The sequence below is a fragment of the Diadema antillarum genome, unplaced genomic scaffold (assembly GCF_040938485.1).
Source record: "Diadema antillarum isolate AM-2024a unplaced genomic scaffold, OU_Dant_1.0 scf00000029, whole genome shotgun sequence".
NCBI lineage: Eukaryota > Metazoa > Echinodermata > Echinoidea > Diadematoida > Diadematidae > Diadema > Diadema antillarum.
In genome coordinates, this window is record NW_027270918.1 from 3523380 (window position 1) to 3654619 (window position 131240).

The 131240-nt window shown below is 38.3% G+C and overlaps 1 protein-coding gene across 2 annotated transcripts; it reads right to left on the reverse strand.

Annotated features, from left to right (window-relative positions):
* Positions 1-16321: 16321 nt before the first annotated feature.
* Positions 16322-109221, reverse strand: LOC139739080 (paired box protein Pax-9-like). 2 transcript variants are annotated; one of them, XM_071649699.1, is made up of 6 exons: positions 109057-109221; positions 107723-107901; positions 68035-68670; positions 25446-25609; positions 18808-19100; positions 16322-18260 (listed from the first exon to the last, which is right to left on the reverse strand). In XM_071649699.1, exons 2-6 carry the CDS (start codon positions 107856-107858, stop codon positions 18170-18172), a joined length of 1320 nt encoding a protein of 439 aa, XP_071505800.1. In that variant the 5' UTR covers positions 107859-107901; positions 109057-109221; the 3' UTR covers positions 16322-18169. The 2 variants fall into 2 exon arrangements, with proteins under 2 accessions (XP_071505800.1, XP_071505808.1); XM_071649707.1 differs by lacking the exons at positions 107723-107901; positions 109057-109221 and adding an exon at positions 76523-77323.
* Positions 109222-131240: the final 22019 nt, after the last annotated feature.

Sequence of the window (131240 nt, forward strand, 5' to 3'; positions counted from 1 at the left end):
GATCTCTCTAGTCAAGAACTGGTATTGACATTTAAATCATCACTGAAACAAACGTTTTTCATTTAGGGGTTACCATTCAATTTTTGAACATCTTTCAGTCGTTGTCTTTGCGTTGAAGAATATGATTTAACTGCTATATAGATCAACTAGGGAAGGGAACAATGTTTTCTTCTTTGCCTCTACGACTGCCGGCAGCCATTCTTACTTCAAAGGTCTGTCCTTTTTGTTAGAGTGTCGTCCGCAGTGATGGGCAGAAAAAATGGCTCCACGTTAGTGTTTCATTCGTGTGTACATCCTTGCGTCGGAGACTCGCATTGACTTGCGAGTACAGGTACCATTAATAACCATATGCGCGGTGGGAGTTTTTAAAGAGTAATGGGGTTAATTAGACGGGTTTTTTTTTCTCTCTTTTTTGTGTCAGTCGATCTTTCCCCAGTGCGTGCAGGTAAACATCAAGTGATGGGCAATTAACGTCAATAGGAATTGACCGATCTTTGTCTCACACAATGCCCTGATGAATGATGGTCTTTACGCACGCTCTGCAATGCAGTGTTCCGCAGTTGCGAGTAAAAGAAAGAAAGAGAGTTCTTCTCAGATAATGTCGAGCACTCGAATCTTTCATTTGCGGCATGACAACGCTTTTTTCCGTTCCTTTACCTGACGCATTATGAAAACATCTAGTATTGAAAGATATTGTGCTATCGTTATAACCAGACAGAGCATCCTTCCTGATTCTGTCATATCATTAAGCACACAAAGTACCATTAATGAAGAGTATCAAATGACAAGCCCTCTACTGGACATACATGTTTCCAGAAAATTAATCAAAAGAAAAGAATGATGCAGAGAAAGAAAATGAAATAATTAAGAGCTGTTCATAGTTTTCTGCACTATTTTCTTGTTTTGCTTTGTTTTGCACTGGTTTGGTTTGGTATTATTCAATACTATAGATAGATGACAATGATTTCGTTATTTTGTATGGGTGCTTCAGAAATATTCGCGCAATCAACTCATATATCGCTTTTCTGCATTGAAAAGTTTATGCCTATGCTACAGATGTCTATTAAAGGGGTAATTTGAATCCAATTTGTTGTCATTATAGAACAGAAAAATCCTGGATTGAACAGAAGGCAGTTAAAAATAAAATGTAATGTTATCTACGTGAGATATGAATATAGCGATCTGTCATACGGCGATAAGCATAATAGCCACATCGGAATTATCTATCTGTCTTTTCTATGCTATGTTTCTACGAAAGTTTGTAAAATATGTGCGAATTATTTTCAGAGTTTGTGAATTGAATTTTTATTGAATTGTCTGAATTATTCTAATTTGGGGAGGAGGTATTTGTGAAAGGGGTGTGAGAGGTCGTTTACGATCAATCAGTGGAAATGTCCGTTGTTCAAAAAAGATGTATTGGAACAATTGTGCTGCCAGATAAAAATCTTAACAAGAAGGCGAAATGAATAAATTTTCTTCTCCAAATGGAACGATTAGTTAATACTATTTACCAAGTAGACAAAAAGTTGGAAAGAATAAGTTGCCCTTTTTGATTAAATGAATACCTGCATTGGTAAACGACAATCCAACCATACATTACAAGCACCATAACAAGTGTATAAAATGATTTCAGAAACGTATTGGTAGTTATATGATTATCCGCGTAGCAATCAACTGTTCACAAGCATCAACGCATGTACCAAATATTGTTTTACTGTGATTGCTTTTGTCCTTGTTGAAACCCATGTCCACATGATTATTTATCTATAAACTGTAGTACAGATAGCTAATTCTATGTACTACCCCGTTCAGACAATAGAGTTCTTGTGTCAGTAGGCTACGCGTTGATGTGCGACGTATACGGGGAAGGGGGGGGGGGATGTACAGCGTAATGCCTGAATGCTGGTAGTGATAAGTCATATAATGTATCTAGGTATGATAATGGGCCCTATATCGAAACAAATATTACAGTGTCGTGTGGTTTTTTCCTTTTACAATTACCTTGTGTTTACGACAATTTTTTTTTCTTGTCTGTAGTTTTTTTGCATCGATACTTCATTAACGTCCAAACGTTGTAGTTATAAGAAAACACTAAAGGTGTCAGAAAGGTTAATTAGTCTCAGTATTCTCGTAGTAACAAACAGGTCTTAGTTCATACTACCTAGCTTAAATCTTGAATCCATTCAATCATCCCCAGTTCTCTCGTGACCAACGTAATTTTGAATGTTGCATCTCCATACAGCCTCAGGACATGATGTGAAAGTTGGTGTCGTGTTCCACTGCACTTCACTCATTAGTTAACTCGATATTTTCTTCGCATTATTACAAGCTGATGGAATTCCAAATAAATTCCAATTTAGTATTTATTTATTTATTTATTTATTTATTTCATTAAGTCTTCTTTAAAAGCAGGATAGTCCCATTCAGTGCCACAAATGCCTGCTTTACAAGGAAGCCCTGTGTTGATATACATTACATTACATGTGCACACAATAAAAAACAAGAACAAAACGAACATAGATATGATACAGCTAAAGAACAATCGGTTCGTGAGAACATAAAACACATAAGAAAGAACAGAAAACGAGCGGAGAAAATAGATATCTGAATAATACGAATAGTACGAACAATGTAAATGAGAGATAATCTACAAATCCGAGAGAATATACATATATATATAATTATATATATATATATATATATATATATATATAATTATATATATATATATATATATATATATATATATATATATTCCTTCTTCTTTCTTTTTTTTTTTGGGGGGGGGGGGGTAAATTAGCTCTAGGCCTGTCTGAGTTTTAATATTGTGCGGACTGCATGCACTGTACGTGCGAAACATTGAAGTGGACTAATATTATTAATGATAATAACAACCTGTCCTCTTCACTCATAGGATGGGTTTGAGCCTTTTTAATCATGTTCTCTCTGAAAATATCACATTTTAATGATATCTGATTGTTAGTATAGTGTTAACAGGATTACTCGCATCCTCGCTTTTTAAAATAAAATCGAACCACAGAGTAAATAGCTGTAATTTGTCTAATGAAATCAAAGGCATATGATGAAAATGCCAATACAGTATGTTCACCTTTTGTTCACTTTGAGAGCATGCTTATTGTCCACAGCATGGCTTCCCATGGCTCTGAATTCACATGGACAGGTTGATTATGTGTGCATTCGCAACTTGCAGCCAAACAATAGATGTATTGATTTTACATTGTCTGCAGCGCAAAGGATCCGACCCATGTGACCTTGGTCTTGGGCAAGGCATGGTTATATATTGTTAGTCCATGCACTATAATGATCACTGAATGGGCGCAACACCGTACGTGGTATTATTATTTGTTGGTGAACGTTCGTGATTATTGTCGTGCAGGGCAAAATTGCCAGAAACGCGAGGCATCAAAGCGACTCCTATGCAAATTACATGAACCTAATCGTGCATTCCCCGGATAGATAGCTATTCCCACTAGATGGAGACAACAAAAACTGATGGGTCAGGGACAGTGTGAGGAAGAAGAATAAAAAAAGGCCGTGAAGCAGCTTTGTGTATACCCTTGATGGTCAATCAATATGATTTGAATTTTTTTCAGAAGGTTATTCATTTCTCTTCAATAACTTTGTGGTCATAATAATCGCCCCCCTCCCCATTTGCTATATATTTGCTGTTCGTGCCAATCTTGAAGATTGCATTATATCAGGAAGTAAATTCTTCAGACATTATAGAAGGCTTGTTTTACTGTCACTTCATGGCATAATCAGTGAAGTCTATCACGTGTGATTTACATAGTTAAAAACTAATTGCAATAATTCTCAGGCAACTACATTTAGGTTGTACCTGGTTGTTGTTGTTTTTTTTTTTTCAATCATCATCTAGAACATCAATCATTCCTATTGAATGTCTTTATCTTCTTGAATTTGATCCTTCAGTTCTAGACGTGTGATGATTTACTTGGATTTCGACCATCCAGATGAGACGACCTTTTCTCCCTAGTAAGACTATATCCATGACAGCACTGGTTAACTTTCATCTTGAGAGAGTGATTTTTTTTTAAAGAATCATTGGCTGTCCTTTAATTAACGTCGATGTTTCGTAGTCCTATCAATCAAATTAGGTTCCCTTAGAATAGACTACTATGGTTATAGCTCTGCTCAGTATATATATAAAAAACAAAACAAACACCATTTTGTGCGAAGAACACAAGTGTAATTATGATTATTGGGGGAGGGGGTTCTGCCAAAATTATATCCAATATTATTCTTCTACACATACCAGGATCAAACGCACTTCAGAGGCACAAAATAATTAGTAATTTCCATGAGGTAAGATAATGGATTCCCGTACAAATAGGCTCTACCTTTGAAGCTTCAGTGGTATCATGCGTATAGGCTTCACCACATGAAACGGCTCTCAAAAGATAACTACCATGAGTAAAGGTCCTTAAGTTCCACTCAACACTCGCTTCCAAAAATATCGTTGTAATTGATGATTGGTGATTATAATAACAATGCATATCGATCAGAGTAAACAAATCACTAATATTTGCTTGTTATTTCATCGGAAGCTGTGATTACTTCAATTTTCATATCAGACGACCCGTGTCGTATAATTACTTCTGTCACTTGACGTATAGGTCTAGAGATCTCTGTACACAAGATAGATGACTTTTCATTTACAGACGACCAGATTTTCTATATCGCCAGTGCAGTACGGTAAAAACCGCTACCGCACCAATTTCCATGGATTACTCTTCATTTGAGATTTAATAAATCGAATGAACTGAATATACGGTTGCTTACCATTCATATGTCTGTCGATGAGATGTCAGTTCTGATAACTTCTGCTTGTTTCCACAGCAACCGACATGTCGGTTGTACATGCAGACGATCACAAGAATTAATGGCGATATCTCTATTGAATCTAATTTGGCGGCCTTTCTCGGAAACTGAAGAATAGCCAGCGTGTTCTCAACTTGACAAGGAAGTCATGTTAGACTTGATTTTATTTATCTTGATTTATCACCATCTAACTGTATATGAAATTTGGAGAAACACATGAATGCATGTTATTGGTAAAGAATATTCAGAAGGACGAAATGGAGTTTCACAGCTGACGTTTCGCACCGAGCATGTGGGACAAGACGGGACAGCGTGCGCGGATTTCGTTTCCAAAACTAACTGTGCGTGAGTCACGGATACAGTATACATAAAATCAGTGTCGCTGTGATTTTATGGTGAACTTTGGTTGCGCCTGGCTAAGACTATACGTAGACACGGGGGTCGGTGCATTATTCGTCAAAGCACGCACAGAATTGCTTCTCTTCTAATAATTACACGTACGTTTAGAAAGAGCTTTTTATTCCCAATCAGTATAAAGTAATTTCATATCAAAATGGGACAATCATGTTTTGTTTTGGCGTTTAAAAAATAAATAGCGTATCGACTATTTCTCGCAATGATGATACGCCGTCTTGTAATAAAGTGGACTGAAACTTAATAGGGTGAAAGGAAATACCGAGAATATCTACAACGTTTTGAAAATGAGCTAAAAGAGGTACATGTATATACCAGTGTAATTTTGCTGGAATTACAATGACATGGAAATGTTTTTTGAATCTGTCACTCATCCAAAAATAGTATTACTATGAAGACTGACTCAACGCAAAAGTAATTTTTCTTTTCTTTTAGTTAGGCACAATATGGGCGCATTTTTAAGTTTGTTTTTGTTTTGCTGAAATTCATGCATAGATATAGATTTGCACAGTGAGTTTTCATATTTTCATAGCCTCATAATAATCTGAAAAAGTCTATGCGTAATCTTAACCTTAGGAGACAGAAAAAAAGAAAAAAAAAATGTGCAAGGACCTTCATTACGAGCAATATCTCAATACATGCCATGATCATAATCAGAAAGAGCGTTCTACATTAGTGAGTGAGTGCTGCTTACGGGCTATGATGGCGCTATTCAGGTGGCAGACGCCGACGATATTTTGTACGCTACACTATGCTTCTAAGAGTCAAATGCGTGTGCACAGTAGAGGAGAAAAATATACATACAATTTTGTCAAAATGTGATCGGTTGAACGAAAGAGTGATTTCTCCCCCATCAGTTGTCCATGCAAAACAATAAATAACTATCATGCAGAATGGCATTGCTGTAAAATTCTTTTTTTTTTTTAAAAAAAGCTTAAACGATCACGTCACCGGAAAAAGAGTGTCATGTTATCGACATATCAACTTAAAAGATGCTCGGAAAGAAATAAAATGTAATAGTGTGCTAAAATTACTTTCTTATTTACAGGAGGACCCAGAAAGACTTTATTTCTTGGGAGCATTGTGAATCATTTCGCTACGTCTTTTCCAAGTTTAAGTATAGAGAGAAATAAAGTCATTCCTCGTTGTTGAATCACTTTTCGAAAGGTTTGTATTTGGTGTTGCTGTTGCTACAGTTCAGGAGTCAGTTTCATCGTTTGCTTGAATTTTATTGATTCTTTGAAGGGAAAAAGTGCTTCACTGGGATCAGTGCCCGTTCTTCAATGAGACTTTCCTCTTGAGCTTATAGTCAATAACGCAGAACTCCTGAAAGTTGAAAAGCGCCATCACAAGACGAGAACAGTAACGCTTCTTTTCTTCTTTTTTTTTTTGTTGAATTCTCTTTCTTAGTGAAGGGAAGGGAAGTGAGTATAACAACGTTTGTATTGAAAACCTAAAAGCACGCGTATTAACACAGAGAGGCAGACAGACACACACACATGTACTTATCAAACAGTTCAGTTCATTCATCTATGCAACTTTCTCATGATATAAAAATCGAAAGGAAATACATAACGTAAATCAAGCTGTAATACATAAACAAAGCAGAAATTATAAGAGCAAAGGCACACATGTAAACATTATCATATTACGTATGTACATAGGTATGTCACTGGTTCATTATTTGTTTAATAAGCAAACAAATAAAACAACAAATACTTTATTTATCATGACATTCTTTAATATGAGTGCATTCTTCTCTGATTAAATGTTATCATCAAAGCTTATGATTTATATACATGTATTTTTACTATATGAAATTGTAAAACCTTATATGCTGACTCGTTAATTTCTATCAATTATTAATTTCTAATGATGAATGAATGGTTAGATAGAATAACAGGAGCTATCACAAAAGGCAAAGTTACTTGACGAGATGACAGCACAACGAGCCAAAGGAAAAATTCATGTATAAAAGATCAATTAACAGATCAACAGAAAAAAAAAATTATGATGCTGAAACATATTACTATATGGTAACTCAATAATTTCCTGCATTGTGTAGTCCATAAGATGGTAGAGTCATATTACTCAAGGAATCGATGGCGGAAACAAATTTGATTACACATCCAAGAGCTCTTATCTTGTAGACTGATGACTACGAAGCAAAGAATACAAAATAACGCCCTCTTGTATTTTAAAAGAGCCTAAGTTGTCGGCAACATTACTTCAACACTTATTTCCAAAGAAGTCGCCAATTACAGCTACCCCTCTACTTTTGCTCATGTGTAAACGTGTCTGGGCTTAATGATATTTGCCTATACTTACTCATTGCCAATGTTAACCTGGTGGGTATTGTTGAAAGACGGTATAGAGATCTGGGAATAAAACAGATAACGGGTTAATTCACATCTGTCATTCGGTGTCAGAGTGTGTACCAGCAGATTGTGTGTTCGTATATAATTTTTTTTTATAGCATGGTAGCATAACCCGAAACACTATAGATGCAACATTTTTATCAGTTTCATAGGTACAGGGCCAATTTGCTTTGAAGCTTGACTCGAAGTGGGGCAAGATTGCAGTGAATAATATCAAACTGTTAAAGATCACATGAAACAGTTATTGTTGTATTGATTGTTGAATTTATGAATTGATGCATGTCATATTTCATTTGGAAAATATATGAATATGATTATTCCTTGCCAATTGAATTTCGAAACAAAGCGATCTGTTGATATCACACAAATACTATCCTCATTTGTTTTTCGGTTGCTTATGATGTAATAATGTGTAACGTAAGCTACTTTTATAATTTTGGTACACTGACATAAATTGAGATCAAGCCGTCAATATACTGAGCTACCATACTCATAGATATGCCTAGCCCCATCCGCCAATTCATTCATTTTTATGATTATTCAATATGATATTTCCATCAACAAAAAGTAACGAATAATACAAAACTGATCTTTTAGTCTTAGGAAGAGACAAAACTACCATTATAACTTTATAAGATATATTAGCACAAATTTTACTATCACAGTGAGTGCAATTTTCTAGACATGTTGTTGTATTACTGCAGCTCGCGAGAACGAAACATATTAGATCTAACTTCTGCATCACTAGCGGAATGCGGAATGGATGTCATTTCATTTCAATTCTCTCTCGCTCTTCGTCAAAAGGGTTTGGGGAGTCCAGTCGGAGCTCAGTCATCGAGATCGTCAAAATTCATGCTATCTATCCCGACCAATTTGTCACATCCAAACTTGTTTACGTTTTACAAGACTTGTTATGATGTTCCTGTTCTCCGGCTTTAATCTTTCAGCCCAGCCTCATTCCAGGCGCCAGGATCATATTTTATCCTCATCTCCAAGATTCCTGCCTCCTCTGCTCATGTGTGGCTTTGCGAACATGCATATTATCATTTTTTCTGCTTTAGCTGACAATTGACTTGTCTATTCATCAGGTTTTGCCATGCAAGTGACACGCTGACACGAATCAATGTCCGTCTACCTCCATTTGTACATGTTTGAGGACTAACAAGGATGGACTTTTGGCAGATTTGAGGGTTCCATCTCAGTCTTGACATCCGGGACCTTTGGCTGACCTTTGTACCTAGAGCAGTTTGTCAAGTTTTATACGCGTCTTTTTCAGTTAAATGAATATCTTTGTATCTTCGAATGATAACAAAAACAGCAACAACAATAGCTAAAGTTCAGTAGAAAGCAGCCACATAACTGATGGATAAACTATACACAAGGATATCAAACATGATATATAGTAACCTATTATGTCTTTGTGTCTGAACCGTGAATTTCTCTTGAATTTTGCGGTTATGATTACCTCAGAGCAGCTGCTCTAAGCTTACTATGTACACTCGGATTACATGGCAGAAGAACATAGACGTAAATTACGATTTGAATTTACAACGGATAGTAAATTGATGTTCGTTCATGAACGCTTTTCTTTTACAAATATGAGGTAGAAGGAAAACATGTTTTAAGTAATCTCAAGGGCAATCCCTTGAGATTACTTAAAACCGACCAGACCAACATACACATAAAAATATAAAGATATGACTTGAGAATGACGTATGTTAGAGGGGTTGATCAATTTAGTCCTTTAGATTTAAATTTGAATTCAAATGCATATCAAATCGGCCACGAGATGAGAAATATTCTCACATCCTATTAAGTATATATATATCTGTATATTATTATTGCACAAACAGAAAGAGTAACAATTATTGTATGTGATGCTTTAAACAATTCATATTCATAACGATGTGTAACAGCTTATCTACAGAAAACAATGAATCGAGTTAGATAGAATTAAACAAACATGATTGTTCTTGAATACTAGAGCATGAAATGGGGTCTCATATTTTCTATAGTTTTCAAAATGTGTGAAGTTAATGCATTTCAAGTATTTTCAATACTGAGATAAAACCCGAAAATTGAACTCGTCTGAAGGAAGAAAACAACACAGAAAATGCAAGAAACAAGAAAGAAATATAAAAATGGTTAGAATTTTAATACCCCTAATCCAATAATATGTGGAAATTTTTGTGCGTCTTATCAGAAATGAAATAAAACTAATTTTCACTCAAATAATCTTCGAAAATCTAAGCGATTAACGCAAACGTTTGACATCAACGTCATTATATTCTATGGTGCTTTTTAGATTAATTGAGGTTAATAGTCAACGTTTAGGGTAATAACAATGCAGGGTCCTCTGATAGAGCAGTGGAAACACTGAAGAGCTATACCCTGGACAAACAAGACCTTACTATTACTAATATTACTAGAATTATTGTTATTATTATTATTATCATTATTATTATTATTATTATTATCATTATTATTATTATTATTATTGTCATTATTTGTCATCGATATTTTTGTTTCATATATGACAATCTCACCTGTTTCAGTTCACCTTTGATCATTTACATCTACTTTCTAGTCTTATCGTGTGTATCGGATAAACTGTTAAAGTGGCGGTCAAGTGGTAAGTAGACGCAGAATCGAGGTCGTTGACATTACTGCGGTCTCCGTACATCTCTCCCTTCACTGCTCATTCCTCCCTTTGTTGTGGGGAATGATTCTCTCTCTACGGATATGGAAGCGGCAAAATATGGCAACGTCATGTCTGACACGAAAGGCCTCGGGGGCTAATCTGTCTGAAGCGCCACGCACCTGTAGAAAAGTCCCCTAATCTCACCGACATTAGCAAAGGAAACATAATCTCTATTATTGTTCATCCCTGCCACGCAGCCCAGCGGACGGGTTCCGTGTCGTTTCGAGACCCTATCACACGACCGAGAGTCTTGGAGGGGGGGGGGGGGGGGGGGGGGGGGGAAGAGTCTTGGGGAAGGGGTGGGTGGCATAACGGATATCGATAGAAGTTCTTATAATGTTTCTGCGTCAGTCTATGTTTCTTGGCTTCTTTCATCGTGATATTATATGATAAAACAATACTGGTACCCATGTAACTCATGCATAATTAATAGCCCCTCTTAATTGTCCTCACATTGTTACACAACAAAGATCTGTAAATATAGCTTGTGAATATTTAGCATTTTAAGGAATGTTCTTGTCATGACTATCCATAGTAAAAGAGTTACATGCGATGCGTGTGTGCGTGTGTGTGTGTGTATGTGTGAAGGTGTGTATGTGTGTGTGTTAGAAAGAAAGAGAGAGAGGGAGCATTCCCAGTGTAACAGAAATAGAAAAAAAAATGCTGTTAATGGTTACTGGTTCTGTTTCATTATTGCGTAACTTTCATCAGCTTTCTTTCCATATACTTTCTCCCCCCCCCCTCCGCGTCACACACACAATCTGTCTCTCTCTCTCTATTTCTTCTAATGTTTCTATCCGCATATATTTCTTTCTTGTCTAATTTTTTCCTCCATTTTTCGTCTTTCTTATCTGTAGTTCCATACATTAGATGAAATTTTTCTCCCGTCGGCATCCCTGCGGCACTGAATATCAGATCAGTGGCGAGTCCTCCTTTTCGTTATACCGATGGGTTCATCTACTCCCTCTCCCTCCATTTCTCACCCCCCACCCCTCTACCAGACCCGCTCCTCATCCTTGCCACTCTTCTCTTCCCCCCGTCTCTAATACCGACTACCCCCGGCGCTGAACCTTGACGCCATGTGCTTTTCAGGCTTACACTCCACGGAGACCCCTCCTAACTAGGGGTTGCGACCCCGGTTCGCGGAGCTGCGTTGGCGCGGCATGCCAGCTTCCGCATAGAAGATAGGTGTGTCTGTATCCTCCGTTCGTCGACACTGCTCCACATGAACAAGACGAAGAAACGTATGAAGACAATTTGTATGAGCGTCTCGAGGCTGGATGATCTTATACACCGAAGAAAATCGTTGTGTACTTCTTCATCTTCGTCTTCTTCTTATTCTTCTCGTCGTCCTTCTTCATAACTTCTTCTTTTCAACCTGTTTCAACTTTCCAACTTTGCAACCCCCTTCACTCCTCCTTGGCAAATTCTCTCCTCTTTCTTTCTCCGTACATTTTTTTTTTCCATCGGGCGATAAGTAGATTTCATGGCCTTCAGCACTGTGGAGCCGATGACAGATTCACCCTCCCCGAGTCATGCCAAATGCCGCGATTCAGGGTCGAGGTTAATGAACGCCTGGTCGTTGTCCCGACTTGAACCCTGCCGCTGGTTGAGAAAAATTGACCTATTTCCACAGCGACCAAGTATTGAACACAGAAAAACAACAAGAAAACATGACGTTACGTTCTACCCGCATAACCATGAAAAAGCTGATTCAAGGTTTATCCGTTAACTAATTGCGGTTTACACACTTCACAAGTCGTAGATGCAAAAAGGGGAAACTTGAGGTATTCAGGTATTTACCTGTTGATTATTTCAATTTGAAGAGGTTTAATCTATACGTCATGAAAAATAAGCTGACAGGCATAACTGAGTGCAAAAAACATAATCGTTAGAAAATGACCGAATCTTGACCGAATTGATCCAAGGTCTATCAAAGTAATCACGTTGAGGGTAAATACAGATTTCAGTGCATTTTATTCTACTCTCCGTCAGTCTCCGATGTTTGTTACAGAATAAACTTATGTTATGTTTGTGCGTTGAAGTACTGAGCTTACAAAATCTTTAAGTTATGTCTTAGTAGATGTAATGATAAATTTGAGCTCTGAACGACCAATTTAACGCCCCTGTACGATATCTACTCACATTCCATTGATTCAATTCATAGTTATCACTCTCCAGGGGATTTTTCACCTTGGTAAGCAGAAACTCCTAAACTTCACCAGGAACTTGTCAATTATTTCATTAGACACACATTACATATAAACATTTATATATATATATATATATATATATATATATATATATATATATATATAATATATATACACATATATATATTTATTTATTTATTTATATATATACATTTTTATATAGAGCAAGAGATAGTTCCCTTCCCAATATATATATATTGATATATTGATATTTGATACATATATATGTATGTGTGTGTACACACATTATAAAACAGATCTATTTAAATCAACTTAAGATATTTGAGATTGAATATGTTGAAAAACATAAAAAATGATTGTGATATGTTCATGTGACAGTGTCATTGATATCTTTAAAATAGTTCTTGATTTTTTAACAAGTTTAGGATCATCGAAAAGTTTCTATTTTTCTTTTTTAAAATTATTATTACAACTAGAATTTGATCAAAATCAGATGAAAACTAAGGAAGTTATGACATTTTGAAGTGTCGCTAAAAATTTTCAGGGAACAGTTCCCGAACAGTGAATATGAATATGCAAATAGTGAAGTGATGATGTCATTCACTCCCAACTTGTATATACTTTGTATATACAATTGTGAAATTTTAAGTTTTAAATTCAAATACAATTACACCCCAGTCCCAAATCCTGATATCTAACTGATCATTATTCTATAGTTATTCAAAAGAAATAATATAATGTTTTACACTTCGATAACAGAAACACTAAATTGTCGTATTTTTTTTTTTGGACGCGATCAATTGAAAATGTGAGATTATAACATCATCAGCTCATTCATTTGCATATTCATATCAACAAGAACTATTCTGCAGAAATTAGCTAAATGTCATAATTTCATAATTTTCCTTCGTTTTTATCCGAATTTGTTCAAATTTAAATTTTTGTACTCGTGAGATTTTACTATTCCTTATCCATTTAACTTATAACTGAACTGGAATTCCTCTTTAAATAACTTTGAAAATGGCGTTAATCTGCGTTATCATTCAAAGTCTTCAAATATTTGCCTATGTTCCTTTTTTGTTGTTTAAGGGGATCTGTGAGCGTGTGTGTGTGTGTGTGTGCGTGAAAGCAATTTCCTGCACATTAGGTTTCTCAATATCAACCATGACACAGACAAAATACTGGTTAAAGGTGTACTGACGTAAAAAAACACACAGAAATGTTGGGGTTTATAGTGATGATAGAGTAGTGCGCCATCTTTTGGCAATCTTAGTGCTTTCTGTACATTTTACAGTACATCATAATTTCTTATAATATGCAATTTGAGAGACTATCATTGAATAACTACTAAACATCGACTAACTATAAGCTGAGGACCAATGCCTGGTATAATGATAAAAATGATAATATTCAATTCTTAGAAACGCATGATACCTAATAGTCTCTATTCGTATTTATGTCAACAAAAAATGTAATACGAAAATCTAAATGTTTATAAATTACTAATCCAACGATGAGATTTTAGCCTAAATTTGAAATCATCATATTCTTTTAAATATACATTTACCTAATGAGCGGGAGATGTTCCACAATACTGGTGACATTTTTTGTTTTCAAATATGTAGGCCACCATAGTCTCTGATATTCTGTAAACATGAAGCTTCGGGGGGGGGGGGATAAGGGTGTTGAGAGTAAATACTAAAAGCTTTCCCAAAAAAAGAATCTTTGATTGGCAAATTTACTGTACTCAATATCCCTTAATAGATAGAGTTAGAATAAACCATGCAGTAAAAGGTTTCATAGCATGTATTTGTTCAGAGACTCTTTGATAGTGACAACTTGAGCTTTACAAATCTAACATCATAATTCAGCTCGGTCAGAAGAGTGCGACATAAAATTTCTTGAATCTAGCTACCACAATGTAAAATGGTGTAGTTTGGTTATTGTATGACACAATATTTGTGTAGGACCAACTCAAGGTGGTTGTGTGGCACCATAATACACTCTCTGTTCAATTCATAAGTTTGCCTTTGTCTGGAAACTTTACTCGTTAAAGAGAGCGAAAGTGACTAAAGTGCATAAGTATATCCAAACTCTGTTCTTGTTATATAGTTGTTTTAAGTATTCATGTGCCATGAACCGGCAGAAACAAACAGACAAATTTAATCTGATATTTTTTTTCTTCTACAGAAGATGAAGGAGTTGTAACAAGAGCTCAATATTTTCTTTTCTTTATTGACATGTCTGTCTACTGGTAATCAATGTCGATGTACATGTGTGTTAGTTTACCTTACGCTCTATTTGTATATATATATACATCTCCGCTGCATAAGGAGTCATACACACATACACACATACACACACAGTATATGTATATATATATATTATATATATATATATATATTTATTTATTTATTTATTTATTTATTTATATTGAGTAAGCTGTCCACGTGTTGGTGTGAAAGTATCATCAATAAAGTTGACTTTTCTCAAGTGTTCTTGATTCTTTGTCAGCTCTATTGTCTTTTTATACGAAATGGAATAAACAGACAATTAAGCTGACGAAGACCTGAGGTCGAAAGCTTCTACTACCAGCCGGCATCGTGCGACATCTACTGTCCTCATTATTGTCTCGATTATATTATTATTCTTCCAAAGATGACAGAAGAGTTCGGTAAAAATATCAGCGTCAACCCATATATATATATATATATATATATATATATATATATATATATATATATGTATATATATATGTATGTATATAACAGCAATAATAAGGTCACAACAGAGGAATGCAGGGAATGCATTAATAGCCAATCTTGATTTAATGAATAATCCGAATTTTCGAGGATCCTTTCTCTTCTTCAGGGATGACAGTGCGAATATTCACAATGATTATTAAGAGTGAGGTGTTACTACCCTGCTAGCGCGCGCAATATGTCAATATATATATATTATTATTATAATATATTATTATTATAATAATATTATATGTATTTTTTAATTTTTTTTTGTTTGTTTTTGTTTGTTTTTTGTTTTTGTTTTTTTGGTTACACATATGCGCGCGTTAGCAGGGTAGTATATATATATATATTCGCACTGTATCCCTGAAGAAGAGGAAGGATTCTGGTATTCCGGGCCTCCGGGCCGCTTATGTGTACATTTCTATGGTTGTGTGTCTTTGTATTCAGTATATGTATTCTTCTGGCCTTGCTTAATGGCAATAATCATCACGGACATTCAAAGCACATTTTCCAACGAAATAGTGAATTTTATTACCCATTCTGTACAATGCATTCATTCAGCACTCAAACACATTTTATGAATGTTCCAACAACCATCAGTAACAGCATAATGGCGTTTCACTTCAGCACCGCCATAATGCCATCCTTACTCAAGCCAAGCGATATGGAAACGTATAAACATAATATTTCCTGGAGAAAGCTTTGGCCATAAGGTATGTTATGATGTAGACCGGATATGAATACTGTCTATGGAATTCCATGCTCTAACAGGTGACTTTGCATGGACCTGGTCTCGTGTAACTTGTGGTGCTTATTCTTTTAAATTACAAAAAAAAAAAAAAAAAATCTTGGAATTTCCCACGGAACCAATTCACGGAACATGATATTCCTTGGTTGTTTTTGTTGTTTTTTATCCGTTTTACATTTTTTTTGATCGGAGAAAGAGAGATCTCAATAACAGATTGTCAACGTCAGCAATACATGATGTGTGATGTATGTTATCATATCAACTGACAATAATTAAAGGAGAATGTTGTACCCATTCAGACGATTTTAACATTATAATAACAAGTCTTCTGAGCGGAGACAGTTACATACGAAGTGAACACTAACAGCTATAGTTCGGCCTCCTATGTCTTTATCACTGTAACTTCACTCACTGTAACATTGCATTTGGTTTCCCAAAAAGCGATCATTATGTGAGTCAGAACTGCATAATTTTGAATGTCAGAGGTCTTTGGAGAAATGCACCACAAAGCTATTCAATAAGAAACATTCAATATCACTGTTAAAACACTGATTTTTCACACATTATAATTATTGATACATTGCACTTCCGTTGAATGTCGTCGTTTCCGATATGTTGACTCACTACAACTTTTCTTTATCAAATAAAAAAAGAGTGTCTCCATAATTCAAGTGGGAGTCATATCGGTTATCTCAAACTTCATTCAGCTTTTTTGACACATCAAGATATACAAACTATACGTATTTACACCAGACTGAAACATAAATTATTATCGACTCTCACAACTATCGTTTTTCATCATCACGTGACCATGTCGTCACAATGACCCGATTGGAGTAGTTCCTTTCAAGGTTAGTGCTGTCCCTGTGACATTGCAGAGATTTGCTAGAAAAGTTGTCGGCATCACATATGACGTCATCATTTCGTTAGAAACACCTCCTGGCAAATGTAGAGAAGAGGACCAGACTTAACTTACCACATGAATTATTATTGTTTTACATATACAAAAAATCTTGTAAATGGCAAGAAGTCATAATCAACATAAAAAACTGGCTCATGGAGGTATGATGCATGAAGTCTCGCTGTAAGATTTCTGAAATGAGAATCATTTAACAGCAATCTTCCTCCCGAATATCTTTACATCTAACACTTCCCATAACATGACTTGTAATTAAACATGCTTAAAAGACTAAGCTTTAGTTTAAAAGAAAAAAAGTATAATGACCGAAAAATGGCTTAACAATTTTCAGTAATATCGTATCTGTATCTTCTTATGATTGCTTCATCAAGGTTTGAACACTCCTGTCAAAGATTGATTTTCTCAAAACGCAGTTAATTGTTTCAGTCTCTCCTTTAAAATACACGTAGAAAAACAAGAATTCAATGTCATCGCACAGATCATAATCAAAGTATGCTAAAAAGAACACAACTATTACTCATACAATTTAATTTTAAACACAGTTGATTCTGCTGTTTCGAATTAGTGAGGTTTTCGTCAGTGTACACGAGATTTTACATCTAAATGATTACGCTGCCAGGATTATGCATGCCGTCTGCCATTGTGTTCACGCGTGATGACGTCATCTGTACGATGTACACGACACAAATTCTATATTGCTACAATATGAAATGATCCACAATGTGCTTGGAAGGTAATGTTCATTGTCTTCTTCAGCACGCCACCCCGAGTGAAAATCATCTGAAACAAGCCAACACTTAAACTGATATTTTCATTCACTTCCACGTCGCATTTCTCAGCATATTATATACACAGGAATCTACGTATTGAATTTGACAAGAAATATTTCTCTCCTATATCACATGCAGGTTTTGGCTTGTATTTCCCAGTCACAATTCAAATCGCGCACATTCAGTACCTCCTCCGCCGTACGTACGTGCATCAAGCACAAAGCGTCCATGATAGTTGTCACATGATTTATTTATTGACACGTGGTTCTTTCAGTCTGTAAACACACGTCTCGAGCTGTTCACGAATTCCATATCTTCATTTGACGTATGCATGTATTCCGCTGAATCCACGGGTCGGAGGCGACATATCCATGACACTTGTTCCCAGGCGGCGTGACTGATTTTGTTCTTCGATCAGGCAGTTACGCTTGGCAGCCATGTTGAATCACGTGACAGCATTACTGAAGGAGGTCGCCTTTCCTCATGTCTGTGCGACCCTCAAGAGCTCCATGGCCGAGTTGCATTGCAGCTGTTTGTTCATTTCCGCACCTGTAAAGGAAAATGCAGACGAGCAACTGTGACTTTTATGTCAAATAATGATTTGATCACGGGTTCGATGGATTAAACTTCGTCAAATAATGATTTTGATCACGGGGTTGATGGGTTAAATTCGGCGGATGTCTCGAAAATATATTGCTTGATAACGTGAGTAACTGCATCTTGACTCAACGGTTCAAGATTTATTGATTAAACGTACACCATTGTGATTAACTTTATAGTAATTTGTCCCTCCTTGTGTATGCAATCGAGCTAAAATGAATTAAACTAATTAATTTACGCATTGAATACACTCTGTTTAAAAAATGCATCTGTGAAAATTCCATGAAAGCACACCTGTTTTGTTAAATGGTAATAAAAAAAAAAAACATTGGAAGAAAACAGTACATCGTATGGATGTAGTTGTGTAGAATTTCACAAGAAAAGGATGCCTTGGCTGTTATAACTTAGAGAAAAAAAGAAAACAAGAACGTCATAGACAAAGCAAGGTATGCAAAATGAGTAAAGGAGATTTAAACAAGACAAAAGCGAAACCCACTTAACTGTGGCGCCGTTACACGATGATCCAGTGGGCATCATAGCTGTCTTCCCGTAGCCGAACGGCGAGGGACGCAATACGTTCGAGCCGTCCAGCACGCTCACCGCCGCCTCGCCGGCGCAGCTCATTGCACTGTTGGCCGCCGCTGCCGCCGGCCAGAGATGATGGTGGGAGAGACCGCTGGGCATGGCGGTGGTTCCGTATGCCGGCACGTAGCCCGGCGTCGGGTGGGCGGGGTAGGCGGTGAGCGACGGGGTAGTCACGACGAAGTTGCTCATCGAAGCCGATTGCTCCTGCATGCACACGAAGAGAACAGAAAAACTTAGTAATGAGGAGCACTTGACGGGGAATAGGAGTGCAGATCGAGGAACATTAACAACAGCTAGAAGGACAAAGAAAATGAGAGGAACATGAATACTACCGACCAGTTATAAAGGAGATATGGTGTATTCAATACTAGGTGAGAGCGAGGTAAAGAAAGAAAATGTTAAAAATATCAACACACTAATTGATATATTAGTATGATGCCTTTTTAGAAAATAACAATAAGAAAATTCCAATCGTTTGTATTTGTGAATCTGTGAGAAAAAAGACAACATTATGAATAAACAAAATCACCTAAAAAAAGAATAAACCGTCACAAATAAAGACAGGAATAGATACGTAAATGAACAGAATGAAAGGATAACAGAGGTATCAGTACAAACACTGTTACCTGTTCAATGTGCATTCTCAGCTTTATAGGTCTGCAAAAGATTTAACTCAATTCAGTTCAATTCAATTCAATTTTATTCATTTTCCATCCAACAAACAGTGAAGCAAAATACAAAGCATGCATTACACAATCTCGATCAATTCGAAGAAAAAAATACGTAACTCTACGTATAGTGTATATAATGTAATATAATGTATATAATGACAGTGTCTGAGCAAGTGTCACGCACATATTCCCACTCGATGTTTTCTTTTTTTATGATGTCTGTTATATGAAATATAGACATTAAATCCTCAGTTTTGCTTACAGCCTGAAGTGAGATTACATAAACCGTATAATATTACTATTCTTAAAGTGACTGATTGTATTTGCAGGCCTATGTCTATTTGTATCTATTTGTACTTGAAGTGTATATTTTCTGTGTTATACCGTTCACCTGTACCTCGTTGAGAAAGCACTTTGTTATGCTTTACTGATCAGTGATCCAGGTGATCTACCATTGTGTAAACCTTTTTAGCGAAAGCGGACAGAACTCTCCCTTCCTTTGTCCTTTCTTCCATCCTATCTCTATGCAAGTCATCCCTCCTTCCTATTTTCCTATATGTTATGTTTTATGTACGAGGGCTGCATGTAAATCAAGCAATGCTTAAGCTGTAGCCCTTCTGTATTATTCATTGCATCGCTGATATGCTTTGTCGTACATTGTAAAGGCAATGAAGAAACTGTATTGCTGTATATATTGAAAAGGCAATGAAGAAACTTACTTTGTTAACAACTAATGTTTATGTATAATCAAATGTATGACACCAACAACGTATATGATACATGTGTATGTATCTGCATATGCAATGATATAATGCAGGAACCAATAAATCAAATCAAATCAAATCAAATTTGATACTATTTGCAATTGTTTTATATTAATATAGCTGATTCTGGGTGCATACACTGGTCGGGAAGGGAGGCCTCGAACCCCGGTGATTAAGTTTGCCTTTCTTACTCCTGGCAGCCAGCGGTATGCACCTAGAATCACAACATTATAACTATATATCATGTAATATGACTTTCTACTTGTATTTTATGTTGAAATGCAAAATGAATACATAAAGTAGCAATGATGATAATAATAACATTAACAATGATAACAATAATATGGAATAAGTTGCCTCAAGCTATCCGTTTCATTTCGAATGTTGATTGCTTTAAAGTTGCCCTCAAGACTAATTTGTCAATGACTGCTTTCCAGTAGAATTGTACATCATGTAATTTCTTATTTTTCATCATTGTTATTTCATGTACTTTCATGTATACTTTCACAATTCACTTTTACTACTGCGCCTTGATCACATTACTCATGTGGAATTGGCGCCGTATTATCATTATTATTATTATTATTATTATTATTATTATTATTATTATTGTTATTTTTATTATTATTATCATTATCATTATTATTATTGCCTGTCGTGAGCCAGGTGGACGTGTCATTGTATTCATCACAAGCTCTTATGATTTTGGACACACATAAAAAATCTCCCTAGGAGCCACTGAGACCAGCAATAGATGATTATTTCAAAATCAAAGGTTTATACCTCCAACTACTTCCAACCAGTTCAGGAGAGTCTTATCTTACAGCAAATCGCGTCATCTAGTCACGGGGAAAAGAGTCCTCGGACGCATCTGCTTGCCCAGGGCAGCATCTCGAGAAGAAAACTAAGCTAATATGGGGTGGATCCTATAACTTGTCATCCGTTCAAGAAAATGGATGACGATACATCGATTGACCTTTGACACGTGTGTGCAGCTATGATTTAAACAATACATTAGTCATGTTGTGTGTTTGTGTTGTGTTTGTGTTTGTCTGTATCTTACTGACATGCAATAAGATTTATTTCCAAATGTCTAAACTGTCTTCAGAATTGACAGATTGCATATTCTCACACCCTGTTTAGGCCCCCAAAGCTTTAATAGGTACTGAATGAATAAATAAATAAAACATTGTTGTTGTTTTTTTCAATACCCTTCGGTGTCAATAAGCATTCTTGGTGATGACTTAAACTAAATTACCTATAAGATGATTCTTATTTTTGAATTGAAATTTGGAATTTGAGCTATGGCTCAATTTTTATATATCATTTTTTCCCTTAATGTTGGGAAGAATTTCTGTATGATTACATCTAACAATCTCACAAATGAGATTACCCATTATTCGTGATTTTTGTAAGCAATTACGAAATATAAGAATTTGACTATGATTTCTTTGTTGTTGTTGTATTTTGTCTAAAATGTGTTTTTGAATAAGTGCACCGCAATCTCGCAAGATCTCTCCCACAGAACTATGTGAAACTCAGACTACTTTTCGATTTCAGTACGAAAGTCTCCGACCACTTTAAACACGGCAGCCGATATGATTTGTTTCAAGGACAAGGAGGGGATTGGTTTCAAAGTGAAAAGCTTTTATCACAAATTCCATTTATGATTGTATCATTCTCTCCCTATCTTTACCTATTTTTTCTTTGTCAAAGTCGGCATATTGCTATGATTTGAGTGATGAAGGTCAGACAGAATCACATACCCCCTTTTCTCCCCTCAATTCCCCTCTTTCATTTCCTCGTTGAAATTAGGCAATATCTTTATCACCTTGACATGGTATCTTGGTAGGGGTTGGTGGGGTAATGGGAAAAAGGAGGCCTATCTTTGCCCCCATGCTCCCTAGTGTCCTGGGAGTCGGAACCCCCAGAGTCCCCCATGTGGGGAATCCAAGGCTTATCCCTTCTACCTACGCGAGTACCCCACCCTGAGTGTTGAAAAGTGTGTTCCCTTCTGCTCTGCAGTTGTTGTTGTTGTTGTTGTTGTTCATTTTTCAGCTTTATTTTGGGTGCCAGTTTGTTTGCGTTTTGAACAATTTCTCATCACTCTCACTCCTTGATCATGAAAATGATACAAGGCGATAAGTTTTTGGTTTTTTTTATTACTTTATATACATTAATTCTTTCCATAGAAGGCGAATATTTCCATTTTGAATGGATATTCTTAAACTTAACAGAAGATGACTTAACATTAAAATATAATTCTCCAAAATGAATCAAGACTGAGATTGGCTTCTCTTGACTATTCCGTTCTGCACACTTTTAAGGAAAAAAAATCACGCTCTGCATAGACTTCCCTGTATACAAAATGTTCAAGTTGTCGCGCGACGGGTCTCTCGAATTGCCCATAATACCAATATTGACACTTACGCTCAAAGGGCGTTGCCTCGAGGCGGGGGGTTTTCACTCGGAGGTTTAATATAGAGGCGATTCTCTCCTATTTTCCCCCCTACTCTCTTATTCTCCTCCCTATTTCCTCCATTTTTCTATAATGCTTTTGAATCTTGCTCGCTCTTCGAGTTCGTAATTCGTATTGAATTGCTTCGGGATGAGAGTTTCATCCCCGAGCCCGTCAAGAGGTGTAGTTTGCGTTTCATCTTTCCTACGGCACCCATCTGGAGCTCTAAGGGCCTATCCCGGGGGTGTTCTACAAGCAAACTGTTCATTCTTTTTTTTTTAACTCGTCAAGAAGAAATTTCTATATTCCAGCGAAAAGCAAGGTATCCCTTGTCGTTCATCTATTCTTTTAAGTATTTAAATGACGGCGACAACATTAGAAGACAAAAGGAATGGGTTAAAAGCATGGGAGAGTCAATGAAATAGAGAGGGCGGAAATGGAAATGTAGGGAGGCAAAAAATCATTGCATTTTCTTCAAAGAATAGAATTACTTGGATACAGTCAATGAAGCATCAGATTTCCAAAGTGTGAATTACTTATTCAGGTGCAGGCAGATTGGTATGAGTGTGTGTGTGTGTGTGTGTGTGTGTGTGTGTGTGTGTGTGTGTGTGAGCGTGTGTGTGTGTGTGTGTGTGCGCGCGTGTGTGTGTTGTGTGTGTGTGTGTATGTGTGTGTGTGAGGGGGCGGGGGTTACCTCGCTAGATGAACAAAAAAAAGGTCCGTCTGTCGTGAACTAGTTCTCTCTGGGCATATAATAGGATTTGGAGTAGTGGCAGCTATATAAGTCATGCTATTCACTATTTCTATCGATGTGCTGAAGTAGTATATCTGAAGATATAGAGGCAATTAGACACCTTCTTGTCCAACCCATTAGCCTGCACTTGAGTGTACCCCCTGCTGAAATATTTCTTCCCGTTTGGTATTAGAATGCGCAGAAAGTTAGTTAACTGTGCATGATGCTATAGATGTTCGATGTCCAGCGTTAATGAAAACAGTCCATAAGGAAACAAAACAAAAACATTAAGAAGACTTGTGTTTTATGATGATTTCGAGACCATCTTTAAATCTCAGATATAAAAAAAAAATCATAATATCACAATCTTTCATTTCTTGTTTAAGAAAAAAAAACTTCCCAACAACGAACAAACTACGTAGTAGTTATGCATACTAATGGATATTTAGATGGGAGTAACATGGACAGTGATTTTGCATGATCAGAAAATAAAACTATACATTTTGTTTTGTAATATAGGGTTTAGAGTGTTGGGATAATATTACAATAAATCAAAGATGACAAGCACTCACAATATCGTTTTATTTGGATGGCATTGCTTCTTAGAGTGGCCTACGTGTGGGAGGAAGGAGAAGACAAAAAGAAGGAAAAGAAGAAAGAAAGGAAGAAAGAAAAGAAAGAAAGAGAGATGACTTTTGATATACGGCGTCGTTTCCAATATGTAAGTCCCGAGACACCTGAGTTAGCACGCTCTCTCCCCGTTCACCCCCTTGTCACGACCCCATGGGAAACAGCCGTCTGAGGGGGATTGCCTGGGACACTCCCACGCCGTGCGACCCCGATGAGTGAATTGCGACTGCCCGAAGAGGACTCAGTTCAATGCCCCGCCAGGAGTTAAACAAAAATTTTGCAATCTTGAACCCGATGACGTGTTCAATGTCGTGTTCTTCTTTTCCTGGTGTGATGATATAGTTTTCATGCAGTGTCCCACCACAGGAGTCCACCTGTACATGTATTTAGTTTCTTAATTCTCACTGTGTTTCGATGTGCCTTTGTTTACGCGGGTGTGTATAAAGTCAGAAAATAAAGATTACGAATAGCAAAGCTGAATGGGAAGAATGAATTGATATCTACTGAAGAAAAAATAGATGACTACCGACTTTCCATCACACACTCTCCATAACTAATATTACAACGGTGCTGGTTATACAGGCGATGAATCCCAAAACAATGTTTATACACCTATGAAAATAGTAAAGAGATACCCGAGACATACACTGATATGATTCAAATTACATTTTTAATGTTACATTGGTACCTTATTAACTCGTATTAAGCCATTCTTGTTTTAATCATCATTCAACCTTGTATACATTTTTCAATCATTTTCGAATGATCGTTAAGATGATGGCTAAGGGAGCACCATGACACAGTGGATGAGGCACTGGACTCTAAAGAAGGAGGTCACGGGTTCGAATCACGGCAGGTGCGTACATCATTGGATAAGATGTGTCACCCAAAGCGTATCTCTTGAACCACGTGTCAAATTGGTACCGGGCAATACAAGGGTTGATTATGCTGACAAGGTCCTTTGATCTGCAAGACCATCTGCAAGACCATTGCTGACATTGACAATGCTCACCCTCATCAGTGGATTATAATAAAGTATTATTTTTATCAGCATCATCACTAATTTTTGTTGTTATTGTTATTAGAGCTATCAGTTTTATCTTTGTCATTGGTGTTGATACTCTTGGCTTTATTGTTAGTGTTTTCATTGCTTTTATTGTTATTACCATTATCAGCATCATATAATTATATTATTAATCATCAAGACAAAGGCAGGAAAGTTAAAAAAGTTGGATGACAGAGAAATTTGATTGGGAAAAGAAGCAGACAGGAAGTGGAGGTTTAATACCCTACCTTCCCTTCGAGATGGATATCCGTGGAGTTGACGCTACACGTCACGTGATTCTTGATGCCGTTCGCCTGACGTCGGTAGTCCGCCAGCGACATGGAGTGTGCGGTGTGCGCGAGAGCCGTGTTTTCGCCGCCCGCTGCCGCCGTGTACAGCCCCGGGGGGAAAGCTGGCGAGAGGTAAGAGGAAGAGGATCGTTAGAGCTCTGAATTAGCAAAGCGGACACTGACAGCTAATTTCACCTAGAGCCAGAGAGAAAGGGATGATGGGGGGAAAGGGAATGAGGGGGGGGGGGCCTAGAAAGAGGGAATAGAAGAGGAGGGAGGTTACTGCATTTCCCCGGCCCTGGGGCGAGGAACGCGCGTATTAGATACACATACATACAAACACGATTAAATGGCGTTACACACGTGTTAAGAACAACAAGATGCCTTTTAGCAGTCACTTGCAGTCCCAGAAAAGGAGGATGCTCTGTGAGAGAGATGTGACGCGAATCCGAGGGGGTGGTTGTATCTTCCGGAGATAAGAAATGGTTCAGCGCCAAAGAAAACAAACAATGAAATGAAAAGGCTGGCTGAGATTGGAATCTGTGTTGAGCGATACATCTATTATTATGTTGCAGTAATACACAACTTAATCAGTTAATACGCTTACACGTACATCCCTGATTGGGGTACATTCGCGTTGTCCCCCTATAAAGCTGATTGCTGGAAACCGCCACTTTGATGATGAGGTCTATTTTGCGTGTAGCTAAGGAAACTCTTCTAAAATGGTGCGTTATTCATCACTGCCAGGCCAATTATTCGGAGTAAAGATTGTCAGCATGCCCAACACGCCCGTTTCCGGCGACATCGATTGCATCCAGTGAGTCAGTATGAGAGGGGATTCTAATTTCGGCAAAATGGGAGGTCGAAAGTTGACTTGTGCCTTTCAACTCCACAGGTGCCATACTGATGAATTTTCCCGCATTTTTTATCTCCTGCAACAATTATTGTCAAAAAGGGGTAGGATACACGTTCATGTTGCTAGGTAACGTATAGGAATAGAAAGCTTGCTATTAAAAAAAAAAGAACATGGGTTATCCCAGTCCAAAAGGAAAGATGTGATGCGCACGATCTAGCGAGAAATCTATTCTTTTTTCAATGCTGCATCAATGCAAACTATCACAATGATTAAAAGTTCATATCCTTTGCAATAAGAACAGACGTCTATGACTATTGCACAAGAAAGATTGGATATGCATTGTTGCAATTGCAAAAATAATGCCTTTTCATTTTCGTATAGACCCCCCCCCCCCCAAAAAAAAAATGGCGTGTTTATTGAAGGTAGCTCTAATGGAGCCAACGTGATTTCAGTGACTGCCCTATTACATTCAACAGATTTCTTAATGGTAGATCATCACATACTGACAGTTTCTCTCGAAAACATAATAAAGATATAGAAATGGAGAGAGAAAGAGAGAACGAAAGGGTAGAAAAAGAATTATATTACTGTTTTACCCGCATTCCCCATTTTGGAAGATAGTACGTTGGTTCATATGACACGATAATGATCATAACTTCTAATAACCTACAGGATTTTTTTTTTTTTTTTTTTACAGTCACACATATTATTCAAATCTGTCCGACGCGTAAACTTTAATGCTAAGTAAACGGCATTTCCGCTGCAAATGCTGAGCATTTTCGTGCGTGAAAAAAAAAAGCAATCGTCTGTTGTTTGCGTGAATCTCTCACTGCCGTGCCCTATTTGCATTGCTTCCCGCATCGACCCCGAGCGTCTACAGCCTATCTGCGCTGTCCACGTGGAGGAAATAAATTGTCATACACTTGTATATGATTCAAGCTCAATTGGTAGCAGTTTATTTGTAAATTTTCTTCACCCCTCCCGTACACGGCTGTCAGCGTGATCGGAATCGAAAGAGACCACGGAGGTGGGAGAGAGAGAGGGTAGGGGAGGGGTGCGAGAGAGGGGTGAGATAGGGAGAGGAAGGTTGGTAGACACCGATGAAAACTGTTCATTGACAGATCTGGGGGAGCTCCGCTGAAACGGAGTGATTTGGCAAACAGAGTAACTGGCCGTGGTGAAGCGTAGCCCAACAAGAAGTCTGGCGCTATTGCCATCTTCCTCGATCGGGTTGCATTGCATTTAAGAAAAAAAAAACATTAAAAGCTCTTGGATTCTGGGATGTAGTCATTTAGTTGTTTAAATGTGGGACACACTCCAAACGATGCGCAAAAAGAAGAAAACACCGATCACCTTTTGTACTGTAAAATAGTGGATTTTGTCTGAATTGCAAGTTCTATCCCTTACTGCATGAGAAACAAAGGGACATAATCATGTTTCTATAAGGGGTAGTTAGTGTAAATACTGAAAAACGAATCAAGATCAATCAAACGAAAAAAGATCCAACGAGTCTGTGCCATAGATGCATGGCGCCACAGAACAGAGAAAGTTGTAAGTAGTGAGTGACCTTCGAAACACTTGAAGGATGCAGGGATGCTGACGACCGAATAGTAACAATCCTGTGTGTTTTCTGAGTGTGTATACGAATGTGTGAATACCCGTATGTGTCAGTGCATCTCTCTCAGTCTCTCTCTCCCTCTCCATCTCAATATCTGCTTCATCTCTCCCTCTCTCACTTATCATGTGCGATTATAAAAGTCTGATGTACTACATAGCTGAATTTCATGATGCCAATTTTAATTTACATCTAATCGACGTCTTCTTCTTTTTTTTTTATCCAAAAATTCTTAGAAGGACATTTGATTGAGATCTACGTCAATGAATGGAAACATTTTGTTTTGAAGTTTACGAACTGCTTATGACACACTTATGACACATGCAGTGCACCTGTAACTCAGTATTTTCAGTATTTACACTAACTACCCCTTAAAGAAACATGATTATGTCCCTTTGTTCCTCATTTGTAAAACCCGCTTTGGTTTTCAACTTCCTACTTGAGGCAATCTTGTCAGACTAATATACCTATTCGGTTTTAAATCACTGTAACTAGTGTCGGCAATGACGGGGGGTTCCAAAGTAAGACAAGATGATCAACGGGTTATGTGATGAGTCAGGTGCACTGCTATGTCAGTGCATACATTAACTACTGTTGGGCATATTGAACCCCCCCCCCCCCCCAGTTATGGCTGAAATAGACATTAACATGAAAACCAACACCTCAAACCGAACAGGTTTAATAACCTACTGTATACCGATGACATCATAAACATTGTTGGTGAATTTTTGTGTCCTTTTGCAAAGTCTGAATGGATATAAACCAAAGTCTACAATGTAAAGCATGGTAATGGCGACTTCAGACAGGGCTACTGTTAACGTCACAACTGCTACTGTATAAGTCTGGTTGCTATGCAGTTGTTATTGGTTTTGTTACCAGTATTGTGGTCAGCTTTGTTGTTGTTTTTGTTGTTGTTCTCCTTGTTGTCTGTTTAAATGTCATTGCCTTCCTCCTCATTTATGACTCGTCACGATCGTCGCGATGTCAATTCATGGTTCGCTCTTTCTCCGTCACCACCTGGTGAATGGTTCCGACATGTCGGAAAAGGATCGCCCTCCCCTTTTCTCACTCTCCATCTCTCTTCTCCTCCCTCTTTCCTCTCTTTCTTTCTTTCTTTCCCCTTTCTTTCCTTTCTCTCTCTCTTTCCGTCTCCCTCTCATCCTCTCTTTTACCATCTTGTGGGAAGTAAAATTAGTCACGGCTATCTTGTGTGCGACCAGACCCCAGGTTACGCACGTGCCGCGTTAAACTTCGACGCAGGGCGCGAATCGAAAATGGACACAGCCAATGAGAAACTAAAAACACCCTTAATCATCGAGCATGCGCGGCTCCGTTGGGGGCGCTTTCCATGTGACTTTCCTCCCTTTTTCTTTTCTTCACACTACAAGTCACTCTGCGCATCCGCGCAGCTTGCATGAGAGGTTATGCTTCATCGTAAGAATGCTAACACGAAACAACAATTAATCCGCCCTCAAAAAAGTGCGCTAATTTCCTATTTCAATAACTGACTAAAAAACTTGGGACGCATAAGCACTGCATAGGTGGTGGCGGCTGGGCTCTTTCTACTACCGTTGATGTTGCATCCGTTTAACTAAATCATGCGTTGTGATTATTTTGTTGGATGGATGAAGGGTGATCAAACGATATATACACAAATATTTTTGAGGAGGAAAAGGAATTCAGCCAAATGAATGTTGCCTCTAAATTAACATTGGCATCGTCGTGTTGTGTGTGTGTGTGTGTGTGTGTGTGTGTGAGTGTGTGTTAGTGGTGAGAATGGACTCAGACATTCATATTGCAGAGAAGATCAGAAGAAGACAAGCAATAAGCCCTATTATAATATAAATAGCAATATCTATAACAAAATCTGTTGAGTGTCACATTATATGTCCAATCTTGCCCACTACCATTTCGTACAGCCTTTGATTTAGTTTTTTATTTCTAAATTGGCTTTTGGGTAAACAAAACGGAAAGGCAAAATACAATTATGGCAGGTCTGAAAATGACGCATGCATATTTTGCAAGATAGCTCATAAATGATAATGGCTACTTTCGTTCTTGATCTGAAAGTCCTACAATCACTGTATAGCACTTATCTCAGGAGAGTTCAGATACTGTTGATATATTGAGCACTTTTCAGCATGATGGATGGTATACTTTGGCAGGGAAAAATATGGAATTTCAAGAATGGTGTTTTACTCATGCACGTGTAGCCATTCGCAAATGTCTTTACAGAAGTCACTAGAAAGGAGAGCAAAATCAAATATAGTATTGAAAACCAGGTAATGTACAGCAAATGTGACAGCAGAGGAATGTGTATGACTCTCTCTCTACTCGGACTTACGAAAACCATGCCTTGTTTGTTGAAATACCTTAAAAAACCCTAATAAATAACATGTATTCGTTGTGATTGAGATTGACAAAATATGCTGATGACAAAGAAAAAGTGCAAGTATATGTCATTCTTTCATTTTGGTTGCCTTATTCTAATTTGAGAATTTAATGGAATCAAGTCTTACACTGACTCACATAACCTTAACAACTCACTTTTATCACCTTGTTTCTTTCAAAGTTTCTTTTCGCCTTTCGTGCAGGGGGGAAGAATTCTCTTAATTACAAATTGGAACCGTTTTTCTCATTGAGAGTTTGTACCTTTCTTTGAGATCCACACCTTACGAAGGGCATCAGTATATAATAATGAAACTATATGAACCCGCAATTCTCTGTACTCTTTTCAAAACTAAAGACGCAGATTATTATTCATATACACATGAGATAATTTCCTCTACAAATTTCTGGGGAAAAAACATTGATTACAAGTTTGATCGGGGTTTCTTGTCTTTATGGTTCATGGTAGCCATAGAGGGCTGCTTGATTGCGACAAGAACCATATGGACCGCTTCGCTTGCCCTGTTGTGTTGAACCGGGCCGGCAATATGCTACGACTTCCCATGGGTGCTTGACGGGTTCTAAACGGGGCAGGGACATCTTACGGCCTGCTCGTGATCATGCATGCAATATTGCTCGCGCGCTCTCCTGCACCCTGGCTCTGATGCCGTCATTTAAATTTATTACACCTCATCATCAAACGTCGGTAAATATTGATCCATAATTAAAGACCAATTTGAGGCTTCTCCCTGTAAAATTTGACTTATATTCTACACCGGTAATTATACTTGCATTAGGACACGTGTCCACGCGCGCGCTCCGCTCCGCGCTCTGAGCGAACGGACACCAGATCCGCTCGACAGGAAGCGCAGCTCATTTTGTTTACCCACCGCTAACTTTCACGCGTTTCCCGACGTCATTTTTATGCAAAGAACTAACATTTGGAAACACAATCGAGCAGTGGGGAAGAGGGAGAAGAACTGTAACTCTAGTACCCTTCATGAAAGGGGGAACGATATTGATACGAGACTGCACAGTGAGAACGAGGGGCCCCCTCTTCAGCTCTCCCCTACCCACTCCAGCGGAGACCCCGGCCGCCGGCGGGACGGCGAGAAATGGAAACAGCAAAAGCTCCTCTCCACAAAGGTTTCTTGGGCTTCCATCCATTGTTGCAGCACATGTAAATCGCGAAGTTCGCTCCCTAGGGTAATTGTCTACACGTCATATTGTATCAAATAAACAGCGAGCTTGGAGCTCGGGCTTGTCGCATCAAGGGCCGCCGTAACAGTTGTCCCGGGTCCCTCGCGCGAGCATGAAGACCTCATCGGACCACTCTTACCCCTCTCTCTCCCGGTCTCCAACCGACCGAGGGTGCTTCTCCAAGAAGCTGCCTGACTAAAAGCTCATTTTTTACTCTTGTTTTAATTCTCTTTTTTCCCTCCTTGAGATTAGGTCGAAAAAGAGAAAGTGGACCAAAGAAATGCCATGATATTTTATATTGGTGTCTTTCCCTATCATTACCGCATGAGTAGCATCTCATGCGTTCAATGACTCGTCCTCTTGGGAAAGCCCCATCCAACAACCCCTTCAAATGCCTAATGACAATCTAATGGCTATCTTGACAATGTTCCACGCACCATTTGCACTTTCTCCCACGCCACAAATTTCAAGATGTTTTCCAGCTCTGCTATGTCTGAGCGACTGCTTGCAAAATATCTCTCTGACTCTTTAAAAAAAAAACACTTTCTTCGTCCCCACGCGAGTCTTCTTCGCCACCCTAGTGTAGATTTACGGTACCATTGAAGAGAATTCAAACTGTAACGACTTTTCCCCAAGTTCACTTAGAGAGCGGCAAGTTTCTGCGGAGCATATCAAGTAAAGAGTTTGCGTGTACGCCCCAAGAAGCCTCCGAACCCCTACGGAGAGACAACAAGGAGTGGGGGGAGAGGACACTTTTCGATTACCGGGGTGCATTGTGGGATTTAGTGGAGGAGAGAGATGCGGAGAGACAAAGTAAGAGAGACAGAGAGTCGCAAACACAGATGATCTTGTAGTGAGCAGCTAACGTTTCCAGCTCATGTGCAACTGTATCGATTATGCAGAGTGTGAACGTCACTGATCAGCCTCAAAGGGGGAGCTTTCAATCGATGATTTTTATTGCCAGCTAATGTGTAATCAAATTACCATCTAAATTCTCCCCCTTTTCTTCCCTTTCAGGGCGAGGATGAAGTCGAGTAGAACTCAAGAGCATGCGATGGGGTTCGCGCTCTTCTCGAGAAGGGCTGGGACTCATGGACGGAGTAAGAGTGCGTGCGTGCAAGCAATGGATACGCACAGCGTTGCCAGTGTAGCGTAGCGGAACCGTCCCGAGCCAGCCATCCATCAAGACCGCCCTGTCATTCAGCCGTATCATGCATCTCGTCGATCCCATCCCGAGCCGTCCACGTTAGATAGATCACTCCGGTAGGAGGCGGCGGTCGGCGGAACATCGCCCGCTCGATGCAACGCTATCTTGTATCAATTCTCCTGCTCGAGACCAAGACGTGATGTTCGCGCGGTGTGCGATGCACTGATTTATGATTGCAAATAACCATTGGCATCGCTTCGACTCAATTATTGATTTTACGCGCATCCAGTCGGTGTAGAATGACACCCCAAGATCCCATTAACTCACGTTCCTCTTTTATTCGCCTTTTCTCGACCCTGAGAAGAAACTACTTAACTCGCGCGGCAAGAGACATTGGTTAGCATCTCCCCAGCAGTCACATGTAACGATTTCTTGCACACCAGTACGACGCTGATATCCAATGCACTTTTCCGTGGGTAACTTTCACTTCTAAAGTTTATCTCGCCGTGTTCGACAAACGTGAAAGCAAAAAGGGTTGAAAAGAAGAAAAAAAAGTCCGCCACATATTTGTCTTGAGACGCCATATAGGATGCAAAGCCATGCCCATAAATGCTCACAACACTGCGTTCTAAAGATCCAAATGCTCAACATACACTAAGGTATTATGCCGAATTCGTCGAATTGTTTGAATAACCGTCGATGCAATCTCAAAGTATTGATTGACGTGTGATCGATGCCTCATTGTGCAAACATACCATATATGTTGCATTCTATTGACATTTCTACTAATTTCTAAAACAAGTCATTGGATTACACATATATTCGACGACGATTTCACTTAATATATCAGACAGCAGACTGGCAATAAAAGCCAAGAAATTCGTCGATCAATGCAGATAATTGAATAACAATCTAAAGTTTATGTAAAAAAAAATGTGGAATTGGTGAAGTGCACACATACACACGCATTACGTATAAATATATGTTTTTTTTCCTAACATACGATGATTGGAGGTCTTCAACTTTAATAGTTTCAACGGCTTCAATGATCACGCCTAAACTTGATCACTCTATCATTGTATAAATCAAAACAAGTGATTAAGAATAAATACAAAGATATTTTTTTTAAAGAAAAGCATAAGTCTCAACATGTTGTTCCTGTTTTATAAATAGTTTTCAAACACATTGCGGAACTTTACATCAAGTTCATGCCAACGAATCTCACCGATTTGTCATCTAGTTTGTATTACTGGGACGAAGACAAGCACGACAAAGTTTGGAAAATCAATGCATTGAGTGTATTGTATAGTGTAATATGGACAGGCTTTGTTGTGAAGTCCTATCTCTTGTGTTGTACTAAATAAAAAATACCCCATCGCACACGCGCAGTAAAAAAAAAAACAGAGTGTGCTATAAGCAGCAACAACAACAAAGTTTAATTTTACATTCAACAATATGGATTTGTTGTTCTTGTTCTTGTTGAATGCTGTCTCAGGAAATCAGATACGATGTAACGATATTTCAAGGATTCTATCATGTCTTGATAGAGTGAGGGAAAGTTAGATATCTGACTTTTGTGTCTCTTAACTTCACTCTTCCTCTCACCAATAAAGTCTCGAAATATATTGAGATGCGAGAACATTCTCGACAAGGCAATCGTCTAAAGGCCACTCTACGGGCGTAGTTTTTAATTTCGTCCCCATCGCACCGTCACAAATACAGGGTGCTAAATATCGTGTGTGGCAGACTTGAAATTGAAATTGGGCCTGAGCGAGGTTTGGCTAACGAAGGAAGCTACGTGAGGACGTCACTGGAGTTTGCTTTCCTCTCCCGAGCTCCGGGCTTCATTTCAAGGTCCGCTGCATCTCAGTCTGCCCAGATCTCTCGGCAGGAATGTTTCATCTGTGACATGCCCGTGTCTGCTTTACGAGATGGCGCAGAAACCACCAGAAGACCCGGTAGAGAGAGAGAAACTCCCGCACCGAAACTTCGCGAAAATCACGTGTCGATAACTTGATATACCCACTACCTCTTCTTCACCCTCTTTCTCTCTTTTATCATCATGCGCGATGATGGTACAATGCGGAGCTGGGGGAAATAGAGCATCTTGCGCCCTTTTTTCCACTGGACTCATAACTCAAAGACTGGTCCGGTGACATCGTCTGATCTGCGGGGAAGAGGAAACCTGTCACATCTTATGGCGGGAAATTTATCGACGTGAATAGCAATCAAGCAACGGCTGTGACACGAATATTCGGAGCGCGAAAGTGAGCGGAGGAAAAGCAACTCAAGCACTATGATTTGTGGTGGCCGCCAAAAGCCTGAATGACGAATTATTCTACAGAAACGGATTTCATTCACTTACATTTTGTTATCGTCATGTACTTTGTTTTTTGTTTTGTCAGTAAGTCTATTCCTTAAGTATGTGTAGAGGCTGTTTGCAACGCATAATCATGACAGAGTTTTCGTCATTTCTCTACATTCGATCTCGTCTTATAAATACTGTGGATTAAACACTTACTTTTTTTTTCGCAAAAGCTAGATATGTAGGGAGGTTTTGCTACTCTGTTCATTAGCTGCTCTAGTTACTGTAGTTATCCCTTTTTTATTTTGCCGTGAAAATATATCTCTTTCAAAAATACTTGATTATTAAAATAATCTCTCTACTCATTTAATGACGGCATGTTAATTTATCTGTACTTCCCAATTCTAAATGGAATAGAATTCAACTGGTAAGAACACAGGGTCGTGCAATAATGACAAAAACGAAGGCCTTATCCTAAGTTGAAACAGCTTTATAAGGTATGTTATGCTTCAGCCCCTCTTTTTTTCATGCACCTTGAATTTGTCGGCCTAGAAGTATAGAGCTTACCAGTAGTCATACTGTAAGTGTGGAGATCTGCGTGTTCATTACGCTTGAGATTATCATTATGCACCATAACTGAGCGCGCCATCTCTCGAGTACGTCTCAGGAAACTACATAATTTACACTGAAATAGAATTTTTTCGGCGAAACTTAGAAGGATGCCTTGTAAAGCATGTACATGCCGTCCATCAAATAAGATCTAAACGCTTGTGAGAAGATGAGAGTGTAAGAGGTCGAGAAGTAGGAAAGCGTGTGTGTGTGTACGTGTGTGTGTGTGTGTGTGTGTGTGTGTGTGTGTGTGTGTGTGTGTGTGTGTGTGTGTGTGTGTGTGTGTGTGTGTGTGTGTGTGTGTGTGTGCGTGTGGCAAAGAGGGATAGGAAGGGAGAGAGAGAGAGGGTGAGAGATGAAGTGATTTCAAAAAGACATCAGAGTTTCGTGATCTATCTTTCTTTCTGCAAGACGTGCTGTAGAATCGACCCGTGCCGTTTGAAAGCGCTGTGAAATTCAAAGCAACACAGACACTGACAGAGATTATCAAGAGGCGAAACTCAGAGATGCTGGGCCGACAGATTTTTTTTCTACTGCTTTCTATGCAGTTCTCTCTCCCTGTCCAAGCATATTTGGGGGGGGGGGAACAGCTTATTTTTTCAAATTACTGAAACAGGCGGATCGTGCATTGTATAAAGATGAGGTACAAAGAACGAATATCAATGATTAGACATAAAATTTTGATGACAAAGAAATAAGATGTTCCTTATCTGAATTCGTACATTCTATCAGTTGAAAAGAAAGCGCTTGTATTCAACCGATGTCCACAGCATTGTAAGCGATATAATCCCATCGTTTATATGTACCATTTATTATTTCGAAATAGATACGTAAAAAAAAAACACAACCCACAAAAAATTCAACACCAGCTACAGCAATTTTGAAAGTGCTTTCATCCATGAACAGCCGTGACAAATACCTATGTGATGAATATAGGGAAAGATTCAAAGATGCTTGTCCTACTGTGGAGCCCTATCACCTTCTCTTTTGCATCTTCGAGACCCCCTGTGCTACAGCGTTCTGAAATCCCTCCCTGTGAAGTATAAATAGGTACACATCTCTCCCTCTCTAATGCCGTCAATCTATCTATCCTTCTATCTCTCCTTCCATCTCTCTCAGCCGTTCTCTCGCGCTCGAGTTTTCATCCGGTCGTCTCGACGAGCTCCCGTTCCTCTCCGAGCTGACAATCACGCCGTGGATGAATCCAAGTGAATCGAGAGCAATGAATTCCATGCAAAGCTTCCCGGCTCAAAGCACAACTAACAATGCTACCCCTTCCCCTATCTCCACCCCCCCCCCCCCTCCCATTCCCCATCGAAAGAAGGAAAGAAAAAGAGCGTAGATAAACAGAAAGGGCGCCCCCTATGATTCTCTGACCACTCCCCTCTACGGCTCCGCATCAGCCTTCTCCACACTGTTGCCTTCATGTATTATCCTAGTTTGTCACGCCAGTTTTACGCCTCAACTTTCTTGGTCAAGTTAACCTACGAAACAAATCAAATTAAAAGAAAATTTCTATTTGAAGTTAACTTGTGATACAGCATGACATTTCACTCATTTTACTTTTATCGTAGAAAGCATGTTCAAGACAGAAAATGCTTGTAGAATCTGTCTCATTTCTAAAATGAATAAGTATAAACTGTTTTATTCAACCACTTCAAAACACTTTATTTTTGTTATAATTGTTGGGTCATCAAGTTCATAGAGCAACCTCCTCAAAAACACTCCAACACTGTAATGATTAAATCCTCGATTTGGGAAAAACAAAACAAAACAAAACAAACCCTCTGAAAACATAATTTCACCGAGGACCAGTACTTGTGAAATATCACATCACATTTGAGTATTTATTTACATTTTGATGAAAGAAGTATAACTCACCCCAACTCCAGATTGCCCCACATATCATTCATTTGATTACAAATGACAAGTGCACGAGGAAATCAAATACAATGCATTTAGTCAATGCATTTAAACACCTTCATTTGAAGTTTACACACCCACTCCAACTCTTACGAAACAAATTTGAAATCGGATGTCTATTAACATCGACTGCTTACAAACATCGCCTGTTAGGCAGCGTGGAATGTTGCTAGGGAACGAAATTTTCTCTCCAATTAACATCGCTTTGAAAAGAAATCGTTAGCCTTACATATCAGAGAAACATGTAAACACTTATTTATTTTCTTTTTTATCGCGGTTTGTTATGCTTTGCCCTATTTTGCTCATCGACACTACATCATTTAAAAAAAATCCCAATGATAACCTCTCTTCAAAGGAACGTGTTGGCACTATACATAATGATATTATTATCATTTAAGATATTATGTCCTGTTTTAGGTAATATATCGGCAGAGCTTGGCAACGAACGCCCGGTCACTCACTGGTCAAGACATCCACGGAGTCGGGGTAGGAAGGCCGAGTCGAGGAGGGTCGCGGGTCCAGCCAGTCAAAGAAAACACAAAAGCCGCCTTGGACGTTTCGTTCCCCCATGGATTCAACCTCAAACAATTACGTCTTAATCAGGCGTGTCGAAGACTTGTCTCAGTACAGAGGTGTCTAGCCATGTACCATGGCGACTCGACTCGTTTGCCGCTAATTACCACTCCATTTTGCGAGGTCATCAAAAATAATATTCCGCATACATCGATGATACTGACCCCCTCGGATCTGTCTGAGAATTCCATCGCTGGTACACATTGACGTCTAGTCGAAGCTATAATTGGGTTAAACCATAGTAAATGACCCTCGTCTCTTTCTTTTAAAACAATTACCTATGTAATTCATCATTCATTTATTCCTTTAGTAGTCAATCAGTTTTGATTGAAGGTGTAAGTTAACATTGCGGCAATTTCTACTCTTTTTTATTTTATTTTTCACTTTGTGTTGTATCGAGGAATTGTTTCATGAATTTACGTCTTTGTCCTTTCCTATTTTCAAAGCGGCCAATTATATATCTTCGATGATTTGATCCTATACCCTATTGTTCTTTTTTTGAAATCCTCCCAGTAAGCAAAGATTCTCTGACCAATACTAGTTGATCGGTAATTTACCATGTTGAATCAAACATATTAAATGAGATTTACTTGCCAATTGTTATTTCCACTTCCACGATGTTTTTTTTTTTTAAACTTTGGCAAACTGCTGAGCCGGTATGATTTGTACTGAAAACCAAATAAAACATATTTTCACTTCATTTTCGAGTCTGCCTCAGATCGTTAACTTCCTTCCTGAGGTCAAAGCCGAACTAGATATCATAAAGATTTCAAATCAAGATTTCAAATCAATGATAATATCATTCTAAGCTGTGCACAAAACCACATGGCACAGGTTATCAAAAACATATCTAAACCCTCTGCTTACCACATTCATTTCTTGTCCATAACAATGTGTGTGTGAGATTTGTGCACATTGGCACGAAAAGGGTTAAACGAACATAAGACGAAATTCACTTAACGAAAGTACAATACATATGTTGCAGCCGTCTTAAGTATCAGCGGGAAGGTGTCTGTTATTTGATAATATCAATATTTGGGAATATCATGTATCGACACAGGATTATCGCAGTGTCGTTTTTCATTCAAAGAGTAGATATTTCAGCGTTTTCATAATGCCCGTGATTCCACATCATGGTATGTGGTGAGCTTGGATCAATTCGCTAAAAAACTTTTGTTGACTTGCTGGCGCTAATTTCTCAGTACGGGAAACGAGCAGAGGCAGTCCATGGGAGGTGAGGGTGGCCGACGCCATTGACGAGAGTTCACTTCCGCTGGGAATGATGGGATTTTCAATTAGGGTACACAGTTAGCGCCACCAACGAGTCTCCGTCACAGCCGCAGCCCGACCAACCAACTCCGGCCACTACCGATTGCCTCGGGGCACCGTCCATCCCGAGTACTCGACCATGTCTTCAAGCCACCCTTGAAATTAAACTTGACAGTTTCATTGAGCCTTTCAATGAACTGTGCAACATTGGCAAAGGATATCAACCAATTATCCATGGTAGAGGGCCCTAGTTAGTGTTAATAAACTTTAAGATGCTCCGTCGTTTCGAATACACATTACGATTCACGTCAAACCCTCATTGCTCTTGTTTAAAATGATATGCAGAAGAATTACACACAATCAATATGAACAAAATGATATCTGAAGATCTTAATATTCATTTCCTAACCTGGAGAAAAATTTGGTATCTTCTTGTGAAGAAAGGACAATAAATATCTCTAAGTTATGACAAAAGAAAAACAGTGGAAGTTTTAAAGTAAGATTGTAAATCATAGTCGCTCCTTCGCACTTTAAAATGCTGATGGTTTCAGGATCGCATAAAAAATCCAGTCTGCTAACCTAATCATTCTTCAAGCCGATCGGTTGTCCCTTCAAAAACTCTAGGACCTAGTCTCAACTGATGGCGCATATCCTATCAGGTTGAAGGAAGAAAAAAAAAGCGAAGGCGCGATTTCTATGGCGTTTAACAACTTGGTGAAATGTCGTCTGCTACATGCCGTGACTTAAGTCAACAAGAAAGTGGATTACTGGCATAACCTAGATGTTTACACTTGTTTTCTTGTTACTTGCGCAGGGAGGTAGCTAGGGTTAGGGGCGACATGATGTCAATAACCCCTGGACCCGACCAGCTCCCGAGAGATCGCCACCTTCTATTTTCCAACTCAGTGAAATATTGACGCTCGTAAAAAGGGAAAATGCAACGGATCACGTGTCAACAAAAAGTGTCACTCTAATCACTGATCGATGTTAATTGTCTAAAGATTACAGGTCAACGAACCACAATGGAAAAGAGGCTCGTCAATCATGACATAGCGCCCTCATTTGGATGCATCTCATTGTCCGAAATTCTCATGCCAAACTAATTCTGTCGAACATCTACACTGATTCAGCTCCTATCATGGAGGCAAGGAGAGAGTGGTGAGTGTTTGGAGTGTTTGTGCGGAGAGAAAGATGGGGGAGGGGAGGTAGGAAGACCCCGAAACGATTTATGGCTTAAGCAGTAGATCTAACCGAATAAGTTATATCCGAATAGTTGCGATGTCGGTTTATGCGAAGGGACACCGCTCCTCGTCTAGCTGTAACCACCGGTAACGGGAAGATTAACTACCGTGCAAGCCAACGAAAGGTGAACAACCGATCCCCTCTGGTCGAGGCACTGGGGAAGAATCCCACCAGAGGGGTAACAAGTGTACCCCTCGGTTGCACCCTTCTAGTGTTGTAATTCATAGGACAGCAAATTTCTGAGCGCCCATCTGAAAGTAAGGAAAATAAGGGTGCATTTCTGACGTGTTTTTTCCCCTCTCGTGCTCTCTCTCCCTCCTTTTTCTCCGTGTCCTAGTCGTCTCATACCGGAGAAACTGCTCTGCTGGGAGCAGTCAGCCACAGAGCTGCTACACCGATGGTCGTTTCCCCTTTGAGTTTGCAGGGTTATTCGACACCAACACAAACCACTTGACTACCGTGGAGTCAGTGAGGAAAAACATGTAATCGTCGGCAGTAATAACTCAAAATAACATCGATTAACACCAGGTACTTCCTAATCTTGTTTTCTCTCCCAGCATTCAGTCAAGTTTCTCGATCACAGAGTGAATCGGTGGAACGAGTTAACATAGAAGGCACCTTATCACTGCTAAATGACTCAGTTTACATGATTGTGATTCACGTTGCTCAAGATAGTGTCAAGGTCATGCCATTCAGGCTCTTTTTAGCTCACTTTTTGGTCACAGAAGACAGGTCGGCAAGAGTGATTACAATAATGAGGAGAAAGTAGTGAAAACCATGTAAGCCTAAAGGACCGTATTCATTTACAGTGTGAAACCCCCTCAAAATATTTCCTACTATGCGTAAGACAAATCGCTTGTGACCTGATGACGTGGTTGGGAAATTTTATTTGTTTCTGGGCTTATTTATTCATTTATTTTTTTTTTTTTGGGGGGGGGCTTGGTTTCGTTTTGTCTTGTTTTGACTTTTAAAGTTCCATTTGCATATTAGCATCGTATGCCTGGATACTGATAAAACCATTCCTGGAAATAGTAAATCAATGATATAGTTCTGGGATTCGTTTCGTGATGAAGATATCGACTAAACTAGCAGATACGAGCAAAACTTAAATGCTCAGATCTCATCGGTTTTGTCTGCATGGTTTCCATCATGGTATATAACTACATTCACTGCAAGTTGTAACTTTTGTGCTACATAAAGTGCTTCATAAAGCGCTACATAAATCCAACCAAAATGAAAAATATGGATGGATAGAAAGCAAGCACTGTAGTCTCTCGTCAAGTCGGGGTAATATTTCTGAGATCGAATGACTCATCCGCACTCTGAATACAACGTTTGAAACACATGTAGTGAGAAATCAATCTCTACTGGCCCGGTAAGATCAGTTGGGAGAAATGAAGAGTATGTGAGACACACAACAAAAATATAAAGTAGAGATAGATAGAGAGACGGAGAGCAGGGGTGAGAAATGGAGAGAAAGAGTGAGAGAGTAAGGTATATGTGTGGATGTGCGTGTGCGTATGTGTGCGAGATTCCGACATGTTCTCGAATACCGACGCGTGTTTCTCCCTTGTAAGGTGTTTACACCTGCGAACCCTCCTCCAAGCACGTTGTAGCGCGTGCACACAAGGCGACGCGGAACGAGCGGGCAGACGCGCGGACGAGCTGTTCGCAAGAGGAGCCGTGGCCGTGTCGATGCCGCGCTCTGCTGGCGAAGTAATGACATTGTCACGGCTCGCCCAGGTGCAACCAAGCAGCTGTCACTGTTTACAGACAAAGCAATATCCGAAATAATGACCGATGAAGACAGACATCCAGGCTATGCCGTCTCCAAGTTTCTTCTCTTACGGTGAGGCGCATTAGCAAGCAAAACAATGGAAGCATAGCAAGATGAAACGAAGCTGGACCCTACCGACCAGGTAGCCGAGGGATGTGGAATCCCGGCAGCCGGTCAAGAACCTCTTGGTTACAGCGCGGTCACTGCCTGACTTTGACCTTCTCCCAGACGTCTGTCATTGGGAGGAGAGACAGACAAGAAAGCGGGTCACAGGCAGAGACACTCACCGAGCAACTCCTGGTTGCTCATCTCTCAACAACTCGGAAGGCCTGAGCTTTTCCCGAGGATATAAAACTCTATTATACAGCTTCATAACCCAGCGCGCGTCTTAAAAGCCGATCGCTAACTAAAAGCAGAAAACGACCAGAGAATCGGTAGCATCGCCTGCGGCCGCGCGGATTCCTCCACCTTCCACTGCTACTTTTACTTTCGTCGATCGTCATAACTAGGGATTAGCATTTTGCGAAGGAGGTGCGAGGAGGGAATGCAGGGGTGCCAACTGATATAGGATCGAGTTGAGTCACATCAGTAGGTTGAGGTTTGATCTCGAGTAACCTCTGTCTAGGAAAGCAGTTGTCTGTTATGGTATGAGGAAACATCTTCATTGTTAAACTCATCCCTCCATTCATTCTCCTTTGTACGTAGTCCATCGTCGCAAAAAAGTTTCCCAAGACAGACTGCGTTATGGTTAATACGATGGCTGACGTGTGATGGTGTCATACTGAGTTGGCTTTCATTCTAATTGCAAATTAACTTCTGTTTAGGTTCTAGTTTTGTCGGGAAAATGCATTAATTGTTGTTATATACGTCTCCTGTCTAAATATTTCTCATGAATTCTCGGATTAGATCAGGGGACTACGTGTCACATTCACTGCGTCATAGTGGTGACGACTCTTGACTTTGAATCTGAGGTCTCGAGTTCGAATCCCGTCAAGTGCCTATGTCCTTGGGCAAGATGAATTTACTCCTCAGGTCCTTTTCGACCCAGGTGTGCAAATGGGTACCTGGCGATGCTAAGGTAATAATGACAGGACCCTCTGGAAGAGCAGTGGCAACACTGAAGAGGCTACCCTGGATAAAGAAGACCATGTTTTGTGTTGTTCTGCCAGGAGATGGGGGTGTTTCCAATATACTAAGTCAGGTGACGATATAGTATCAAGATCACACGGTGATAGCATGAGTCATGTAGAGAAAATGATGTAGAAAAACACAAGAGATGCATGACACAAGATACAAGAGATCGAAATCTACTTTCACAGTGCTTCGTCGACACAATACCATTGCCGAACTTCGACACATGCATAAACACATTGCAATTTCATAATATCGTCACACTTGACGGTTTTTGTATTCAAAACGAAGAGGAAAAGACGAATTTGTAATCACCTAGGATTTACCAAAGAGATAATAGAAGGACGTCTAGAGCAGAAAACTACGTGTTTCGTTGCATTATTATTATTATTATCATGTTTTCTTTTATTTCTAGGAAACTGCAAATTCATCTCTGCGAAAAGTCGTATAACTGGCTCGACTGTATAGTCATGTTTTGCGAGGCAAGTTGTGTTTGCAACCTGTGGAATTTTTTTCATAGTGTTATCAATATTAAACTGGAAGTAGCTTCCTTTATGTTTAATGTGTGCATCGTTTTCTGTTTATTTAGACACAATAGGAAAGAAAAATCCTTTACAACAATTAACAGGTTTTTTTTTAAATCATGACAATCGTTTGTATCAGTAAATATTTGTATTAATCAAAGGACCTTCACCTTCGTGACTTTTCGCTTTTCGACTTTCGCTGCTTATATGGTATTATCTGGGCGTCATGTGTGAAACAGGAAAAAAAAACTCGATTCTATGAAGTTCTAAGATCCTATCTACTTTATTGAGCCTTCATGTAAGTAACTCTGACAAAGTTGTACTGTGTATGACTCCTTTTAAGACAAAACTCTGTAGTTATGCTTTAAAGTAGCCACATTTTCAGACATGAAAAGCCCAAAACTAAACAAAACTAAATGTTGAGAATCAAGTCACAGCTGTTTACTTAATGCCACAATTATTGATTGCACAAAGACAAACAAAAAGTGTCACATACGTATCTTATAAAACCAAAGAAGGAAAACATGTATGGAACCTTAAGACCATTTTCATGTTATTATTAACAGAAGAAAGTGTAATGACAGGTGATGGAAAATATGTCTTTTGATATGGATGTCCCCAGCATTTAGTGACACATAATATTGGTATCGTCCAGCTACATTTTTAACATCAGTATTGGATAAAGCAAGTAGGCAACCCGTATATCTTTTCGGTTGGAGCTTGGAGGCTACCTATTGATCATGTTGACGTGACAGAGAGTGGCTAATTAGCGACGATTTATCGCGCTTGGGTCAGCGGCGCAAGATGAAGCATATTTTGTGACACGTGTGTAGACATCCCGAAACGAGATAACACGAGGGTAGGTCCTTTTTCGTAAGAGAGAGAGAGAGAGAGAGATAGAGAGGAAAAATATGTATATATACGTCTAACCCGAGTGCCGCCGAATAAGATATACAAGAAAATATATATAGCGTTAATTCATAATGTTTTATCTCTCGTAGGTCTTTGTCTCTGCGTGACCCATCTTTGCGCATTTTTCCTTCATTCTTCTCTTTTCTTTTCTTTTTGCGTTTGTCCTTTCAGCATGAAAAGGCATAAATCAAGAATTAAATCACGTCACATCCGATACAGATGTGAAGAATGAGCCGTAGCTCTGCTTTGGACGTACGTTTGCGATGGTCGGACATATATAACGTATTCAACCTGCAAAAATACACCGGAGCGTTTCATTCGATAAATCGGCTGATGTATATGATATGTATATACCACATCACTAATAACAAGAAAAATAGAGCTTTAGCCCGATTTATCTGGTTGTCTTAGTTACGGGAGGTTGAGTGACCGGGGTGAATGATTCACAACCGTGAAGTTTTATGAGGATATGAAAACTCATCATTTGGAGTAGAGCTGTAATAACGCAGGCCGTGGGATGTGATTTATCTACCGCTTCATGCCACTTGGTTTATGGACGGGTACGCGTCATCTGCGATATGATATGTGACTGCAAACGACGCATTGGCAATGAAGAAGGGTGGAGAAAAAGTGAATATAATTTTAGGGCGATCAGAAATGAAATGTAATAATGTTGTCACACACAGCGGCAATATACATTTTACAGCGACATCGAGGAACATAAAACACAGCAATAATGTCGCATTACTACCAGGTCAACGCTAAATGAATTCGACATTTCGCTTAATTGATTGCATTTTAGTCAGCTGTAATTGTAGCACAAAAAGTTCCACGCATAGGTTCAAAGTAGGAACCGCACAAAATTAGTGTATACGCGATACCTCATTCTGACTACAAAGTAAAACAAATGACTTTAGCTTCCTGCTTTACCGTCAGGTAAACACAGAAAAATGTCCCCACAATGGACACGTATATACATGTATGTACATGTATGTGTGTGTGCATGTGTGTATGTCTATCAAACTATAAAGTTACTGCAACTGATTGAAAATCATGAATTTGAATATAAAGTTACTGCTGTAAACATTGCCAACATCCTCGCAACCCTGCAAAAATGGGTGACACAATTGTCATTATCACTATCCTCACCGTCATAACCATCAATATGGTCTGAACTCGAATTTATTTAAATCGCGGTATCGATGAATCGATGAAAGGCCGATAATTTTCATTTATCATTTTTTCTTTTAGATTGGAAACATGATCCCAAACACTACACAAAGGATTTAACGAAACTCGGGCAGTTTTAAATCTGAAATCATGCTCGTCCGATGTAGCTCATGCAAATAACTAATCATCAATGTTCTTTTGAAAGAAAAGCAGGGTCCTGAGGGTTATCCAAAGATTGAGATACATATACCCTATCCTTTGTCATTAATTGCTTGTTCTATGTCAATGCTGCCTTATACTATAATCATTCCTTATTAACTTCGGCATGTAGGTGAGAAGATGTACAAATCAATTTCAGTCGAAAAGATAACTTGTACTGCAGAGAAAATGTATCCGCACCATTGCCAGTGTAGGCTGTCAAGCACACATTGCGAAGTTCTCCTCTTCATAATTCTGAAACCTCTTATGTGTGCTCAAAAATATTAATACATGACTGGATAGTGTTAACACAGCTTTGTCCAAACATCACCAACATCCTATTTTTCATTACATTTTTATGTACCCTTCCCCATCTGTGAAAAGAGATTTTAGGTTGCCTTATCCTGTCAAATTTCTCCATATATGCATTCCTGTTCTTCTCCTATTTCTTCTACAATGACTATTGCTCTCTTCTTTCCTTCCTTCTCTTGCCGTGTTCTTCACGTATTATGTTTATGTATATATTCGGCTATTTTTTCATCCTTCTTTTGTGCTTTTCTACAAAGTTGTTACGAGATGTAATACGACTTTAAAATGAAAACGAAAAAGTGCAATACGATTAGATACTACAAGTTTTCTCACCTACATCGTTGTTTTATACCAAAGAACGATTTTCTTTTACTTGATTTCATTTTTCCTTGTGTGTTTTTAATGTGGCATGATTGTATGAGCTTATTTGGGGGCCAATTGTTTTGTATCTGTTACATTTTTTTCGATGAAGCACTTAAGTGATTGCTTGATAATCTGATCAAATATGCTTGAGAAAACAAATCCCCTTTAACCACCACTTGCAACATTGTCTTCCACGAGTAATTGGAAGCATTTGCCCTGCCCAGATTTATTCAGAATGTTTAACTAAATTCAATGGCATTATCTTTTCCTCATGGTGTGTTTATCGGTTGATGTCTGCACGTTTGACAGTTCTGGCAAAACAGACGACAAGGGCACCACAAGTTCGGTAAATTTTTTTATCATTTGCTCCTTTGCGATTTGTGACGGAATCATCAGTGAAAAAAGATGGTATGAAAGCAGAAAAGTGTCAGTAGTTGTTACCCCTAATCTAAATTTGGAGGCTAGATCGTATTTAGACGTTTTCCGCACCATCCCAGCAATAATCCCCCGGATCTACACTCCGCTGGCAGCCTGGGCCATAAAATCGCATGACATCATCACTCGGACGAGGATGGGTGGGAAGAGGAAACCTGGCCGATTGCTGACGATTCCTGCACGAGGTATCGTTGTAATCGAATTGTTGTTCTGTCATCTGACACCAATTTGTCCGTTTCTTAATTACAGGAGCTCCCTTGTCTCCCATTCAGTGGAATAGTCATGTTCCCTTGGTCACTGGATTGTCGAGATTGTGATGTTCACGGGAGTATACCCTCCTTTATATATCTCATTCTTTTTTCTCCTAACCACAGATCATTCATCGTAAGAGTAATAAACATTTTCGAGTGCCGATATTTCTCGGTTTTATTGCTTCAATTTCAAACCATGTAAGACGCAGTAGGAAGAGCCAATAGCATTGTTACCATTTTCATGACTGCTTTAGAGAAACAAACAGATGTTCCCACTCGATGCGCCAGGATCATGGGAAGATATGACGTTTGTTTCAAAATCACCAAGGGACAATCAATTATTGAATCCATTAGAAGGAAATAAAGCCTTTACCAGTTCATCATATGGCCGTTTAGTTAAATGGTGGAAAATGAATATAGATGAACACTTCAATTCAAAGCATGCACTTCAAAGCATGAATCCTCCATTTTTCGTAGAACAGACCTAATCTATGAAAAGTGAAAAATTACAATGAGACAAAACTCACACGTGTCAAACATTTCAAAATCAGCTTTAAAAAGAAAAAAAAAACAATTCGTGAAATGGAAGAAACAAAGAAGAAATGAAGTTGATCATCTTGAGTTTCGCTCGGCACGCTTTAGAACCTCGCTGCAGCTTATCAAACCACTGACACGGGCCCATCAAATCGTGTCGGTGCCCAGATTCGACAGTGCCTTCTTGTTACATATTGGAGGTATAATGATATAAACATTGTCAGCCACTTCTTCCATCTTGCCTGAATTTACGACGACGACATGTCGGCGATAACTTTTTAGGCAGGTTTTTCAACAAATAAAGCTTGACCTGACAAGAAACATGGAAATGGATGAAGAAACTTCCATGAAAGCGAAGAATGTTTCTGCATCCTTGAGTGACTTTGAGTTGCGTTGCTTCAAAGCAAAAATCACGACGAAAGAAGCATGGAGACAGAGATGAACGATCAGATAAAAAGGCACAAGGCTATATCTAGAACTTGATGAGTTAACACCACCTAAAAAAACAAAAAGATTATGCAGAACTGAAGGGACCTAAGTCAAATAGCTAATGGTCGTTAATCCATTCAGCATTGCAAAACATTTTACAAATGTGAAATATTACGAATTTGATTTACGTTTTGCACACCTTGAACGAGTTGGAGACGCGTCGTGACTCAGTTAACAAATCATGTCAGGGTATATGTTAGGATGACAATTTATAGAATGACGATGCTATTTCCACTGTATGAATTGTTATCTAACGACTGAATCATTAACAAATTAATTGTCCATTTTAGAATTGTCATGGACAAGAGTATTTATAAAATAGAATAAAATAGAAATAGATATGTTTTAGAAATTAAAACCTGTCAATATCCTTTGTATTGCAAATTACTGTTACTACTTATTTCATCGGTATACAGAATAAGCTGACTGAGATGTGATTTATCACATTATCGCTCTTACATCCAATTTGAAAAATATTCACACAATTGTGTCTTTTTGATTAATAGCTTCCTTCATCGACTTGCAATTTCAATATGACTTTGCATGATCAAAGATTTACTTTTCAAATGTAACTTACAATGTCATATTCAAAGGGCTCATTGAGATAACAAAGATATCAAGACACTTAAACGTCTGAATTGTATGTATTACATAGATGTAATTTACAAAATGTATAAAGATAACCTTATTTCTTCAGAAAGACTTCATGCTATCGTAAACCGTACTTATTACAAAGTCATGGAGTGAAATGCGTCATAACGTAGTACGTGCATGCAGACGATAAATTGGAGGAAACGAGCATTATGTGTTCTGCATGTATGTAGCACGCACATAGCAAAGAAAAATCATTTTGTCACTTGCATGTCAAACAAATCTTGACAAAAAAGAAGAAGAATTGATTTCAGTTTTCAAAACAGACAAATCTCAGCTCTAACCGGGCTGCATAACGACGTGATTGTGCGTTAAAGTGTTGCATAAATAATCGTAGACGCACATGCAGATTTTACATAAATCATGATCGGTGCTAGATTGCCGTTCAACACTCGAAACCACGGATAAGAAATAAGAAAGGCAGCGCAGACTGGGCAGACATAGAGTGTCCTCGTTTGACTGCTGTCTGAAGTAAAGGGCAAGTTCAAGATGGTAGCGAAGGTCGAAAGCTATCGATGGGGGTAATTTTCAGCACATAAAGGTTCCAAGATAAACAGTGCGACGGTACGGAATCTAAACCAATGCCCACGAGGTAAACACCGCCTGAGAATAGAGTGATGACTGTTGCTCAAAACTTCCACACACCACGAAGCACAACCCTGGCTGGAATGCCGTGTTATTTCTAATTCAATTTACAACAACATATCAACGCTTGAGCAGAAATGCCGTTAAAAAATTACTTCTTTTTCATGTCGCAGGACCATCTATCATCGTGCAGCGGGGCCGCGGGGAATGCTACGCCTGGTCGGCCGGGCGGCCAACCCCTCGACCGTTACCCTCACCATCCCATAACTTCGACAGCGAGCGAGAGTCGTTGACCTGCACTGTGGCCCAATTTCTCGATTTTTATTACTGTCCTTTTGTCTTCAGAACAGATCCCCCTGTTTGTTCTTGCGTTTTTTACGAGTTCCGATAGTTCTACTTTCTCCTGTGTCTCCAAAAGCAGCCCATTGATGTTCGCTCACAATATTTGCGAACGGAAAGGACGGAAGGGGTTGTATTGATTGTAGCACGGGCCATGTTCCGGACCATTCCGACGGCGCTTCCTCCTCTCCCTTCAACCAACTCGTTATATTACATCTTTGTTGCCATCGCATCTCCCTCTAATCTCAGTCTTTTTCCCCTTGAAAAAAAAAAAATCTTTCTTGTGCATAGCAAGCTCATTTCCATACCGCGTCAAGTGGACAGAATTATTTGATGTGGTTGAACTTTTCATACGCGTTTTCATTAGCTAGCACATACGCCATTTCTGACGTCATTATCAGGATAATTCTCATTCCAAGATACACATTTTGCCGGGAAGCAGTACTATATAAGTAACGTCGAAATTTGTTGTTAGCTAACAGCTCGCTCCGTATTGACTTGATTAATTCACATCACAATCTATTAAGGGCAAAAGTGTAAATCCATGTAAACTATATGAGGTTGAGTTTCGTAGAAAGTTAGATTTGGTACACGATAACGCTGTACAGTCGAAAAATCATATTATGCACAAAGCTTATCGTGTTTACCAAGTCACGAATTAAACTTTCATACGTGACAACTACCGCTGAAGTAATTGTATCAACGGAAATACAAGCATACATAAAAAAAAAAGAACTCGGACAAAATATGCCAATATGCAATGACAGGTGTATAAAGGAAAAATCAATTGCGTTGTGGTGAAATTAGAAACATATGCTTCAAAACAGCAATAAACTCGACCAGTAAATGCCAGTAACTGGTGTAGATTTAAATAAATGTGATCAGACGGATGCATCGCAAACTTCGTCTCGTCTGCCAGGTGGTCGGAGTTTTTTAAAAAAAATCATTCTAATATCAAAATCAAAATTAATAAAAAGTAAAATTAAAAGTACGAGATATTCTCGATTACTTGTAAGTTTTTAAGTCTGCTTTTATAACCACAGACAGAATCATCTGTTACACTTCAGGCTGACAGCACAGTGCAATGACATTATTTAGCAAAGTCATTGTCTGAGGTCGCAGTATTCGTTATGAAAAATTCCATCATGGCGTTATGATGGAAAAAGAAAGAAGGAAAACAGAAAACAATGCGCTCGTACACCTGAGAAATCTTTCATAGTTTCGTAAGTGCCGCACAGCGCTAGATGGTCCAACCCACCGAGTTATTTAGAGACGTGAGTAATGAAACGATGGCCCCGGTCTGTGCCCGGAAACCAAATTCCCATTTGTCACGGCCTCACAATGTGACCCTGGATAACCTTTTTTAACGTATGCATTCGTTGTGTGTAACCCGGTACTAAGTCGTCCTCTTCTTTTCTCATAATTTGAGTCGCTGTTGCTTGATTCTCTGGGGTCATCTTAGTGTTTCTTTTTTAGGTTGTCATCCTCTAGTACCACTGCAGAGTATTTGAATGATATAAATTGATAAGTGTAAAACAACCTGACAATAATTTTAACCATCAATGTTTCAAAAATTGTAAACATTGAAACTACTCCCTCTGAAGACAAAATGCAATCAACACTGAAATACGATGTATTGTTTCCGCGCTTCCGTAAGATGATCACAGCCGCAATTGTATTGTCCGAAAATAGGGCAGTGATTGCATGTCATTGGGATAAGGTCATATAAGTTTTAACATTATTTCAATCGATTCTGCTGTACCGAATGCAATTCCACTGTCAGAAAATATGCCTGATCAATTCAAAAACTAACATTCTAACCCCTTATACGAAATTACTAATTTCATTTGTTGTCATAACTGCGAAGAACACACGTTACTAAAGGGGTTCCATGACATTTGCTCCTGCGACAATTACTCCCATGATATATCTGCATGCTAAGCCAAACGTAAATTCAACCCATAAACATAACCCTAACCCTAATCCTAATTCTCACATCAAACTAAACCTAAAACCCTATCGCAACCCTAACCCTAACCCTAAGTCCTTAGAGAAAATAAGACTGGAGCAATTGTCGCAGGAGCAAATGTCGTGTCACCACTAGAGGATCTCTATATGACATGCCAGCTATACGCTAAGATAGGTAGATTTGATTTACTTGTTGTTGTTGTTGTTGTTGTTGTTGTTGTTGTTGTTTGTATGGTTGAATTATCTGAACTGTGACATAGAGAAGGCATTTGGCTTCTTAATTAAACAAAAATTACAGGATTTGCGAATTTGATATTAATATTTTTTCACGAACTGAAGCTTCTGATTGCTTTTAAATCAGTTTTAAATATATGTTCTGTCATTGAAAACAAAATGTTATTTGATTCGATCTGAAATTATCTTCCGCCAAAATTGATTATAATGGCATGGTTTAGTGATTTATAACAATGAGAGACTCCCTGAAAGCGTAAGAACAAACACAAAAGCATAAAATACATCAAACATTTAAGCAGTTTGTGCAATGGAAAAAAAAAAGAGAATGAATGTAATCGAACATATAGATAAACGTAATGGTAATTACATATAAAAAACACAAATTCTAAACCAAATTAATCTAAATTGTAAATTTTAGAACAATGATAACATGATTATGGATAAAATGGCAAGTATGCTTGTAATTTTTAGTACAGAACGCATTCATATTCAGCAATGAGGTATTAAAGAATTTAATAGGCAAGTTTCCAAATTGCACAGATCCTCTTTATAAAAAAAAAGGAAACGAAAATGAAGTCAATTGTCATTCATATAGAGCCTACTGAAACCACGTAGCCAATTCATTCCCCACCCCCAACCAAAAAGCAAACAAACACACAATAACCACTATTTCCAGAACATTCTACATATCTGCTATCAATAACGTCATGTCATTTTTAGTAAAGCCATATTAAGAATCAAATTTTTAAAAAATCCATTCAAATTTAACAGAAGCTGGCAATATTGCTTGAAAATCTAGGAGCAATGTGGTCAACTTTGACCAATACATAAGTACCATACCATTTTGATAAGGAAAAAAATAAAAAAATCACATTTAAATGGGGAAAAAAGGCTCTTAACCACCAAGTCCAAGAAATCACAGTTCTATGTTTTGATACTGTATGTTTACACTATAACATAATCATTCTTTGCTAGCATATCATGCGGTATAATAAGATTTTGTGTGTCACTTGTTTTGTTTTTTGTTTTTTGTTTTGTTTTGTTTTTTTTTGGTGTTTTTTGTGTTTTTTTTTTTTGGGGGGGGGGGGGAATATCGTATATACAACTGTTTATTTCGATTGCGTAGTTATCGAAAGCCCGTAAATCGCTACCTATCACAGCTAAACCTAAATTGGCAACACGTGTTAAAAGATCAAGGTTAACATTTCCGTGTAAAATGGCGTTTGTGTGTGTATGTGTGTATGTGTGTGTATGTGTTTTGTCTAATCTACTGCAGATTAAATAGATTTAACAAGTTTCATGTCATCTATTTTCGATAACAAGATGTGCATTGAAATTCAGGTTTGCCAATTTGAATACGACTAAATGATTTTAATACTAATAGGACCTGATGAGTTAAGAAGAGAAAAGGGGTTTTCGGCATCTTGTAAGGCTACAGGCTGCGAGAAACAACAGTGTGAACAAAAGCCGAGCCTAAGGGCATGTAGATCAATTAGAATTAAAGAGAGGATGGCTCAGCTCAAAAAGACATGCCCAATGAACACATTTTCATAATTATGTAGTATGTATAATATACATTGATAAATCATTGAACGGTCCGGTGTGAAATTTTGAAAAACTACCCTACGGTGTGTGTAATTATGCCTTTGTGTTTGTGTGTGTCTTTGACTGCGTGCGTCTGCCTCCCCTTTTTAATATGGCATTGTTTACATTTCTGCTAGCGTTATTGGCAACGAAGATGCTCGCGAAAGTTGAAGTGGATTTGGGAACGAGCCAGCCTTGTTAGTATATGCGCGTGATTACGTCACGGGTTGATTTCTTGAGAGGAAGGAGAAATAGAGGAGATGAGATGACGTCAGGTGACCCCAAGGTTTAAAGGTTCTACTCTTTTTCTGAATCAGAAGTGAAAATTTAAAAAAGAAAGAACGAAAGAAAGCAATGGATGAATTTGCAGGAAGATTAGCTGCCCATATTTTCGTTGTGCAATAGCTGAGAAAAACACCCGGGGAGCCTTGAACATCGAATGGGGATGTTAGATTTTATGCATATACTTTTCTTCCCCCTTTCCAACATTGACAACTCAACTGCCTTATTATGAAAATGAATATGCTCGTTTTCAAGAGTTTCGTCATCGATCATAAGCTGCTTTATCCTTTATCAGATCTTTGTTTAAAAAAAAAACAGTCTAACTCAGGAAGAAAGGACAAATAAAGCTGAGATTAAAAATATATATATATTTTTTTTGTTCTCAAAGCTAATCGAAAATGAGAAAGCATCCAGAATGTTTTCATATTGTTCTTTGGTCTTCGTCTTTTCTTCGGTACTCTTCTGATACCGTAATCCTGTGTTGTATTGACTCATATTGTATGACCAAATGTAGGATGAATTCATACCATATGTTAGAGCAACAACTGTTTTCTCTTTGGCAATAAGATGTTGCCTTGATGTTTCAGTATATCACAATGTATGGATTAAGCGCACTTCAAAGTCATCTTCAGCTGCGTGTTTTTCATAAAGACAGAGAATAGGTGAATGGCCTTGAATTAGAAAAAAAAAGAAGGAAAGTTTGATTCTCAGACATTTTAAAGATCCATCTATCAAAAGCAAATGTCGATATTCTATCTTCATGCCATATATATATCATATATATATATATATATATATATATATATATACTATATGTTTGTATGTATATATATATATATATATATATATATATATATATACTCAAACATTCTCACTTTAGAAAGCTTGAAGAGTAATCAAAAGCATCATTCTCTCTTCTATCAGGATCCAACTGGAAAACTGAAAACAAGATAAGTACTAGTTCGTATAGCTGTGACAATGTATGGATATATTGTTCCAGATTATGTCAAAAAAGTTTTTAAATAATAATATTATGTGACATCTTCTCGTGAATTTATAATCATTACAGACACAGGCATGAAGCGCCAGCTCATAAATAAGGTAGGATCATACATGTAATACATGTACACACACACACACACACACACACACACATATATATATATATATATATATATATATATATATATATATATATATATATATGTATATATACATATATATATGTATATATACATATATATATATATATAATATGAACCACATTAAAATTGGCATTATCTTGTAACTTATTAGATCTTTAAATCACTGCGTCTCGCCGTTTACATTGTGAAGCAATACATAGCGCTGTAGTATCTGTTGTCGTTATGAACATTGTTCCGTGAGCGTTTAGCAATGACAATTGTCCTTTCAGCTTCATTTTACTGTTCGTATTATAATTACTCTATTTAGGTCTTGTGGTTTCCAGTGTTTCTCACTTTTTATATCTATTTGTCTTCTATTTCCTCGTTCCTGCGTTCACCTTTTGTCTTTTCTCTTATGTTTCGTGTTTTTTTTTCCTACGACAAATGAAATTTTCCAAGGCCCTCTGTCCCCATCTCCTTATTTTCATACCATATCTTTTGACTTTCCTTGGTTTGTACTTTCACCCTGAATTCATTTTATTCCTATTTTGCAGTCATGGACGCTGTGTGCAAAGGTCTTAGAATGTCTCGACGACGATTGCTTAATATTTGTCTGCCCTTCTGTCACTCCCAATCTCTCTATCTGTCTATCTATCTATATATCTCCCCTGTCTCCCTGTCCCATTCCAAACCCCTCCTTTCTCTTTCGTTCTCTCTCTCTGCCTTTCTGCTCGAGGTTTGGAGCTGCATCCCGTCGAGGGAATTTCGTGTCAATATGTTTAGCACTCACGAACAGTCCGGAACTGGCGCGACCGTTTTTGAAGCTCAACAATTCTTGCACGGTTTTCCCTGCGAACCCTCTGCCTCCCAGTCGAGACTTATACCGGGAATTATATAACATGGAAGGGTTGGACGTGACATCTTCAAGTAAAGATCCCTGTAGAGGGAAGAGAGAAAAAAAGTCATGAAAATTACTTTGAAATTAGCACCTTTGGGGGTTTGGCGGAGAGGCGCTTGAATTGCGTGCTTCTCCTGGTAGCCGTCTACGCCGAGACTGTCCCGATGCACCCTCCTCAAGCCTCGTTCAGCAACGATATCCAAGCACTTTACATGCAGTCTTCATCGCGCAGCTAATGGAAACGGCTACTCAAGCACCGCGTATAATGTATTTACCCTCCACTCGAAGGCCTTCCCAGCGCACGCACACTGCCGTACGCTCGGCTGCGCTGCGCTGGCTCGCTACATGCTCTACAACACACCTGCACGACTCCGCGGTGACTTCTGCCCACAAAAAGAAAAAAAAAAAGCCCTCTCTCCCGCCTTCCCCTTCTCTCGCTTTTCAAATACACCCAGTTCTTCCCCCTCTCTCATTTTAATGGTTCACGCCATCGTCCGAACTAAGCTTCAAATCAAGCACATATCACCCTTTTCGACACCCTAAATTCTATAAAATTCAATTGCGCTGAACTAAATAAGCAAATAAATCGTTGTTGCGGAGTTTTCGTTGAGGGTATAATGGTCATGTTTACAGGCAGAGGTAAAGTGCTCAAAGACACTCAATAGGTTAAAGACTGGGATCCTTCCCTTATTTTTTGCACTGGAAAATGAGAATCTGTGTAGGCCGAAATACCTTTTAATTGCTAAACCCATTCACCATCATGTGAGCCATATAAAAAAAAGACAGAGAAAGTTAGTATAAAAGCGATAATTTCTCGACAATTTAAGTGATAATTGTAATATCGGTTATTCTATCATTTTCTTTTTCTTTATGTTTTATTGTGTCTATTTCCATCATGCAACAAAAATAAACAGAGACGAAGTATTTGATTACGTGTGAATGGACAGATTCGGACATCACCACACGCCAATAGTGTCCATACTAATTGATTATGTCTGTTCTTTCCTGTATACAGTCATTTTAATACAGCAATGCTGAGTGCATTTCCACATACCAACGTATCACCCGAGTTTTTGCCCCTCTCCTTCGCATTAATCGTAATCAAATAACCAACCAACAAACAAACAAACAGATCACCCCCTTTTTGTTCGGTATAGCAAGATCACTTAATGTAAAGGATTAAGGAGTAGTATTGCTATTACTCTTGCCATTCTATTTTGATCTTTGAATATGTGCTTAAAGGGGCATTCCGGACGATTTTCATAATTTCACATCATGTAGTACATAAATCAACAGCTCCATGTATAGATTCGTGGAATTTATTGCGGTCCTTGAGCAGAGAAACCAATAAATTGAAAATCTTAGACAAATTACACTGAACACCGTTGATGACACCAGAGCCTCATATATTTCAGAAATGTAGCAGTGTAATTCCGTTACAATACCGCTTGCTCAACAAGTTCACCTGTGAAAAATCTATGCATGTCTTCTTCTTTTGTTCTGCTTCCTTGAGCCCCAACTCATACATTCTTATGGTGAGGCTGCTATGTCATTATCCTTGTTCATTGCAAATTTGTTATAGATTTTGAAAACATTCTCATTCCTCATCCCGATCACTATAAATTCTGAAACTCTGTACTCAGTTTAACTAATTTATAGTTGTTCAAATGTAAAAATCTGAAAATCATCCGGAGGTCCCCTTTAAAAGCCCTTTTCCTCCTCTGTAAGCAACGCTGACAGGACTTCTAAATATTTCATATACCTCTGCAAAGCACTGTAAAAACCCAAAACAACCCGGCCGACAACAATGATCAGCAAATTGCAACCTACCTGTTAGTCAATCAAACTCAAGTACTTGCGACTTTCTTTCGCATTTTTTTTTTCAGATAATCTTCAATCAATTACATTTGAGCAACGCTTGTCATTGAAAGAATTGTGCTGTAGATAAAAAACGGACAACAACACGAGAATATCATTGTCTTGTAAACAAGAAAATTGACTTCAGTCATATTTTCTTAAATAGTCAGATTGTCTTCGTTCAAAGCATACAAAAAACATACATTTTCATCCTTCCACTTGTAAATATAACTTACCTAAAAGCCTTGATAATAACCTCTTTGTCTGCTGAGAAATGTATCAGATTAATTTTGACAAAAGCTCTTCAAATATCAGAAAAGATGTGAATAATTATTTGAGAGGCGTCACGGTGTTGAATGTCTCTTTCCATCGGCTATTAGAAATAAGTAGTTATTACGTGACAATTAGAGACATCGAGTGACTATGAAGTGATATCGTACGAAACATCTCGATTTATAATACGTGTACAAAACATTTTCTTTACAAAACAGATTCTTCACGCACATGACGTTATACGACCAGATGCATGACCAATATAATATGTTATAATATTTCGAGGTACACTGTACCATTCTATGATATTCTGTTATGCAAAGATAATTTTCTCTCTCGCTCTTTTTAATCAAGTTTATTCTTATGTGTTAAATTGCTTTAATTCTTATATTTACGCCAGCATAAAAGATATTTTGTGCTCGTTTCTCCAATGAGATACAAGGTTATGAAAGTTAGATTAAAATAGCATTATAAATTATAGTATAGTAAAGAAGTTAACATAAACTAGACAGAGCACACCCACTGACTACTGGAACATGAGTTCTCCTATACGAATCTTTACCCGGACTAAAGAATCTATAAGTATGGAAGAAATTCAAACGATTGAAAATGACACCAAGAGGGAAAGTGCTGATGATTGAGATAAAGAGGAAGTGTTTTTACAAAGGTAGAAGAGCCAGTAAAGGAAAATATAGAATAAGCGTAAATTAATAAAAAATGATGTATTCATTGAAAAAAAAATCGTCAACATTTTTTAATGATTTGCATATAGTATTATAGACACGATTATTACATAACTTCTAGTAAAGGAAGACATCTCTTTTTTTTAGTTTCTTTGAAATAAACAATTTGGCGCACGCCTCAATTTTATTCCGTCACTTTTAGGTTGAAAATTGCATCATGTATGTATATTTTTACAAATAGATCGAGGGTCGTCATTAGTTTGGTCTTTCTTCTCTCGTTGTTTGTTTGTTTGTTTGTTTTTATTTTCTTCAACATAATTTGATACATATTCAATAAATCAAATTTCTTTTCAGCAATTTCACAGAAAACATCAAAAAACGGATTACAAACGGATTCGTGGACATTACTAATGAAAGCTGATTAGGTAAAAGTTATTTGACTGACAGAAATAAACGTGATACTATTGACAAGTATCATTAAACACTCCCATTATGTTTTCAAACATATAGGCTTAGAGCAAGAAAAGCACACGTAAACACTAATCAAAGCAAACCTGAATTAATGTCATTCGGTAATCCGGTTTCATTTGCTAAATTTACTAAATCAGGAGTATTCAATAATCGGTTTATATAAGCCTTGTAGTATTGTGTTGCTCAGGCCAGATGACATTATTTCCGTGTTTCCTTTCATGCTGATTTCATAGACTGTAATTCTGGAGGCAACCAGGAAAGTTGGAACGGTTTCAAGATTGCCTTCTTTGGCAATGCATGCTGTTTTGAATCATCACTATGATGCATTTGGCCACGGCGAAATAACATGTGCTCGTCATTTTGCCCTCCAAAATTTCAAACTTTATTAGACTGCCAAGTCGGACTTAAGTACTGCAAATTTATCTCTTGACTTCACCTTTATTCATAACGTAGAGTGATTACAATTTAGCAAAGATCTACATTTTTCTCGAAATGCCAGACACCCGTCCACCACCTTATATAAGATATTCAATAAGTCAAGATTTCGTGAAATACAAAAATAGATATCGAATGCTCTAGGAATGATGTAGGTGACTTGTACTTGCAAACATCGCGGGTTGGTAAATATCAGCCGAAACACGTCTGAATGCAAAATTCTTTCACCAAAATGAAAGACAGATATCAGCACGTCTATGTTTTAATAATGCAGCAATTCAAATGTATGGAATGACGTCATCATTGCGTCGAGAAATATCTTGCAGTATTTGTATCCGACGGCAATTGACGAATGTCAGTAGAAGGCTGCTTTGTCTTTTTTTTTAATGTAATAACAATGAATATTACAATAATGGTGTAAATTGTGTAGATATGCATTCCGAAATGTATTGTTATAACCTCTATCTTAATTCAAACTGAGTGACGTAATCGGTTTTTGTAAACTATTCTAAGGTATAGTGCACCAGATTGTGATATGACTTACAGCGTCTTTCAAATTCGATCTTATGTCTTTATCAATTGTATTGTAGAGTAGAGTTTATGGTACCTGTGGGGTAAAGTCAGTGTAAGTACTTGGTGCATGGTTGTCGAACAATGCAAGTTACAATCATTTCTAGCACCACCTGTTCAATCTCGTGTCACTGCCTCCTGAATTTGCCTTGTCCTGTCCTTTGTTACAGATATACCCATCTAAACCTCAGCACAATGCATCGAAGAGAAAAGAAGAATAGTGATTTCTTCGGACAATACTGACCGAGATTTTTTTTTCCCTCCTAAAAGTATGGCTTTTCATCAGCCATGGACGATGTTCTTATTTCCTCTCGGAATTAAAGCAAACAATTCAGTTTCCCTATCCTTGTATGCTTTCTGTGTCGTATTACTCTTCAAATGCTCTTATCCTGTACATTCGCTCTGTATTAGCTCTGTTCTTCAGATTTTTAGCCTCTATCCTGCCTCCTCTAGGACAGGTTCGCAAGCACCACGAGTCTCTGCGCTTCGCTATTAGTTTACATGTCGTAATTTGCTTCTGACCTTCCCCGCTGCACGGAGAGGTAACGGGAGGGTTCTTATTACACCCTTCACTCCCCGCTCCGCTGCCGTCCATTGGCGAGCGATCGGGCGCGTGAGCTACCAGCCACAAATTTAGCATTTTCAAAAGAATTTCAAATTGAAATTCTATCAAAAACAAGCAAAGGGTCTTTTTCTTTCTTCGTCCTCTCTCTTTTCTGTCGCTGTCTCCTTTTTCCTCCCTCGCATACCGTCTCTCCGCTTACTTTTTTTTTTCTCTCACGAGGTCTATGTACAGACTATGTTTCAAAGTATACGGCGATAGATTCTTTTCTTCCCTTTCATTCATTTGACACGCCATAGACCACTCGTTCGAAGCGACTGAGACTTTCTAAGTGTCAACTTGTTACGCATGACTTGCAGAACTCTGTGGACGCGGTTAGCGGGCGCGACGCGCTCGTGGAACGCTTCGCCAAGACGAGATAGCCCGGACCCTGTTCCACGCCGAAACACTAGCACCCTTGACCGCTTCCCGAGCCATCTTCAAGCGGACGCGCACCCCCCAACGCGATCCCTTATTTCACGCTTACTAATGACACGAAACACAATAATACCTGCGAGCTTGTGTTTCTCCTTCGGCGCCGAAGACTGATTGCAAATTAGGCATTTGAAGAGAGCAAGAGTCCGAAAAGAAGTTTGCTGAGAGTAACAGTAGATGAGAGACGGGAGAGAGCCGAGAACATAAGGATCGATAGGCATGTTTGCATTCACGAAATAAAAAAAAAGACAAAGCCAAAGAAAGACGGTGAGAAGAGTCGCAAAGGGGAAGAAAACAGAGAGCACTAAACTCACGGGGCATTCCACCACGGAGGAAAAGTTTGTCACAGTTTCGTGTCGTTTGTCCAGCGCTTTTCTGACGAACTTTCAATAACGCTCAGTGGAAACAATGATCTCAACAGTGGCAATCGGAAGATGTGCTCCGTCCCTACGGACACATTATGGCGAGGGCTATTGTCAGGCCATTTCTCATTTCTCGATAGTGACCTCTTTTTCGTAGGAGTTGGATGATTTGGAAAAGTCTCATCGCCTGATGGCCATCGGAAAATGCTGTATTTATGTTTCGTGAGCCTTGGAGGACTGTCCCTTCAAAACATCTCAATTCTGCTCATACTGCTCAATCTAGAATCGGACGTGTGCCAAAGTTCGTCTCGCGATTAGGCTTATCTCGTAGCAATGACGTCATCGTGACGTCAGATCATGAGCAAAAAATCTACTGACCACACCACCGTCAGCAAAGCTTGTTTTTCCATTAGTCCTTGCAAACATGAATTACATTTTCTTCAGCACAATGACTACTTATTCAAGTTTTTAGCCTTGTTTGATAAAGTTTTGATATCCATACTGAAAGTGTAATGGTGCATTGTGACTGTAGTATAATCCATGTGGAAATACTAAGTAGTTGACACTGTACTCAATAAATGTGGATAAAAGAATTGAAGAAACTCTAAAACCTCAGTTTGAACTCTTTGAATTAAAGATCTATATCCATCTCTTCCTCCCCTGATTATCGTGATAAAAATACTTCTTCTGGTCACTTTTTGTTTCCATTTTTAGGTGAATTAATCTCTACTTCGGGAATGTGCTAAATGAGAGAATGCAATTCAATACAGACGCATCGGCGTTTACATATACTTGAGATAAATACGATTTCTGTAACATCATTACCCTGTTATTCTCATTTCAGCTTTTTGACGAAACAGAAACAAATCAAAACGTTATCGGGGACTTTTTTTACGAATTATACATCTCGCTACATCAAAATCTAATGGCTTGATTACGCTAATCCGACGAACATGTCTCCTGTCCTTTGGTTAATCCACACATAATCATTAGTCAACCCTTTTCCTTCAGTCATCTCCTCTTCCATTCGAATCCCTTCCCCTCCCCAGCCCCACCCCTCCCCCTCCTCCTTCTCCCTCACCCTCACCCCCAGTTTATATTGAAAGCTCAATTTCAACCATAAACACATGATCGACCAAAATGTTTAGGAAACCACCCATCAACGAACGGCAAACGATAATAGCTAGTTAATGGTGTGCGCTGCGTATTTTGGCCTGCGGTCCCCTTATAGCTATACCTCCTGCTGATTATGTTGTCCAAATCGCCGTTTATCTTGTCCCTACTTAGGCGGAATCGTATCAAAGAAACCCGACGGGGATCAACAATAAATACTTCGTGGGCCGAAAGGGATGAATTGAGTCGGAGCGAGGAGGGTCGCGACGACATCGGCTATCACATGACACGGACTGCGTCACATCTAATTGGTGACTATTGTCGTTAACTTCTATTTGTCTGTCGGTCTGCTTGAGGGAAATATTGTTTTACGTCTTTCGTCGGCCTTCAGTTCCTTCAACATGCTTCGAGACACCTTGTTTGGGTCTGAACGATGTGAATATGCGCAAAGGGTTGATAACCTGATATCTATTATACTAGAAGGACTCATTTTGTTTTCAGTGTTTGACGGGAACGTATTACCAGTACCAAAGAAATACCAATGTAGTCTCTTCTTCATTGCACAGTGTACCTTCAATGTTAGTTTGTATCTTGTTTATCAAGCACAAGGACATCAACTGAAGTCTTGTCATCCCCCTCACGCTTCAAAGTGCCTACTTGTAGATGCGTCCTGTTTGAAGAGTGGTTGAAATGAATTAGTTTTACGTGTATCACTTAAAGACGTAAATCATTGTTCGTTTCTTTGTTCGGGGTCGTATACTAACGATGCCAGTCTAGGGTGGATCGACTTTTCGAGCGAACGGTTGATGTCTGTCGGCCCCGTGGAAGAAAAACAAATATGAACTACTGTCAAGACATGACTGCATTTTCTAGAAAAGCTTTCCCATTTGTGTCCGTATCAAACTACCCCATCCTGGGCGACATAAGTTGTCAAACTAATGACACTGAGTAGTCTTATTAACACACTGTGAGTTGTGACGGCGAGAAGAAGGCGTGTGTTTGCGTTAAAGAGTCAAGAAGACTTCGGTTTTGAAGCGCATTACGTTACATGTCGCTTGAAGACATTCGTTCGTTTGCGCTGTCGGCAGCTGTATCACTCCGCTTCGGGAAGCCTGTCTAAACCCATCGATTTTGCGTGCTTCGCACCAAGGTACAAGATCGCTACAAGATACCTACTGATGAGCCCACATTCACTCGAAATCTCGAGTAAATTGAGCCAAATTGACAGAAAGGAAGAAAACGAAAGAGCCTCCCCCTTTTCAGTCTTCTCTTTTGAATTCTCCGTTCGTTTATGATATGGTGTGAGTTACGCGGCGCCATGTTTGCTAAGCTTCGAGTGAACGCGCGCGAGCACGGGAGCTATAGGTTTGCCTCGGTCTCTCAAACGCACACGCTCGTCGGATCTAAACTCACACCTTATAATAAAGCGATGCGTCAGTACACAAGTATTATTGGCATTCCTCCATCTTACTCTAGCCGTATCATAGCGCTCTTCTTCCCTCTGTAAATGTAATCCTAGCAATTAGATCCCCCATATTGAGCGTACATGAGTGTGCCGCATGCTCAGGATTACAGTTGGTATGGGAAAAGAAGAAGGGTGAGAGAGGGAGAGGAAAAGAGAGGGAGAAAGCGAGAGACAGATGAATAGAGGGAGAGGAAGAGTGTGAGATAGGCATCCTCTTTCGTTATGCTGTACATGATTACTTCTATGGATTGATTTCCAGAATGCAACTTGCTCTGTTTCAAGAATGTCGGCATAGACGCTCGCTTTGTCTTAAATTGTTTCGTTTCGTTTTGCTTTGTCTTGTTTTGTTGATAAAACCAGCGAGATTTTCCATTCTTTCAAATTTGATTCCAGCTGGGCTTTCTCTTTTTATTCCATAAATGTAAAGCAACAAAAGTTTTCAGTACCCGTGAAAACGAATTGCTTTTGATAGTTGCTTAACTATATAATGTGTATAATGGATATACGATCTTTTTTTTTTTTTTTTTTTTTTTTTTGGGGGGGGGGGGTTCATAGCATTCACGTTTCTGTCCGGGAAAAAGCCAGAAATCAGATTAAAAAAGTAACACAGATGATAGTCTGTACCGTGTAATATCATCAAACTGTGCCTGGACATTCTCTAGATGAAAAGTGGTCATTGTAAATAGAATTATATGATCATTTCTTTATTGTCACGCATATACATTACTACAGGTATACGCATACAAGGCGGATGTTGGCAGTTGGAATTCGTGACTGTGTATTTGTCATAGTTTATTTCTCACATTTGAAATTAAATGACACCATAATCTTAAACTTTCATCAAGATTAGTTAAGTTTTTATTGCATGACGTTATATCAACGCTTCTGTCTGTAGATCGAGTAGACTAACTTTGCACCTCATCAATTTGTACATGTATTGCAGTTATCGGAGCAGGCGCTACGTATTTGGTAGAACTCATCTCATCGACAAAGAGCTGTCTTAGCCTCATGTAACCTCACTTTGCCATGGAGAATCAGAAATGAATCGACAAGTTATTGTAATCACTAAAAATAGTTGAACTATCCTGGAACTTCAGATCCAAAAGATGCGCATATACATCTCTATAAGACCTTAAAGAGACTGTAAAGTACTGGTTGAGGTGAGGATTCAGGTTTTATAACATTCCTAAGTGAGATAATGAGAAACTTCTTATGAAATGTTAAAAAGCATGTAATTTTAAAAGGGATTCAACGTTTATTTGTTGAAAATTGGTTTTCAGGTGGCTGAGATATCCAAAAAAGTAATAATAATGAAAGGCAACAGGCCACGCCTTTTATTAGGATCTCTTTGTTTCACCTTGTTTTGGGATATCTCAGCCATTTCAAAACCGATTTTCATCAAATAAACTTATGATTCCTCTTAGAATTGCATGCTCTTTGACATCTCATTGAGTGGCTTCTGAATATCTCGCAAAACGTTAAAAGCTAAATCCTCACCTCAACCAGAACTGTACAGTCTCTTTAATGACATTTTGCAGAGAGGAGCGCAGATGGGCGTTGAACTACAATTGCACATGAAACAATATTCAAAGATTTGGTACGAAACCTGCAACAAAATATGAGTCTAAGCTAGAGATAAAAACCGAAAAGACATTGATTTTAAGCGAGATGAATGGTAGATGTCAATAAAAACGCTGTGCTCTTCAAAAAATACAAATGATTTAAAGTTGCATTCTCTTTCTAAATTATAATAATATTGTAAGCATTTATCAAGCGCCTATTCTTCTTCAATTGGTACATTCTGTGTCATTTTAGCAGATTTCCAACAGAATCAAAGACATCAATGAAAAAAGAAATAGTGGTATAACGGACAGAAATTGCTTCGGGGAGCTCCATCAACTGAAAAATGTGGTTGCATGGAGTAATCAACTATCTATCATGCGATTTGTAGAATTTGATGCAGACGAAAAAGTATTATCGTCAGTTAAGGGACTTGCTTTGATGCCATGCTAAAGATAGAATGAGTTATGAAGGAGTGTGTAAGGAAGATTTGACTAGTAAGTGAGCACCTGTTTATCATTGATTCAGGTCCGAGGAAATTTGCATTTCATTAAAAGTGGACGAATGTTTTATGAATAAGGTAAATATCTATGTTTTGACAGTTAGCCGAGCCAGTTTTTTATCACACTGCTGTCACGCTGTTAAAATCATTTTATCTGAATGGATTGCAATATGCATTCAGTGCAATATTTGACTTTGCCAGGTCGGGCAAGTTACCTTCGAGGAGAAAATACCGCCCTTGGAAGAAACTTGCATGAACTCCGCATAATTTTAAAAGAGAAATATTTTGATACATCGGGATGAAGTCAGTGATTCGGCATGAAATAATTATATTTGGAGGGTGATACAGTATTACTTCGTTCTGCAATAGATTTCTCGAATCGTTCTGTGTCGTCACATCTGCATAGGATTCGACATTATTTCAACATTCAGGGCTATCAAAGTAATCGTGTATTAAACGCAAGTGACCGCATTTCCGACAACTCGTCACGTCGATTAGAAGTTATAAACAAGATGTAATTTACGATCAGCGTTACAGTGCACTTTAACGAGCATATTAAGAAAATGGGTGACTTACACCTGTCCTGTCAAGATCAACCTGTTGAGCTGATTTTCGTGTTTGTCTCCTTTAGTCGCTTTTGTCTTTTTTCTCTTGAGGAACTTCATGGTCGGATTAAGGTTCAGTATTATAATCGAATTTCATCGAAAATTAAATTACATATTTTTTTTTATGTCAAGAAGAAAGATATTTTCATACACGTGTTTGAGCTGATGACCAAATAAAGTTGAATCTAAATTTGAATTTGAATCTGACAGTACGCACTTTTGATAAGCAATCAGTATACGATTGTCTCTCCTAAAAATCTATTAGCATTGTAAGTTTCTATACCAGTCAGTAAATGTTCTTAGATCTTAAAAGCCAAACCTCCATTAAAAGCCAAATGAAGTGACAAATGTCCACAAATAGCGTTTTTGCTGACGGGATTCTGTCTTATTCAAGCGTTGTTGCTGAAAATATCAAAGGGTATAAACGTCGATTCACTTCCCCATAGAATTTGAATTCAATGATGCCCCCATCTAAAACAAACAGAAATACACACTGGCTTGCACGCATACATACAAACACATGTACACATGATATTATATCATATTTTTTTTTAGCTTGATGTCAATCTATATCAAGCGTTCTCATTATATTATATTTACATTTGCATCTTCTCACATCCGTGTGAATAGAAATCGAGCCACGGATACCACGACACCACTCATGGGTTATGGTCTGTACCTTGATGCCGGATATGAAGTGGAATGGTGTTGAGAATTGACAAGGTCTTACCCGTGTGATCGGCAGCTCCTAGATGTCTGAATCCTAGAATGTCGTTCACGGTGTGGGAGGATGGCCAGGACCTCATGGCACAAGAGTTTGCCGCCGCAGCTGCTGCTGCCGCTACTTTGGAGGCCGTGGTGCCCACTGGACCTGCGGCACATGGGTAGGGATAGAGCGCAGTGTTGTAGAACGAGCGGTGTGAGTCCTTGGTCGGGTCGTACGGGTGATGTTGCAGGTGGGACAATGTGTTGTTCCCGATCTTATTTCTTAGAATCCGACTGATGGAACTAACGGACGGCACATTGTACTTGTCGCACACGCCCTCGGCGAGCAATTTGTCCCGGATCTCCCAGGCGAAGATTCCCGGATCGCGCTGTTTGTATTCCCGTATCTTCTTGACGACGTTTGGCGTCGTGACTCGGGGCTTCGATCCGCCGATTGCTCCTGGAAGAATGGAACCAGTCTCGTTGTAACGGGCGAGGATCTTGCTCACACATCCATGTGAAACACGGAGCTGTCGACTGATATCGCATGGCCGGATCCCGAGTTGAGCGAGCTCGACTATGCGGAGGCGGATGGCGTTGGGCAGTGGTCGCCCGTTGACGAACACGCCGCCGAGCTGGTTGACCTCGCCGAAGGTTTGCTCTGGAGGAAACATACCATAGAAAGCCATGATTAACGATTAACCGTATAGGGTGAGGGAGAGGCGAGAGCGAGATGGAGTGAAGACTGAGAAGGGGGCGAGGAAGAGGAACGATGAGATGGGAGAAGAAGGGGGAAGAGTTATGATGGGATGCGGCCGACCGAGCGAGCGAGGAGTTCTGAGCGATCGTACGACGGTGACAGGCGAGCGAGTGTGACGGCGTCGGAGGCGCGACTGGCCTTTTGATTGTCGTAGGGAGGGTAGAGTGCGCCATTAGAATCGCGCCGCTCTGTTTGATCAACGTGGAGAACATTTCCGATTCGCCGCGGTGCGAGCACCGTTCCGCATCGGTCAGGGGGCCCAATCAATGACCTCCAGGCCCTTTGGGGTAAAGACTTACACTCACCAAAAGCTCCTCTAATTATCCTACCGGGATTAGGGAGAGGGGGAAAACAAAAGCGATATCAAATGCTGGGCATCTCCTAACGTTCTTTGCGACCTGACTTGTCGTCTTAATATTCTCTACCTGTCAAAGCTAAGAATGAACGAAGAGAATGCATTGACCAGAGTTTACATTTCATCCTTTAAGAGTGCACTTTAAACTCTACAAATTAAGTGCAGAATCATCATCACATTTATACATTATTGGATACACCTGTCCTGCAGACGATTTTAAACTGATATTCTTCCTTAAGGTCTCTAAGAGGTGCTGCATGTTAATCACACGGTTGGTGGCATCCTACTTATCCATCATTTAAATTCAGACGTAAATCTTACACTCAATGCTTAGACATATCACCAATGCAGTCACGTCTCTTGTTATTTTTTTTTTTCGTGGCGATGACTAAGCAACCTTTTCAACACAGGTCAATAATTTAGGGCTAATTTATCTCCAACTGTTAGTGTTACATGCTTCTTGCAATATGCGCTGCTTAAACTGAGTCATGAATCCTGTGTGATGTCACAGAAATCAGGATTCTCATAAGTTTTACCAAAAATGCATAATCGAAATCATTTAAAGATAAAATTGGGAATCTATTATGTAAACCGTGCTATCAAGGAGAGATTTTGTTGTTGATATTTTTTGCAGCATACAATATCTCAATCACTATCAGACATTAATAATATGAATGTTTCTCTACTCACAATAGTAATTTTCAGCTTTATTCTTTGTTTCTGCATGTGTGTGTGTGTGTGTGTGCATTGGGACATTATGAAACTTCGTTATATGTGTTGATTTGTCTGACATAATGCATGTGTGTGAACGTATGTGTATGAACATAATTATGGCCTCCACTGTGTGTGCGTGTGTGTGTGCATGTGTGTGTTTGTGCGTGGGTCTGTACTTATTAGACTGTAAGTCCTACTGTGAGTGTCTGTGTACATCTATGTCACTGCTTGCCCATTATGTGTGTGTGTGTGTGTGCTTGTGTGTATCTAGGCCCTATAAGCATGTGTGTCCTAGACATATATTGCTGGAGACATTGAGCATGTGGCTGGTCATCAAGAATAAATGCATCGAATCTTGCAATATGTCTTTAATGAACAGTGAGCGGAAACAGAACGCGAGTCTTTACAAGGCTTTGATAAAGAGCAAACAATAAAAAGATGGTCGATAGCGATGAATTAAAACTGATTTGTGTACTCTGTAAATACGCAAAGTCGACCTATTAGTGCCCCCATTTAGCGTGTGTATCATTGCCAACAGATTGTCAATACGGATTTCCCCTTTTTTCGTCGTTACGCGTCACAGACGGGAGTTCTTGTTTGCCGAGAGTTAAATATCGGTGTGTACGAAGTGAAGCAAACGTCAAACGCTATGTTTTATCCATCCATGTTCTTCTTCACATTCGACAAGCCTCCCTTTCTCCTTTTCTCTCGTCCTCGCTCTATTTTCCATCACGTTCTCCTCCCTCTTCTTCTTTGGGCCTTTTTCTATCCCTCCTGTAGCTATCCCTCTCTTTCCCTGTCTTTTTTTTTTTGCCACGCCCATGTAATTAAGATATCAGCCTAAGAACCGAAGCAGTTAAAGGGTACAAAACTGATCGCCGTATTACGCGCGATTGTCCGACGGACTAGCTGCTCTGCGCGTAAGGAGAAAAAAAAAGTGAAAGGAAAGGGCAAGAGGGAGGCAGAGAGAGGAGAAGGGAAGGAGGAAAGGGAGCCAGGGGAATCGGTGGCTATGTTTGTCTGAAAATCCCTCAGGGACTAAGGATGCGGATGAAAGAAAATGTTTGAATTAGGGATTACCGTGTAATCTGACTTACTGATTCAATTAGAACCGTTTAGTACCACAACTTCGAGGCACGCACGGACGGCGCGCGGCGCGTGCAGCTCGTACACCGAACGTCCCGTGTCCAGACAGCCCACGACTGTGCCACTTATCTGAGAATTGGCTGGAGAAGAAATAGACCTTAAAAACCTTTTTCTCCCCCGTCGCCTAGATAATTCATTCATTTTAGAAATGTGCATAATTCACGCGCGATTATTTTCTTTCCCCCGTCTTTACTCTTACCCTGGATGAGAACGAGCGAAAGTGATTGTTTACATGCGTGTTCTTCAAACAGTAAACGCTGCGACCGAATCCTTGTGACGTAGTTGGTCATGTGAATGGGTCGGGTATTCATAAGCCCATACATACTAACGAACTAGCGGGTGTTCGTAGACGAACACGTGTTCGAGCGCCGAGTGACCAGAACAAGTGGTTATTGCTGTTGTTGTTCATGATGATGGCGTTGCTACCATATTCTTCGGGGAAAGAATAAGAAAAAAAAAGAATGAAACAATTAAAAGGTAACGACGAGAAGGGTTCGCTGAACTCGTATGCTGATTATGCTACGTAGGCTACGTTACACCGAGTCCCTCCTTCACCCACTATCAAGGACAAAATAAAGAAGCGCACCTCTGCACGTGCTTAATTGAAGGGATGGTATAGTTTTGGTTGAGATGGGGGATTCAGATTTCAACTTTTTGCAAGATAATGAGAAACCACTTATGAAATATTGAAAAACTTACAATTCTAAGAGGAATTCAAAGTTTATTTGATGAAATTCGGGTTTGAAATGGCTGAGATATCCAAAACAAAAAAAAAAACGAAGCAAAACAACTCGTGGACCTAATAACAGGTGGGTCCCACCTCTTATTTAGACCTCTTTGTTTCTGGATATCTCAGCCATTTCAAAATCACCTCAACCAAAACTATATCATCCCTTTAACTCTATTCCTCCCTTGATACAAAGGTACTGATACACTGTACGCCATAACACGCACACACACACACACACACACACATATACACACATTGTTTATATTTGTTTGCATGTTTGATATACATACATATATACATACATACATACAAACACACACACAATACAATTTGATATGCGTCCAGTTAAATTTACATTTCAACTCTCCCATTCACAGTAGCAAACAAAAGCACAAAGGCACATTGGCACCACAACAAAATCTATTCACCTACTTCTTTCATTGCTAATATAAACTAATCACCCAAACTTACTAAAACTATACTTATCAATGGACCAAGATATCGAGCATTAAAAAAAAGAAGATCTTCACTCTCGATGCCCTAAAATGTGTGCATTCACACGGTAAATCCCTCATTTTTGTATTCATACACCCATAAACAGAAGCCTATATTAGAAGCACTTTACGCCCTCCACGGCCTATTCGTTCAGCAAACCGAAGTATGCAAGTCTTCACGCTTAGAAAATGCATATTTTCATGAACGTTTTTTGTTTGAAGCAAGGATTGCGAACCTAGAAGCATCATGGTCTATGGATAATAAACACTAAGCCAACTGTCTTAATCCAAATGCTGTGTGTAATAAAAGTGTATGATATGCACCTTCAACAGTGTGTATGACTGAGTGCAAAACGTCATAGTTAACTACCAGTCGACCCCGACCGATATTACTGCCATACCCTGACGCGTTTTCCTTTTGTTGGCATCTTTTCATTGATTAAGGCTGCTGGTTTGACTATGATGCTCTCTTCTTAGCAAATCGAGGCACTGACAATCCATCTCAATTCTGGAGGTGACGTCCGATTAAGCTGACGTCCCCGCCCTTTCCCCTCCTCCTAATACAAAAATAAGAAGGGGGAGAAGAACCTGAATTCACCCACGTATAGTTCCTCCTCGTGGAGGCAACCTCATCCCCACAGGGTATCAGTAGTGCATATGTTTGCTCGCTCTGTTGGCAATCAATAGTGAGGGCACCCGTCGTGTTTTCTCTGTCAATGCCCGCGACCGCTGGGTGTTGTGGTTGTGGTTCGGGACTTCTCGGCTTAGCGGTGAGAGGAGGACACGGCGGAGCAGCACTGGGCGTTGTGTTTTTATGGAACATGAAGGGAAACTGTTTTCCCCCTTTTTCTTCTCCTCATCTTCTTTGAAATTGTTGTCTGATGTATTTTCGGCGATGTGTGAGACGATGGGGGCATGAGTTATCAACAATTCACTGATAAGGGGCCCGAGGCCCGTATTTCATGCGTTACGGACGTTAACGCCAAGGAAAACTCTCACTGCGCATAAATGCATCACCAATCGCATGCCCTTTAGAATTCACTCTGCATTCTTCCATTTATTATACTGGATGGACTCGTATTGTGAATTTAATAATTGACTTGACTTGACTTGAAATTGATGAGTCTTATGATAGTTAGACTTAGATTATAATGACCATCGTCGATTGTGCTTTCTTTGTCGAATTTCATATTCTTATAAGTGATCGACAGATCGAGGAATACAGTATATACAGAAGTATTCCTCTAAAAACACGTTGGCTGCTCTCATCGCTTAAAATATAACACATTTAGAATGGAATATCTTATACAATGAAGAAATTACAGACAATGAAAATCGCTTACAATTGAAAAAAGAAAGAAAGATGCAACAATAACAGCAGCAATACCAGCAACAGTAATAAAAAACAAGAGTAATATGATAAACCTAAAGACATCTGATTCCATTTTGTCGAAATGTGCAATGGAGTCCACCGAAATCACAAGCCTGGCATACCTCGTTTTGTTGTCAACTTTAGAATGAAGCTCCTTGACTTTAGTCAGGGCTTCTTGCAACGTCGGGGCCCAATTCTGGTCTTGTAGCCTGAACAACAACTGTATACCTCCAGTACGGGTTCTGACATCGTCACCAAGCAGTTTACTGCGCTGTCTAGTTGAATTGATTATTCAAATGATCTAGAAACCGTCTATTCCTCGCAAATATGTGATACCCGGTGGCCTGTGAGGGGGAAAAAATCCCATCGTCTATTTCCCGGCTTTGTTCCTCACACCTCGCTGCAACTAATTGTATCATTCTCAGTGTTTTCATAGTTTTCGCCCGTTCACCTTCTCTAAGTCGCGGATCTGTCAGCGGGACCTCATAAACCCTCGGTTACACTCCCCGGCAGCTAACCCGCTCTTTCACCCCTCGACCGCGCCGACTGGAATCGCTGCATCGAGTTGTATTTCACAAAGGGGGCTGGATACGTCCAATTTGGAAATTTTGTATCCTCTTTTGGGATTGGATATGATAACAATGATAAAGGGCGAGAACTGCTACGGCTGGGATAGGCAGCATATGTGCGGACGTAATCCAGTTTGAACAGGCAATCGAGCATCGTGTTTTGATTTCATTTCGTGTAAATAGGTACCTCTTTTTGTGCTGACAGAGAAAGATCCTGCTCTCGTCTAAATTTCACATTCCTTTCTTTATCTATCTTCATTTAGATCAGTATATGTATGCATATGTGCAGGGCTTGACATTAGCGTTTGCCTGATGGCCCAGGACCACTGCAAATAATGTTGGGCCACCAAACTTCCGAAAAAGGTTATCTGTTTTTGGAGCGATCGAGTGACTAAGATTGGAAATGGATTGCAATGTTTCTTTTCACTTCGAGTCGCTTTATTTGTTTTTCGGGACGCCAAAATTTCAGATTTAAAGATTTTAGTGACCCTAACGGACCACCAGAGAAAAGAGCTATCATCGATCCCTGATTAATATAATACATGTATAACATATTATATAAACACACATATATGATACATGTGTTTTGATGTACTAACGCTACGTGAGAAAATGCACACATTATAATAGACGTGATTATGTGTTTGCGCAAACATTTCACTTGATTTTCTTATGAATCCTCCGGAATATTTTATTTTCGGAAAATTCATATATAATGATATTTCCTAAATGTCTTTATCCATTGCTATGGAATAGGCCTATGACCTAAACGAAGAGAGGAGAAGGCGATTTCTTGTATTAGCCACTTCGATTCAAGTAATCGAAAATATTTGGATTGCCTGTTTGTGATTAGCTGCTGAAAGTACACAGAGAAAATTTCCTCGTTATCCAGAATAATGACTTTCCCACTGTGTATGCTTTCGTCCAACCATTGGTTTGTATGGGGTTAAATAGTGCTTGAATCTTGGATATTTATTGAGTGATTATTGTTTCAAGTTTATTGTTCTCTCTTTTCACAGAACATCCCCTTCACGACAAACTGTTAGTCGGCAGGGCGAATACGAGTCGTGATAACCAACACTCATAAAAACTCAGACGCAATATTGTTGTGGGTGAATTCTGCAGTCAGTGATTTTCGGCGATTCATTGTTTTGTCTCCGGGAGGAAACTGTTTAAAACATTCGTGCCTGTGCAGTAATTGAATACACTCTCATTCATGTCGTAGCCAAGTTCTGATTTAAAGTGGACACCGTATGTTCATTTCTGGTGCCAAAACAATACCTGACAGCCATCTTTTTTCTCAATCATTTCAATTTCCAACAAATTCAGAGGAATCACTGCAATCTATTGGTTGCAAAAATAACTTCTTATCAACATTCGTGCCGGCGAAAATCAAACAACGATTCCATCGCAGCCAGACACACGCACAGAAAGGCAACGAAACCAGTGCCAATTTGCAGTAGGTATGTCTACAGCCTACGTGGATTGTTTACCAATTTATAAACGTCATACGAGGAAAATTTTGTGTAGTCTGCACCAGGGACAAAAGAAAAAATAGATTGTTCTGACTGAAGAATTTGATTGAACGTAGTAAAGTAGTTTATTTCACAATGAACAGTTACATACACGATTTCATGCAATGATGATGCGAATCGATTACTTGTTTTCATCATAAAGAAACCACATTTTCTTATTGTTTCATACGGTTCGGACAATAGACGATAAACTGACATTTGCATCACTGGCCAATGGTGCTGACGTGAATGAATGAGGTTGGCATGAATGGGGGACAAGGTAAAACTGCATTCGAAATCCCCCCGTGATAAATCTTCCTTAAGTCACCGAAAGGCACAGAAAATGAGTTCTTACTGGGTCATATACACATCTGATTAATGACTGGATTTATATTCCTTCCAGGGCAACGATAATAGCTCTTGGCTCATCACCGAATTTTCATGGCAGTGAGAAGCGCCAAAACTGTATGGGAATTATTGATCGGTGTCCACGCCACCCCACCAATGGGTCGCGAAAACGAACCGACGTACTGGCGGCAAAACTATGAAAACATGGCGTTTGCTGGAATACAAATTATCACGGTAGAGCAATGCTACCTTAGGGGCAATAACATTGATTTTTGTTAATCGTTCCATTCTCACTGAACTCAAAGTTGTACTTGAGTGTTTGTGTGTGCATGTGTTTGTGTTTGTGTGTGCGTGTGTGTGTGCATTTCGGAGTTGTATGATCCCTGAAAATGATGGTCTGTGATGGGGCGGAACGCACATGTTTGCTTTAGCCGGCGTGATCAAGAGGCCGAGCGGTGCACGGCGCATCCGTGACCGGATAGCGGCGGGGGGAAAGAGAGAACATACTCACCCATTCTAGCTCGCCAGAGAAAAGATGCCGGTCCTTATTAAAACGATGAGCAGACGACTTAGTCCTCTTTTGTCTAAAGATGTTCCCAGATTTAGACGCCTTGCAGGTATGCTGGGTTCGGGTTGCTCTGTGGCATAGTACGCTGGCGTACACTTTGGTGACAGGTCAACCAGATGAGTAAAGGCGATTAAAAAACCAGGTAAATGGACTGCGTTCTCATGAACTACCCGAGAATTGTTCTCCAAAACCGGAAGTTACGAATGATCGAGCGACTTTTCCACTGGAACCCAGTACTCATGAACGTGAGGAGTTTTCAAGATACGACCCATTCACAAGTTTCGCCGCATAATGCACGACCCTAAAGAGCGTGGAGCGTGTGATGAACGGCTCTCAAAGTTTCGTATTTCTGACAGAAGACATTCAAAGTCTCGCCGCTTCTATCATCTTCGCCCTTTCTCATGTTTTTCCCCACTTTGCACGATGTTGTGTGTCGTTGTCGACCAAGTATAGCGGCGAAGATCGATGGCTGGTCCGCTTGTTCAGTGGTAAGCTATGCGCATCACAGTGCCGTGATGGGTTAGCTTGCAAGGAGAGCTCCGTGTCGGACATGCCCTATCTAGAGACTGCACCGGCGTCTTAAGAATCAAGCGAGCCCTCTGATTGGTTCATGTGCTGTCCAGCCATTCCCACGTTCAACTGCAACCCCCATTCACTCATCTGTCCAACTTTAACCAAACCTTCCTCTTTTTCTTCTCTTGCTCCTTCTGTCTGACCTTCTTCCTTCCATACTCAAAACTTTTTCCCCTTCTCGTTCTCTGGACCTCCATGTCCTCCCTCTTATTCTTTTTATTCCATTTTCTTTCAACTTTCGTAAACATATTCATCCTTTTTTAATACTTCCTTCTCCTCCGACATGTCCTCTACATCTTTTTTTTTTTCTCACTCTGCATCTCTTTAACATATGATACCCTCCTCTGGCATGTCATGGGCTTAAAAATTATGTGATCACCCAGCAATCACCGTAACTACAGGAATCTTATTGTACTCCTTCCCTTGACTTATGTAAAATAACTAAACAACCCTGTCTCATCGGGGAATCACTCCGCATAACCACTGAGAGACGCTTATTTTGAATGTAAGAAGTGACATTAAACTAAATGAACTGGGAGAAATTTAAAAGAACTTGAACAGAGATAACATATTATCAACTGAAAGTTATGATTAATGATCTTATACGTCGCGTACATGAGAAGGAGCTGTCTTGACTGATTCACTTTGATGTATCTTATTTGATAATTTCCTATTTTTTTTTGTACACGAAAGTACCGAAAACACAATTTTTCTTGATTTTTTCAGAATGCATGGGCCTCCTTTATAGTCTTCTAGTAAATATCATCCGTTCGATGAAAGTGGAAAAGTGTCAAGATAAACAATCATATGCCTTTCGAAAAATTGCATATGTGGCGGGTATTGATGTAGTAGTCAGTGTTGTAGTCACGTGACCAGGACAATCATTTATGTTTATTGGATGCCCACAGGATGATAAGTTGGCCATAGTCTATGACACTTTGTAATAACTTTTTTAAAACACATTTCCCCAAAATCTTCTCCAACTGTCAGTTTTGTTTCGCAGGTATTTTGCAGTATGTATAGGCATAAACTGTTCCTTGCTGTTTATTTTCTCTTTTGCTTAAAAAAAAAAATTATATAGAAGAAGTTACGTCGCCTGAGCGCTTGTAGTTTGAAGAATGAGGCACGCGTGAGTCGCCTGAACTTGACCGACGCTGGACTAGTGCTCTCGGAATGACCAATCGGTCACCCACTTGTCGGGGGGAAGTCAAGCTCAAGCCCCGTCAGGTTATGTCCAGGCCACTACCACTAACAGTGTAATAGGCCACAAATCTTTCGCTACGGCGCGTCTAAATAAACAACAAGGCCTTCCGAGACCGTTATACGCCCTCCGTGGTACAGGGGCATCCCACGCATAATGATATAGCAAGTGAGAAATCCCAAAGCTGGATTGATAGGCTTGTTTCTGTACGGGATCTCCACGCCAGCTATACTTCCAGGTCCGGCGTGATACGTCACCATCAATGTGAAGAGACTCTCCAAGTGGATAGTAGAGATACACACATTTGCATATATGACGACGCTCGTCCGTTCTTGAGACTGGCAAAAGTCATTCGAGATGAAATTAAGACAGGAAGTAGCCTCCAAGGAGTTACAAGGCGAGCCGCGCGCGAATCTAAAACGCACAGAGAGACACCGAGGAAGAGAGAGGGAAGAGAGAGAGAGATCGAGGGTAACGGATAATTAATGGATGACTAGAGAACGGGAGAGATGGGACAGAAAAGGAGAGGTTGAAACGGAGACTGATTGAATGTAGGGAGTGAGAACTTCATTAACAAGAAGTAGACGTATTGAGATAAGGGCAAAGAAGATTAAAAAAAAAAGAGTATAGGACAGAGCAATACTCTCATGACAAAATGATAATATGATCATCTGCTTCCCCTTTATTTCTTTCACAATTAAAAAAGAAAAGAAAACACACACGCACGCACATACACAAACACGAAAGGGTAAATAGCATTAGTGACGAATTTAAGGTACTTTTTATCATTGGGAGATGTGATTTTAAAAAAAAAATCGAGTTGATGTATAATATGTGTAGGTTAGTTGCATCACAAAAAATCCTACCTTATCAAATGTTGCAATAAATCCTGAAATATAACGAGAGATCACTATTTTTCTCAATAAACCATAACTGTAGACGATTTATTCTAGAAACATTTTTCTCATAACTATTGTTCACATTTTGTATATTCAACAATACTTAATATTGATTATACTGATTAACAATACATTGGTTGTGTCTATCCCTTACTCGCATTTTAGAACTATTTTGAAACACTAAAGCTGGGTTTTTGTTTCATCTGCAAATGGTAAATAATACTTTTAAACCATGCCAGGAATTACACTCTGATATATTTTTGTTATCTATTTCCTATCTCTTTCAAGAAGGTTGAGGGGAACGTCAAAACCAAACAGCCAAACAATATCATTGCCAAATATTGCCTACCTACGGATGTTTGATATACTAGTTCATATTTTGGGTGTGCCTTTACGACCTATAGGGCGATCAAGCAAGAAAAAAAAAAGTTCTATACTTATCAGGTTTCTTTCGTACATGATCCATTACTTCTGAAGAAAACGTTATATGCACGTTATGTACTGGGCATTATCAGTGTACTGTACGGGTGTAGAAACAGAAATGATGCCACCTTTTAAGCTGTACATAGAGCTACAAAATAGTGATGGATCTATTGTTTGCATCGAAGAGAACACTAATTCGACCGTCGCTAATTGATGAAAATCAAAATATATCATCAGATATCGACAACATCATAATAACAGAGGGGAAAGCTATACCTCTTGATGGTCGAATTTTAGTGTTACGCTCTCATCACTCTTTCTTGGTTTTCATTTCACTTCTTGCATCGCGCTATTCTTTCTGCGATCCCTTCCCCTCTATCTATCTATCTATCTATCTATCTATCTATCTATCTATCTATATCTATCTATCTATCTATCTATCTATCTATCTATCTATCTATCTATCTATCTATCTATCTATCTATCTATATCTATCCATCTATCTATCTATCTATCTATCTATCTATCTATCCGTCTATCCATCTATCTATCTATCTATCTATCTATCTATCTATCTATCTATCTATCTATCTATATCTATCCATCCATCTATCTATCTATCTATCTATCTATCTATCTATCTATCTATCTATCTATCTATCTATCTATCTATCTATCTATCTATCTATATCTATCCATCCATCTATCTATCTATCTATCTATCTATCTATCTATCTATCTATCTATCTATCTATCTATCTATCTATCCGTCTATCCATCTATCTACCTATCTATTTATCTATTTCAATGATATTCTTTACCCCAGTGGTAAAGCGTAGGACGTGTGAGTCCCTTCGGCTATAATGAACGAAATAATGGATGCACTGATCGACGTAGTTTGGACATTACGGATTTGCGAACATTAACAAAAAGCGCAGTGACACGCTTCTTACTAAGCGCAGTGATATAAACACACGGGCATTCGTTTCATATACCAGTGAAAAGCAGGATATCAGGTTTACTATTGTGACGTGAAGTTATGAAATTGTCATTGGTCATGCGAAGGAATGTGAAAGGGTCACTTCGATCGGTCATATGACAAGAATGCCCATCTGAACAGAATTTGAATGAAAGTTTTTCACACACATATATGCAAACACACTCAAAAGTATTCCAGGTACATGCATGTATTATAAGGAATTGTGGAAACTGTGTTTTTAATCACATATGGTTGGATGACGTTATTGTTTGTTGTGTGAACGTTCTTTCAATGTACGTACCTTATTACTTGCAATGTGACAGACTCTTAATCTACTGTTATACTGGAACTATTTGCCCTAGACATGAACTATTAGCCTTTGTGCAATATTACTGCACTAGCGGTATTTATGCCCTTATCGTGCATAATATATTCTGGTATGGTGTATTTAGGGTCACGCAGTTCTCAAACAACATAACATTTTGACAACTAATTCGCGAATTTCCAGTCCGGACTGTTGCGATTTCGTTTCGAGTTTAGTAATACCTTTGAGTCTAGGGATTATGAAGATCCGTTATATAAGGAAGTAAAATGTATATGCTTTATCGAAAAATGAAAAACAACCCTGAAATTGAAAATTGAAATTGACATTGAAAGATATTCGTGTTGGTAGTTTTAACTCAATGTCATTTAAGCCTTTGTAGTCTCCTTTTTTTATATTGTAAGTATATATACGTGCCTGCATCGCATATAGCTCTTTGCCTTGCCGTATATTCTTCAGAACTGAGTGGTGAAGAGGTTCATTATGAATAAACAGGAGAAAATAGGACATTATAAAGGTACTGTATACCATTGGGAGCAGTGATTTAAAGAACGTTTGAGTTATCACATTTGATGCATTTATGTGTAGGTCAGTTGTATCACAGAACATCCTACCATATACATGTAGATATTTCTCAATAAAGCCCAAAAAATATAAGGAGATATCACTATTTTTCTCAATAAACCATAACTATAGACGGTTTAGTCTGGAAACCATTTTATTATAACTATTGTTCACATATACTTTGTACGTTTACAATACCTAACATTGATCATACTGATTAAACATTTTTACATTAGTTTTTCTATCGCTAAGTCACATTCTAGAACTATTTGAAGCAAAAAAGCTGGGTTTTTGTTACATCTGCAAATGATAAATAATACCTTTAAAATAGACCAATTTACCTGATTACCATTGAGTCATAGGCTTAGGAAGTAGTAGAAGAAGAAAATGATTATCATTACGTGTATTATGATGATAACGAAATTATTGAAAGATTTTGTGTCAAACATCATTTCTGCGTTATATACATTTAGATATGTATAAGTTGATAAATTCTATTTTGCAGGGTTTGAAAATCATTTTACACACACATAAAGTAATCCAGGGTTCCATTTAGATTCGATTCATAAGAAGTACGTAGGCTTATGTAGATCATTATGCCTATGGCGTGTGACCGCAATCTGCATTATTTTCTAGAGAATAATGCACATGTGTACAATAATTTAATTGTAGGAAAAAAGCACGTAAATATAAATCCCCCCTCCTCATTTGTCTTTCCTTTTGAAAGCTCTGGAGTTTTCACGTTCAATCCATTCCTACTCCATTTTGATTCATTTCATTCCTTGAAAATATTTCCCTTCGCACCTGTTTCCATTTAGGTATAGCGCCAAGTGAATACTCTAGCAAGCGAACAGTATGCTGCGTAAAGTAATCCTTGCGTTGGAGGACAATATAGGCAGTCGGACAAGCCTAGGTGGCAGTGAGCTTCACGTACAGGAATCTCACGTGCTCTGGTTTATTCACTCTGACTCCTCAAAGCAAACTCAGATAGCAAAAATGTGATCCTTATCTCAGCCGATATCCGTTTCTAATCCAAACCAGTAGACGTGTCAGAAGCATCTTTCAACACTAGGTGATTAAACATTCACAGATTCTTTTGCCCCCCTTCTCCAAAGCCCGGACGGTGTCTTCCCTGACATTACTATATGTTGTGGCTTACTGCGCGATGAAGAAAACTATTAAAAGAAACGTCACCGCTGCCTGTGTTTTATTGGGTATTACTTCCGGGTAAAGGTTCTTTTTCACTTCCACCCAGCGTTCCCAAGGAATTTGCCCCCTATGCTAAGGAGTATCATCGGAGAAAACATGGTGGTCTTGACTCACTCCTTCTCGATCCTAGATTCGCTGCGCACGCGATGCGGTGGAGCTGGCTCTCTCTTCCATATCTCCTCTTTTCCTTCTCCGACGTCAGCAAAAATTAGCCAAATTCAAATAGTTTCTATCGAGACACAAAGAGAAGTCATGATTATAATAGTGTCACCCACCTCTGCGACTGATGCCCCTAGTGAGGGCAGTCCATTCACAAGTATCGCTAGAGTAACAGCAGATCTGATAATATGTTCTGGTTTGAATAATACATCGGTTGATTTTCACTTGATATATGCGCTTACAGTGATATTCATTATGCAAAGAAACAAAAAAAAAATCCACTTATTTTTGTGCAAATCGCATAATCTCGTTTTGCCATGAACGAGATTTCGATGGGACATGAGAGATTGTGACAATAGGAGAGCGGGGAAAGTGTGCCCTGAATGTTTGTTTTTTTACCGCTGTCCGCAGTTTTTTCTCAGCAGGGAAGAATGGGTGCAAGGTGGTTCTCCCTCGCTTGACCCGCCAGTCTGCAGTTGTATTGATAATATCCGCTTCACATTAGTACTGGAGGAAATGGTTGCATGGTCAGCTTCAGTCAGCTTTCGGTAGGATATTCCTCGGTCTGTGCTTACAACATGGGATCAAGGAGAGGGTCAGGGGTTAATGATCGCTTAGAAGAGAAGATGATATTGATTGTGACAACAGAGGGATTATCAAGGGGAGTGATATCTTTCTTTCTATCTCTCTCTCTCTCTGTCTCATTCTCTCCCTATTTCTCGATTGATATATTGTACTCTTTCGATGTCAAATATGCATGTAAATACACACCCACACAAATATATATATATATATATATATATATATATATATATATATATATATATATATAATGATGTCATGTATAAGTAATGTTTACATATAATGATGTCATGTATAAGTAATGTTTACATATAATTTCATATGATGTTATATATACATTTAATATATACACACAAATATACATATATATGTATGCAATATATGTTTATATATAATGTTATGTATAAGTTCTGTTTTATACAAAATGTAATATATTATTATATATACATTAATATATACATACATAACACATTATTACTACACTACGGCAAAAGTGAAAGTTACATAACGATAGCAATGCGCACGACAGCAGTAAAACTGAAGAAAAACTCACAATTTCGATTATTTTTTACAGTCATTTAATTCGCGCAAGTTGTATCATTAGTGTCCCTTGTTTGAATATTTTGTTGGCATAGAAGTTCTGTTTTAGAAATTATGTGCAACGCATCCTTTGTGTTTGTGTATGTTTCTTTCCTCAGGCATTGGCGTGCACGATTTCTTCTCATTAATGTTCCATTTCGATACTTTTGATAAAGTTATATACATAGGTCATTAGTACATGTCCTTGATCATAAAGTGTCCAGCTAATTTAAGCAGAAGTAGTTGTTGTATATTTTGTGGTTTATTTGTTCGATTGTTTGTTTGTTTGTTTTTCGAAGTAGAATTGAATAGAAAACCGGAGGAGAAATGGAGCGCTGCTTATTTTTGATCACGCGTACACTACATGAAGTCTTGGTAGTATAGCTGTCACGTCGGTGATACTGGATAATGCCGGCGGTGATTAGATTGGATTTCTTTTTTTTTCCAGCGGTGAGAACCCCCCCCCCCCCCAATAATGTGTATTCTAAAAAGCTCACTCTACCCTTATATAATAAATCCTGATGTTGAGCAATGTACAAAGGCAATTTGAAAGACACAAGTATATTGAATTTTACAAAGTAATATAGATATCTTGTATGATATTTATGTATTTTTTCGACAAACGGTTGAATGATACATAGAAAATATGATAAGACATCGTCTGATATCTTCTAGTTTTGAGTCGGAATCATTGCAAATTACTCAACAGCTTAAAAATTAGGATCTTACGAGCAAAGTAACATGTTTGTTGCAAAAGAATCTTTAATACACTTAATCATTCAGGAACAAATACACCAGATAAGAAAAAAAAATCCATAAATCTGTCTGCGCGTATACGTTTACTTTCATTGTAACGCGCTCAATGAAAGGTCAGTCGCGAAAGAAGTGATTGATTCGTAATAATTGCGCGCGATTTCTGTCAGTGATAACGACATTTAGCGGTGTCAACTGGCATATTGTGGAAGGAAGCAGGCGATTAACGGCCGTGTACGATACACGCAGGAAGACTCGATTTGTCGCTCGGCAGAAAGAGTCCGTAAATAAATAAGATATTTGAGGATGAGTGGCTAAAAAACTTGTGAGCAGCACAGACGAGATAGCGTTCGGAAATCAGGGGTAGTCGGAAAGAGGTTTTTATCATCATTTGACACTTTAGCTCGTGGCAGCTACGCCTGACTGGCAGGCATCATCGGTAAGACTCGAGCTACGGTCGGCTGGCTGCCCCCGTGCATGTCCTACAAGTTGGTACCCCGTTGCCGTAGCGGCGTGCGAATCATCGGCAGAACGATGACAACCAGGTCGCAAATTTTCCTTAGGATTTCATCTGCTATGATTCAGGGAGCATGGGGAGTCCATTCTAAGTCACTGGAAGAACAGGCGATTTGACACTTTTTTTTTTCTTTTTAACCGAGGAAACGCGGCAAAGCAGCGGCAGGCTAGAAACATAATCCAAGCAAACTATGAAGATCAAGTGACATTCCTGTACTATCCTAGGGCAAATCAGATTGTCATATGTCAGAAATTATTGCGCGCAAGTTGTGGGAAACGACTTGATAACCAAATTTAACCTGACTTTGAATCTGGCGGAACTCAATGACTCGTTCAGTCACGCGCAAGTGAAGGTAAATAAAACGTTTCCCTTTATGATGTGAACAACAAAGGAAAATCAATATTCGGACAAACAGCAGGTAACATCATTTGCTTTAAGTGTTGTCCTTTGACTTTAAATTAGCTATTCTTTGCAGATACTAAGCTCTTTGATTCCAACTCAACCTTTAAAGCTTTGTACTGTGACAGTAATAAAGTGCTCCTAACTTCAGTTTCGGATTCCATACCAATAATTTTTGCGAAGCAAAATAACGCCAGCAAAACTGTGTACAATTCTCGGTATGTGCGATACACCATTTATCAACTTGTGTTCTGAAATTTATGCATAGGCCCTATGAGTATCTTAGATGTAATCAGACGAGTTTGATTTCATAATGGACGGAAGAGCTAACTAAATATTATTATATACAGGCAGATATATCATATAACTTTTGATATTAAACACATCCCAATTTTTTTTTCAATTTGTAGGATTTGGTTTATAATAAAATTTACTGACGAAATCTTGTAGAATTGCCAGGTAAATTATGCTTTGATAACTGTACATCATGAAACCTTAGCTTGCACTGATCTTAAGGGTTATATTTTTGTAGTGTGTTGTTACGCAGTACTGCAAAGCAATAATGCAGGTGTGATTTACCATCAGTTTTATGATTTTATACCGATTATCGGCATAATTATATATTCCTTATTAACTTTTTACCTTGACATCAACACGGTTTGTATTGTCCACAAACATCCATTTTTTGGACATTATAGTTCTAATAGGTGTAATTTCATAACACAGTCTCTCCAACCGTAATAGAAAACATCAAGAAAACATTTATTTCTACCAATAAAACAGCAACAGACGTGTATTTCTTGTTTGCATGTCGTGTGTTCCCACAAGGCATTGATGCATACGGCATGTCTGACCCGACTTTAAAATGCGCTCTATAAATTTTGACTGTTTTAGATCCAGGACTAAACGATGTTTTTTCGTTCATTCAAACGCGGTAGTGATTTCGTACTTTTGACAAATGTCGTTTCTATGCCCGCGGTAGCTATTTTGATTGATCTCGGCGTGATATGATTCCGCGCGTTATTGCAAGCCATCTATAACTGAACATGGTTTGGTTGTTTAGCCACCCAGACGATCCGTCACTCATTTTGGCGCCCATTCATCATTACGTCATGTCACGTGAGTTATGGTCATTAGCAGACGAAAGCAGACGACAGCTCAGCCACACAAACCCGACATGTACAAACAAACCCATTCCAATACCTCTGTTAGATAGCCGTACATCGCGGAATAAGCATAAACTTTGCATTTAAAGGACACTGGGATTTTAGGATAACTCTTCGGATATATTGGTTTGATGTGCGTCTTCTTTTGCACCCAGAATGAAAAAGAATGAGTAACTGCTGATTGTCAATAGAATTGAACGTACATACTATAACCAGTTAAGTTACTAGCATGACAGTTCACTCGAATAATTCCTCGCAACATGAAGAGAAAAACCTTCGCCTAAAATACAGCTACTGAAAGAATAGAGGTTGATTCGTTCTTACGCGTTAAGATCAGAAGAAAATCATTGGGAGTTCCTTTCTAGTTAAAGAGAATGAACAAATTAAAGAACAAAGGACAAAGCCCCCTTAATCTCCAAATACTCGATATATCAAACTTTTAATTCTTATTCTCATGATTTTAAGATACAAAATCATTAAGGACAGTTCAATCGTGATAAAATTGTATTTTGGAATTACATGTATTTGTAAGTTGTCAAGACTACATTGTTGATATGATATCTTTTATGCAAAATGAACATTATTTGAACTGGAAGTAAGTCAAGATTTTGTTCAGTTCCCTTCGGCCCCGAGGTTTAGAATCTTAGTGAAGGAGTTTTTATCATTATTATTTTTATTTATGTCAAGCATTTCATCAGTCAAATAGCAACAGACCAAAAGTCACGAGACCGTATCCTATGCTCTGAAAGCTTGCATGCATGTGATACCAGTGACATGACGGACGATTTTGGCAGACTAGAATGCTGCCTTTAAGTTCCCGTTCTCTCCATCTCGTCTCGTTTCGAGCAGACAGCCCGCTGTCGTCTGCAGAGATCTATTGCCTCCATGGCGACTCTCCCCCATCAGTCAGCAGACAAGATGAGGATGGATGATACTCGTTTAGATGAGCACCCCAAAATTTGTCAAGTTAGCTGTCCCTCCGAACGGAAACAAGATCACGAAGATTACGCTGGCAACGATACTGGGGGCCGGCTTGTTATCATTTCAATTATTAAGCTTCGCCCCTCATAAAAGCGAGAGAGGGTCTTCTTCATCCGCAGACCGTGAGGACATTTCGGTACTTTGAAAGCGTGCTGTATGCTCATGATGTATTGTACTCCTTTCTTACTCTCTCACTTTACGCACATGCACGCACACACACCCTCACACACACCCTCACACACACACACACACACACACTTAGTGTCTCTTTCTGTTTTTTCTCTTTTGTGCTCCTCTTTGGCTCGGTATACCTCGTCCACCGTTTAGACAAACTATGAATGTTTGTGCTAGGAATTCATCACTTTCCTTACGCGTGTTCGGAGTAAAATGGTCTTGGAATATTTTGAAGAAGTTATCTCTGCGTGACGTAATGACTCAAATTTATGGTATACCCCGTTGAAAATTACGCTAAATAAGTCGTGTAAATTATAATTATCATTGATTCTCCGTCAATACTTATAATGGTGTATCACTTATTGAATATGTTATATGTGCAAATTGTCTCCAATTGCTGACTGGTGATAACTGTTTCAAACTAATTCATGATTCAAGACGACTTTCTGCTTCACATTTTGAAACATCATCATTTAGAATTGAAGCCGTTAGCGTTAATCGATACAGACCGAAAACTGACAAATGCAACCATGTGACAAGTAAAGGCACTATTGCTAAAACAGGCTAAACATATATAAGGCTGGTACAGAATACTGACATGTAAGATGCAAATCCATACTTCATTTCAAGAGAGCGATTTTTGTTACCACAAGACGTTCCTCAGTATTTTTGTCATTACACTAATATATTGAAATAGATACGAATATTCAGCATCACTTCAGGAACAAAGCTATTAGATACGATATAATGCTTTGAAATCAATTTCACTTTTATACTTTCAAGGAAAAAAATGCAGTAACACAGCGTCTGAAAAGTGACCTACGATAATTGATATGAACTGATTAATTGTCTACCTTAGGACTCCAAAACTTATTAAGTTAAAAAAATGGAATACACGTCATGTAATCAATGATAATAAATATAATTCACATAGTCCTTGTTTTCCTTTGAAAACAAAAAACAAGCATAAGGGTTTCCTTAGTAGACCTTATACCTTGAATACCGTAATCAGTCGTCAGAGAGTGTTATTTCTTTTGCTGACATTAAAATGGGTCTGCCGTCATCACTAACCAAGAATATCCATTTTTTCACCTCAGTCGATATCGAAACTTTAAGAAATGCACAGTCCCTTTTCTTCCCTTTTTCTTAAAAAAAAGCACAAAGGTCTCTTTAGTAGACCGTATATTTTGAATACCGTAGTCAGTCGTCGGAGAGTGTTATTTCTTTTGCTGACAATAAAGTGGTTCTGCCATCATCATTAACCAAGAATATGCAGGGACCCATTTTTTTCACCTAAGTCGATATCAAAACTTTAAGAAATGCACTGTCCTTTTTCTTCCTTTTTTTCTACAACAAAAAAGAAGCATAAGGGTTTCCTTAGTATAGACCTTATACCTTAAATAACGTAATGATTCGTCGGAGAGTGTTATTTCTTTGCTGACATTAAAATACGTCTGCCGTCATCATTACCCAAGAATATCCCGGGACCCAGTGTTTCACCTAAGTCGATATCAAAGCTTTAACAGTTCCCTTTCTTCCTTTTTTTTTTTCTAGAAGAACTTATAACTTTATGTATGAACAGAGAACTATATGAGACAAGCAACCAGTAAAAGATGTGATGATTGAATTATATCTATTCTCTTAATTCAAAATTTGTATCGTTCATTTCTATAAGGTTCCATTAATTGAATTTATCGGCCTTGCCTGGGCCGATGTCATGAGTTCATACATTTGTCAGTGGATGAGAAAGTGTGTCGACAGATATTTATGTGTAGTTTCAAATATAATTGAACATATCAACTGGTAATGTGTTAACAGGCAATTGGTCTTTGTTTTGAGACAGGAGTCCTCTCTTTGGATTCTATGAGCAAAAGCAAGGGAGATAACTCTCACGAAATGTATTTATCATTAAAAAGTCACAAACATATAACGATGAGTAAAGAGTATCAAGTAGCTTATGATTTTTATTATCATTTTTTGTATAAAAAAACCCATACTAGACGTTTAAATGTTTGTTAGGATAACAGTGAACAATATCCTAGCTCAGAGTATTTTACAATTAATCAAATCACAATTTCAACTGAAATCAGTGATAGTTTTTCATTAAGGCATCTGAATGTAAGGAGTTTGAACTGTAACTTTGATAGTTTTCATTGTTTTATGGATATTATTCATGAATGTATTTTTCTATGATAGGTCCTAGCGAAACGTGAATTACCCAGGGTTCTACTCATACGTATTTACTCCCAGGTTGTGATTTAAAAATAAAATTAGAGCGCACAGAATGGACGGAAGAGTTTCTCTTCACGTCAAGCAAAACCTTGATTACGTCATTAATATTGGATTAAATTGTATGAATGCAGTTGTTGAATCATTCCGTATTGAAATCAAGGCCCCTTAATCTTAGAATAATATTTGTAGTAGTAATGTATAGAATTCCTAATTGAAATACCCAAGATATTTTGATTACTTTTGACAGCTGCCAACAATGAATATTGTTACACTATGGAAGATTTCAATGTTGATTTATCTAAGTTTCAGACCTTAAGTAAGGCTCAGTCTCCTCTTGCTATCAAGATGTCTACATCTTTTCTACCCCTCATAACCAAATCAGTCCGAGAAACCAATCATTCAGCAACTCATGTTGATAACATATTTGCAATATCAACTCTTTACCTGTTCCTGGTATTGTCTTATCAAACTTATCGTACCATTATCCCATCTTCACTGAAATTCCCTTTAATCGTAAAATTACTTCAATGCCCCTGTGCTGAACTGAAAAGTGACACCTGACAATATAGACAGGTTGCACGACGATTTGAATGAAATGGATTAGTCTTATGTGTATCATACTGTGGTTCCAAATGAAGCTTACAATTTAATAACGAGAACTTTGGTTTTATTTTTGGATAAACACTTTCCTGTAGTTACAAAAAAAAAATGCCAAAAAATAAATTACAAAAGATCCACATGGCTCCCTTGTGTATCTAAGTCTTTGCTGCGATCAATAAACGGAAACAATCATTTGTATTGGGTTAAGGAATTCAAACGCACTCAGGAATCAAATCATAAATATACATCGTATAAAGATGTTCAAATATTGCGCTGTGAAAAACCTGAATATAAACATTAACCAGATGTATTTTTGTTTAAACACAATATGCAAAATAATTGGAAAACAATCAATACAGCCATCAATAAAAACAAGGATGAACCACGCATTACTGCTATTAAACATGATAATTTAGTAAGTGATAACCCCACGACAATAGCAAATATTTTTAATAAGTAGTCCCGCAATTAGGAAACCATCTTGCCAGAAATATTCCCCAAACCTCTAACTCCTAATCCCAGCTCTTTGTTTATTGTTCCCTTGCACAGAAAGGAACTAATATATATATATATATATATATATATATATATATATATATATATATATATATAATTCAATTTAAATTTCAATGTTTATTTCATTTTTCGACAAAACATATATATTTCACTTTCTTTGATAACATAAAATAAGGTAAAAAGAACATTGTAAAATGAAAAGACTATACAATAATTGAGGAACTTTATAGTAATTATACATATATATATACACATAGATATATCGGAATTTCCACCGATTGAAAAGTGCTAGACATGACGGCATTGGTAATTGTGTGGAATTTCTTATATCATAAATTCTATTGTGGATCCTCTAGTACATGCGTTTTATTTGTCCTTATGTAATTGTGTTGTCCATGAGACTGTGAAAGTCTCCAAGGTAATTCTAGCTCACAAGAAAGGGGAAAGGGAAGATGTTTGTAATTATAGGAAATATCCACCTTAACCTCTATGAAATAACTTGAAAAAGTTGTTTATTCAAGAAAATTGAAGTTTTAGATATTTATAGAATATTTTCATATATATTCAATTCAATTTCAATTTCAATGTTTATTTCATTTTTCGACAAAACATATATATTTCACTTCCTTTGATAGCATAGAATAAGGTAAAAAAGAACATTGTAAAATGAAAAGATTATACAATAATTGAGGAACCTTATAGTAATTATGCATATATATATCCATATATATATATATATCGGAATTTCCAACGAAAGAAAAGTGCTAGACATGACGGCATTGGTAAATGTGTTGAATTTCTTATATTATAAATTCTATTGTGGATCCTCTAGTACATGTGTTTTTTAGGTCCTTATGTAATTGTGTTGTCCATGAGATTGTGAAAGTCTCCAAGGTAATTCTAGTTCACAAGAAAGGGGAAAGGGAAGATGTTTGTAATTATAGGGAAATATCCACCTTAACCTCTATTTGAAAGTACTTGAAAAAAAATGTTTATTCAAGGTAATTGAAGTTTTTAGATATTCATAAAATAATTTCATTTCATCAATGATTTCGGCCAAATCACAATAAATCTAACGTCATTAACATCACGTCATTAATAAATTTCATCATACTACATGTATTGGCACAGTGATAAGTGCGTTCCTGCACTTCTCAAAGAAGCTTGCTTGGGCCCCTTCTGTGCTTTATATCAACGACATGCCGAATTCATCAAGTATTCTTTCTTTCTGATGATTCTAATGTGTTTTTATCTAATTCCGATCCTGATATGATTGATACTTTAAACACTGAATTAATGAAATTACTGCAATTGATAAGTACTAACAAATTGTTAATAAATTTACAACATACCCTCCCGCACAAACACACACACACACACACACACACACACACACACACACACACACTAATATATGCGTTTTAGTAATTCCCTGGAAGATTTATCTACGATAATTTGCAGTTATAGAAGAAGTCACTTTAATCAAATTCCTTGGTTTGATTCTTGATAATAGAGTCACTCTACATATTATTGATCATATGTGTCTCCTTATTTATCTATTTTATTATTTACTATTTTAAAAAAATATAGGTTTTTTATAAATAAAGTCAAATTTTGTCTCCCCACAAACACTCTTTTAATGTTATATTCAACTTTGTTTTAACCTTACTTAAACTATAGCAAATACTCGCCTGGAGAAAGACATATTTCTCATGTATTTAAATAATGTTATCATTACAGACAAAAGTCCTTCGTATTATTTGCAATGAATCATGGAGATGCTAGACTGATGCTTAATTTCATGAAAATAATATTTTAAGGATCAATGACTTGCATTTAGGACAATTTATGTACAGATTTTACTAATCATTCTCTCCCTCCTGTATTTGATTCCATTTTCGTTAAAGGGATGGTATAGTTTTGGTTGAGATGGGGGATTCAGGCTTTAACTTCTTGCAACATAATTTGAAATCACTTATGAAATACTATAAGAAGCATACAATACAAGTATACAATTGGTCTTGAAATGGCTGATATATAGTTCTCGAACTGTTGTGGATCAAAAGTGGGATTTTTTTAAACACCCAGTATGTGTGTGTGTGTGTGTGTGTGTGTGTGTATGTGCCCGTGTTAATGCGTGTGTGTGGTGTGTGTGTGTGTGTATGTTTTTCTTTTGGTTTTTAATTTTTTAGGCAATTTGCTTAGTTTGTTAGTTGAGTAAGTAGTTGTTGTTTATGAGGAGATTTCAAACTACAAGGCCTGCATTTTAGCAGTCTCCTCAATTTCCAACAATTTTGGTTCGTATTGTCATAAATGTCTCAAAATGTTTTGCACTCCAGTTCACAGTATTTTCTTATATTACAATGTTTATTTAGATTTTAAAAATGTTAACAATTTATTTTGTGTAATTATACGTATTCAAATGTCTTACTGCAATTGCATTGTTGTTGTTAGGAATGAAATGAAAAGAAATATAATGAAATGAAATGAAATTGTATGCTCTTATGTTCACATTCCCATTATAACAACAATCCATGATTACTTAGGGAAAAGAGTGCAGACTAACTTTGTTGTATTTTGTTGTACTCTTGTTAGATGTCGAATGTCGGATAGAAACACGCCAAATACATACATACAATTCGTAAAGAAAAACCGATAAGAGTTTCCCCCAAATCAGCATGCTGACAAATTAGGAAACTATGCGGATTAGGGTCTTAATGATATTGTTTTTATGTTGGATTTGTCACAGGTACATCGCAAGCCACTCTTTGTTTTGTTTGTTTGTGTGTGTGTGTGTGTTTTGTTTGTTTGTTTGTTTTTTTTTTCGGGTGGTACAATACGATTACGGCCGTTTTAAAATGGAAATATAATATTGATAATTCTGTATATATTACAGAGTAAACAAGTTGATTTATCGTTTTAAACGTATGCGTACCAAAATGCAAATGCACAACCTGTGTTTCTGCGAGTGTTAACAACTGTTTCAATGGGTGCATGAGCTGATTGTATGGGTATGTCTGTATGTGTGTGTTGTGTGCATATGTTTTTGTGTCTTATGTGCATGTACATTGATAAATATCATTATGATATTAAAGTAATATATTTTGTATATGATATTATTTGTTATGTTTATGTCATTGTCACTTGTTATTGTTGAAACTTTGCATCTTTTTATGTATGATGTTTCTCATAATTATGTTTTACAATGTAATGCATTACAATTTAGTCTTTGGGGTACTACTTTGTATGTTTTATTCTAATAAACCATTATCAATTCAATTCAATTCAACTGACATTGTTTAAAAGCTGGTTAAAGTTTTTGGGTGCAACATTACTCTTTGTGCTTAGACAATGTTCGTTCTACGACTTTTGTCGGCGACTACTTAGTTGTGGCTTTGGGGGCCATCAAATAAATATGTAGTTATGTATATACATATAATGTATAATATTGTATGATAATAATGTATAATATTCTATGATACATACATATATATATATATATATATATATATACATATATATATATATATATATATATATATATATATGTGTGTGTGTGTGTGTGTCTGTGTGTGTGTGTGTGTGTGTGTGTGTGTGTGTGTATACACGTATAAATCCCGAACCGGACAAGGAACATTTCATTAGAGCACATCTATCCAGTTTTTTTCTGCTTCTTCTTCATGAGATTGTCATTTTGATTTTTTTATTGATTTTTTTTTAGCAAGGGAAGGGATAATTCATTAAAAATGAAATTATGAATGATAATGTATGTGACATTAGTAAGACTCGAGAAACTACAAGTATTTTTTTTTAACAAGTGGGTTTAGGTATACTGGGGGTTTTCCTTAACATAATTCGTAATAATAATATCTGACCATGTAGAAACAAGCAATATAAGGTTCATATCATAAGAAATGACACTGGTAAAAAAAGAGAGAGAGAGAGAGAGAGATTTTCGTTTAGTGATAAACTTTGCTGCATTTAGTATTTAAGGAATCACATATAGATGCGGAACGACCCCAAAAAGCCATTGTATGATTGCAAATTGTCTATAAAAGGTATTGAAGGCTGTATCTAGATTTATATCAGTCTTGAGTTGTAATTAAAGAATATACTATTTTAGTTGCAAATAGTGAGTTGCATATCAGTTATAGAATTAACTATCTATTCACACTTCGTTAGTTCTCTCTTTTCATTTTTTTATCAATATACAGCGAAAAAAAAATCTCTTACTGGGATAACGCCTATTCTCTTCTTGACAATGAAACTAAAGTACATTTTAATTGATTGATTAATTATTCATTCATTCATTCATTCATTCATTCATTCATTCATTCTTGTATTTCATTTATCAATACATACATCTTCAGCTGTTTTCATCAAGTACCTGAGGTAAATCACAATAATGCAAACAAAATTAAAAAAGATCCAATTTTAACAAAAATCATCGCCAGCAAATCATTGCAAGTGCAGGAAAAAGTAACAAACAAATCAATTTAACACCATATTCAAATAAAGTGTTTTAAAAGAGTTCAAAATGAGATGATTGAAAGACTGGTTTCATACGCTTTCATGAAATGGTGATATTAGGGGCAACCGTGAGATAAACGATTGGGTGATGTTCGTTTTTCCGGAGGCTCATTAATCCGAAAATGGAGTAAGGTTCGTTATTCCGAAGATTCGAATATTCCGAAACACATGAATTCCTTAAACCTAGATGTTCGTTAATCCGAAAACGAAAAGGGGTTTATCAATCCGAGCATAGAGGCCTTATTCCGAAGGTTCGTTAATATGTAAATGAAAAGAAGATGCGTACTAACGAACCTTCGGAGTAACGAGCCTTTTGGAATTATGAACTGTATAACCGAGGTGATGATGTAATGATCTTACAATTATCAAAATGATTTTCTTTTCGTGTTGCAATAACTGAGCATTTTTTTTTCTACAGGGAGATGTTGATATACCTGCGGAAACATTGAACAAAAACATGATTTTTATATTGTTGTACTAAAACTTAGTTGTAAGTTTATTCAAAAATAATATGACAATATAAACTATCACAAGCTGTCGTACTGATAGTGGTAAAACTTTTATGAACTTTGGTTAGCCTATTTTTCTGTATTTATGCGAGATAATTCTCACGTTATGTAGGATTGTACCTAAACTGTTTCAGTCTCGTCGGAAACATGTTTATATTCAATGGATTTTTCGTTTTCTTTTAAACATGCAGCAGATGCGCGATTCTTCCATTTTGATAATTGACCATGAGTACGCCAGACACAATGCCCGATTGGCCATACGCGTAGACAAATACCCAAAACGAGAAATCGTTTTGAAATCTGCATAAAGCTAATTCGTTGTACCGCCTCTCATCCTTCAAGTAAAAAAAAAAAAAAAAAAAAAAAAAGTTGTCTTCTCATGTAGAGATTTTTAGTCTGTCCATGGCCTAGTTCAGTGGTTAATTAGATATCATGCCGTCCAGAAAAACCTGTTCAGCACATATCTGATATATCTTAGACTTGTATCGCAACTATGTTTCACGTTCAGTATGATAGATGAACAAATATTATCGTGTTTTGTTTTTATTTTGGGTGGAGTGCATAGAGAGTGCATTAAGTTATATAGATTAATGTGCCTCAAGAGAAATACATGTAGATGGTTTATTTGTCTTGTCGTTGTAAACGACGCAAGTTGACATGAATAACTAGATCGCAATATCTTTACGTGTATTTTCAACATTGCAGGTAAAGTGTTTCAATGTATGTCATCATGAAAATTTGGGAATTGTGTCAAAGGTACATTTCAGCGAAGTTTTTCTTTTTTTTTTTACCTTTCAATTGCATAATCCTACGGAATTATTTCAAAGATAGACAAATTTCACTGCCATGGAACTTTTCATTTTTAGCCTCATTTTTCCACGATTCCTTATTATTCCTTCCTCCACTCAAATATCAAACTCAGTGTGTTTTAAAATCACCATTTACTGCTTGATGTTTACTTATAGCATTGAGAAGTAGTTAAGACCTTGTCCGAGATACGTTAGTGTGCAGTTTCATGTTATAAAAACACAATCATGCATATAGCTTAATATATTCGTAAAACGGACTTCATGACATTAGGATGATTGTGTGTTAATACTATCCATTTCCTCTTTCTCAGTTAAAGCATTTAGTAGACGAACACACAGATAAACTAGCATACAGACAGATGTACAAATGTGACAGTGGCGAGAGAGAGACAGATATGCAGATAGACAGACAGACAGGCAGATAGACATACAGGCAGACAGCGACGTTTAAAGACAGAAACGAGAAACTGAAAGAAAAATCAATTCTGATCGACATTAGCTTACGAAACGAAAAGCGCTCCTCGCTCGCCGAAGCACACTCCCAAATAGAGGCGCCATCTTCGGCAGCCAAAGCCGGACGCACGCCTAACATGGGCGACGCCACAGCGTCACGCTCTGTCGCGTTCAGTCGCCCCACTTTAATCCACACGGTGTCTACCAGTTCTTTCCTAAATCGCTCAAAATAAATCCGATCATTTTACACTTCCATCACACTCTGTCTTAGAATCGAAGTCAAAACATACGTTACAGAACAGGCGGCAGAGAATGCATGCGATGTAAAGGGAAGAGGGCGTCTAAAGTCCTTTTGTCAAAATTTCAAGCATAAATTCATTACATTAATTAACATTGTGGTCATTTATTAGGACGTTGTAACGTTGGCAGTGGAATTGCGGTACCCCGAAGAAGGTTTTAAAACCCTTCTCGCTCAGACACTAGGAACAGTATGTTAAGAATCCTGCAATATGTAATAACTCTAATGTGAACATAACAGGGAGATAAGGTCTTCTTGGAAAAGTCATGAAATCTGCAATTTCCGAGTATTGTCGGTAATTGACTCCCGTTACCCATGGTTTTTTAACAATTCAAATTGCTTTCTAAGGATTGGACCCTAAATGCATTTATTTATCATGTGGCAAAGAACTCTCTTTCATGTTATGTACACCAATATATCAATGTCCAACAGTTAAAATTGATGAAACCAGAATGTTATAATCTTTAGTTGAGGTGATTCTCATCTTACTAAAGATAAAGTTCAGTGTCCTAGGTCTTTTTCGTTCTGGCAGAATGTATGTTTTTGGAAGAAATTTGCCGAAGAAAATTAAATTGCTGGAAGCATCGTTCTACGACAAATTCATATGATCTTAAACTGCAGATTATGTGTTATTCTATGGCTTCTTGATAGCAACAGGATGACTTCGTGACATTCCAGAGACAAATGCTCAAATCGTTTCGCAGGAGCTAGAGGGCTCAATAAACTCCATATTGCCAGGTTTATCTGATGCACATTCAAATACCTTGATTAAAGTGGTTAGGGTATGTAACTGTTTTGTTTCTCGCAGGGAACGTTTTACTGTGTTCATCTCCTTGGAAAAATACAGATATACATACATATATATATATATCTATATAATGTTGCGAATTCACGTATTGGCTCCAATATAACGAAGAATCAAGAAATAAACTAGTAATGCATTATTTCGCCAATAAAGAATGAGTTTATTGTACTCAAATTTTCGGTGGCCTCCACCTCGAGAACAGGAAGAAGGTGAGACTCCTGACGAAGGTCGATGTGTGTGTGTGTGTGTATGTGTATGTGTATGTGTATGTGTATGTGTATGTGTATGTCTATGTCTATGTCTATGTCTATGTGTATGTGTATACATGTGAAAGCGTATACACTGTACTTCATGTAACCATCCGATTTGATTGAATGAAAACTGTATACTTTCAATGATTAGCTTGTACGGTACATGTATCGTTGTATTGTGTTATAAAGTCATATATAATTAATGTATTGTAGTAATGTAACGTAAGTGAGGGGACTGCAATCTACAAGTTCGCTTTTTAGCAGCCCCTCAATTTCCATTTCCATGAAGTTCTTTTAAGAACCAATATGTATTATTATGTTCCAATATATGTAATCATGTCAAAGTGTATTACCTGTGTTTGATTGGAAATGAAAATAAAAAAACATGCATGTGAACATGCATGTGTGAAATGAAATGAAATGAAAGGTGGAGGCCACCGAAAATTTGAGTAAAATAAACTCATTCTTTATTGGCGAAATAATGCATTACTAGTTTATTTCTTGATTCTTCGTTTTATATATATATATATATATATATATATATATATATATATATATATTTAAATGCGTGTGTGTGTGTGTGTGTGTGTGTGTGTGTGTGTACATTATGTCAGATTGGTTCATAGCTATTCATTTTGTTATAAATGCAATGTCAGAAGAAATGGGAAAGGACAGGAAATCTCAGTTAAGAAGGAAATCAAAAAAAAAAAGAAGAAGAAACCAGACAGCTAGTGACAGGCGTGAAATGAATCCTACATTAATTTGCTTTCTCTTTTTTAATCCCAATGACTCATAAACGTGACTAATGGGTACAAATTGTAACATTCTTTTCAAACAACGAGCACAAGCGAATGGAATTCTCTCATACAGGTAGACGCAGCCATTGGTTGGACATTTTAATCAAATTAAAAAAGAGAAAGTTTTGAAAAAAATGACAAACAAATGGGATTTTGTTTATTTTGCAATGTTGCGTTGCCATCATTCTGTATGCTTATATGTGTACCTACATTTTTTCTGTACACATAATTATCAATTAATCGGCTTAAATAAACAAGAAACATAAATATTTCCTCAGCATAAATACAACTACAGTTAAAAACAGGATAAACAGGTAAGATAAAAAGCGAGGTTGATTAAGATGATTACTTTAGAGGAGTCACACAATTACATGGTTAAAGTGTAACATTCTATTAACTGACATTTATACGAATCATGAAATGAAGACATTATGAATATGCATGAGCCAATTTGTGTGAATCTTAAGTTTCATCAATCCATTTTAAATGCCTAGCAGTGAGTTTTTTTAGACATAGATATGCCTATACCTACACTACCTTCACTTTGATATAACTGCATGGAATAATTATGCAGATTTGCAGCATTTTTGTTTTTTTTAAACATAACGCAACTATATAGTGTGCTTGCTGAGTACCTTAAAAAAAGCTGCTCTGGTCAAACATATCTAATGAGGTCAGAAGTAAGGTTTGCAAATATTCCCACGATCGGTTTAAGCCTACAAAGACGGAGTTTTGATTCTGTACAATAGTCCGCAGATTTTATTCCAAATGTAAGCAGTCTTGAGGCAAAGTGAGCCATGCCTAACTCTCATGTAGCAGTCATGAATGCATGAAGAGCGGACTCCAAGCAAACACGAAGGCATAGAGAAAAAAGGCCATAAATCTCATGAAAACGCGAAAAGAAGAGGATATATTATGAAGCATTAGCCAAGACTGGTTTGTTTACGACGATATGAGGCTCCTTGTCTGCACTGCAAACTAGGGGAGAAAGGGGGGAAAAAAAGAGAGATAGATGGAAACCGCCACAGTCAGTTTGATTGATTTCAAATTAGATCGCCGATGAGCAAACTGACAAATGAACCCCGACGTGACCGGTCGAGAGGTGAAAGGTCAAGGCAAATGTCAGGTTCTGGCTAGACAAAGAGCGGCATATACTGCGAATTCGATAGGGCAGGTCCATTTATTACTCTAATCTTCTACAAGGTGTCGACTGGATATATCACGCTTATAATGTGAGCGGACTGTAACTAAAGAGAGGAAAATATAATTTTGAAGTACGAGTTTCTGTTAAAAAAAAAAATCGGGATAGGTGCAACACAGCCTATGTACATGTGTACAAGTCCTGGACCAGCCGTGCATGTGGACCGACATTGCGATAACTCTCCGAGCATTTTAATAATATTAGGCTTTCATCTAAGACCTCTACGGTGTTAAGCTTACTAGATTACGTGTCAGAGTCCCATACGTGATCAGCATCTGATTCGCATGTATAGGCTATTACATGTTGAAGTAAGTTTTAGAAAAGGAAAGCGAATGGAAAATCTCTCATTAGTACTCGGAGATTCATGGTTTCAGATTGTGTTGGCACAAAACATTTGTTGTCTGAATGTTCTCGTTGTTGGATAATGTTAACTGCTGAAAACACCTCCAGACATATAAGTCTGATGTAGTAACTGATACGTGAAGACAAAATTCTTAACTGGCAAGAGTGTCCCGCCTCTCTTTTCCCTTATTTGTCGTATTTTCTTAATCGTTGACGGATTGTCGATGATAAATTGGCTTCGCAGATATGGATGTAATACACCGTCAAAAACATGTTTGTACGTCACCACGCTCTACAAGTCGCATTATTTGTTTCTTTGACGAGGTACACCCACGGAAAGTGGGTCAGATAGCCATCATAAAAACCTTAACATGCTCAGCGAGTCGCTAAGAGGGGAGGGATAGGTCCCAGCGGTGCAGCCGCGCATAGAGCGGAGTCGTCGTCTCGGTGGCCGCCGAGCCACCCCGGGAGTTCACCGGGAGACGCAGGGTTCAAGTGAGTTCAGCTGGCTCGGCTGCCAGGAGATGGTAGATAGGCGGACCATGGTGAAAGAAATAGAATGTTGGAATGCAGCGAAACAAATTTGGTGAGGAAAAAATTCCCCAAAATATCCTAGCCCAATAACCGATCAGCCATTGACCCCAGCCATAAGAAATATATTTCAGGTAGATGCATTCTAACAGGAATTGCATGGATTTCATCTCTTCGTCTGTCAAATTTGAGCGACAAATTTCATATTAAACAGCAAATGGTGAGGGAGCAAAGGCTGTACAATTAAAATATGATAATGATATGAAGGTTTACAGTCAAAATACATACTCTTGCCATCCCTATCAATACCAATTAAAGGACATCCGAGCCATGTATTCTCGATTCACGTCAGTTATGCAGCGTGCTTGTTAACGAAATAATATCATGGCGTGAATGTATAGATCTGTAATCCTTTATTGTCTTAAAAGATCTGTAATATCTGCAATCTTACAATTTTGTTGGTATATTTCTGTAGTTAGTTTGTTAGTTCTATTGATGCTGAATCAATATAGGAGAACAAATTTGCCATTACGGCTCAATGAAGAAATAGACACATAAAATCCTTCCAACGCATTTTAACTTATGATAAATTTTGTTGAATAGCCGCAGATACGCCATCTTTCCTAAGATTTTTCAGTTCCTCAAAGGAGGAATACATCCCTATTTCCTCTTAACTACACATTCAAAACATCCTCGTAGCGCAAACGCAAAAGATTTACATCAAGTGTTAAATTGATTATTTAATAACAGTTCGCAAGTTGGGTTTAAAATAAAAGTAATGAAATCCTTTTGAAATATTTCAATCAAAATGTACCTTTGTGCAATGTCACTCTTACGCAGATGGCGGGTATATTGTCTTTTTTTTTTGTCCCCTAGCATACCATCTGGTAAAGAGATGCCATTATTACAGGTATGGCTCCCTTGAAAACGCGTCAGCCGTGTCAGACCCATATCCAACATCAAGCAAAACAAAACGTCACTGGGTTACCTACACCAGACATACGAGACGTAGTTACTTTCTTTGCTCTCTCTCCCCCTCTCTCCCTTCCTCTCTCTCTCTCTCTCTCTCTCTCTCTCTTCCTCCTTTCGGTATTTTGCAAGTCAAGAACCGTGCAGTTATTGACCCTGGATGTACCCCCGCGGGCTAAATCTTCAAATTGCTGATTTATGTATTTTGATGGGACGCACAAAATTACGCGGGAAAAGATCTCTTAACAACGCCAGGAGAAAACATCGTAGTCCCTAATCGAGTGCGACGCTAGAACTCTAGACTTCCCTTTCCAGATTCGAGATTTCCTGGCTCTGAGCTTGACCAAGAATATAGTTAAGCCAAAAGAACAGTCAATATTGTCTGTTTGGGTCGGTTATAATAAATACCTCATAAAAAGAGAGATACACAATGAGAGATTATGCGTGAGACGGGCTGGGCTAAAGCTAATTGAAATGATGTCACACTTCGTTTCATTTCTGCCTGATCTTAATAAAAGCTAGTTTACTAATGAGATGAATATCATATAGCTCTGTTTGAATTTGACCCCTTTCTTGAAAATTACCATAACAACACAGACCACGCCCTTAAGAGCTCTCTGTTGCCTTCCATGCCGTGTGCAACATTTTTAGATAGGACAGGATCTCGATTTTACTGAACTATACCACGATATTGTACGACGAATGTATAATTAGCTCAAGGTCAGTTCCATTTCACAGGGGTCAGTGGCTGAAGTAGGAACAATATTGCATGAGGGATGAATAATGCGTTTGGATAGTATAGGCAGTCTATGATGATGTATTTGGCTTTCAGATAAAAGTGATGTTATGACGGTCTTTCTCCGCGCATGAATTCGTGGTTATAATATCGCACGAACAGAAATGTATGTCCCACTGCACACCAGTCCAGCCAATTATAGGAAATATGACTCATTTTTTTTATGAATACACTGTTAATCATAATACATGAATAGGTATACATAATCAATAAACACACACACACACACACACACACACACACACACATATATATATATTTCAAAATTGAATTGAAATGGGTGCAAAATGTGAAGCTTATTACTTCACGTTCTTCCACCTGCGTCTACATTTAAATCTTAAATTATCATCGAATTCAAATGTTTAATACAACTACAGAGCTTGCAGTCATGAAAACACACACACACAGATGGGTGTGAATATGCCTCCGTATGAATTTTGATTGATTTGTGTTTTCTTCTGATATAATTTTTTATTTCATCCTGAAATCTTACGTGATAAATGTATCACTCCGTGTTTGTAGACGTGTGTACAGAAAATATGTGGATCGAAGATTTCTTCTTTGTTTTGCAGGTATGCATAGTAGACATCTCACTACATCACATTATGTCGATCACTTTCACCTGTAACCCCGTATGTAACGGATTCTTATCACATTTTGAAGTGTTAACAATTTTCCTCAACACGGATTCTCCTGTCTATACTCATACTTCATGAATATAAAGAACAACAACGAAGAAGATTCTCTCTTTGGTTTTTTTTTTGTGTTAATATTTCCTCTCCTGTTGATGTTTCATTGATAATCAAAAACTGGCAATCAATTTTTTTGCCATTTATTCCATCGTGCATTCATTTGTCAAATCGTTAAACTGAATTACATAATTATTTTCACTGCTGTATTCCCTAAAAATTGTTATGGATGGATTCAGACTATTATTGTTATTTGAGTAGGAACAGTTGCTGTCCTCAATTTCATTCAATCTAGTCTTTCAGGTAGTTTCAGGTAGCAAGTGCAGTTGCAAAACGTCACGGAGTCTTAAAGAACAAGCAAAAAAAAAAAGCCAGTTTGTAAGATGCTTGATATCTAATAACGAAGGTAAGAGATTTTCTTGTTTCTAATCGTACAATATTCATCAGACTGTGGCGTAAAGCATTGCTCGATAAAACACGGTGGGTTCTAAATATCAAATGCACATCATTTAAAAAAAAATCAAAAGTCCTCCACATGTCCGTTTGACAGAAATAAATAAATAGATTAACAAACAAATAAATAAACAAGCTCAAATCATTTTGATATAATTGATTTTGCTTCCCCTAATCAATATATGTAACCTAGATTCTATATAAAACTGTTCAAAATACTGGTTTTTGTGCAATTCAACAGAGCTTTATTTTACTTTGTGATTATACTTACTGTAAATCATAGCTACTATATAGGGTGAGTTTCCAATGATTCAGGGATACGGATATATTCAGCTTATAAATACGATATTTCACAGGTTACACCCTCTTTATTTCAAATACTACAATTGAGTTGGGAGAGAAATTCTTTCAGTACTCTCAGGAGATAAAACGCTCTCTCAAATTGCATACAAAATGACAGATGACGCATTCTGCAAAATTTCGTGCCACCTCTGTTTTTCTCTTCAACTCATTTCTGTTTAAAAAGGAACATAAATTTCAAATCCTTCCATCTCCACAGTCATTAGCTTTGTCCATTTTGAAAAGAATAAAGGAATATTGCCATTCCTGACTGAAGTCCTATATAGAATAATGTTTGAAGTACAGTTGCCGAGGGGGACCAAACTATTGTTTCGTGGCATGAAAGCAAAAATATACTTGGCATCAATGGTAGAGAACAACTTAAACTCTTTTGAATTATATTCACATTCTATTCAATTCAATTTATATTTTCTTATTCTGTTCCACAGAACATAATATAAGAAAATTACAAATGATCTCCATTACACATTGATTGAATATAAGATGAAAATCAGAGGTAATTACGGAATCGAAAGCATGTACACAAAGGTTGAAATAAAACTTGATACATTTCTGAGAGGAAAAAAAATGAGGGGTCCACTAAAAAGCAGTGCTTCTTTACCGTGGACAGCTCATGCAATCGACGCCAAATATCTATAATGGGAGCGTCTGTTTAACAAAGTTTTGTCCCCTGACAGAATTTCAAACTTAGGTCATAAAATGCATTGAATTAATGTGAAAGTCCCGTTTCGAACATTGAGTGTTGACTTATGCGAGCGTGAAGTGTGGGTTTTCTGGCAGATCTGGTACTGCGTAATACGTCACTGCTGTTGAATTTCTGAGATATCCATGTGAAAAAAAAAGAAAAATATGTTTGACTATTCAAACACATGAGTACAAACCCACTTTCATCAGACAGAAATTTAAACTGTATATTGTTTTAATTGAAAACAAAAATGAATAAATAGATCGATAAATAAATAAGACTGAATGCGTGTACCAAAAAAATAATAGATGCACAGTCCTGGTAATTCACCTCTCACCAAGCCAGTTGAATCAGCAAGAGAGTGTGATAAGATTCTTTAAAAACATGAAAGTGACCAATAGTATTTTTTAACAGACGAAATCCCAGTGTGTTGTGCAACACGATAAGCTTTTCCAGAATCTCATTAACTTGAGTGCTATAGTTTTTGCATTTCTGGGGCTTTAATTCCGATTCTCGCGGATATTTTTTAATCAATTAGATACCTTGGTGAGAGAAACATGACTCTTTAGACGCCTTATCATGTTGATTTATACCTGCTAAATTCGAATGTAAAATGTAAGTAATAACTTTTTGATAATAACTGAATTAGTGTTATCTTTTTCTTTGTGTTTATAGTATCATACTTTATTTTATGAAGAAGCAGGGCTCTGATCATCCCAATGAAAACAACAGCTATATTTACAAGACGAAATAGTAAAATAAGCAGACTAATCCAATCTGAAGCATTTAGTACACGCACATGAATGTATGTGTGCGTTGTGTTTTGTTTGTGTGTGTGTGTTTACTGTTAAACATATATATATATATATATATATATGTTTACTGTTGAACATATATATATATATATATATATATATGCACCATTAGTCCAACAGAAGAGAATATCGCTTATATCGATGCATTTAATTCATGCAGGTACGATGAATTCGTTTGTGCAATGATCATGATGTGACAATAGTCTTAAGTGTACAAAATCATCTAAACCGTTCTTCAAGAAAGAAGCATGTGTTACCCTCTGCAACGATTAGATTGATTTTTTTTTTTTTCGTGGTGACATTAGACATAGCAATACATATAGTTCGACGTTACATGTAATTATGAAGGATCGTGTTGAACTGTCTATTTTTACCAAAAATGGCAATTCATTTCAGTGTTTTCTGTTGTTGCTCTGTAGTTTTGTGGGGTTATGTTGTTTCTGTTTAAGGAATCGGTTTAAGGAAGTCATTGTTCGATAATATTGCTTGAGCCCAAAGACGTCAAGCAGCATAGGACCTCCTAAATTGATGTGGATGATCACATGGTTGAATATACCATTTGTTTTGTTTCTTGCTATTGTTTTTGTTAGTTTGGTTAAGAAAGGCACAAGATTGATATCTTGGCGAAACGATTTACAAATCTCAGTGTAAAATAAATATTAAAAAAAAAGCTGTAGGAGAAGATCAACAAATAAGATTATGATAAGAGTATCTCTTTCATTTTATACGTTTGAAAACAGATACTTCGCTCTAAGCCAACAATGGAGATAAGAAGAATCTTTCACTATAGGGCAATGCTTTTTTTCTCTTAAAGCATTCTTTTTTTCCCCTTTTGAAAAGGTGATGGAAGAAATACCCAAATGATATTTTGCTTGCATGACTAATATTATGTCTTTAAATTAGCACATAATATTTACACTGTTATCTAGAAGGAGTTTGAGAGGCCACACGCAACCGCAGAAGGGTGGTAGAAATTACGGCGCGCTTCCTGCATGGCACCAGCGGCCCTGCTTGCTACCCACCTCGATAAAATTGCTGAGTGGATCCGAATGCGGTCTCCGAGATGAAGCTCCGCCGGACCGCCTGCATGTACTCTCGCTGGCAACGCTGTACAGCCTCGGCCCCGTCCTGTCCGTGGTGAGGTGTAGTATAACTCATGGCGAACGAGTTGGTTCTTCTCTTCCCTTGCAATCCTATGACTCTAAAGAACAACAAAATGCAGCAAACATGTAGACTAAAATGGTGTGCACTTCATAGACAATCATTAAGTTCATAAAACCCATTGTTGATGATCATTTCAGTGCTATAACATGAAGGGGATACACAACTAAGTCTACTTATCTTAGCCATACCCCACGAATGTGGAGGGTTTTGAACATTTATTACAATTTCAAAAACTATCGAACGCTCTTAATTTGAATGGAAAGGAAAATAATGAAATGTCAATTCGATTGACAGAAGACTGGTGTATAAGAAATTTAAATCAGTGACTGACCTGACCGACTTATTTCCACATGTGAAAATAAACAATGTGCGATGACCATCAGCACTCACACGAATAAGAAAATTTCTTCGAATTGATCAATGACGATATGATAATCTATGCCCCTTGCGTGTGTTGTGTCCTTGCGCACGATAAAAAAATGTCTGTAGAACTGACAGATTTATTACATTCCATCGTCAATATTATTAGATAGCAAACTTGTTTGGACCAGGGCGACATCTTTTGTCGCTGAGAATGTTTAAGGCAAAGAATATGATACATTTACAAGCAATTAAAAGTCCCCCATATAAGATGCAATTTTCCCTCCGGAAAATCGAACTGATGATGATGATCTATCACTTTTCTTTTACTTTGTTGTTGTTGTTGTTGAAATATCTACCGTAATACAACTATCATAAAAATCTTTTCAGTATTACCGTCCGAAACCATGTTAAGCTCTTGTTTTTAAATGCATAACAATTTTCAAGAATCTTCAATGCTGAAAATGAAATAGTAGGGGCCATGGAAATTACGCAATTCTCATACAGCAAACATGAGTTAATTTGCTAAGTAGCTACCAGTGGCTGTGATATTATGTAGCACTACACAGATGTATTAAGGAAAAAATCCCTGAGGAAAAAAAAGCAGTAGTCTTAGCTTGTATTTACCAAAGATCCCTACAAAGACTCCTAACATTTTCGTGTCAGAAAAGCTTTCATTACGAAGCAATTCGAAGATAAAGAACGAAACACCGACATTGACATAACTGTCAAAAACGCTAACACACAAATTGATTTCTAAAAACAACCGCACTAGATTGCATTAGTTAAAAGGACATAAAAGACTTTGGTCGAAAAAAATGTTGATACATACGGTGAAAAAGATTATAGCGTCCCCCTTGGTCCGGCTAGACGTTTATCTTTTACTGACTGCGATGACCTGATTGAGCCGTCAAAGGAGAAATTCGTTCCGCTCAGGAGGGCGAAAGAGAAGGTCCATCGAGCGTCCACCCGAAGTGAAACCGCCACCAACCCTTGATGCACAGGAGATGGAGCGGACGCTTGTTATGCCAAGTTTAAGGTGTGGGGAGTTGAGGTGACACTACCTTACCTCCCTCAAAGCCACACGAGTAAACCTTAAACACAGCATGTTACCTGACAAACAGTCTCTACGGTTACGTCCTCCTATGGGCGGGACTATATCTTCTTCAAATTGTGTTTTTCTTTTGGCTTTTTTTTTTCTTTCTTTCAGTTTCTATGCTTGTCAAACGTTCATTTTTCTTTCCATATTTCTGAATGACTTTTTTTTTCTTCTCTCATAAGCTTGAAGCCATGGCCGATAGGTGTCACGGCTATATGCCTCCATAGCAACGCGCGCTACGCCTAGAATTCCGGGGCCAAGAGCGTTCAGTGGTTCGCTGGCCCCGATTCGTCGTTACCTGCACCAAGTACTACATCGAGTGGAAGAGGAAAGACGGAGGAGAATAAGAAGGAAGGGGAAAAAAAGAAGGAGAAAACTATTTTCGGGATTCACACTTGGTTCTGTTTGAGTTCCAACTCACAATCTCTCCCTCTCTTTCCTCACGAGTTCGTTGACTGAGAGTTTGGGAATGACTTCATCCTCGCTCTCCTCTGGGGGTGAAGAAAGGACAGCGACATTTCCGAACTTTAATTGCGCGCTGAAAGGAAACGAGGATGTTTTTATAGGGCGAGAATTAAGCGGTAAAGATCATGACTGAAAAACGGAGCTCGTTCCAATTTCATTCGCCTTCTTCTTTTTCGAACACCTTAACTCATTGACAGCGGACTCCGCACACTTTATGTAGGGCAGTTGTCAGTAAAAGTGAAAACCATCAGCAATAGGAAGTGAATGACAAAAAAAAATACAAAGGAATTCATTATTGTGAGCACATATGTGTCAGTTAGAATCAGAAAATGTCAGTTGTAGCTTTTTGCCTATCTGTATAATTCTCATTCTTTGTTTGGCCCTTTTCGACAATAAGACACATATATATACCTACCGCGCTATGTTGTGGTCAACTCATTATGGGAAATAACATACTTTTTCTTCATACTGGTATATACCATTCCCATGTAAATCTCCCCCCCCCCAAAAAAAAAAAAAAAAAAAAAATATATATATATATATAATTTTCTTTTTCTCGATAGTCGGTAATTTCTATTGGCATAACAACAAAGACTCTATTCAAGTTAAAGCATGCATTATGAACTGAATGCAAGTGGATTCTTTGTCACCGTATAAAGTTTATGCTGAAGCTACTTTTTTTGTGGGTCTTAAAATCTAATTACTTTTGAGAAGTTCTGTGTTGCAGATTCACCTGTTTTTAATATTGTGATGGCTTACTTCTTCTCGACAAGCATAAACAAACTCTCTCTCTCTCTCTCTCTTTCTCTCCCTGTTCGTGCCTCTTTGTCTGATTGTCTGTTTTTCTGTCTCTGTCTCTCTCTCTTTCTATCCATGCAAAACGCACACACACACCCACAAACACACAAACACACAAGCAAACAAACAAACAAGGCGGCAAAGTGAAGTGTTTGACCGCATGGAACTCAGAAGTCTTTCAAAACTCTTCATGAGGATTTTTTTCCAATTTTACCGAACGTAATGTCTCATAATGGGTGGTGTTACAAGCTCCCCCCAAAAGGGGGTAATTATTTATTAGTTTTTTGTTCCTTCCTGTCCGTCTTTCGTCGGACTTATCTCTAAAGCATCAAATGAGAACAGTCGCGATCACACAACGCCCACCTTACCCTAACACTCCAAATTAGTGCCCGCCTGGGGGCGTGCTAGGCCATTTAGTAAGCGGTAACAAAAGATTACTTCGCAACGCTTAGATCATTAAGGAAGCAAGCCACCATCCGAAGGAAAGGAAAGGGAACGCCGGTGGGGTAGATTTGTCAACACCCACAATTTGATAAGCTTTAATTTCTGTCGCACTTGCGTTTCAGTTTTATACTATTCCCGAGGAAATAGGCAATGGTCTGAAGTAATCAACGACTGAAAACGTAAGCAATCAACCATCCAGACAGAACCATGCTTGTTCAACGAGCAAACTCGAACGGGACATATCGCTGGACAGACAGCTAATCCTGATTAAAAGACAAAACACCTTAAAAAGTGGTCAGAAGCAATATCCTGTATACCGCTGTCTTTATTTGGAACATCACGAACACCCCTCCTTTCAAAAGAATATAAACTAAAGGCCCTTTCGAGGGACTAGATTTCTTCCGCCACGAGTCTGATGGAAAGGCTGAGCTCCGACGTTTACATCTTAGTGAGATTAAGATTTTCTTCGAATGGAAATGGCATATACGACAAGACGATATTTGGCTTTTTTGCTCGGATGCTCTTCCGACGTGATGTATCTATGTGATTCACTTTGCTATGCAACCACAACGTATTGACCAAATTGTCACGTTATGTACTTTCTGAAACGATGGTGACGGATCACGGTGACAAAGACAAAAGGAGCAAAAACAACAACGAAATCAACAACATTGTGAACGCACAGCTACGCGCGTCCTATCGAGTGACACAGATTGCTTCGTGATTCATTTGACAAGTTGATTAATGTAGGTGCGTTTCGATTTTATCGGGAACATAATTCAGCGTGGCAGAAAAACAAAATGTTTGTAGAGACATGAAGGAACACTACTCCGTTTGAATCAAGAATGTGGGTGATGACAATGTCCATGTCGTAACTTGTTTCGCCTAACATGGTGCAGATATACGATTCATACTGCCAAGGCATATACACTGTCTTTCTTTTTATCTTTCTGTCTGCCTGTCCTTCTATTTTCATTCTGCGTGTCTCTTTTTCTCTCTGTCTCTTTCTCCTTCCCTCTTTTTGTTGTCAAAGGTTATTGCTGGTCAGAGGTGGCTTGCTGATCTTTTCCTTTGTTGTTGTTGTTGTTTTTGTTGTTGTTTTTCTCCCTCCTTCTCTCGCTGAAAAGTAAGTTTCGACATCGGATCAGCACACGCCATGCAAAGAGTCTGCTTCATATCAGTATGTTAAGGTTGAAGGCCGATCAAAAAAAGTCAAGTATACTTGAGGTCGATGACCGTGCACAATATTCCCTTCTTTCTTTCTCTCTCCCTCTCTCTCTCTCCCTCCCTCTTGCCGCTTTTCCCCATTTACATCGAGTATCATCAGTTTTTAGGTTTACCGCCTTTTCATTATATTTATGTTTTTCATCTAGTGCGTGGAAATATTCAAGCTGGGACCATGACAATCACCATGGCGACGCGTCTTCACGGAACTGCCGATGAAGTAAGATAGGAACACGTGATTAGAAGTCGTCACGTAATTCGCTCCGTAATGACTGCCGTGTACGAAGCGGAGATGATGGACGAGTTGGATGCAGAAGGCATCGACTGGAATCCCCGTGCCTAACCCGCGGTCACCTCTCCATAGACAGTCACACATGCGTTGAATCAAGGGACGTGCTAGAGTCGTTGCCGTCATAGCAAGGAAGGCGCACAGCGGGCCGAGCACACTCAGGGCCAGCTTTACGATAAGACCTATATGCCTTCCAGCAACCGTGAGAGGGAAAAGAGAACTCCTATTCTCCCTCTCCTTCATTTTTTCCTTTTAATGACGAGGTGATGATAGCAGCGTACCTATTGTATCAAAAGAGATGGGGATTGGGACGGGAATTAAGCTCCACTGTCATATGGGATTTAGTGTACAAATATGATTGGACCATTTCGGTAGCCCAGGTAGCGCCGCGCGTTCTGTGAACCAGTCCTATAAACGCGAAACCGTGCGGAAGGGTCTTCTCTCCTCCTCCCCTGTCATCACCAGTCAACGACTTGGTGGTCACAGAAACAAACTGATTTGAAGGTTTACGGGTGCACGCACGCGCACACGCACGTACGCTGGGCGGTAATATCGCGATGGGCGCAATTTGTTTACTTCAATTGACTCATATTTCCCGAAAATTGAAAACATCGACAAATCTGTGGTTGATTGGTCACGAGTCATTGGCGGAGAGCGGCGAGGTGTCGCGAGCCCTTTCAAGTTCGTCGTCGTTTGCCGCCGTCAAGGTCGCTCACGTGCGCACAAATGGAGGAAAACCGTTGACGAGCGGTGTTCCGCAGCGACAATTCGTGGAAGAGATACCCCCCACCCGAGCATGACTGCAAATGAAGAAGACGGCACCGAAATAGATTTGCTATCATCTGGTTGTCGGATGGGCTGCCATTAAAACCCATCAATAGATATAAATATGCTTCAATAATGGAACTGCCTTCTCACATTGCTGCTCAGCGCCGCCATACGCATCACAGAGCTGTACATTACTGTCAATTTGTCTTCCTCGGGTGGGGGCGGACTCTAGCATGACGCAATGATCTGCGCATGGCATTTCAGATTCTTTCATGACTCGTGATCGGACTGTCTATGACTCCGGATGCACAAATCAAGAACAACGATGATTATAGACATAATTACTGACATTAACGGAGAATTTAACCAGAAAAAAAATGATATTCAATAATTATTCAACAAAACAAGAGCAATTCAATGCAATGTAATACAGAAAATTATCACCATTAGAATGCCAAGAAATCACCTATCATGCACAGTTCTTTTCACACTTTCAAATAGCTGTCTTCGACATGCCATTTCGGCATCGCTTGAGCATTACTGCAGTTACATGAGTAATATCACTGAAGGAAAGAGTGGCCAATTTAAAGTCAAGAGATATACTTTCTTCTTGACACTCCGGAAGATACATCAGATGACATTTCGTTTATACAATTTCTCTTTTCTGTGGCATAATCTATACACTGGGTGATAGAGTTTTTTTTTTAAGCCGTCTCAACAATTTAAGCTTCCTTCTCTTCTTCATTTAGTGTTCTGTTCGTTGTCCTCGTTAATAATCAATCAATTATTATTAATAATGACTGTGTCTGTCAGTTTTTCTGTTTGAGGTCACAAAATACTAATAATAGTCACTTTTCTCGAATATTGAAAAGGCGATCATCAGCGTTTGTCTCATTCGCAGTCATTCCGACGTCCAGCTAAAGAGCAAAGGATAGCCATCTATGGTATTTGAAAGAGGAGGTCCTCGGAGAGTGAACCGAAACGATATTTCAAGACATCTACTATAGAGGAAAGAAAAAAGGTGACATTTTTAGAGAGAAATGCCAGTCACGAGACAGACTTGTGGGTGTGTGACGTCTGGAGAAGAAACCTTAAGTTGTCAGGGTCGACAACCTCGGACCAGGCCAGGTCGATACCGGACCTACTTCGGCATGGGAGTTTCCAGATTACCACAACTTCCTAATTATTCATCTCATCTCGCACCCAACCAACCCCTCAAAAAAAGAGGGCCGACGTTGATAGCATGGTGAAAAATCACAGCCCTACTCTCTCTCTCTCTCTCCCTCTCTTTCTTTCCTGATTATATCCCATTCTCCATCTTCATCAGGTGTCAGAATTCTGTGCTCTTGACAGAGAGAAAGAAAAGAGAGAGGGAGGGGAAAAGAAGAATTAGTCAGGTGTCCATCGATTCTATCTGTAGGGCACACCGGGAAGGCTTCCTCTTCGTCTTCCGTGCAACCTTGACTCGGCTGCCGGTGCTCTCTGCTGACTCGAGCGAGTCCTAGTTTCAAGTTTTTGTGTGTTCTTAACCTATCAATCGGTTCGCTTGGAAGACAGCGTGAACCCTATAGTAACCGATAAACCGCGGCAAGCTAATCTACCGAATCGTGGTAACAAAAAAAAATGAAAACACACAAGGAAGAGTTAAGTGTGGAGGCATGTCATGTCTGCTTCTAATCACTGATAATGGCATACTGTTTTTAGACTTGGGAACACTTATTTCTTTTTGGTGAATGATCCAGTTAGTAAATGTTTGAACGACACATCCTACAGCACTCCACTAAATTCCAGCCCAATTTATTCTCCAAGAAGTATTTGACGCTGGTTGTAAAAGCCATATACGAATGTTTTTGTAAGAGGAATGCCTTAGCTTGATTTGCTTTGACCAATGGCATTAGAATTCGTGGTCATTTCTCGATTTTACGATATAAATGTACCGCAAGTATTCAAAGAAGACTTACATCCTTGATATTTTTTTAGATTCACGATAAGGTTATTCAATCGAAGAGACACACGTACGGTAGCTATAGGCCTATATAGTTGTCAAACTTAAGGATGCTCGTCTTCAATGTGTATTGAATAAAGTTCCCGAATGTCAGTACATGACATCATCAAAAGTCAAGTGAGGTATCCAGAAAAAGGGGGACCTAATAAGAGGAGTTATAGACATTCACAACTTTCCTACTATTTGTTTGAATTTGGTCAAACGTTCACTAATTTATTGCCCTAACTTTTCATTTGGAAATAAAATTCTCATTAAGACAGCTCCTTTGGGATAGAGGATTCTCCTGAAGGGTCCAATCACAGTCCTCAGCGGAAGAGCCAATTACTGAAATAGGCGACTGCTTTTAATACATCCACTCGCTGATCACTGCTTACACTTGTTTGTATGCTCTTCTCACTTCGTACTCTCCACACTCATCGGGATCCATTTTGGGTGAAATATATATGTTTTATTCTTAAGGAGCTTGACTTCATAGCACGCCAGTTGAGCCAGGGAGAAGCTCGACGCCACAAGACTTACCGCACCGCGCACCCCTCAGCAGAGAGGCGTGGCACTTTGAGACCACGCGCTTATCGGTCGAGTGAGAGTGCAGAGTGTAGTCCGTTGTTCACGAGCACACTTGAGATGATCAGTCATTAGAAGCCAATTAGTGGCGCTCCTTCAGGAGGCGAGAATATGACGTGGAGAGACAGCTCGTCTCTTTGAAAGGAGGAATATAAAGAGGGGAACCACTTTTGGGACACGCACACACACACACACACACACACACACACACACACACACACACACACACACACACACACACACACACACATGCACACCAACACAAGACATGATGGATAAAAAAGTAACATGGAGCGTGATTGATGTCTCGTTTTGGGGAGATATGAGGTTCATATCAGTCTGTTATATTGTAATATAGACATGGAAACATCAAGAGCCCATGACGTCACATCACTGCAAATCTCAAAACAATATTTGACCTCTCCCAAAAAATATATGTCACAGACGCTGGGAGGTCATTAATTCTTAGAATCCGAAGTGCATTTCTGCAGACTCAAGATTTGTTGTTGTTGTCGTTGTTGTTGTTGTTGTTGCTGTTGTTGTTGTTGTTGCTGTTGTTGTTGTCGTCCTCGTCGTTGTTGTTGTTATCAAAGAGGATGTAGAGAAACACTAAGACTGTATCTCATCCTAGTTTACCTATAGACATGATAGAAGCCATATTAAGATCGAATGGGACACAATATTTGCACCCAGACTCAGGCTTATACGTTTTATTTTTTCTCTTTGATAAACAGATAAATGGCATTACGACTATTGCTTAAATTTGTAGTGACATCTCATTCATTATCTTCTTCCGCTTCTCTTCTCTCTGGCGTATAGTATGCTGCGTTGAGAAGAGAGGAACATTTGATTTGGCGGGAAGCAGTTTGATATAAAATGCCTAGTGTTCCTGCAAAAGCGATGCAATGCTAACCCAAGATCTGACAACATGCAGCCAACGATAATGGGACTAAAGAAGTCGTATCTAGAGAAGGACAAATATTTACGACGGGAGACAATGGCGCATTAAGCTGTAGAAATAAATTGCCAACATCATAATTAGGCCCTATTCGATGTTGCCTGGAGGTTATAGTCGGTCATTATCTCCTGAGAGATGGCGAGTACAACAAACTGCCGAAAAGTAGGGAACGGAGTATGGAACGCGAAAATCATTTCACTCTACACGTGCAGCCACCAGATCGAATGTAATCACTAAATTTAGTCGTGTGACCTTTTTGGTGACGCCATCACCATGCCGGTGAACTAGGTGATGTGTAATGAGGTAATAGGGCTTAGTTTCAATGTTTTCGGAAATGTCGGCACTGGAGCGCACCCCGATAGATGGTGGGCTGCAGGCCGATGAACCCCCGCCGGAGCTCGGGCGGCCTTCACGCTTGGCAGCCAGTCGACGACAAGGAGTAGGCGAGAAGCAGCAAACGGGAGGGTACGAGGGCGGAGAGAGACGAACCGGCATGAACTGGCGGTCGATGACGGGGAAGAGAGCATTCGCCACCGTGAATGAACTTGCGGCTTGACAGCTTCATCTAGATCTGTCTATCTCTGCTGTCTATTAATCAAAAGACCAAAAAGAAAAAAAAATTACTATGACGACTTTAAATGAGTTTATAATGAATTTCTTGATGAGTAACATTTCCAAAAGCCAATGTCCATTGTGGAAAATTGTAGTCACTCTCATCAAGCATGTTTTCTCAAGACAGCTCAGCTTGATATCAATTGGATCTTAATGTCCTGAAAGTAATCTGTGGATATTTATTGCAGTTTTGCCATTTTTGCTATGTCTACTCTACAAGCTATTACGTCATGATTGTATGATGTTGGTAGAAGTGAAGTAAACAAACAACTAAATAACAATTGATGGTCCGCTATGTCAGCATGTCATTATACCTTGAAAGCAATTAAGGTAAAACATCGCGTCTCAATGAATATTTTAGTACAGTCGGTATAATGCATATTTAGACAAGAGCTGTCGCTTTTATAACTTTGTTACCTTCAATGAAAACTTGTATGGCTTAGAATGTACCTATGAAATGACAGCCCTTTCAGAGATGTGATTATAGTACATTCTTCTTGGATTAGTTTCTGATTTCTATTAATTCAAAGAGCAACTGATATCGTTTCCAACACCTAGCTCAAAGTTTGCATCGAGCCAATAAAATACGGTAGAAATATAACTTACACGTGTAGACTATTTTCATGCTAACATTATTGTTTAGAATTGCTGCGATTTGGTTACTTGTTGTCAGTATTTAGAGGAGTCTCGTCTCCGTGTGTTGAATTTGAAAGCTCAAAAAGATATTGAAATGAATTTAAACATCTGGTTCAAAGCATGTTTCAACCGTGGAGGTGAAAGGTAATAACCAAGCTATGTAAAAGAGTAAAATCGTTGACATTTTAAAGTTTTATGTTGCACGATATTTGAATACCCTCTAATACAATTTTCGGGGCTGCTTTTTATATTAAAAAAAGAGGAAGAAAAACATTTGAAATTCAATCCTCTAGATACTTCAATGACAAACTCAAATATTCACTTCTTGTGAGGGCTTATTACCACACCATTTTTGATAATGAATATCTGTGTAATAAAAATGTTTTAAATGCTTAACACACACTGAGTTTTATTCTTATCTTGAAAGCAAGAAGTTGCAAGTACGCTTTGAAGTTTCAAGCGTTTTGTAGTGAATTAAAGCCGTTTAACAATCTGATAGTCCCAGGATTTCACGCCAAAGCAATCACAGAAGAGTCAGTATGTTGTTTGAAATGCTATGAAAACGTTTACCACTTGACAGGGGTGAATTTTCATGCTGGTTACAGTCGTTTTCTTTTCTGTGGCAGTATAGTGTATGTTGGAACCCTGCATGTACAAAGGTATTCCATGACATATTTGTTTCATCCTATTAATGGGTTTCTTTCTTCCTTTCTTTTTTTTTGCGAGCATTTGCATCAGGTTGAATAGTGTTTCAGTGATGACAGTGATGACGGTGATGATCTTGTCCAAGGATGTATGCCTATAGTAACGCACTGGGCGGGAATCGTATTCGGGTCCTCCGACTGGGAGTCGGGAAGCTTATCCACTATATGCCACAGCGCCCCAACGTTGGCTTAAAAAAAGGACAGTAGTGGACAAGCTCGCTAGTGCCTCATTGCTTTAACCGAAAATCCAGCCATCTGTGACACCTATGCAGGAGCCACCAAGCGTTGTATAGGTGAGTAGCAGAAAGGCGTTAACATCACTGACTTACAACGGAGAAAAATCCCTTCTGTCTTTCACCAGACGTGGTGGTCTTGAATGTTTGTTATTTTGGGGGTCTTATCCTTACTTCTCAACTCAGATCCTAATGACGCTTTGATGGTGGTTTAGGTCTTAAGCCTGAAAATTACTTCTTACGATCTTGCATGTGTTTTCCGAATGTAAGCTGGAAAGGATGCGACAGTAGATTTCTTCTTAAATTTCAGTGAAATCGTGTCTGGCTTACTGCTGTAGAGGAGTTTTTCCGTTTTCTCCGACATTTTTCAACAATATAATTTGGTATCAGTGGTACGTTAGAGGGACGAGGTCTACATGGAGGTCCATTGTATTTGCAGATACGAAGCGTGCAACAGTGCATATGTTCTGGCGGTGACGTCACGGCAACGCTTTTGTGGTGCTTAAGTGAATATTCTTGCCAGTAGTGACGTCAACGCTATTAGAACATGTTTTACATGTATACTGACGACACTTAGTTTATTTCTGTGGTTCTTACATGTATCGAGAAGTATGATTTATACTCGTATAACTTGTAAGGCTAGCAGGACTGTGATAATACACTTCATTTTGGAATGTGTAACACTAATATTGTCTACAACCTTCATTAAGTTTGTAGGTATAGGTTTGTTCATCTTTTCTGTTTTCCGTTTTGAACTGTCAATTTCAAACATAATAAGAAAGCCGAAAATAATCAATGAGCAAATAAAGATCAGAAAGAAAAACATGAACACAACCTACAAACTGGACCCAAAAAAATTCGTTATTTTTCTGAAGTGTCTTTTTCAATTATGTCCTTACTTTACCATTGTTCACTGCCTGAGAAAACACATCGTCATATATCATGTTGAAGCATACATTGATTCTTTGTCTTAAGCATAGTTTTTCTACCATTTTTGTTTTGTAATTTAGTGATATAAACTCATTCATTTTGCTTTCATCGTGTTGAGCGGTACTAAGAAGCAAACTTATTATCATGACTTTTTTCCTTCTGCCAGATATTAAAGCGAATCTCTGATTATTCAGGAGTGCGTAACGCCCAAAGGCCGGAGTATGAAGAAAAAGCGACATCCTCAAGAAACCTGCAAATGGGCGTCGATAACGAAACGAATTTGAAAAGATCAAGAGCGCCTCGCCTTAATGAACACCATTCGCACCTATCTTTTGTGAGCTCTCTGCCCCTATACTTCCCCCCTCCCATTTCACGTTCGCTACAGTCGCAGCGATGAGCGCTTTGATGTTGCGCCGTCCGTGTTTCACGCATGATTTGCTCGCGTTCCGTACGGGACGGACCCGGTATGCATTACGGACACTCACCCGTACGTGTCGACGTGCTTTGACCATGAGAATCGTCGATTCTCGATCCATCATTCCCTCCGCTACCTGCATTACCTCTCCCCTCCACCCCCCCCCCCCCCCACTTCTCTCCAGCACTTTCCCCTTTAGACTTTGTATCTTCTTCTTCTTCTTCCTTTTTGTGTCAATTGCCGACAATGGTCACGTAGTCATCTCCACGAATTGCTTCCCCGATGCCTGATCAACAGCCATCTCGAACCTACAGATTATGGATTGCATAGACCAGTCTCATCGATCATTTAGACAACCATATAGCATGAGTTTCGTTAGCAGTAGTTAATGATGAACATTTTCTAGCGACTAAGAGATAATTATGAACATAACGTGTGCGAAAATCAACGGACACAAAAATATATGACGGTAGATCGTAAATGCTAACTTCAAATTGTTGGTACTCAATTGCCTTGTCATACGAAAAGTGCGTTAAATTATACATTCTACTGTACTTTACCGCTCACGTTCGTATTCGTCTCAAAGTACAGAACTGGAGTTTTATTGCAGTACAGAGGATGAATAGATAATGCATGAATCGTCAATTAAAAAAAAATATTGTAACTCGCAAAGTTATGACTTGACTATCCTTTTGAAATTGGTGAATGCGAGAACATTGGGAGGCTTGTCATGGCGACAGCTATAAATTATCGTAACATGCTTCTTCGTCACACAATCGATTGCCTCTCCTGTATTGAAGATCAAAATCATTATTTCCTTAAGTGAACGAATGGTAGTGGCATTTGATAATGGATGCTACCGGCTGTTATATTTACTCTACTGTTGTATTTCTGTGCTTTTGACTCTCGCAAGCTCTGTCCTAGCCATACACGGATGTAAACTGTATCCTCGCAGAAAGAGAACTACTAAGTATCTAAATGGGCCAGAAACAAACAATAGAAATAAGAGAGGATCATAAACAGACCAAATACGAATGATCAATGTGTCCGGGTGTTTCTCTTATGATGCCAGCCAGCCAAACCCAAAATTATTCTTGCAAACGTGTCAAAAGTAACCACAATAAAGTATTGAAATAATTTCACTACTCTATCTACTTTATTATAATCATTATGAAAAAGTAGCTACAGTAGTAAAATTATATTTCAATTTTGGTTACTTCTTGACACGTTTGCAAGAATAATTTTGGGTTTGGCTGGCTAGCATCTTAGGATTACGTAATTATTATGTAATACTACTTTCCGTTTCTCCGCTGAACGGAAAATTGTTGAGTTAAAACTTCATCTTGGTTTATCACTGTTTATCTAATGCTGGGTTCCCACTGCCGTACAATTCGCTACGCACGCCATGATTGGTCATTAGTAGCTGATTGTGGGACTTTTGTTTATGTGTATCACATGTTGTAGTGTCTTAGTCGTGGAGTAATCGTAGTGATCGTATCAGATCTTCAGATCATCCGTGGTAAACGCGATGATCGTAGACAAAAAAATGGTAGAAAAGTTTTGGAAGGTCCAGAAATTGTACAGTATAAGATCATCGCGATTGCCACGACTGATCTCAAGATCTGATGTGATCACCACGATTTCAATCATGGCGCAAATTGTGATAGACATAAACAAAATTTCCATGAGTAGCTACTAATGGCCAATCGTGACCTGCGCATAGCGAATCGCACTACAGTGGGAACCAAGCATTAGCATTATAGCATTACAACAGCTACAACAACCTACATCTGAAAAGTCATCATTGCTGAATTGTATGATTTCGCAGCAATTTCATGCGACTCATATATTTACAATCTATGTCAGCCCGTCAACGGGAGCGTTGTGGGGATGACGTCATGACACTTAATTTGCATGCATGTGATTTTGACCAATAACACACTTTCCGTTGTATAAACCGTCCGCTAGATTTAGAGAAATGTGTTGGAGATCATGCACGAAACATAAATTATTTTCAACGTCATGGCTAGGATGCATCCATGTGCGGTCATTTCTGTAAATCCACGCGGAAGCTTGGCGGATTACAGCGTCTCAGCGTCCAAGGACGGCCCCGTCAGGAGCTGGCAAAGAGAGGCGTTGGTGGAGGATGCCAGCAGAACCTTGGGCGCGAAAACATCTCCACGGTCTAATGACATCTCGAAGCAAAATAGCAGACGATAACGGACGGTGTGGCGTTAGGCGGGGCAGAGGAAGGCGGGAACTTTTGGTCACGCGGCTGGTTCCTTGTCTTTCATTCTGTATCCTCTCCATGTATATTCACTCCTTTGATTTTTTTTTCTACCTCACCGATCATGTGCTGGTGTCACTAATCCCTGATGAGATTAAGTAGTCTTTTGAACTCGAAACATTCGTTGAGAACAGGGCGCCCTCAGTGGTACGGAGTATCAGTTAAGGTTGACGTTTGATTAGTGCATGTATTTAACCAAGAGATCATTAGATGTGCATGGAAATCGAGCATAAAACCAGATTTTTTTATGGAATCTTAAGACTTCACATGTATCTTCGGAACACGGACATAAATTCTGAACAAATATTACATTTAGATGAGATGGCTGATGACCCACCTTTACACAATTCACAAATTCGTTTTCACCAACAACAAAAAAGTACTTTAAAAAATACTCATGATTATATTTACCCTGTAGAATGACTCCCTTTGGACGTATTTTTTTACACCCTGTTCCTGGAGCGTCTCATTGCACCTTTCATGCAAAGGATACGTGATTTCGTTTCATTGTTTCACTTCATCAGAAGGAATATTATTAATTGAAGATACAATCATGTACGTGTATCACGTCCAAGTCTATGGAAGACCTGTGAGGTTATAAAATTATCCCGTCATCTACTCCTGTTTGCATGATGATTGTTATTATAATTACGTGGCTGTCAAAATCCTCAACTTATAATTTCACTTATTAATTCAATAAAATCTACACAGTTTCGCTTATTTTTCTGCTTTATTGTAATAGAGTGTAGTCGATGCCAACTTGAACATACTGTTATATTCAACTTCCAAGTTGACTCGTATCAGCAAGACAGCCGGTAGACTTCGAAAAGGAAAATACATTTTTGCTGTGAATTATTAATGCAAATGTTAGAAGTCCCCCCCCCCCCCCATTAAAACACACACACACACACACACAAAAAAAGCTATTCACGGAATCAAATTTATCCTGACAATAAAAACAAATACGTGGTACATATGTGGTTATCAGATGTGTTCAAACGTGTTCAAATGTGATTATCATGATGTAATATGTTCGTTTAATCATAAATTATGCTGTAGTCATCATTCAGGTATAAGGTAGTCTTATTTGACGATTGTCTTGTAATTTCTCAATTGTAGAATAACTCGGAATCTTACAAACTATCAATCTTAACATGGTCATCTCACGCGATCTGTTTCACGGATATCAGAAAACAAGGTTGGTGAAAGATCATTCGACGTGATTATTGATTTTAAAAATGAATTATTGCGCTGAAAACTCGCATCCTTCTCATTCTAAGTCATTCTCCCTTTGAAAACGCACTATCGATGCTGCATAATACAGTGGTACAATATTGTCGAATAGTTCTGGCCAAAACGGAACACAAAAGACAAAGCACATAACTGACATTGCAATTGACACTTGGGACGGGTTGCACATGATACACGGGATATTTCATACTTTGGGAATGAGTCATCCGCCGCTTGATATTGCGCTCAAAACAAGCTGTAGTAAAAATGACGTGTTTATACATTTAACAGCATTCCCCAAAATGGTTTTACGTAGGATATGTGATATTTGTACATACGGGCGCGCGTACACGCACAACACACACACACAAAACACACACATATACCATACAACTGTATATATTTATTTAATGCGGAGATAGGCGGTGATACGCATACAAAAGATATGCAAAAACTATTGATCTTAGGTTCACTGCATAATTTATTGAAGAATTCAGCTCGTAACATTATCTCAACACGTTCAAAAACAAAATAGAGACATTCGTTCAGTTGCACTCTAAAGTTCGATTCGTATTGGACGCCGATCGTCTCAAGAACTGATCTATCTTGCATCCCGAAGGATTCCCACGTTAAACAATCGACTATAACGAACCAGTCTACAAACGTATTCAAATCTTACGCAGATATTATCACCAAATACTCTTCCTGACACCAAGAAATCTTGCCTAAGACTTGCCCGACATAGCAACAACAAATGTAATTATGTAGAGTGCACTCCATGTATTGAAATGCAGTAATTGTACAGGTGGATGGAATGGCTTTGTTATGTGGGTCTTTACAGGAACACATCGATGCATTTTAATACACTATTAAACTGGCCTATCACTCACACTGGCGTCAAAAAACCTCGCGTTCAATTGTCTCCAATTTAAGAGAGTGTGAATCCCAAGCTTGCTCAATTGGTTTCTTCATCAAATATAATTCAGCGTCACATCACGTAACTGACCAATTCGTTATGATTGGACTCCTTTTATTTAAAGCCTTGAGTTTCAGAGCCATTCTATTGTACCCTCACTGACACGTGTTGTCATACAGGCACACGTCACCGTTCTGTTACACTGCTTCCCCAACACTAACACACTAATTTACAATAATCAAAAGAACTTCTGCCCATCTTTCTGTTTGCTTACAAACAACAAAAACAACAACAGCAACAAACAAACAAACAAACAAACGAACTGGCGGTTCAAGTTTATAAGTTTGGCATTGTGGCAGTGAATTTGGCATGATATACATAAACCAACTGGATAAGACATTGAAAGGAGCTGCTTTTCTCCTCTCTTCGTGCCAATTTTCTGCAATGTTCGGCTTCGATATCGACACTGACTGGCGTTAAGCTGTGTGCACAGCCATATAGGCGACGATCCCGAGGAAACGGGGTTATGTGTGCCTCCTTCACCTCTTTTTTTTTTCTAAAGATTTCTCAGATTTTAAAGCTTAATATTCTCAGTTTTCTATCTTGTCGGCATATTTGATGAATTTTGTATCAGTTTTATTTGTTTGTTGTTGTTGTTGTTTAATAATCATGAAATAAATAAAGATAATCATATAATAAGTAGGGACCATAGTGACGTGCAGATTAGTCACTTTGTACTCCTTAGGCTTTCAAATAAAGAGCATTTCAAGAGGATCAATATTGTAACTGTTCTTTTTCGAGAAGTTCGTCGCGATGGATATCAGAAATTATAAAAAAAAAGAAAGAAATAGAAAATGCAATACCAATGCGTTAAGAAACTACCATTACGATCATGAGTTGTTGAATCACTCCAATATATCTAATGACAGCGAGGATACTAGGTATTACTATACTGCCTTCGGTGTTTCTACCCCCCCCCCCCCCCCCACACACACACACGTAAACAAGAAACTGCCGCCAGTGCGCACAGTCATAGAGTTCAGAATTGTATGCTTATGACACCTTGGTCAAACATTTCTTCTATCATTGCCGATCGTACTGTATACTAGTACATTCACTTGCAAGAGTCACCATTTCATTCGGTATAAATTTATCAGGAAAATTTAAATTTTCTTTTGCCGAGAAATATAGCGTATCAAGACATCAATTATTAGAAGGATTATTACACTGTATTACAAAACCATTGTACACCACCTTATAAACACATAGCACACGCGTGATTTTAATAGTACAAAAAAGGAAGAAGAATACTGACGGTACATTCAAGGATTATAAACAATTACCGCACAATGTGACAATCTAGTTAGGAATTTCTAAAGCACTCACAGCTATGTTGATACAATGCATAGGTCTATTCATGACGAGTTAGTTTCAAGAGATTGTAACGTTTTGGCAGGTGCAAAAGCTTTACATACAGATCAAAGGACACCATAGATCAACTTGGCCTTTTGAGAAAGGTAAAGTATTAGAATTATATATCAACACTCTACGCCTGAAATCAAACGCTAATTATTGGTGCTATTCACAGTAAATGCCTATTGAGGTATCGCTATAATTCAGAGGGACGCTCCGCATAAAAGATAAGTATTTTGCTTGTTACAAATTTAACTGAAGAGGGCAGTAGTACTCGTAACGCTACTGCGATGAATGGTGAATAGATGTACATTTTATCTCCAACCCCCTATTTAGATTACTGTTGTACGTTTAGAGGAAATGGATATCTCCGATCAAAAAATAACTATTGGAACAAAATCGAGCTGAAAAAAAAAAGGTGGAAAAAAGTGATGCCATCATTGTTTTGAATGTGAGTCGTCTAACGAAGCGTCCTGCATAAGGATTGTGGAAACGTTCTCAGGTCACATGAACTGTGAGGGCGCTAAAACAAGACTCATCGACAAGGCCCCTACGGCACATACGGAATGTATAGTGGTGATTTCATACTTCTGTGAAAGACATAGTGTCTGCATAATTCCGCTCAGAATGTATCAAGGACATTATGTTCCGACACGTCAGCCAAGAGGGAGGAAGTCACTCCCTTCCTTGCAAATTATGACCGGCAAGCTTTGCGAAATGTGACCGAGATAACTACTCCAATGTAAATGCAGTCAGCAATGGTGAATGATACATCTAGCCAGGTTCAATCTTTGCTTTGTCTTAATTGTTGTGCTATGATTTAAACTGATGTGCTACTAATGTGTCACAGCCTACTTCCACAGCATCATTTCTTTGGGCTGAAAAGAACTTAATTGATGCATAACATTAGATTGTTAAGTCTTCATCCAATGCGCCTGAGAGTAGAATAAGTACACTTTATGTCTATTTCGTGCCATACAAATACAATTGTTTTCATATCTTCTGAAGACACAAAGGCTTATAAGGGGAATGTCTGTATTTGACTTGGCTTTGAGTAATGCAACATCCATTTGTTTATGCTAGGAATAGAATAAACTGATAACAAGAATTGCATCCAGTTGTGACCCGTGTCTACTTGCAGACAAAAATGCTCCGACTTGATATATGTGTATATTACATATTACATTATGTCCACACATTTTGGTGACATATACATATCACATCAATTACACTGTCAAAATATATATCATTCCTGTGATAAAGATATGGCAGAATGTGATATATGTTTTATGATGAATACACGTCATACAAACTAACATTTAAGATCTCAGTGTATCTTGATTTCATTAACGATTCTCAGCAACATTGGGAAATACGCTGTAACTGGAAAAAGAACCCATGCCGTACATAAGGGGATTATATCAAACTGTATATGGAACATAATGATTACGTACCACATGATTACATGATTGCACATCTTTTAAAAATTACAACTCTTACTGAAGAAAGATTGCCAACTAGGAGAGTGAGAAAACTTTTCATTTCCCCCTACAATGGTCAAGGGTCATAAATTCATCAAGAAGCCAGCACACTTAGACCTGTGTTCAAGTGTCAAATTTCCTCTTCTTCCCCTTGTAAAGTACAGCTCACCTTTTGGTGAATTTTGTTCTGCACATCTTCGCAATCAGTTAGCATGCACACTGGCACATGATATCTTGAAAGTCCCTACTTATAAACTGACAGATTGTGGTAATGCTTTATGCAGGAATATTCTTTTATCCTGTCCAAATTGTGGGTATCTGCAGACTACTTTGACTGGGAGAGGGCATTCAACCATAGGCTCCTATAAACTGCTGAAATCTTCGAATTATTCCATTCTCTTTTCACATCATGCCTAACATAATTTGTTTGTTTGTTGTTGTTTTTCATAATAAACTTTGTGACCACCGCCTTCTTGCATAAAAAAAAAAAAAAAAAGAGTGCTTTCAAAGCCCACTGCATAAAAAGTAAATGTACACTATACCTAGAAGTTATCACCTCTTGAGGAAAATGCAAACATAATTTACTTCATTGAATTCACAATGCCTGGCTCCCACAAATATATTTTATATCATCAAACATGTACAATGTATGACCCACTCTTACGAGTCTTACAAGAAAGACAACATTTTGTGACTTTTCACACTCAATAAGTGGCATTTCCACTTTCAAAAAATAACTGACAAACCATTTTAAACTCCTTGATAAGGAAGGACTATTCAAAAGAGACATAGAAAAATAGATACTTTATATCCCTATACATACATGATACATTACTGCATAAATGGGGCAATATGTAGATGGTATACTACGACACTTTAATCAACAACACTCCTTTGCTATATTTTGTACTCTCAACAGTTGGAATACAATGACAAGAAGTGAATCAATCATGAAAATACACTGGATATAGTACATCAAACAAAATTTATGTAACCACTTTGTCAAATAAGCCACTTTCAAATTCTTCATACTAGGAAATAGAAAGATATATACTATACCAAACTTTCAAGAAATGCCTCCATTGCAGCATATTTCATTTTCAATTGAAAGCATGAAAAAGAGAAAAAACATAATGGGCGACACACAAACCATGACTGTATTTCATATATCAACTAACCACTTCAACAATAAAATGAGGTTGGCATAAGATAGACACTGTTTGAACGGGCACATGTATTATGTGAAAAAAAAAATGGGCCATTTCTCCACAAAAAAACGATCTGAAAATTGAGCAAGTACTCTTATGTTGATGGTACGCATCACATATTGTAACATCACCTCATTCACATTTTTTTTTTGTTTAATATCATATCTGATGTGGGGGTATATGTTTCAAACACCAACTAGAGACAAAACACCATCCTTATACTCCACTTTGCCATATAAATGTAAAAAAAACACAACAAAACCTTACTTTCCCATTACATCTACTGAGATAATGAATAAAGGCACATGACCACAAAACATATAAAATATAAATTCACATAATATCAATGTAGCATTGCATATTTAAAAAACAAAGGAATTAAAGACCTACTAAAATGGATTCAAAATTATGGAGTATCTGTTTGAAATGTCTTTGAAGTGCTACGATTCTTTTTAATGTCTTTTGAAACTGTACAATGTATACCTGCTAGAGAAACAAATAATATGTCACATATTCTGTCGACGAGGTGCAGTTTTCCTTGAACAGTCGCATCAAGTGGCCAACCCAGCAAAAGCGGCTGATGATGTATAAGTGATAGCCTTGTTTGGAGCATGCCTCAATAAAGGTTATGAATATGCCCAAACATAACATCGCAAGATACTGGTGCGCCCCGGAAAGTTGTCACAATGTTTGACTGGATAGCTGCCACTAACAGAAACAGAGGGTGGTATTCTGAAAATCTTCCAAAGTTTCTTCCTAAGTTTCTTCCCAAGTCAGAAATTTAGGAAAAGCCTAGGAAGGACAGAATTGGGGTGGTATTCTGAAATCCTTCTTAGGAAGAAATTTCTTCCTAAGTGGTATTCTGAAAATCTTCCTAAGTGTCTTCTTAAGTCTGTTCCTAAGTTTTTTTTTCATTCCTAAACTTAGGAAGAAACTTAGAAAGGGGCAGGAGTATGCAAATGAGGATGAGATATGCAAATTTTTGACTTAGGAAGAAGTTGGTATTCTAGAATGCACTTAGGAAAGAATTTTAGTAAAATATTTAGGAAAGCTTCACCCATGTCCCAAGTACATAGGGCCCATAGGATTACACGTAGACTGGTCCTGCAGGCAATGCATCATGGCTGCTTTTCTTCTTGCACACCCTTTTGCAGCAAACAGAAACATTCATGATCACGAGAGACTTAGAATAAATTCTCTATCACCTGAAGAGTTCAGAAAGAACTACCGTCTTCACTACATGGATTTTCAGAGGCTATGAAACATCCTAAAAGATGACGAAGGAATAGTTTGGCATAAACCAGGGTGCCAGAACAATTCCTGTAGATCTGCAAGTTGCAAGCTGCCTTCGCTTTTTGGCAAGTGGATCTTTTCAAAATGTGTGTGGGGATGTTTCTGGACTGAGCCAGCCTGCTCGGAGCAGGATTGTAGCAGTAGTGACCGATGCCCTGTTTGCAAGAGCATCGCAGTTCATGAATTTTGGCTGGTATGGGACTTTTGCTTCCACCATAGCAAAATTCTCCCAAATCGCCGGAATGCCAAATGTGATATGCCGGAATGCCAAAAAATGATATCAAGGGGATGGTACAGTTACCGTTTCAATGGGGCTTATGGTTTCTGATCTTTTTTTCTTTTGACGATGACTTTGAAATAATGAGAATTTTTTATGCAATATGGAAGAGTGTATGATTTTATAGAGGAATTCAATCTATTTTATGAAAATACATATGTTTGTTACTGTGTTATTGTATTATTTTTATAAGTTGATAATCTCATCATTCTCATTTTTCCATCTTGTACATTTTTAAACTTTATTATGGTATGATTAATTTTTATAGAATTATTACATTTTTGGATGCTCCAACATTTTGAAGTAATGAACAATTCTATATGAATGATAGAGCATATGTATGTTAATTGATGTTTACAATTTTTTTTTTCTTACGCAGACTCCCACCTTCCCTTTCTCTCCCACCCTCATTTCTGCCTCTCTAACCCCCTATCAGTACCTCTGTCTTTCTTCCCTTCCTCACTTCCTCTCGAGTCCATATACTGGTTGAATACAATGTGTTCATAATGGAAATGCTTTTTGTAATCTTATAACTCTTTTATCCGTATTTTGTATGTATCAGATTTTATTGTAACATCATGCAATTCAGTCTCTGACTGCAATGCGATTGAAATAAAACCATCATTGAATTGAAAAAACAAAAATGTGATCGGGGTGATTGATTGTACACATGTGAACATTCGAGCACCCAAAGAAACTCTCAGGTGTATGTCAATCGCAAAGGAAAACACAGTATGAATGTTCAAGCTATCATAAATGCAGACCTG

Coding starts and splice junctions, on each gene's coding strand:
- LOC139739080 (XM_071649699.1), bottom strand. CDS start 107,858: ATGAGTTATACTACACCTCACCACGGACAGGACGGGGCCGAGGCTGTA. Junction 68,671..107,722: donor CACTCAGCAATTTTATCGAG/GTGGGTAGCAAG, acceptor TGTTTCCTCCAG/AGCAAACCTTCGGCGAGGTC. Junction 19,101..25,445: donor ATATCCATCTCGAAGGGAAG/GTAGGGTATTAA, acceptor GTGTGCATGCAG/GAGCAATCGGCTTCGATGAG.